Raw genomic sequence first — 144,179 nt, 5'->3', positions numbered from 1 at the left:
TAGAGTTTCCTCTGTATTGTATCATGTGCTATATAATATTTGTAGACTGGTTAGAGTTTCCTCTGTATTGTATCATGTGTTATATAATATTTGTACACTGGTTAGAGTTTCCTCTGTATCATGTGTTATATAATATTTGTACACTGGTTACAGTTTCCTCTGTATTGTATCATGTGTTATATAATATTTGTACACTGGTTAGAGTTTCCTCTGTATTGTATTGTGTGTTATATAATATTTGTACATTGGTTAGAGTTTCCTCTGTATTGTATCATGTGTTATATAATATTTGTACACTGGTTACAGTTTCCTCTGTATTGTATCATGTGTTATATAATATTTGTACATTGGTTAGAGTTTCCTCTGTATTGTATCATGTGTTATATAATATTTGTACACTGGTTGGAGTTTCCTCTGTATTGTATCGTGTGTTATATAATATTTGTACATTGGTTAGAGTTTCCTCTGTATTGTATCATGTGTTATATAATATTTGTACACTGGTTAGAGTTTCCTCTGTATTGTATCATGTGTTATATAATATTTGTACACTGGTTAGAGTTTCCTCTGTATTGTATCATGTGCTATATAATATTTGTACACTGGTTAGAGTTTCCTCTGTATTGTATCGTGTGTTATATAATATTTGTACACTGGTTACAGTTTCCTCTGTATTGTATCATGTGTTATATAATATTAGTACACTGGTTAGAGTTTCCTCTGTATTGTATCATGTGTTATATAATATTTGTACACTGGTTAGAGTTTCCTCTGTATCATGTGTTATATAATATTTGTACACTGGTTAGAGTTTCCTCTGTATTGTATCATGTGTTATATAATATTTGTACACTGGTTAGAGTTTCCTCTGTATTGTATCATGTGTTATATAATATTTGTACACTGGTTGGAGTTTCCTCATTATTGTATCATGTGTTAAATAATATTTGTACACTGGTTAGAGTTTCCTCTGTATTGTATCATGTGTTATATAATATTTGTACACTGGTTAGAGTTTCCTCTGTATTGTATCATGTGTTATATAATATTTGTACACTGGTTAGAGTTTCCTCTGTATTGTATCATGTGTTATATAATATTTGTACACTGGTTAGAGTTTCCTCTGTATTGTATCATGTGTTATATAATATTTGTACACTGGTTAGAGTTTCCTCTGTATTGTATCATGTGTTATATAATATTTGTACACTGGTTAGAGTTTCCTCTGTATTGTATCATGTGTTATATAATATTTGTACACTGGTTAGAGTTTCCTCTGTATTGTATCGTGTGTTATATAATATTTGTTAGAGTTTCCTCTGTATTGTATCATGTGTTATATAATATTTGTACACTGGTTAGAGTTTCCTCTGTATTGTATCATGTGTTATATAATATTTGTACACTGGTTAGAGTTTCCTCTGTATTGTATCATGTGTTATATAATATTTGTACATTGGTTAGAGTTTCCTCTGTATTGTATCATGTGTTATATAATATTTGTACATTGGTTAGAGTTTCCTCTGTATTGTATCATGTGTTATATAATATTTGTACACTGGTTAGAGTTTCCTCTGTATTGTATCATGTGTTATATAATATTTGTACACTGGTTGGAGTTTCCTCTGTATTGTATCGTGTGTTATATAATATTTGTACATTGGTTAGAGTTTCCTCTGTATTGTATCATGTGTTATATAATATTTGTACACTGGTTAGAGTTTCCTCTGTATTGTATCATGTGTTATATAATATTTGTACACTGGTTAGAGTTTCCTCTGTATTGTATCATGTGCTATATAATATTTGTACACTGGTTAGAGTTTCCTCTGTATTGTATCGTGTGTTATATAATATTTGTACACTGGTTACAGTTTCCTCTGTATTGTATAATGTGTTATATAATATTAGTACACTGGTTAGAGTTTCCTCTGTATTGTATCATGTGTTATATAATATTTGTACACTGGTTAGAGTTTCCTCTGTATCATGTGTTATATAATATTTGTACACTGGTTAGAGTTTCCTCTGTATTGTATCATGTGTTATATAATATTTGTACACTGGTTAGAGTTTCCTCTGTATTGTATCATGTGTTATATAATATTTGTACACTGGTTGGAGTTTCCTCATTATTGTATCATGTGTTAAATAATATTTGTACACTGGTTAGAGTTTCCTCTGTATTGTATCATGTGTTATATAATATTTGTACACTGGTTAGAGTTTCCTCTGTATTGTATCATGTGTTATATAATATTTGTACACTGGTTAGAGTTTCCTCTGTATTGTATCATGTGTTATATAATATTTGTACACTGGTTAGAGTTTCCTCTGTATTGTATCATGTGTTATATAATATTTGTACACTGGTTAGAGTTTCCTCTGTATTGTATCATGTGTTATATAATATTTGTACACTGGTTAGAGTTTCCTCTGTATTGTATCATGTGTTATATAATATTTGTACACTGGTTAGAGTTTCCTCTGTATTGTATCGTGTGTTATATAATATTTGTTAGAGTTTCCTCTGTATTGTATCATGTGTTATATAATATTTGTACACTGGTTAGAGTTTCCTCTGTATTGTATCATGTGTTATATAATATTTGTACACTGGTTAGAGTTTCCTCTGTATTGTATCATGTGTTATATAATATTTGTACACTGGTTAGAGTTTCCTCTGTATTGTATCATGTGTTATATAATATTTGTACATTGGTTAGAGTTTCCTCTGTATTGTATCATGTGTTATATAATATTTGTACACTGGTTAGAGTTTCCTCTGTATTGTATCATGTGTTATATAATATTTGTACACTGGTTAGAGTTTCCTCTGTATTGTATCATGTGTTATATAATATTTGTACACTGGTTAGAGTTTCCTCTGTATTGTATCGTGTGTTATATAATATTTGTTAGAGTTTCCTCTGTATTGTATCATGTGTTATATAATATTTGTACACTGGTTAGAGTTTCCTCTGTATTGTATCATGTGTTATATAATATTTGTACATTGGTTAGAGTTTCCTCTGTATTGTATCATGTGTTATATAATATTTGTACATTGGTTAGAGTTTCCTCTGTATTGTATCATGTGTTATATAATATTTGTACACTGGTTAGAGTTTCCTCTGTATTGTATCGTGTGTTATATAATATTTGTACATTGGTTACAGTTTCCTCTGTATTGTATCATGTGTTATATAATATTTGTACACTGGTTAGAGTTTCCTCTGTATTGTATCGTGTGTTATATAATATTTGTACACTGGTGAGTTTCCTCTGTATTGTATCATGTGTTATATAATATTTGTACACTGGTTAGAGTTTCCTCTGTATTGTATCATGTGTTGTATAATATTTGTACACTGGTGAGTTTCCTCTGTATTGTATCATGTGTTATATAATATTTGTACACTGGTTAGAGTTTCCTCTGTATTGTATCATGTGTTATATAATATTTGTACACTGGTTAGAGTTTCCTCTGTATTGTATCATGTGTTATATAATATTTGTACACTGGTTAGAGTTTCCTCTGTATTGTATCATGTGTTATATAATATTTGTACACTGGTTAGAGTTTCCTCTGTATTGTATCATGTGTTATATAATATTTGTACATTGGTTAGAGTTTCCTCTGTATTGTATCGTGTGTTATATAATATTTGTACACTGGTGAGTTTCCTCTGTATTGTATCGTGTGTTATATAATATTTGTACACTGGTTAGAGTTTCCTCTGTATTGTATCGTGTGTTATATAATATTTGTACACTGGTTAGAGTTTCCTCTGTATTGTATCGTGTGTTATATAATATTTGTACACTGGTTAGAGTTTCCTCTGTATTGTATCATGTGTTATATAATATTTGTACACTGGTTAGAGTTTCCTCTGTATTGTATCATGTGTTATATAATATTTGTACACTGGTTAGAGTTTCCTCTGTATTGTATCATGTGGTATATAATATGTGTACATTGGTTAGAGTTTCCTCTGTATTGTATCATGTGTTATATAATATTTGTACACTGGTTAGAGTTTCCTCTGTATTGTATCATGTGTTATATAATATTTGTACACTGGTTAGAGTTTCCTCTGTATTGTATCATGTGTTGTATAATATTTGTACACTGGTGAGTTTCCTCTGTATTGTATCATGTGTTATATAATATTTGTACACTGGTTAGAGTTTCCTCTGTATTGTATCATGTGTTATATAATATTTGTACATTGGTTAGAGTTTCCTCTGTATTGTATCATGCGTTATATAATATTTGTACATTGGTTAGAGTTTCCTCTGTATTGTATCATGTGGTATATAATATGTGTACATTGGTTAGAGTTTCCTCTGTATTGTATCATGTGTTATATAATATTTGTACACTGGTTAGAGTTTCCTCTGTATTGTATCATGTGTTATATAATATTTGTACACTGGTTAGTTTCCTCTGTATTGTATCGTGTGTTATATAATATTTGTACATTGGTTAGAGTTTCCTCTGTATCATGTGTTATATAATATTTGTACACTGGTTAGAGTTTCCTCTGTATTGTATCATGTGTTATATAATATTTGTACATTGGTTAGAGTTTCCTCTGTATTGTATCATGTGTTATATAATATTTGTACATTGGTTAGAGTTTCCTCTGTATTGTATCATGTGTTATATAATATTTGTACATTGGTTAGAGTTTCCTCTGTATTGTATCATGTGTTATATAATATTTGTACACTGGTTAGAGTTTCCTCTGTATTGTATCATGTGTTATATAATATTTGTACACTGGTTAGAGTTTCCTCTGTATTATACCATGTGTTATATAATATTTGTACATTGGTTAGAGTTTCCTCTGTATTGTATCGTGTGTTATATAATATTTGTACACTGGTTAGAGTTTCCTCTGTATTGTATCATGTGGTAGATAATATTTGTACACTGGTTAGAGTTTCCTCTGTATTGTATCATGTGTTATATAATATTTGTACACTGGTTAGAGTTTCCTCTGTATTGTATTGTGTGTTATATAATATTTGTACATTGGTTAGAGTTTCCTCTGTATTGTATCATGTGTTATATAATATTTGTACACTGGTTAGAGTTTCCTCTGTATTGTATCATGTGTTATATAATATTTGTACACTGGTTAGAGTTTCCTCTGTATTGTATCATGTGTTATATAATATTTGTACACTGGTTAGAGTTTCCTCTGTATTGTATCATGTGTTATATAATATTTGTACACTGGTTAGAGTTTCCTCTGTATTGTATAATGTGTTATATAATATTTGTACACTGGTTAGAGTTTCCTCTGTATTGTATCGTGTGTTATGTAATATTTGTACACTGGTTAGAGTTTCCTCTGTATTGTATCATGTGTTATATAATATTTGTACATTGGTTAGAGTTTCCTCTGTATTGTATCATGTGTTATATAATATTTGTACACTGGTTACAGTTTCCTCTGTATTGTACCATGTGTTATATAATATTTGTACATTGGTTAGAGTTTCCTCTGTATTGTATCATGTGTTATATAATATTTGTACACTGGTTAGAGTTTCCTCTGTATTGTATCATGTGTTATATAATATTTGTACATTGGTTAGAGTTTCCTCTGTATTGTACCATGTGTTATATAATATTTGTACACTGGTTAGAGTTTCCTCTGTATTGTATCATGTGTTATATAATATTTGTACACTGGTTAGAGTTTCCTCTGTATTGTATCATGTGTTATATAATATTTGTACACTGGTTGGAGTTTCCTCTGTATTGTATCATGTGTTATATAATATTTGTACACTGGTTAGAGTTTCCTCTGTATTGTATCATGTGTTATATAATATTTGTACACTGGTTGGAGTTTCCTCTGTATTGTATCATGTGCTATATAATATTTGTAGACTGGTTAGAGTTTCCTCTGTATTGTATCATGTGTTATATAATATTTGTACATTGGTTAGAGTTTCCTCTGTATTGTATCATGTGTTATATAATATTTGTACACTGGTTAGAGTTTCCTCTGTATTGTATCATGTGTTATATAATATTTGTACACTGGTTAGAGTTTCCTCTGTATTGTATCATGTGTTATATAATATTTGTACATTGGTTAGAGTTTCCTCTGTATTGTATCATGTGTTATATAATATTTGTACACTGGTTAGAGTTTCCTCTGTATTGTATCATGTGTTATATAATATTTGTACATTGGTTAGAGTTTCCTCTGTATTGTATCATGTGTTATATAATATTTGTACACTGGTTAGAGTTTCCTCTGTATTCTATCATGTGTTATATAATATTTGTACATTGGTTAGAGTTTCCTCTGTATTGTATCATGTGTTATATAATATTTGTACATTGGTTAGAGTTTCCTCTGTATTGTATCATGTGTTATATAATATTTGTACACTAGTTAGAGTTTCCTCTGTATTGTATCATGTGTTATATAATATTTGTACACTGGTTAGAGTTTCCTCTGTATTGTATCATGTGTTATATAATATTTGTACACTGGTTAGAGTTTCCTCTGTATTGTATCGTGTGTTATATAATATTTGTACACTGGTTAGAGTTTCCTCTGTATTGTATCGTGTGTTATATAATATTTGTACACTGGTTAGAGTTTCCTCTGTATTGTATCATGTGTTATATAATATTTGTACACTGGTTAGAGTTTCCTCTGTATTGTATCATGTGGTAGATAATATTTGTACACTGGTTAGAGTTTCCTCTGTATTGTATCATGTGTTATATAATATTTGTACACTGGTTAGAGTTTCCTCTGTATTGTATCATGTGTTATATAATATTTGTACACTGGTTAGAGTTTCCTCTGTATTGTATCATGTGTTATATAATATTTGTACACTGGTTAGAGTTTCCTCTGTATTGTATCATGTGTTATATAATATTTGTACACTGGTTAGAGTTTCCTCTGTATTGTATCATGTGTTATATAATATTTGTACATTGGTTAGAGTTTCCTCTGTATTGTATCATGTGTTATATAATATTTGTACACTGGTTAGAGTTTCCTCTGTATTGTATCATGTGTTATATAATATTTGTACATTGGTTAGAGTTTCCTCTGTATTGTATCATGTGTTATATAATATTTGTACACTGGTTAGAGTTTCCTCTGTATCATGTGTTATATAATATTTGTACATTGGTTAGAGTTTCCTCTGTATTGTATCATGTGTTATATAATATTTGTACACTGGTTAGAGTTTCCTCTGTATCATGTGTTATATAATATTTGTACATTGGTTAGAGTTTCCTCTGTATTGTATCATGTGTTATATAATATTTGTACACTAGTTAGAGTTTCCTCTGTATTGTATCATGTGTTATATAATATTTGTACACTGGTTAGAGTTTCCTCTGTATTGTATCGTGTGTTATATAATATTTGTACACTGGTTAGAGTTTCCTCTGTATTGTATCATGTGTTATATAATATTTGTACACTAGTTAGAGTTTCCTCTGTATTGTATCATGTGTTATATAATATTTGTACACTGGTTAGAGTTTCCTCTGTATTGTATCGTGTGTTATATAATATTTGTACACTGGTTAGAGTTTCCTCTGTATTGTATCATGTGTTATATAATATTTGTACACTGGTTAGAGTTTCCTCTGTATTGTATCATGTGTTATATAATATTTGTACACTAGTTAGAGTTTCCTCTGTATTGTATCGTGTGTTATATAATATTTGTACACTGGTTAGAGTTTCCTCTGTATTGTACCATGTGTTATATAATATTTGTACACTGGTTAGAGTTTCCTCTGTATTGTATCATGTGTTATATAATATTTGTACACTGGTTGGAGTTTCCTCTGTATCATGTGTTATATAATATTTGTACACAGGTTAGAGTTTCCTCTGTATTGTATCATGTGTTATATAATATTTGTACACCGGTTAGAGTTTCCTCTGTATTGTATCATGTGTTATATAATATTTGTACACTGGTTAGAGTTTCCTCTGTATTGTATCATGTGGTAGATAATATTTGTACACTGGTTAGAGTTTCCTCTGTATTGTATCATGTGTTATATAATATTTGTACACTGGTTAGAGTTTCCTCTGTATTGTATCATGTGTTATATAATATTTGTACACTGGTTAGAGTTTCCTCTGTATTGTATCATGTGTTATATAATATTTGTACACTGGTTAGAGTTTCCTCTGTATTGTATCATGTGTTATATAATATTTGTACACTGGTTAGAGTTTCCTCTGTATTGTATCATGTGTTATATAATATTTGTACACTGGTTAGAGTTTCCTCTGTATTGTATAATGTGTTATATAATATTTGTACACTGGTTAGAGTTTCCTCTGTATTGTATCGTGTGTTATGTAATATTTGTACACTGGTTAGAGTTTCCTCTGTATTGTATCATGTGTTATATAATATTTGTACATTGGTTAGAGTTTCCTCTGTATTGTATCATGTGTTATATAATATTTGTACACTGGTTAGAGTTTCCTCTGTATCATGTGTTATATAATATTTGTACACTGGTTAGAGTTTCCTCTGTATTGTATCATGTGTTATATAATATTTGTACACTGGTTAGAGTTTCCTCTGTATTGTATCATGTGTTATATAATATTTGTACACTGGTTAGAGTTTCCTCTGTATTGTATCATGTGTTATATAATATTTGTACACTGGTTAGAGTTTCCTCTGTATTGTATAATGTGTTATATAATATTTGTACACTGGTTAGAGTTTCCTCTGTATTGTATCGTGTGTTATGTAATATTTGTACACTGGTTAGAGTTTCCTCTGTATTGTATCATGTGTTATATAATATTTGTACACTGGTTAGAGTTTCCTCTGTATTGTATCATGTGTTATATAATATTGGTACACTGGTTAGAGTTTCCTCTGTATTGTATCGTGTGTTATATAATATTTGTACATTGGTTAGAGTTTCCTCTGTATTGTATCATGTGTTATATAATATTTGTACACTGGTTACAGTTTCCTCTGTATTGTATCATGTGTTATATAATATTTGTACACTGGTTAGAGTTTCCTCTGTATTGTATCATGTGTTATATAATATTTGTACATTGGTTAGAGTTTCCTCTGTATTGTACCATGTGTTATATAATATTTGTACACTGGTTAGAGTTTCCTCTGTATTGTATCATGTGTTATATAATATTTGTACACTGGTTACAGTTTCCTCTGTATTGTACCATGTGTTATATAATATTTGTACATTGGTTAGAGTTTCCTCTGTATTGTATCATGTGTTATATAATATTTGTACACTGGTTAGAGTTTCCTCTGTATTGTACCATGTGTTATATAATATTTGTACACTGGTTAGAGTTTCCTCTGTATTGTATCATGTGTTATATAATATTTGTACACTGGTTAGAGTTTCCTCTGTATTGTATCGTGTGTTATATAATATTTGTACACTGGTTAGAGTTTCCTCTGTATTGTATCATGTGTTATATAATATTTGTACACAGGTTAGAGTTTCCTCTGTATTGTAGCATGTGTTATATAATATTTGTACACTGGTTAGAGTTTCCTCTGTATTGTATCATGTGTTATATAATATTTGTACATTGGTTATAGTTTCCTCTGTATCATGTGTTATATAATATTTGTACACTGGTTAGAGTTTCCTCTGTATTGTATCATGTGTTATATAATATTTGTACACTGGTTAGAGTTTCCTCTGTATTGTATCATGTGTTATATAATATTTGTACATTGGTTAGAGTTTCCTCTGTATTGTATCATGTGTTATATAATATTTGTACACTGGTTAGAGTTTCCTCTGTATTGTATCATGTGTTATATAATATTAGTACACTGGTTAGAGTTTCCTCTGTATTGTATCATGTGTTATATAATATTTGTACACTGGTTAGAGTTTCCTCTGTATCATGTGTTATATAATATTTGTACACTGGTTAGAGTTTCCTCTGTATTGTATCATGTGTTATATAATATTTGTACATTGGTTAGAGTTTCCTCTGTATTGTATCATGTGTTATATAATATTTGTACACTGGTTAGAGTTTCCTCTGTATCATGTGTTATATAATATTTGTACACTGGTTAGAGTTTCCTCTGTATTGTATCATGTGTTATATAATATTTGTACATTGGTTAGAGTTTCCTCTGTATTGTATCGTGTGTTATATAATATTTGTACACTGGTTTATGTAAATGTTTTCTACTTGGATAGTAACATCATAATGACCGTGTTATAAAGTTATAACTTCTCTATCTGCTCTTATCCTGGGAATATATTATGTGGTAATTGCTTCTATCTGGTTAATGGGAAACCACCGAGCGATGTCTTGTTCTATTGTAATTACACAGAAGAATCTCACGTCCCACATTTTATGAAGTCCTCTCCTGGTGTGAAATAGACGGATAGTGGGGAATATTGGTGTCTGATCGCGTCTCACATCTTACTAGGAGAATGACTGGTCTATACTGAATCCGTTACTTGGTACAATATAAGGCAAGGGGGGGGTCTAATAAGTTGCCAAAGCAAAGACCCTTTACGTTCCTTTATCCAGTACACTGAAGGAGGAGATACTTAGAGGGGTTTTCCCATGTACAGAAGGCCCTATCCACAGGAATCTCTATGGAGCTGACAGAGATCGGTGGGCGCTGTGCTCGGCAATTTCCAACAGCTCCATAGAGATTAATGGAACAGAACAATCATGCGCGGCGTCTACTCCATTAGTCTGATGGAGCGAGGAGGGGTCCGACAGAGGTACGTGGGACCCCATCAGACCTCTCGTTTTTGTGATCTCTTGGGGTCTCAGCAACTTGTATTCGTGGGAAAACCCCTTTAATCAACAATGAATATAAGGCAAAAACCTATCATATACCTGCAGGCAATACACATGGCCCCTATATCCTACACTATATCCACCAATGTGCGGGTCACATAGTTATGCCCAAGCTGATCCAGGGGAAGGCGAAGAATCTGACTTTAAATGTCCTAAATAAATTTAAATTTCCTGTCTTTTAATAATACAGACCCCTACACCCTCGTACACCCCCCGTACACCCCGGGCCCGGACATTCTCTCTACACAGAATCATTGTGTAGTAGTAAATTCTTCCATGCTGTATTAGGATGCCCAGAATTGTATCTACAACTTCACAGATTTTGGTAATTTGTAAATCCTAAGAAAGTGATTTTGTACTATGTGTAGTGTGTATTATGTGCAGGGTGTACTATGTGTAGTGTGTATTATGTGCAGGGTGTACTATGTGTAGTGTGTATTATGTGCAGTGTGTACTATGTGTAGTGTGTATTATGTGCAGGGGGTGTACTATGTGTAGTGTGTATTATGTGCAGGGGGTGTACTATGTGCTGGGTGTACTATGTGCAGCAGGTGTACTATATGCAGGGTGTGTACTATGTGCAGTGTGTACTATATGCAGGGGCTGTACTATGTGCAGTGTGTACTATGTGCAGTGTCCTGTGTACTATGTGCATTGTGTACTATGTGCAGTGTCCTGTGTACTATGTGCAGTGTGTACTATGTGCAGTGTCCTGTGTACTATGTGCAGTGTGTACTATGTGCAGTGTGTACTATGTGCAGTGTGTACTATGTGCATTTTGTACTATATGCAGGGGCTGTACTATGTGCAGTGTCCTGTGTACTATGTGCAGTGTGTACTATGTGCAGGCGGTGTACTATGTGCAGGGTGTGTACTATATGCAGGGGGTGTACTATATGCAGGGGGGTACTATATGCAGGGGGTGTACTATGTGCAGGGGGTGTACTATGTGCAGGGGGTGTACTATGTGCAGTGTCCTGTGTACTATGTGCAGTGTCCTGTTCAGTGTGTACTATGTGCAGGGTGTACTATGTGCAGTGTGTACTATGTGCAGTGTCCTGTGTACTATGTGCAGTGTGTACTATATGCAGTGTATACTATGTGCAGGCGGTGTACTATGTGCAGTGTGTACTATGTGCAGTGTGTACTATGTGCATTTTGTACTATATGCAGGGGCTGTACTATGTGCAGTGTCCTGTGTACTATGTGCAGTGTGTACTATGTGCAGGCGGTGTACTATGTGCAGGGGGTGTACTATGTGCAGGGGGTGTACTATGTGCAGTGTCCTGTGTACTATGTGCAGTGTCCTGTTCAGTGTGTACTATGTGCAGGGTGTACTATGTGCAGTGTGTACTATGTGCAGTGTCCTGTGTACTATGTGCAGTGTTTACTATGTGCAGTGTGTACTATGTGCAGTGTGTACTATGTGCAGGGTGTGTACTATGTGCAGGGGGTACTATGTGCAGTGTCCTGTGTACTATGTGCAGTGTGTACTATGTGCAGTGTCCTGTGTACTATGTGCAGTGTGTACTATTGCAGTGTGTACTATGTGCAGGCGGTGTACTATGTGCAGGGGGTGTACTATGTGCAGGGGGTGTACTATGTGCAGGGTGTACTATGTGCAGGGTGTACTATGTGCAGGGTGTACTATGTGCAGTGTCCTGTGTACTATGTGCAGTGTGTACTATGTGCAGGGGGTGTGTACTATGTGCAGGGTGTACTATGTGCAGGGTGTGTACTATGTGCAGTGTGTTCTATGTGCAGGGGGTGTGTACTATGTGCAGGGTGTACTATGTGCAGGGTGTGTACTATGTGCAGGGTGTACTATGTGCAGGGTGTATTATGTGTAGTTCCCTGTGTAATGTGCAGTGTGTACTATGTGCAGTGTGTACTATGTGCATTGTCCTGTGTACAGTAATATTACACTATGTGGTGGGAGTGATCAGACACCCTAGGGTTCAAGTACCCTAGGACAGTGATGGCGAACCTTTTAGAGGCCGAGTGCCCAAGCTACAACAAAGACCCACTTATTTATCGCAAAGTGCCAACAAAGAAATGTAATTTGTGATTTATTCCCTTCTCTGTCACAGTTTTCATTGATACCAGCACCTAAGGACACCAATAAAGCAGAAAATAGTCCCAAGTAGAGCTGTCACTTTAAAATACCTCTGCACTGCAAGTCCGGGACTGTCTGGGACTGCAGGAAGATACCTGGAGTCCTCTCTGGTGATGGCCTGAGTGCCCACAGAAAGGGCTCCGAGTGCCACCTCTGGCACCAGTGCCATAGGTTAGCCATCACTGGTCTAGGAAGTCTAAAAACACAGTAAAAAAAAATGTAAAAAGTTTTTAAAAAAATTACAAAAGACACATTTTCTATGTTCCGTAAGGTAGTTTTCTGTTGGATTTTGCACGTTCGTTTATGTGCTGCTGCACAGGTATTTACGAAGCGTCTGCCCTGTCACACGTGACCCTTTTGTGGCGCGGCTGCACACGTTTTCATGTGGCACTAATTTCTGCTCTGAAGGGGGCGCTCCGGTGCTCAGTCAGACCGTGTCATCTGATTAAACAAGCAAAGTCCGTCAGAATCGTGTCGCACGCCCCCTAGTAAAGGTGCACCAAAAAAAAGTGGTGCCCTCAATCTATTAAAATATAAAAGCGGTTATTCTCGGTGGTGGAAAATATTGTCCAAATGTCCGAATTCTCCATTTTTTCCCCATTTTGCAGCATATAAAATTTTTAATAAAAAGGGATGAAAGGTCGTACAGTCCCCAATATGGTAGCAATGAAATGGCACCGGGCGCAGCGCCGCACACCAAAGTATGAGAGATTTATTATGGTCAGAATTGAGCAAAATCAAGATTTTAATTTTTGTACAAAAGGTTTTTAATTTTTTAAAATCTATAAAAACATAATAAGACTTGTATAAAGTTGGTGTCTCTGTAATCGCACCGAACCAAACAATAACCTTGAGGTGTCATTTGGAGCACACAGGTAACGCTGTAAAGACAGGGCCCAAAAGAAAATGGCGCAAATGTGGTTTTTTTTACCAACTTCACCACATTTGGATTTTTTTTTACAGCTTCCCAGTACATGGTATTGGATATTAAATACCATCACCAGGATGTACAATTTGTTACACAACAAACTGGACTAATACTGTTTTGTATGTGGTAAGTATAAAAGTTATGGAATTTTCAAAGTGGGGAGAGAAAAATGGAAACTCAAAAATGTAATATGGCTGTGCCCTTAAGGGGTTAAAACACATAACCCGGGAACCTGTATGCCAGCCTACTACAGGGCATGTAGGTCAGAAACCCAATCAGAGAACGCCAGCTGTGACTTTACAGGAGGTCCCCTACTTAAGGACACCCGCCTTACAGACGACCCATAGTTACAGACGGACCTCTCTGCCCCCTGTGACCTCTGGTGACCTCTGAAAGTCCCAGACTGCAATAATCATTTTAAAAGTGTCTGTAATGAAGCTTTATTGATAATCCTTGTTCCCATTACAGCAAAATATTTGTCACTGTAAAAAAATAAAATTGTCTGGAACTTCAATTATAAAATATACAGTTTCAACTTACATACAAATTCAACTTAAGAACAAACCTATGGACCCTATCTTGTACGTAACCAGGGGACTTCCTGGGTTATGTACAAGATAGGGCCCATAGGTTTGTTCTTAAGTGGAATTTGTATGTAAGTCGAAACTGTATATTTTATAATTGTAGCTCCAGACAAGAATTTTTTTTTTGCCACAGTGACAATTGGATTTTCTACATTTTTGCTGTAATGGGACCAAGGATTACAGACGCCTTACAGCTGATTATTACAGGCGGAGACTATAATAGCATCCAGAGAGGTCACAGGAGGCAGAGGGGTCCGTCTTTAATTAGGGATCTCCTGTAACTCGGGTGTCCTTAAGTAGGGGACCGCCTGTATTAAAGAAACTTCAAATTCTAATTTTTCAATTCCGGATTAATGGAAATTCCAAATTCAAACATGAATCAAATCAAATCAAATGTATCAACATCAAAGATTTTTTAATTCTGGATTTGAATAACTGGGTCTGAACACCCAGAGCGCCTGTGACCTCAGTGAGAAGAAGGGTGTGTGGTTTCCTATTGCTTCTCTTATCGGAATGATTAGTTGGGTCCTAACTAGAGATGAGCGAGCACTAAAATGCTCGGGTGCTCGTTATTCGAGACGAACTTTTCCCGATGCTCGAGTGCTCGTCTCGAATAACGAGCCCCATTGAAGTCAATGGGAGACTCGAGCATTTTTCAAGGGGACCAAGGCTCTGCACAGGGAAGCTTGGCCAAACACCTGGGAACCTCAGAAAAGGATGGAAACACCACGGAAATGGACAGGAAACAGCAGGGGCAGCATGCATGGATGCCTCTGAGGCTGCTTAATCGCACCATTATGCCAAAATTATGGGCAACAGCATGGCCATGACAGAGTGACCGAATGAGGCTAGATAGCATCCCAAACATCCAATAATTGACCCTGACACTATAGGGGACGGCATGCAGAGGCAGCGGCAGCAGTGGCTACCCTAAATGGACTCAGGCTTCACCAAAGGAGGTGAAATGATTTCCTATGTGAACAAAAGGTTGACGGTATATTTAGTCGATAACACAGCATGGTGGCGACATAGTGACCAAGTTCCATAACGTATCTGGTGAAACACCCGAAAAATGAGCCTGACACAGCTCATTTGATAAAGGGACGACATGGGGAGGCAGCCATGGAGACGACTTCCATGATTAAGAGTGACAGTATGGGGCATTCATATTGCGCTGCTATGATTGCAACTTCAGGTCTCCAGCATGGCGCGACAGATGGGCCGAGTTCCACTATGTATCTGGTGAAACACCTGAAAATTCTGCCTGACACAGCTCGCTTGATAAGGGGATGATGTGCTGCATATCCTCTCGTGCTCCAGCGTCTGGGGTATAGACAGTTGAAATGAGAAATTGGTGAACGCTGTGGAGGATCGTGAAGGCAAAATGGACAGGAAACAGCAGGGGCAGCATGCATGGTTGCCTCTGAGGCTGCCTAATCTTGGGATGGAGCTGACGGCCCGCTGCCAGGCGAGCTTTCGCCTGTCCAATCCCCTGTCTCTCGGCTCCTCCCCACCCAAAATGGGCCTGGGGGCCAGAAGCGTTTACTTTGAAAAAATTATAATTTTCAAAGCAGGCTGGGTCGTTTGAATATTTCATCTAGGAATAATGGAATAGCATAGTGGTTCTATTTTTAATTGTTTTTACGGAAATGGTTCCATGATTAAGAGCGACAGTATGGGGCATCCATATTGCGCTGCTATGATTGCAACTTCAGGTCTCCAGCATGGCGGCGACAGATGGGCCGCGTTCCACTATGTATCTGGTGAAACACCTGAAAATTCTGCCTGACACAGCTCGTTTGATAAGGGGACGATGTATGGAGGCAGTGAACTAGTAGTAGATTAAAGGTGCTGCAGTTAAAACTATGTTAGTTGGATCTTGGCATGGAGCTGGCGCTCCGCTGCTAGACGAGCTTTCGCCAATCCAAGCCCCTGTCTCTAGGCTACTCCCCAAACAGCACTTCTAAGAACCTTTTGTATAAGATCAAGTGTAGTAGCGTTCTTATAAGTTTAGGATATGGCGGGTGAGGGGAATGTAAACAGATGCGCAAGAAGCGCTGAAATAATATCGGTAAATGATAAAAGTTTGCCAGTATATTTTGTGGATTACACAGCAGGTTGGCGACAAAGTTAACAAGTTTATGTGGAAGCCATGAAAACAACCCAAAATTCTGCCCGACACAGCACGTTTGATAAGGGGACGATGTATGGAGGCAGCTATATGGACGACTTTTGGAGGCAGCTATGGCGATGACGTGTGGAGGTAGCAATGGAGACAACGTGTGGAGGCAGCTAAAAAGACGACATGTGGAGGCTGCTATGGAGACAATTTAATTTGGATAGTGCCTGTATGTGGCAGTCCAAAAAAGTTTTCAAACCAGAGGAGCAGGTAGGTGGTCCTCCAGAAAAATTAAATATTTAGAGTACTATAGCTAGAGCCAGTTGGCCCTGGCAAAAAATAGCCAGTTTCCTCTGCTTTAGTGTACAAAGAGGAGGAGAAGGAGGACAATGAGGAGGAGGAGTGCATACATTATTCAGGTTGAGCTTCTTTCACCAGGTGGAGAATGAAAATCCGGAGAAATACAGGCTTTATTCATCTTGATAAGCGTCAGCCTGTCAGTGCTGTCAGTCGACAGGCGTGTACGGTTATCGGTGATGATGCCACCAGCTGCACTGAAAACCCGCTCGGACAAGACGCTAGCGACAGGGCAGGCAAGAACCTCCAAGGCGTACAGCGCCAGTTCGTGCCACATGTCCAGCTTTGAAACCCAGTAGTTGTAGGGAGCTGTGTGATCATTTAGGACGATGGTATGGTCAGCTACGTACTCCCTCACCATCTTTCTGTAAAGATCAGCCCTACTCTGCCGAGACTGGGGACAGATGACAGTGTCTTGCTGGGGTGACATAAAGCTGGCAAAAGCCTTGTAAGGCGTACCCCTGCCAGTGCTGGACAAGCTGCCTGCTCGCCTACTCTCCCTCGCTACTTGTCCCGCAGAACTACGCACTCTGCCGCTGGCGCTGTCAGAAGGGAAATACTGTTTCAGCTTGTGCACCAGGGCCTGCTGGTATTCATGCATTCTCACACTCCTTTCCTCTCCAGGGATGAGAGTGGAAAAATTTTGCTTGTACCGTGGGTCCAGGAGAGTGAATACCCAGTAATCGGTGCTGGAATAAATTCTTTGAACGCGAGGGTCACGGGATAGGCAGCCTAGCATGAAATCTGCCATATGCGCCAGAGTCCCAACGCGTAAGAATTCGCTCCCCTCACTGGCCTGACTGTCCATTTCCTCCTCCTCCAACTCCTCTTCTTCTGCCCATACACGCTCAACAGTGAAGGACTCAACAATGGTCCCCTCTTCTGTCTCGCCAACATTCTCCTCCTCTTCCTCTTCCTCCTCATCCTCCTCCACCTCCTCCGATATGCGCTGAGAAACAGACCTAAGGCTGCTTTGGCTATCAACAAGGGAATCTTCTTCCCCCGTCTCTTGTGACGAGCGCAAAGCTTCTGACTTCATGCTGACCAGAGAGTTTTTCAACAGGCCAAGCAGCGGGATGGTGAGGCTAATGTTGGCGGCATCGCCACTGACCATCTGTGTTGACTCCTCAAAGTTACTCAGCACCTGACAGATATCAGACATCCACGTCCACTCCTCATTGTAGACTTGAGGAAGCTGACTGACCTGACTACCAGTTCTGGTGGAAGTTGACATCTGGCAGTCTACAATCGCTCTCCGCTGCTGGTAAACTCTGGATAACATGGTTAATGTTGAATTCCACCTCGTGGGCACGTCGCACAACAGTCGGTGAGCGGGCAGTTGGAGGCGGCGCTGCGCTGCCCTGAGAGTGGCAGCATCTGTGCTGGCCTTCCTGAAATGCGCACAGATGCGGCACACTTTCGTGAGCAAATCAGACAGATTGGGGTATGTCTTGAGGAAACGCTGAACTATCAGATTTAACACATGGGCCAGGCATGGCACATGTGTCAGTCTGCCGAGTTGCAGAGCCACCACCAGGTTACGGCCGTTGTCACACACAACCATGCCTGGCTTCAGGTTCAGCGGTGCCAGCCACAGATCAGTCTGCGCCGTGATGCCCTGTAATAGCTCTTGGGCGGTGCCTTTTATCGCCTAGGCTCCGCAGTTTGAGCACTGCCTGCTGTCGCTTAGCGACGGCACTGCTGCTGTGCCTAGAGCTACCGACTGATGGCGCCATGCCCACGGATGGTAATTCGGAGGAGGAGGTGGAGGAGGGGTGGGAGGAGGAGGAGGCATAGTAGGCCTCTGAGACCTGGACCGAGGTAGGCCCCGCAATCCTCGGCGTCGGCAGTATATGACCAGCCCCAGGGTCAGACTCGGTCCCAGCCTCCACCAAGTTAACCCAATGTGCCGTCAGCGACACATAGTGGCCCTGCCCGGCAGCACTGTCCGTGGTTAGGTGGACCTTGTCAGAAACGGCGTTGGTCAGGGCATGGATAATGTTCTCTGACACATGCTGGTGCAGGGCTGGGAAGGCACATCGGGAAAAGTAGTGGCGGCTGTGGACCGAATACCGAGGGGCGGCCGCCGCCATGAGGTTTCGAAAGGCCTCGGTCTCTACCAGCCTATAGGGCAGCATCTCCAGGCTAAGCAACTTGGAGATGTGGACGACTTCACCTCTTCGCACTGTTCTGGCCTCAACAGTGCTCTACCACGAGTCCCAGTAACTTGAGACATGATGAACCTAGGGAGTGTAGCTCTGCGGCGTTCCCCTGCTCCCTCATCAGCAGGTGGTGTCTCACCCCGCCCAGGACCACGGCCTCTGACCCCTGCAGTAGTGTGACGCCCACGTCCCCGCCCTCTACCCCTAGCCCTCGGGTTAAACATTTTCCAAATTAAAGTGTAAACTTTAATTTTTTTTTTTTTGTCTGTTTATTTTTTTTAATTCATTTATTTTTTTAAACAAAACGATGCTATCCTATTGCTATGGCTAGTTTCTAACCTACACTGACAGCACACAACTGGATTTTGTGCTGTGCCTGATGACTTTGAGTTATAAAAAGAAATAAAGGTAAAAAAAAATAAATCAGCAGACTCTGCCTAATTCTAATCAAACCCCTAATAAATTGTCCCACTTTGGTGTTTGAGGTGGATATGTGTGTCACTAAGAGCTAAACACAACGGTCGCAAGTCTCCCTGCAAATTCCTCACAATATGGTACTAGCTGCACTACTAATGGCAGCAAGCCCAGCCACAAGCAAACAAAAAAAAAAAAGTATAAAGTTATTGTAGCCCTAAGAAGGGCTGTTGGGTTCTTGGAGAATCACTCCTGCCTAACAGTAAGCTAATAGAACAGCCTAACGCTTTCCCTGACCAGCAGCAGCTCTCTCCCTAGCGGCATCCAGACACAGAATGATCCGAGCAGCGCGGGCAGCGGCTAGTCTATTCCAGGGTCACCTGATCTGGCCAGCCAACCACTGCTATCGACGTGTAAGGGTACCACGTCATGCTGGGTGGAGTGCAGAGTCTCCTGGCTTGTGATTGGCTCTGTTTCTGGCCGCCAAAAAGCAAAACGGCGGGAGCTGCCATTTTCTCGAGCGGGCGAAGTATTCGTCCGAGCAACGAGCAGTTTCGAGTACGCTAATGCTCTTCATGTGATATTAGCCATGGCCTTTAAAGGGGTTATCCGGGTATAAAATGTTACTTATGGCCGGGCTGGGGCGGGCTATTTAAAAATAATAAACGTGTACTTACCTCCTCCGGCGCCACTGATGCCCCGCGCCGTGGTCTGTTTGATCCGTGCCCCTGTTTGTTTACAGGAGCACAGAAGGTGCGCTCAGGGAGCTTCCGGCCGGTGATGTCCCCGGCTCCTCCCATCCGCCCCCCGTCCCGATCTCTCAGTGTTGTAAGCGTTGGGAGATGGTGTCGGATGGGAGCTTCCGGCACACACACCAGACGGACCACGGCGTGGGACAACGGAGGAGGTAAGTACACGTTTATTATTTTTAAACAGCCCACCCCAGCCCGGCCCTTAGTACATTTTTATACCTGGACAACTCCTTTAAAACTCTGCAGTGCTGGTTTAGAAATGATCCGTGACTAAGGACGCTGTTGTGTCCGAAACGCGTTGGAATTGAACGATTTATTCTCCTTTTAATCGGATGAAGTAAATGAGATTTTACTGAGATTTCAGCCTGTTCCTGAAATAGCTGGATCGGGGTGTTTGTATGATCGCCCTAAAAAGCTACCACGGCTTCCAGGAAAACAACAAGATTGTCAGATGCCACATCCTCTCCTAGACAGGAAAAGGGTAGATCAGATTAATCGAGAAGTATCTGCAGTCTCCAAATGCACCAAAGCGGGAGAAGAAGGGAGAACAAACAAAGGTGCATTGTCCGATGTATCTGTAGAGAAGCTTCAGACGGAGTCAGAGACAATGGAACAGGATCAGTCAAATGAGGGGGAAATGAAGAGGAAATGAGGAGGAAATGAGGGGGAAATGAGGAGGAAATGAGAAGGAAATGAGGAAATGAGGGGGAAATGAGGTGGAAATGAGGAGGAAATGAGGAGAAAATGCGGAGGAAATGAGGGGGAAATGAGGAGGAAATGAGAAAATGAGGGGGAAATGAGGAGTAAATGAGGAGAAAATGATGGGGAAATGAGAAGGAAATGAGGAGGAAATGAGGGGGAAATGAGGAGGAAATGAGAAAATGAGGGGGAAATGAGGAGTAAATGCGGAGGAAATGAGAAGGAAATGAGGAAATGAGAAAATGAGGGGGAAATGAGAAGGAAATGAGGAGGAAATGAGAAGGAAATGAGGAAATGGGGAAATGAGGGGGAAATGAGGAGGAAATGAGGAGAAAATGCGGAGGAAATGAGGAGAAAATGCGGAGGAAATGAGGGGGAAATGAGGAGGAAATGCGGGGGAAATGCGGAGGAAATGAGGGGAAAATGTGGAGGAAATGCAGAGGAAATTAGGGGGAAATGCAGAGGAAATTAGGGGGAAATGAAGGGGAAATGCAGAGGAAATGAGGGGGAAATGAGGAGAAAATGAGGGGGAAATGAGGAGGAAATGCGGAGGAAATGAGGGGGAATGCGGAGGAAATGGGGAGGAAATGAGGAGGCAATGAGGAGGAAATGAGGAGGAAATGAGGAGGAAATGAGGGGGAAATGTGGAGGAAATGAGGAGGAAATGCGGAGGAAATGCGGAGGAAATGAGGAGAAAATGAGGGGGAAATGAGGAGGAAATGCAGAGGAAATTAGGGGGAAATGCGGAGGAAATGCACAGGAAATGAGGGGGAAATGAGGGGGAAATGAGGAGGAAATGAGGGAGGAAATGCGGAGGAAATGAGGGGGAATGCGGAGGAAATGAGGGGGAAATGAGGAGGAAATAAGGGGGAAATGAGGAGGAAATGAGGGGGAATGCGGAGGAAATGCGGAGGAAATGCACAGGAAATGAGGGGGAAATGAGGAGGAAATGCGGAGGAAATGAGGGGGAATGCGGAGGAAATGAGGGGGAAATGAGGAGGAAATGCGGAGGAAATGAGGGGGAAATGAGGAGGAAATGAGGAGGAAATGAGGGGGAATGCGGAGGAAATGTGGAGGAAATGCGGAGGAAATGAGGGTGAAATGAGGGTGAAATGCGGAGGAAATGAGGGGGAAATGAGGAGGAAATGAGGTGAAAATGAGGAGGAAATGAGGAGAAAATGAGGGGGAAATGCAGAGGAAATGAGGGGGAATGCGGAGGAAATGTGGAGGAAATGCGGAGGAAATGAGGGGGAAATGCAGAGAAAATGAGGGGGAAATGAGGAGGAAATGAGGGGGAATGCGGAGGAAATGAGGGGGAAATGAAGAGGAAATGCGGAGGAAATGAGGGGGAAATGCGGAGGAAATGTGGAGAAAATGAGGGGGAAATGAGGAGGAAATGCGGAGGAAATGAGGGGGAAATGCAGAGAAAATGAGGGGGAAATGAGGAGGAATTGAGGGGGAATGCGGAGGAAATGTGGAGGAAATGCGGAGGAAATGAGGGGGAAATGAGGAGGAAATGCGGAAGAAATGAGGGGGAAATGCGGAGAAAATGAGGAGGAAATGAGGAGGAAATGCGGAGGAAATGAGGGGGAGATGAGGGGGAAATGCGGAGGAAATGCAGAGGAAATGAGGAAGAAATGAGGGGGAAATGAGGAGGAAATGAGGGGGAAATGAGGAGGAAATGAGGAGGAAATTCAGAGGAAATGAGGAAGAAATGAGGAGGAAATGAGGGGGAAATGAGGAGGAAATGAGGAGAAAATTCAGGGGAAATAAGGGGGAAATGTGGAGGAAATGAGGGGGAAATAAGGGGGAAATGCGGAGGAAATGAGGGGGAAATAAGGGGGAAATGCGGAGGAAATGAGGGGGAAATAAGGGGGAAATGAGGAGGAAATGAGGGGGAAATGAGGAGGAAATGAGGGGGAAACGTGGAGGAAATGAGGGGGGAATGAGAAGGAAACGCAGAGGAAATGAGGAGGAAATGCGGAGGAAATGATGGGGAAATTAGGAGGAAATGCGGAGGAAAGTAGGACTATTTGAGACTCCAGACCTATAACCTCCTAAAGCGACCTCCTTAAACTCCAGGCATCTTCAGGTGGCTAAACCCTCACCTGCTGGACATTTTTAATGGCTTCACCAGATCCCCTGGAGGCTGGTCACTCAGGGGTTACAGGCCCGCACACTCAAATCACATCACTGAGTCCCCATAGTCCATAGGTTTGTACACAGGCAGCATCATCCTCCGCTCCGGGCACTTCTCCTGTCCTGGTTCTTACCGCCTGGACGGACATCTGGGACATGGTGGACTTGATGAGGGGGACCACACAACGCTCCATAAGTGACAAGAGCAAAATCACAATCCCCAATATCACCCCCACTTAAAGGAAACCCTTCCAATCCCCCAACCACAAAGTGAAGGACAAAGTGTCCACCCCAGAGTTTCTCTTCCCTGTTCCCTGGACTGTCCTTCAATCTTTTCACGAGCATGGGTAATGGATCCATAGGGGGTGATGTCATCTGGGATGTATATGCGACAAGCCACTCCCACCATCTTACAGACTCCTCCCTTCTCAGCAAGGGTCATGTCCAAAGCCATGCGGTTCTGGGAAGCATCTCCGATATAATTCACAAATCTCTGTAGATTACAATAAAACAGTTACCCAACCAACATCTTTGCTCATAGCTCTCTGGGGAATAATGGACTCTAGACCTGCCCATATCTGATTGTGGGCCTTGTACTCATCTGGGACCCCCCTTGGTGCTCCCACTGTATCTATATAAACGTTGTCATCTAGGTGCTCCTCTCAGACCTCCAGAATCCTTTGGGATTCTCTACCTTTTCTTTCCACATACTTGCCCTTGGCTTGTGGAGTTACCAAATTATGTGTGCTTTTACTTTTACTATCCTCACCTCTTGTGGAAGTAAGAGAGCATCCATGAGCTCTATAACCAGCGTGCCATGCTTATCGGGGGTCCCTGCAGAGGTGAGGAAATCTCTGGCCTTCCATATGGGTTCATAGTCGTGTTTAGACCCCAGAACTATACCTTGAGTATAGATGTTTGCCCTCTTACCTTCCACCAGCTGTAGCACTTCCCTGAGTGCCGTCACTTCACCTCCTGCGCTGACCTGTGTGGAGGGAATGGTTCTGCTTGTACTACCTCATGTGCGCCACTGACCACTGTATATCCAGTGTAGAACCGTCTGTCTTCTCCTGCAGACCTGGAGCCATCTATGAGAAAAAACTCAACATCTGGGTTACTCACCCTTCTCTCCTCCTCTCTGAATCCTGGAAGACTGGCGATAGAATGAAGGATTCAGAGCTGTGCACCTTATCAGTGTATCCTGGGGCATCAGGAGTGCACACTGGAGTCTGAGCTGTCTGGCCTTTGCTCAGATGCTTGGGCTGTACTTGGGTGAGGACACTGTGCAAGGTATGTGGGGTTTGCACTGTAACTGAGTCAGGGCCGGCTCCAGGTTTCAGTGGGCCCCTTGGCGGCAGAGCCTCAGTGGGCCCCTTAGCAGTGAAATGTGGTGGCATTAAAAACGCAGAATCTTAAGATACAAATATTAATATACAACCCCCCCGGCTCCATTAATTAATATATACCCCCCCCCAAGGCTCCAATCAATATACACCCCCCAGGCTCCATTAATAAATATGTACCCCCCCAGGCTCCATTCATTAATATATATCCCCCGGGCTCCATTAATTAATATATACCCCCCTCCCCAGGCTCCATTCAGTAATATATACCCCCTTGAGGCTCCAATCAATATACACCCCAGGCTCCATTTATTAATATATATTCCCCCCCCCCCCCCCGGGCTCCATTCAGTAATATAAACCCCCTTGCGGCTTCATTAATTAATTAAATGCACATTATTAGTGGCCAGAAAAAAAATAAACGCTAACTTACCTCAAGGGCTGCATGCGATTTCTTCTTCATCTCTTCTGGGGCTCGCCGCTCTTCTGCTACATCTTCAGCACAGCGTCTACTGTGCAGCAGCAGGGACGCTGGCGGCGTGAAGTCATCACGTCCAGCGTCCTGCACAGTGATGCTCTGCTCCAGAAATACATCGGCGGCACCGATGCAATAATATTCTGTGAGTGTCCACTTGCGGTGCCGCCCCCCTGTCAGCCGCGCCGGCAGTGTGAGTGGCATGTGAGCATGCCGATGTAATTGAGTATGCTCATCTTGCCAGTGTGTGCTGTGGGCCCCTCTGAGACATCTGGGGCCCCGGCACTTGCCCGGCTAAGCCGGGTGCTGGCGCCGGCCATGAACTGAGTGATCTAGGGTCTATGATCAGCTCACTGGCCTTGCTGAGCAGATTGCTGGCTGCAGCTACTGACACATGCGGGGCTCCCCTCACGACTGAGTCTAACCGGGCCTAATAGTGGGCCACTGGGGAGGCCACCACGTTCCTGGGCTAAGACACCTGTCTCCTAGATACTCCGTGCAAAATAAAACAAAAGGTCTTATCCAATAGGATGTGCCTAGGGCCGGGGCAGACAGGATTTGCCAGCTTAGGGCTATGGAATGCATCAATTGCCTCCTGACTAAGGCTGGTGCCACACGTAGCGCTTTGTCTGCGCATGCAAACGCAGACAAAATCGCGCACACCGGGGCGGGCCTCGGCCCGATTGCATCGGCGTTTCTATGGAAACGCCTGCCATCGGGAACGAGCCGCCGGTGTATTCGTCTGTTCTTTCTGGGTCTTTTTCTTGACTGGGAGCAGGTTACTCATCACTGGGCTAGCAGGGGAGGAATCCCACATCAGTTCTACAATAAAAGGAGCCAACTCTGTCTTGGGGAGGCTGTGCTCGCTGACGTCCTCGTCCATTACCACCACCCCTAGTCCCGCCCTGTTGAAGGCGCCTCTCTGTTTCCTAGAACGTGGCCACTCACTTCAGTCACTTCAGTAATGTCTCTTCCCCGCAGTTGAAACACGCCCACCTGGGTCTGGCTGTCACGGGACCGAAACTTCTCTCAGTGTCACATTGCCGTGGTCTGTAAAACTGCTGATCCTGTTCCCCCTGGCTCTCTGTCACAGTCTTATCAGTCCCTCTGTACGCAAGTCTGGTAGAGATGTCACCTTTGGTAATAACCCATTACAAAACAGCTGTCAAAGTGCACTAGATGTACATTACACTGTCAGGTCATCCCCCATGTGTCCAAAAGCTGTAAACAGTTCCCGTGGAACTCTTCCCTTTAACTATTTACGTCTCCGCTTTATCTCATCTAGACACATGGGATTCTCCCTTGACTATCTCCAGCCCAGCTTTCTGTGCTATCTATAAAGTTCTGTCCAGACTCCAACGTCTCAACAAAAGCTAGGTACACTTAAATGAAGTGTTGGTCTGTTCGTGGAGTATACAGGGCAAATCACGTGGCATACAGGGCAAGCTGCATTCTTGCATCACAAGCAAAATCCATCCAAGCATTTTAGGCTGTCAGAAAAGAACCCTGGACGCAGTGCTGTGTCTTTTTCCAAGGTTACCAGCCTGTCTGCTCCGAAATAACACAGACACAGCATTCCAATCCAAGCAGCCCAGATTTGGAGGCCCCCCCCCCGATCTCCCTCATTTACGCTACAAACTCCAAAAAGCAATTACCAGAGATATTGCAACACGTTTTATAGTAATTTTTCTACAAACGTCAGGATCAATTAAGTTTTAACTGGACTATGCATAATAAACCAAAACAACTTCCCACTCTGAGAATTATCTAAGCAAAGATCTGGAATTAGTGAAATATCATCTCTTGCCGGCTTTTATTCCAGACATCTGTCAAGACTCTGCAAGGGTGCTCACCTGCTAGACTACAATAAAAACCAGGTGTTTTCTACTATTATCCTCAACCCGCCTTTATGAGTCATAGGCAATTAACAGTTCTAAGATGGCCACCACTGAAGATTGGTAGGGCGTGTCATCGTCTCTAACCACCAGGTACAGGGGTTGAGTCCAACAGGGTGCTGGTCTGGATCCTAGACGTCATCTTTTTTCCTTTTTCCAGGGGGGAAAATATAAAATCTCTTTTCTCTCAAATTCTCTCCACATCAAAAACTTTGAAATGTCCCTTATCGCCTGTCTATTTCTTCATTGGGCACTCTGAAGGATTCCTGTCACTCTGTCCTGGTCCGTCCATCTAAGACAGAGGCTCTAAGTGTCTGTTTGCAAATCAAGTGATAAAGTTTTCTCACTTATACAATCATCAGATCATCTGACACATCCCAAACCTTCAAACCTTCACTATAACTTTTCTTTTCACCACAAAACTACCAGCCCTTATGTTCCATTATGTCAACTTTGCACTTTTCCACAGTCCTACTTACAGTCCTACTTACTTCAAGCCAACCTTCTGTCTGTGCATCTTTCCCTTCATGTCAAAAACAATATCAGTCCATTGTCCGCAATGCACTTGAATCAACTTCAATTTACTCTGTTCTCTACCCATCATAAATGTCTACAACTGCAACAAAACCAAACTTGTCCCCACAGACACAGCGAATGCCAACACCTCGATTTACCGACTCCAAAGAAACTAGATACCAGACTTCCACAGAGGACTCTACACCAAGTCACTACTACCAACCTGCAGACCAGATATCAGAACGTCGTTATACAAGGATCAGCTCCGACCTCCGGACCAGATATCAGAACATCGTTATACAAGGATCAGCTCCGACTTCCAGACCAGAAAACGACGTTCTGATATCTGGTCCGGAGGTCAGAGCTGATCCTTGTATAACGACGTTCTGATATCTGGTCCGGAGGTCGGAGCTGATCCTTGTATAACGACGTTCTGACATCTGGTCCGGAGGTCGGAGCTGATCCTTGTATAACGATGTTCTGATATCTGGTCCGGAGGTCGGAGCTGATCCTTGTATAACGACGTTCTGATATCTGGTCCGGAGGTCGGAGCTGATCCTTGTATAACGACGTTCTGACATCTGGTCCGGAGGTCGGAGCTGATCCTTGTATAACGACGTTCTGATGTCTGGTCCGGAGGTCGGAGCTGATCCTTGTATAACGACGTTCTGATATCTGGTCCGGAGGTCGGAGCTGATCCTTGTATAACGACGTTCTGATATCTGGTCCGGAGGTCGGAGCTGATCCTTGTATAACGACGTTCTGATATCTGGTCCGGAGGTCGGAGCTGCTCCTTGTATAATACGTTCTGATATCTGGTCCGGAGGTCAGAGCTGATCCTTGTATAACGACGTTCTGATATCTGATCCGGAGGTCGGAGCTGATCCTTGTATAACGACGCTCTGACATCTGGTCCGGAGGTCGGAGCTGATCTTTGTATAACGACGTTCTGACATCGGGTCCGGAGGTCGGAGCTGATCCTTGTATAACGACGTTCTGATATCTGGTCCGGAGGTCGGAGCTGATCCTTGTATAACGACGTTCTGATATCGGGTCCAGAGGTCGGAGCTGATCCTTGTATAACGACGTTCTGATATCTGGTCTGGAGGTCGGAGCTGATCCTTGTATAACGACGTTCTGATATCTGATCCGGAGGTCGGAGCTGATCCTTGTATAACGACGTTCTGATATCTGATCCGGAGGTCGGAGCTGATCCTTGTATAACGACGTTCTGACATCTGGTCCGGAGGTCGGAGCTGATCCTTGTATAACGACGTTCTGATATCGGGTCCGGAGGTCGGAGCTGATCCTTGTATAACGACGTTCTGATATCTGGTCCGGAGGTCGGAGCTGATCCTTGTATAACGACGTTCTGATATCTGGTCCGGAGGTCGGAGCTGATCCTTGTATAACGACGTTCTGATATCTGGTCCGGAGGTCGGAGCTGATCCTTGTATAACGACGTTCTGATATCAGGTCTGGAGGTCGGAGCTGATCCTTGTAAAATAACGTTCTGATATCTGATCCGGAGGTCGGAGCTGATCCTTGTATAACGACGTTCTGACATCTGGTCCGGAGGTCGGAGCTGATCCTTGTATAACGACGTTCTGATATCTGGTCTGGAGGTCGGAGTTGCTCCTTGTATAACGACGTTCTGATATCTGGTCCGGAGGTCGGAGCTGATCCTTGTATAACGACGTTCTGATATCTGGTCCGGAGGTCGGAGCTGATCCTTGTATAACGACGTCCTGATATCTGGTCCAGAGGTCGGAGCTGATCCTTGTATAACGACGTTCTGATATTAGGTCTGAAGGTCGGAGCTGATTCTTGTAAAATGACGTTCTGATATCTGATCCGGAGGTCGGAGCTGATCCTTGTATAACGACGTTCTGACATCTGATCCGGAGGTCGGAGCTGATCCTTGTATAACGACGTTCTGACATCTGGTCCGGAGGTCGGAGCTGATCCTTGTATAACGACGTTCTGATATCTGATCCGGAGGTCGGAGCTGATCCTTGTATAACGACGTTCTGACATCTGGTCCGGAGGTCGGAGCTGATCCTTGTATAACGACGTTCTGATATCAGGTCTGGAGGTCGGAGCTGATCCTTGTATAACGACGTTCTGATATCTGGTCCGGAGGTCGGAGCTGATCCTTGTATAACGACGTTCTGATATCTGGTCCGTAGGTCGGAGCTGATCCTTGTATAACGACGTTCTGATATCTGATCCGGAGGTCGGAGCTGATCCTTGTATAACGACGTTCTGATATCTGGTCCGGAGGTCGGAGCTGATCCTTGTATAACGACGTTCTGACATCTGGTCCGGAGGTCGGAGCTGATCTTTGTATAACGACGTTCTGATATCTGATCCGGAGGTCGGAGCTGATCCTTGTATAACGACGTTCTGATATCTGGTCCGGAGGTCGGAGCTGATCCTTGTATAACGACGTTCTGATATCTGGTCCGGAGGGCGGAGCTGATCCTTGTATAACGACGTTCTGATATCTGATCCGGAGGTCGTAGCTGATCCTTGTATAACGACGTTCTGATATCTGGTCCGGAGGTCGGAGCTGATCCTTGTATAACGACGTTCTGATGTCTGGTCCGGAGGTCGGAGCTGATCCTTGTATAACGACGTTCTGATATCTGGTCCGGAGGTCGGAGCTGATCCTTGTATAACGACATTCTGATATCTGGTCCGGAGGTCGGAGCTGATCCTTGTATAACGACGTTCTGATATCTGGTCCGGAGGTCGGAGCTGATCCTTGTATAACGACGTTCTGATATCTGGTCCGGAGGTCGGAGCTGATCCTTGTATAATGACGTTCTGATATCTGGTCCGGAGGTCGGAGCTGATCCTTGTATAACGACATTCTGATATCTGGTCCGGAGGTCGGAGCTGATCCTTGTATAACGACGTTCTGATATCTGGTCCGGAGGTCGGAGCTGATCCTTGTATAACGACGTTCTGATATCTGGTCCGGAGGTCGGAGCTGATCCTTGTATAACGACGTTCTGATATCTGGTCCGGAGGTCGGAGCTGATCCTTGTATAACGACGTTCTGATATCTGGTCCGGAGGTCGGAGCTGATCCTTGTATAACGACGTTCTGATATCGGGTCCGGAGGTCGGAGCTGATCCTTGTATAACGACGTTCTGATGTCTGGTCCGGAGGTCGGAGCTGATCCTTGTATAACGACGTTCTGATATCTGGTCCGGAGGTCGGAGCTGATCCTTGTATAACGACGTTCTGATGTCTGGTCCGGAGGTCGGAGCTGATCCTTGTATAACGACGTTCTGATATCTGGTCCGGAGGTCGGAGCTGATCCTTGTATAACGACGTTCTGATATCTGGTCCGGAGGTCGGAGCTGATCCTTGTATAACGACGTTCTGATATCTGATCCGGAGGTCGGAGCTGATCCTTGTATAACGACGTTCTGACATCTGATCCGGAGGTCGGAGCTGATCCTTGTATAACGACGTTCTGATGTCTGGTCCGGAGGTCGGAGCTGATCCTTGTATAACGACGTTCTGATATCTGGTCCGGAGGTCGGAGCTGATCCTTGTATAACGACGTTCTGATATCTGATCCGGAGGTCGGAGCTGATCCTTGTATAACGACGTTCTGACATCTGATCCGGAGGTCGGAGCTGATCCTTGTATAACGACGTTCTGATGTCTGGTCCGGAGGTCGGAGCTGATCCTTGTATAACGATGTTCTGATATCTGGTCCGGGGGTCGGAGCTGATCCTTGTATAACGACGTTCTGATATCTGGTCCGGAGGTCGGAGCTGATCCTTGTATAGAGATTCTAAGTCTAGAAGGGTCTCCCTATAGATCCTACACACATCATACAGTCCCTCCCAAAATCCTGACACCACTCCCTGACATCTGCTCCTGCCGCCCCCCTCCCTCCTCCCTGTGCTAAGCCACGCCCCCTACCAGTAACAGGACTGGGTCCAGTTGTGTCTCTGCTGTGGTGATCTCATCTCTGTTCACACTGTGCGGCCTCCAGGTAAGAGATATATATGTTATACATGTTACATGGGGGTGTCAGGGGGGCACATACCTCCAGGGTGGGGAGGCAGGGGTTACACTGGTATCAGGGGGCACATACCTCCAGGGGGGGCAGGGGTTACACTGGTATCAGGGGGGCACATACCTCCAGGGGGGGCAGGGGTTACACTGGTATCAGGGGGGCACATACCTCCAGGGGGGGCAGGGGTTACACTGGTATCAGGGGGGCACATACTTCCAGGGTGGGGAGGCAGGGGTTACACTGGTATCAGGGGGGCACATACCTCCAGGGGGGGCAGGGGTTACACTGGTATCAGGGGGGCACATACTTCCAGGGGGGGGGCAGGGGTTACACTGGTATCAGGGGGGCACATACTTCCAGGGGGGGGGCAGGGGTTACACTGGTATCAGGGGGGCACATACTTCCAGGGGGGGGGTGTACACTGGTATCAGGGGGGCACATACTTCCAGGGGGGGGGGGTTTACACTGGTATCAGGGGGGCACATACCTCCAGGGGGGGGCAGGGGTTACACTGGTATCAGGGGGGCACATACCTCCAGGGGGGGCAGGGGTTACATTGGTATCAGGGGGGCACATACCTCCAGGGGGGGGGGGTGTACACTGGTATCAGGGGGGCACATACCTCCAGGGGGGGCAGGGGTTACACTGGTATCAGGGGGGCACATACCTCCAGGGGGGGCAGGGGTTACACTGGTATCAGGGGGGCACATACCTCCAGGCAGATCCAGTATTAGGAGGGGGGGGGGGGTTACACTGGTATCAGGGGGGCACATACTTCCAGGGGGGGGGGGCAGGGGTTACACTGGTATCAGGGGGGCACATACTTCCAGGGGGGGGCAGGGGTTACACTGGTATCAGGGGGGCACATACTTCCAGGGTGGGGGGGCAGGGGTTACACTGGTATCAGGGGGGAACATACTTCCAGGGGGGGGGGGCAGGGGATACACTGGTATCAGGGGGGCACATACTTCCAGGGGGGGGGGCAGGGGATACACTGGTATCAGGGGGGCACATACCTCCAGGGGGGGGCAGGGGTTACACTGGTATCAGGGGGTACATACTTCCAGGGGGGGGGCAGGGGTTACACTGGTATCAGGGGGCACATACTTCCAGGGGGGGGGGCAGGGGTTACACTGGTATCAGGGGGGCACATACTTCCAGGGGGGGAGGGAGAGGGGTTACACTGGTATCAGGGGGGCACATACTTCCAGGGGGGGAGGGAGAGGGGTTACACTGGTATCAGGGGGGCACATACTTCCAGGGGGGGAGGGAGAGGGGTTACACTGGTATCAGGGGGGCACATACCTCCAGGGGGGGGGGGGGTAGGGGTTACACTGGTATCAGGGGGGCACATACCTCCAGGGGGAGGGGTGTACACTGGTATCAGGGGGGCACATACTTCCAGGGGGGGGGCAGGGGTTACACTGGTATCAGGGGGGCACATACTTCCAGGGTGGGGGGGCAGGGGTTACACTGGTATCAGGGGGGCACATACTTACAGGGGGGGGCAGGGGTTACACTGGTATCAGGGGGGCACATACTTCCAGGGTGGGGGGGCAGGGGTTACACTGGTATCAGGGGGGCACATACTTCCAGGGTGGGGGGGCAGGGGTTACACTGGTATCAGGGGGGCACATACCTCTGGGGGGGGCAGGGGTTACACTGGTATCAGGGGGGCACATACTTCCAGGGGGGGGCAGGGGTTACACTATTATCGGGGGGCACATACTTCCAGGGTGGGGGGCAGGGGTTACACTGGTATCAGGGGGGCACATACTTACAGGGGGGGGGCAGGGGTTACACTGGTATCAGGGGGGCACATACTTCCAGGGTGGGGAGGCAGGGGTTACACTGGTATCAGGGGGGCACATACCTCCAGGGGGAGGGGTGTACACTGGTATCAGGGGGGCACATACTTCCAGGGGGGGGGGGGCAGGGGTTACACTGGTATCAGGGGGGCACATACTTCCAGGGGGGGGGGGGCAGGGGTTACACTGGTATCAGGGGGGCACATACCTCCAGGGGGGGGGGTAGGGGTTACACTGGTATCAGGGGGGCACATACTTCCAGGGGGAGGGGTGTACACTGGTATCAGGGGGGCACATACCTCCAGGGGGAGGGGTTACACTGGTATCAGGGGGGCACATACCTCCAGGGGCAGGGGTTACACTGGTATCAGGGGGGCACATACTTCCAGGGGGGGGGGGGCAGGGGTTACACTGGTGTCAGGGGGGCACATACCTCAGGGGGGGGGGTGTACACTGGTATCAGGGGGGCACATACTTCCAGGGTGGGGGGGCAGGGGTTACACTGGTATCAGGGGGGCACATACCTCAGGGGGGGGGGTGTACACTGGTATCAGGGGGGCACATACTTCCAGGGTGGGGGGGCAGGGGTTACACTGGTATCAGGGGGGCACATACCTCCAGGGGGGGGCAGGGGTTACACTGGTATCAGGGGGGCACATACCTCAGGGGGGGGGGGTGTACACTGGTGTCAGGGGGGCACATACTTCCAGGGGGGGGGGGGGCAGGGGATACACTGGTATCAGGGGGGCACATACTTCCAGGGTGGGGGGGGGGGGTGTACACTGGTATCAGGGGGGCACATACTTCCAGGGTGGGGGGGCAGGGGTTACACTGGTATCAGGGGGGCACATACCTCCAGGGGGGGGGGGTGTACACTGGTATCAGGGGGGCACATACTTCCAGGGGGGGGGGGCAGGGGTTACACTGGTATCAGGGGGGCACATACCTCAGGGGGGGGGTGTACACTGGTATCAGGGGGGCACATACTTCCAGGGTGGGGGGGCAGGGGTTACACTGGTATCAGGGGGGCACATACTTCCAGGGTGGGGGGGCAGGGGTTACACTGGTATCAGGGGGGCACATACCTCCAGGGTGGGGGGGCAGGGGATACACTGGTATCAGGGGGGCACATACTTCCAGGGGGGGGCAGGGGTTACACTGGTATCAGGGGGGCACATACCTCCAGGGGGGGGGGGTACACTGGTATCAGGGGGGCACATACTTCAAGGGGGGGGGGCAGGGGATACACTGGTATCAGGGGGGCACATACTTCCAGGGGGGGGCAGGGGTTACACTGGTATCAGGGGGGCACATACTTCCAGGGGGGGGCAGGGGTTACACTGGTATCAGGGGGGCACATACCTCCAGGGGGGGGGGTACACTGGTATCAGGGGGGCACATACTTCCAGGGTGGGGAGGTAGGGGTTACACTGGTATCAGGGGGGCACATACTTCCAGGGTGGGGAGGCAGGGGTTACACTGGTATCAGGGGGCACATACTTCCAGGAGGGGGGGGGGCAGGGGTTGCACTGGTATCAGGGGGGCACATACTTCCAGGGTGGGGAGGCAGGGGTTACACTGGTATCAGGGGGGCACATACCTCCAGGGTGGGGGGGCAGGGGTTACACTGGTATCATGGGGGCACATACTTCCAGGGTGGGGGGGCAGGGGTTACACTGGTATCATGGGGGCACATACTTCCAGGGTGGGGGGGCAGGGGTTACACTGGTATCAGGGGGGCACATACCTCCAGGGTGGGGGGGCAGGGGTTACACTGGTATCAGGGGGGCACATACTTCCAGGGTGGGGAGGCAGGGGTTACACTGGTATCAGGGGGGCACATACTTCCAGGGTGGGGGGGCAGGGGTTACACTGGTATCAGGGGGGCACATACTTCCAGGGTGGGGGGGCAGGGGTTACACTGGTATCAGGGGGGCACATACTTCCAGGGTGGGGGGGCAGGGGTTACACTGGTATCAGGGGGGCACATACCTCTGGGGGGGGCAGGGGTTACACTGGTATCAGGGGGGCACATACCTCTGGGGGGGGCAGGGGTTACACTGGTATCAGGGGGGCACATACTTCCAGGGTGGGGGGGCAGGGGTTACACTGGTATCAGGGGGGCACATACCTCTGGGGGGGGCAGGGGGTACACTATTATCGGGGGGCACGTGGTGACCTGATCGGACCCCCGAGCCCCTTTACCTATCACTACAAGGAGGGTCCGGGAATTATATACAAGTCACAGAACTCCAAGTGTCTCATAGTAACAGGAAACAACTGGATACAGAAACATCGGGAATGTGCTGACGCTTATCTCTCGGACCCAAAGCTGGACAGAACCCAGAACCCAGGATCTCAGAACCTGCGTTTCCTCGGGCCACATCCTCCGTGTCAGCGATTGTACCACATCCAGAACTTCCACAGAATCTACAAACAATAATGTGCGGCCCGAACCTCCAGCAGCACCATGTACCATATACAGCTGCAGGTCTGGTACAGTAGCATCACCCCCAGTATAATCACTATATCCCTCCATGTACATCATACAAAGCTCACAGCTGCAGGTCTGGTACAGTAGCATCACCCCCAGTATAATCACTATATCCCTCCATTTACATCATACACAGCTCACAGCTGCAGGTCTGGTACAGTAGCATCACCCCCAGTATAATCACTATATCCCTCCATTTACATCATACACAGCTCACAGCTGCAGGTCTGGTACAGTAGCATCACCCCCAGTATAATCACTATATCCCTCCATGTACATCATACACAGCTCACAGCTGCAGGTCTGGTACAGTAGCATCACCCCCTGTATAATCACTATATCCCTCCATATACATCATACACAGCTCACAGCTGCAGGTCTGGTACATTAGCATCACCCCCTGTATAATCACTATATCCCTCCATGTACATCATACAAAGCTCACAGCTGCAGGTCTGGTACAGTAGCATCACCCCCAGTATAATCACTATATCCCTCCATTTACATCATACACAGCTCACAGCTGCAGGTCTGGTACAGTAGCATCACCCCCAGTATAATCACTATATCCCTCCATTTACATCATACACAGCTCACAGCTGCAGGTCTGGTACAGTAGCATCACCCCCAGTATAATCACTATATCCCTCCATGTACATCATACACAGCTCACAGCTGCAGGTCTGGTACAGTAGCATCACCCCCTGTATAATCACTATATCCCTCCATATACATCATACACAGCTCACAGCTGCAGGTCTGGTACAGTAGCATCACCCCCAGTATAATCACTATATCCCTCCATGTACATCATACACAGCTCACAGCTGCAGGTCTGGTACAGTAGCGTCGCCCCCTGTATAATCACTATATCCCTCCATATACATCATACACAGCTCACAGCTGCAGGTCTGGTACAGTAGCATCACCCCCTGTATAATCACTATATCCCTCCCTATACATCATACACAGCTCACAGCTGCAGGTCTGGTACAGTAGCATCACCCCCAGTATAATCAGTATATCCCTCCATATACATCATACACAGCTCACAGCTGCAGGTCTGGTACATTAGCATCACCCCCTGTATAATTACTATATCCCTCCATGTACATCATACACAGATCACAGCTGCAGTTCTGGTACAGTAGCATCACCCCCTGTATAATCACTATATCCCTCCATATACATCATACACAGCTCACAGCTGCAGGTCTGGTACAGTAGCATCACCCCATGTATAATTACTATATCCCTCCATGTACACCATACACAGCTCACAGCTGCAGGTCTGGTACAGTAGCATCTCCCCCTGTATAATCACTATAACCCTCTATATACATCATGCACAGCTCATAGCTGCAGGTGTGGTACAGTAGCATCACCCCCTGTATAATCACTATATCCCTCCATGTACATTATACACAGATCACAGCTGCAGGTCTGGTACAGTAGCATCACCCCCTATATAATCTCTATATCCCTCCATGTACATCATACACAGCTCACAGCTGCAGGTCTGGTACAGTAGCATCACCCCCTGTATAATCTCTATATCCCTCCATGTACATCATACACAGCTCACAGCTGCAGGTCTGGTACAGTAGCATCACCCCCTGTATAATCACTATAACCCTCCATATACATCATACACAGCTCACAGCTGCAGGTCTGGTACAGTAGCATCACCCCATGTATAATTACTATATCCCTCCATATACATCATACACAGCTCACAGCTGCAGGTCTGGTACAGTAGCATCACCCCCTGTATAATCACTATATCCCTCCATATACATCATACACAGCTCACAGCTGCAGGTCTGGTACAGTAGCGTTGCCCCCAGTATAATCACTATATCCCTCCATGTACATCATACACGGCTCACAGCTGCAGGTCTGGTACAGTAGCATCACCCCCTGTATAATCACTATATCCCTCCATGTACATCATACACAGCTCACAGCTGCAGGTCTGGTACAGTAGCACCACCCCCTGTATAATCAGTATATCCCTCCATGTACATCATACACAGCTCACAGCTGCAGGTCTGGTACAGTAGCATCCCCCCCTGTATAATGACTATATCCCTCCATGTACATCATACACAGCTCACAGCTGCAGGTCTGGTACAGTAGCATCACCCCCTGTATAATCACTATATCCCTCCATATACATCATACACAGCTCACAGCTGCAGTTCTGGTACAGTAGCACCACCCACTGTATAATCACTATATCCCTCCATGTACACCATACACAACTCACAGCTGCAGGTCTGGTACAGTAGCAACACCCCCTGTATAATCACTATATCCCTCCATATACATCATACACAGCTCATAGCTGCAGGTCTGGTACAGTAGCGTCGCCCCCTGTATAATCACTATATCCCTCCATATACATCATACACAGCTCACAGCTGCAGGTCTGGTACAGTAGCATCACCCCCAGTATAATCACTATATCCCTCCATATACATCATACACAGCTCACAGCTGCAGGTCTGGTACAGTAGCATCTCCCCCTGTATAATCACTATAACCCTCCATATACATCATACACAGCTCACAGCTGCAGGTCTGGTACATTAGCATCACCCCCTGTATAATCAGTATATCCCTCCATGTCATCATACACAGCTCACAGCTGCAGGTCTGGTACAGTAGCATCACCCCCTGTATAATCACTATATCCCTCCATGTACATCATACACAGATCACAGCTGCAGGTCTGGTACAGTAGCATCACCCCCAGTATAATCACTATATCCCTCCATATACATCATACACAGCTCACAGCTGCAGGTCTTGTACAGTAGCATCACCCCATGTACATCATACACAGCTCACAGCTGAAGGTCTGGTACAGTAGCATCACCCCCTGCATAATCACTATAACCCTCCATATACATCATACACAGCTCACAGCTGCAGGTCTGGTACAGTAGCATCACCCCCAGTATAATTACTATATCCTTCCATGTACATCATACACGGCTCACAGCTGCAGGTCTGGTACAGTAGCATCACCCCCTGTATAATCAGTATATCCCTCCATGTACATCATACACAGCTCACAGCTGCAGGTCTGGTACAGTAGCATCCCCCCCTGTATAATGACTATATCCCTCCATGTACATCATACACAGCTCACAGCTGCAGGTCTGGTACAGTAGCATCACCCCCTGTATAATCACTATATCCCTCCATGTACATCATACACAGCTCACAGCTGCAGGTCTGGTACAGTAGCACCACCCCCTGTATAATCAGTATATCCCTCCATGTACATCATACACAGCTCACAGCTGCAGGTCTGGTACAGTAGCATCCCCCCCTGTATAATGACTATATCCCTCCATGTACATCATACACAGCTCACAGCTGCAGGTCTGGTACAGTAGCATCACCCCCTGTATAATCACTATATCCCTCCATATTCATCATACACAGCTCACAGCTGCAGGTCTGGTACAGTAGCATCACCCCCAGTATAATCACTATATCCCTCCATATACATCATACACAGCTCACAGCTGCAGGTCTGGTACAGTAGCATCACCCCCAGTATAATCACTATATCCCTCCATATACATCATACACAGCTCACAGCTGCAGGTCTGGTACAGTAGCATCACCCCCTGTATAATCACTATATCCCTCCATGTACATCATACACAGCTCACAGCTGCAGGTCTGGTACAGTAGCACCACCCCCTGTATAATCAGTATATCCCTCCATATACATCATACACAGCTCACAGCTGCAGGTCTGGTACAGTAGCATCACCCCCTGTATAATCACTATATCCCTCCATATACATCATACATAGCTGCAGGTCTGGTACAGTAGAATCTCCCCTTGTATAATCACTATATCCCGCCATATACATCATACACAGCTCACAGCTGCAGGTCTGGTACAGTAGCATCTCCCCTGTATAATCATTATATCCCTCCATGTACATCATACACAGATCACAGCTGCAGGTCTGGTACAGTAGCATCACCCCCTGTATAATCACTATATCCCTCCATGTACATCATACACAGCTCACAGCTGCAGGTCTGGTACAGTAGCATCACCCCCTGTATAATCACTATATCCCTCCATGTACATCATACACAGCTCACAGCTGCAGGTCTGGTACAGTAGCATCACCCCCAGTATAATCACTATATCCCTCCATATACATCATACACAGCTCACAGCTGCAGGTCTGGTACATTAGCATCACCCCCTGTATAATCACAATATCCCTCCATATACATCATCCACAGCTCACAGCTGCAGGTCTGGTACAGTAGCATCTCCCCTGTATAATCATTATATACCTCCCTATACATCATACACAGCTCACAGCTGCAGGTGTGGTACATTAGCATCACCCCCTGTATAATCACTATATCCCTCCATATACATCATCCACAGCTCACAGCTGCAGGTCTGGTACAGTAGCATCCCCCCCGTATAATGACTATATCCCTCCATGTACATCATACACAGCTCACAGCTGCAGGTCTGGTACAGTAGCATCACCCCCTGTATAATCACTATATCCCTCCATGTACATCATACACAGCTCACAGCTGCAGGTCTGGTACAGTAGCACCACCCCCTGTATAATCAGTATATCCCTCCATATACATCATACACAGCTCACAGCTGCAGGTCTGGTACAGTAGCATCACCCCCTGTATAATCACTATATCCCTCCATATACATCATACACAGCTCACAGCTGCAGGTCTGGTACAGTAGAATCTCCCCTTGTATAATCACTATATCCCGCCATATACATCATACACAGCTCACAGCTGCAGGTCTGGTACAGTAGAATCTCCCCTTGTATAATCACTATATCCCGCCATATACATCATACACAGCTCACAGCTGCAGGTCTGGTACAGTAGCATCTCCCCTGTATAATCATTATATCCCTCCATATACATCATACACAGCTCACAGCTGCAGGTCTGGTACATTAGCATCACCCCCTGTATAATCACAATATCCCTCCATATACATCATCCACAGCTCACAGCTGCAGGTCTGGTACAGTAGCGTCGCCCCCTGTATATTCACTATAACCCTCCATATACATCATACACAGCTCACAGCTGCAGGTCTGGTACATTAGCATCACCCCCTGTATAATCACACTATCCCTCCATATACATCATCCACAGCTCACAGCTGCAGGTCTGGTACAGTAGCATCACCCCCAGTATAATCACTATATCCCTCCATATACATCATACACAGCTCACAGCTGCAGGTCTGGTACAGTAGCATCACCCCCTGTATAATCACTATATCCCTCCATATACATCATACATAGCTGCAGGTCTGGTACAGTAGAATCTCCCCTTGTATAATCACTATATCCCGCCATATACATCATACACAGCTCACAGCTGCAGGTCTGGTACAGTAGCATCTCCCCTGTATAATCATTATATCCCTCCATATACATCATACACAGCTCACAGCTGCAGGTCTGGTACATTAGCATCACCCCCTGTATAATCACAATATCCCTCCATATACATCATCCACAGCTCACAGCTGCAGGTCTGGTACAGTAGCGTCGCCCCCTGTATATTCACTATAACCCTCCATATACATCATACACAGCTCACAGCTGCAGGTCTGGTACATTAGCATCACCCCCTGTATAATCACAATATCCCTCCATATACATCATCCACAGCTCACAGCTGCAGGTCTGGTACAGTAGCATCACCCCCAGTATAATCACTATATCCCTCCATATACATCATACACAGCTCACAGCTGCAGGTCTGGTACAGTAGCATCACCCCATGTATAATTACTATATCCCTCCATATACATCATCCACAGGTCACAGCTGCAGGTCTGGTACAGTAGCGTCGCCCCCTGTATATTCACTATAACCCTCCATATACATCATACACAGCTCACAGCTGCAGGTCTGGTACAGTAGCATCACCCCCTGTATATTCACTATAACCCTCCATATATGGCACCTCCCAGTGCTCACAGCTGTGGTTCTGGTACAGTAGCATTATTCTGAATGAGCCGGCTGAGCATCTGGGGCTTTATGTTCTTTGTGGGGGGTGTTATAGGTGTCAGACTGTGTTCACACTTGGCTCTTACAGCAGCTGTGGAGGGGAGATTTGCCTAATTACATCGCTGGTTTTGTAAACGCTAATTTTAGCACAAACCCCCCCCCCCCCGCAGCTGTTGTGTTGCGTTTCCTAATGCAATGTAAGTGTCACGTGTGACGCAGCCTCAGGGGAGGCCAGAAAAGCCAAGGAGTCTTTCTATATTATCGGGATGAAAACATGGCTGCCGCGCATGTCACATGACCAGAGGAATAAAACAGTATGTGCAGGGGGTGTACAATGTGCGGGGTGTAGTATGTGCAGGGTGTACTATGTGCAGTGTCCTGTGTACTATGTGCAGGGGGTGTACTATGTGCAGGGGGTGTACTATGTGCAGGGGGTGTACAATGTGCGGGGTGTAGTATGTGCAGGGTGTACTATGTGCAGTGTCCTGTGTACTATGTGCAGGGGGTGTACTATGTGAAGGGGGTGTACTATGTGCAGGGGGTGTACTATGTGCAGGGGGTGTACTATGTGCAGGGTGTGTACTATGTGCAGGGTGTCTACTATGTGCAGTGTCCTGTGTACTATGTGCAGGGGGTGTACTATGTGCAGTGTGTACTATGTGCAGGGTGTGTACTATGTGCAGGGTGTGTACTATGTGCAGGGGGTGTACTATGTGCAGGGGGTGTACTATGTGCAGGGGGTGTACTATGTGCAGGGGGTGTACTATGTGCGGGGTGTACTATGTGCAGGGTGTTTACTATGTGCAGGGTGTGTACTATGTGCAGGGTGTGTACTATGTGCGGGGTGTACTATGTGCAGGGTGTGTTCTATGTGCAGGGGGGTGTACTATGTGCAGGGTGTGTACTATGTGCAGTGTGTACTATGTGCAGGGGGTGTACTATGTGCAGGGTGTGTACTATGTGCAGTGTGTACTATGTGCAGGGGGTGTACTATGTGCAGGGGGTGTACTATGTGCAGGGTGTGTACTATGTGCAGTGTCCTGTGTACTATGTGCAGGGTCCTGTGTGCTATGTGCAGTGTACTATATGCAGTGTGTACTATGTGCGGGGGGGGGGGGGGGTGTACTGTGTGCAGGGTGTACTCTGTGCAAGTGGTGTACTATGTGCAGGGTGTGTACTATGTGCAGGGTGTGTACTATGTGCAGGGGGTGTGTACTATGTGCAGGGAATGTGTACTATGTGCAGTGTCCTGTGTACTATGTGCAGTGTGTACTATGTGCAGGGTGTGTACTATGTGCAGGGGGTGTACTATGTGCAGGGGGTGTGTACTATGTGCAGGGGGTGTACTATGTGCAGGGTGTGTACTATGTGCAGTGTGTACTATGTGCAGGGGGTGTACTATGTGCAGGGTGTGTACTATGTGCAGTGTCCTGTGTACTATGTGCAGTGTCCTGTGTGCTATGTGCAGTGTGTACTATATGCAGTGTGTACTATGTGCGGGGGGGGGGGTGTACTATGTGCAGGGGGTGTACTATGTGCAGGGGAGTGTACTATGTGCAGTGTGTACTATGTGCAGGGTGTACTATGTGCGGGGGGATTTCTATATTATCGGGATGAAAACATGGCTGCCGCGCATGTCACATGATCAGAGTAATAAAACACTATGCGCAGTGCCCTGTTTACTATGTGCAGGGGGTGTGTACTAGGTGCAGTGTGTGTACTATGTGCAGGGTGTACTATGTGCAGGGTGTACTATGTGCAGGGGGTGTGCTATGTGTAGGGGGTGTGTACTATGTGCAGGGGGGTGTACTATGTGCAGGGTGTGTACTGTGTGCAGGGGGGTGTACTATGTGCAGCGTGTGTACTATGTGCAGGGGGGGGGGTGTACTGTGTGCAGTGTCCTGTGTACTATGTGCAGGGGGTGTACTATGTGCAGAGTGTACTATGTGCAGGTGGTGTACTATGTGCAGTGTGTACTGTGAGCAGGGGGTATACTATGTGCAGGGTGTGTACTATGTGCAGTGTGTACTATGTGCAGGGTGTGTACTATGTGCAGTGTGTACTGTGAGCAGGGGGTGTACTATGTGCAGGGTGTGTACTATGTGCAGTGTGTACTACGTGCAGGGTGTGTACTATGTGCAGTGTGTACTATGTGCAGGGTCTTGTGTTCTATGAGCAGGGGGTGTACTATGTGCAGTGTGTGTACTATGTGCAGAGCGTGTACTATGTGCAGTGTATACTATGTGCAGGGTGTACTATGTGCAGGGGGGTTGTACTATGTGCAGGGGGGTGTACTATGTGCAGGGGGGTGTACTATGTGCAGCGTGTGTACTATGTGCAGGGGGGGTGTACTGTGTGCAGTGTCCTGTGTACTATGTGCAGGGTGTGTACTGTGTGCAGGGTATACTATGTGCAGGGTGTGTACTGTGTGCAGGGTGTACTATGTGCAGTGTGTACTATGTGAAGGGGGTGTACTGTGTGCAGGTTATACTATGTGCAGTGTGTGTACTATGTGCAGGGGGTGTACTATGTGCAGGGGGTGTACTATGTGCAGGGGGTGTACTATGTGCAGGGGGGTGTACTGTGTGCAGTGTCCTGTGTACTATGTGCAGTGTCCTGTGTACTATGTGCAGTGTGTACTATGTGCAGTGTCCTGTGTACTATGTGCAGGGTGTGTACTATGTGCAGTGTGTACTATGTGCAGTGTCCTGTCTACTATGTGCAGGGTGTGTACTATGTGCAGTGTGTACTATGTGCAGGGTGTGTACTATGTGCAGGTGGTGTACTATGTGCAGGTGGTGTACTATGTGCAGGTGGTGTACTATGTGCAGTGTGTACTATTTGCAGGGTCCTGTGTACTATGTGCAGGGGGTGTACTATGTGCAGAGTGTACTATGTGCAGGTGGTGTACTATGTGCAGGGTGTACTGTGAGCAGGGGGTATACTATGTGCAGGGTGTGTACTATGTGCAGTGTGTACTATGTGCAGGGTGTGTACTATGTGCAGTGTGTACTGTGAGCAGGCGGTGTACTATGTGCAGGGTGTGTACTATGTGCAGTGTGTACTACGTGCAGGGTGTGTACTATGTGCAGTGTGTACTATGTGCAGGGTCTTGTGTACTATGAGCAGTGTTTGTACTATGTGCAGTGTGTGTACTATGTGCAGAGCGTGTACTATGTGCAGTGTATACTATGTGCAGGGTGTACTATGTGCAGGGGGGTTGTACTATGTGCAGGGGGGTGTACTATGTGCAGGGGGGTGTACTATGTGCAGGGGGTGTGTACTATGTGCAGGGGGTGTACTATGTGCAGGGGGTGTACTATGTGCAGGGGGGTGTACTGTGTGCAGTGTCCTGTGTACTATGTGCAGTGTCCTGTGTACTATGTGCAGTGTGTACTATGTGCAGTGTCCTGTGTACTATGTGCAGGGTGTGTACTATGTGCAGTGTGTACTATGTGCAGTGTCCTGTCTACTATGTGCAGGGTGTGTACTATGTGCAGTGTGTACTATGTGCAGGGTGTGTACTATGTGCAGGTGGTGTACTATGTGCAGGTGGTGTACTATGTGCAGGTGGTGTACTATGTGCAGCGTGTACTATTTGCAGGGTCCTGTGTACTATGTGCAGGGGGTGTACTATGTGCAGAGTGTACTATGTGCAGGTGGTGTACTATGTGCAGGGTGTACTGTGAGCAGGGGGTATACTATGTGCAGGGTGTGTACTATGTGCAGTGTGTACTATGTGCAGGGTGTGTACTATGTGCAGTGTGTACTGTGAGCAGGCGGTGTACTATGTGCAGGGTGTGTACTATGTGCAGTGTGTACTACGTGCAGGGTGTGTACTATGTGCAGTGTGTACTATGTGCAGGGTCTTGTGTACTATGAGCAGTGTTTGTACTATGTGCAGTGTGTGTACTATGTGCAGAGCGTGTACTATGTGCAGTGTATACTATGTGCAGGGTGTACTATGTGCAGGGGGGTTGTACTATGTGCAGGGGGGTGTACTATGTGCAGGGGGGTGTACTATGTGCAGGGGGTGTGTACTATGTGCAGGGGGGTGTACTATGTGGAGGGTGAGTACTAAGTGCAGGGGGGTGTACTATGTGCAGTGTATACTATGTGCGGGGGGACATACTATGTGCAGGGTGTACTATGTGCATGGGGTGTACTATGTGCAGGAGGTGTACTATGTGCAGTGTGTGTACTATGTGCAGGGGGGTGTACTATGTGCAGTGTATACTATGTGCGGGGGGGGGTGTACTATGTGCAGTGTATACTATGTGCGGGGGGATTTCTATATTATCGGGATGAAAATATGGCTGCCGCGCATGTCACATGATCAGTGGAATAAAACACTATGTGCAGGGTGTACTATGCGCAGTGCCCTGTTTACTATGAGCAGGGTGTGTACTATGTGCAGGGTGTGTACTATGTGCAGGGTGTACTATGCGCAGTGCCCTGTTAACTATGAGCAGGGCGTGTACTATGTGCAGGGTGTGTACTATGTGCAGGGGGGGTGTACTGTGTGCAGTGTCCTGTGTACTATGTGCAGGGTGTGTACTGTGTGCAGGGTGTACTATGTGCAGTGTGTACTATGTGCAGGGTGTGTACTATGTGCAGGGTGTGTACTATGTGCAGGGTGTGTACTGTGTGCAGGGTATACTATGTGCAGTGTGTACTATGTGCAGGGGGTGTACTATGTGCAGGGGTCCTGTGTACTATGTGCAGGGGGGTGTACTGTGTGCAGTGCCCTGTGTACTATGTGCAGGGTGTGTACTATGTGCAGTGTGTACTATGTGCAGGGTGTGTACTGTGTGCAGAGTGTGTACTATGTGCAGTGTGTACAATGTGCAGTGTGTACTATGTGCAGGGTCCTGTGTACTATGTGCAGGGGGTGTACTATGTGCAGGGTGTGTACTATGTGCAGTGTGTACAATGTGCAGTGTGTACTATGTGCAGGGTCCTGTGTACTATGTGCAGGGGGTGTACTATGTGCAGGGTGTACTATGTGCAGGGGGTGTACTATGTGCAGGGGTCCTGTGTAGTATGTGCAGGGGGTGTACTGTGTGCAGGGGGTGTACTGTGTGCAGGGTGTACTATGTGCAGTGTGTACTATGTGCAGGGTCCTGTGTACTATGAGCAGGGGGTGTACTATGTGCAGTGTGTGTATTATGTGCAGAGCGTGTACTATGTGCAGTGTGTACTATGTGCAGTGTATACTATGTGCAGGGGGTGTACTATGTGCAGGGGGTGTACTATGTGCAGGGGGTGTACTATGTGCAGGGGGTGTACTATGTGCTGGGGGTGAGTACTGTGTGCAGGGGGTTGTACTATGTGCATGGGGTGTACTATGTGCAGGAGGCAGGAGGTGTACTATGTGCAGTGTGTGTACTATGTGCAGGGGGTTGTACTATGTGCAGTGCATACTATGTGCGGGGGGGACGTACTATGTGCAGGGGGGTGTACTATGTGCAGTGTATACTATGTGCGGGGGGACGTACTATGTGCAGGGGGGTGTACTATGTGCAGGGTGTGTACTATGTGCAGTGTGTACTATGTGCAGGGTGTGTACTATGTGCAGTGTGTACTGTGAGCAGGGGGTGTACTATGTGCAGGGTGTGTACTATGTGCAGTGTGTACTACGTGCAGGGTGTGTACTATGTGCAGTGTGTACTATGTGCAGGGTCTTGTGTTCTATGAGCAGGGGGTGTACTATGTGCAGTGTGTGTACTATGTGCAGAGCGTGTACTATGTGCAGTGTATACTATGTGCAGGGTGTACTATGTGCAGGGGGGTTGTACTATGTGCAGGGGGTGTACTATGTGCAGGGGGGTGTACTATGTGCAGCGTGTGTACTATGTGCAGGGGGGGTGTACTGTGTGCAGTGTCCTGTGTACTATGTGCAGGGTGTGTACTGTGTGCAGGGTGTACTATGTGCAGTGTGTACTATGTGAAGGGGGTGTACTGTGTGCAGGTTATACTATGTGCAGTGTGTGTACTATGTGCAGGGGGTGTACTATGTGCAGGGGGTGTACTATGTGCAGGGTGTGTACTATGTGCAGGGGGGTGTACTGTGTGCAGTGTCCTGTGTACTATGTGCAGTATCCTGTGTACTATGTGCAGTGTGTACTATGTGCAGTGTCCTGTGTACTATGTGCAGTGTCCTGTGTACTATGTGCAGGGTGTGTACTATGTGCAGTGTGTACTATGTGCAGTGTCCTGTCTACTATGTGCAGGGTGTGTACTATGTGCAGTGTGTACTATGTGCAGGGTGTGTACTATGTGCAGGTGGTGTACTATGTGCAGGTGGTGTACTATGTGCAGGTGGTGTACTATGTGCAGGTGGTGTACTATGTGCAGTGTGTACTATTTGCAGGGTCCTGTGTACTATGTGCAGGGGGTGTACTATGTGCAGAGTGTACTATGTGCAGGTGGTGTACTATGTGCAGGGTGTACTGTGAGCAGGGGGTATACTATGTGCAGGGTGTGTACTATGTGCAGTGTGTACTATGTGCAGGGTGTGTACTATGTGCAGTGTGTACTGTGAGCAGGGGGTGTACTATGTGCAGGGTGTGTACTATGTGCAGTGTGTACTACGTGCAGGGTGTGTACTATGTGCAGTGTGTACTATGTGCAGGGTCTTGTGTACTATGAGCAGTGTGTGTACTATGTGCAGTGTGTGTACTATGTGCAGAGCGTGTACTATGTGCAGTGTATACTATGTGCAGGGTGTATTATGTGCAGGGGGGTTGTACTATGTGCAGGGGGGTGTACTATGTGAAGGGGGTGTACTATGTGCAGGGGGTGTGTACTATGTGCAGGGGGGTGTACTATGTGGAGGGTGAGTACTAAGTGCAGGGGGGTGTACTATGTGCAGTGTATACTATGTGCGGGGGGACGTACTATGTGCAGGGTGTACTATGTGCAGTGTATACTATGTGCGGGGGGGTGTACTATGTGCAGTGTATACTATGTGCGGGGGGATTTCTATATTATCGGGATGAAAATATGGCTGCCGCGCATGTCACATGATCAGTGGAATAAAACACTATGTGCAGGGTGTACTATGCGCAGTGCCCTGTTTACTATGAGCAGGGTGTGTACTATGTGCAGGGTGTGTACTATGTGCAGGGTGTACTATGCGCAGTGCCCTGTTAACTATGAGCAGGGCGTGTACTATGTGCAGGGTGTGTACTATGTGCAGGGGGGGTGTACTGTGTGCAGTGTCCTGTGTACTATGTGCAGGGTGTGTACTATGTGCAGGGTGTGTACTGTGTGCAGGGTGTACTATGTGCAGTGTGTACTATGTGCAGGGTGTGTACTATGTGCAGGGTGTGTACTATGTGCAGGGTGTGTACTGTGTGCAGGGTATACTATGTGCAGTGTGTACTATGTGCAGGGGGTGTACTATGTGCAGGGGTCCTGTGTACTATGTGCAGGGGGGTGTACTGTGTGCAGTGTCCTGTGTACTATGTGCAGGGTGTGTACTATGTGCAGTGTGTACTATGTGCAGGGTGTGTACTATGTGCAGGGTGTGTACTATGTGCAGTGTGTACTATGTGCAGGGTGTGTTCTATGTGCAGAGTGTGTACTATGTGCAGTGTCCTGTGTACTATGTGCAGGGTGTGTACTATGTGCAGTGTGTACTATGTGCAGTGTGTACTATGTGCAGGGTCCTGTGTACTATGTGCAGGGGCTGTACTATGTGCAGGGTGTACTATGTGCAGGGGGTGTACTATGTGCAGGGGTCCTGTGTAGTATGTGCAGGGGGTGTACTGTGTGCAGGGGGTGTACTGTGTGCAGGGTGTACTATGTGCAGTGTGTTCTATGTGCAGGGTCCTGTGTACTATGAGCAGGGGGTGTACTATGTGCAGTGTGTGTACTATGTGCAGAGCGTGTACTATGTGCAGTGTGTACTATGTGCAGTGTATACTATGTGCAGGGGGTGTACTATGTGCAGGGGGTGTACTATGTGCATGGGGTGTACTATGTGCAGGAGGCAGGAGGTGTACTATTTGCAGTGTGTGTACTATGTGCAGGGGGTTGTACTATGTGCAGTGTATACTATGTGCGGGGGGGGACGTACTATGTGCAGGGGGGTGTACTATGTGCAGTGTATACTATGTGCGGGGGGACGTACTATGTGCAGGGGGGTGTACTATGTGCATGGGGTGTACTATGTGCAGTGTGTGTACTATGTGCAGGGGGATGTACTATGTGCAGTGTATACTATGTGCGGGGGGGGGGGGGTGTACTATGTGCAGGGATTGTACTATGTGCAGGGGGTGTGTACTATGTGCGGGGGACGTACTATGTGCAGTGTCCTGTGTACTATGTGCAGGGGGTGTACTATGTGCAGGGGGGTGTACTATGTGCAGGGGGGTGTACTATGTGCAAGGGGGTGTACTATGTGCAGGGGGGTGTACTATGTGCAGGGGGGTGTACTTTGTGCAGGGGGGTGTACTATGTGCAGGGGGGTGTACTGTGTGCAGGGGGTGTACTATGTGCAGGGGGTGTACTATGTGCGGTGGACGTACTATGTGCGGTGGACGTACTATGTGCAGTGTCCTGTGTACTATGTGCAGGGGGTGTACTATGTGCAGGGTGTACCATGTGCTGTGTGTACTATGTGCAGGGTCCTGTGTACTATGAGCAGGGTGTGTACTATGTGCAGTGTGTGTACTATGTGCAGAGCGTGTACTATGTGCAGTGTGTACTATGTGCAGTGTGTACTATGTGCAGTGTATACTATGTGCGGTGTGTACTATGTGCAGGGGGTGTACTATGTGCAGGGGGTGTACTATGTGCTGGGGGTGAGTACTGTGTGCAGGGGGTTGTACTATGTGCATGGGGTGTACTATGTGCAGGAGGCAGGAGGTGTACTATGTGCAGGGGGGTGTACTATGTGCAGGGGGGTGTACTATGTGCAGTGTATACTATGTGCGGGGGGACGTACTATGTGCAGGGGGGTGTACTATGTGCATGGGGTGTACTATGTGCAGTGTGTGTACTATGTGCAGGGGGGTGTTTTATGTGCAGTGTATACTATGTGCGGGGGGGGGGGGGGTAATATGTGGGGGGGACGTACTATGTGCAGTGTCCTGTGTACTATGTGCAGGGGGTGTACTATGTGCAGGGGGGTGTACTGTGTGCAGGGGGGTGTACTATGTGCAGGGGGGTGTACTATGTGCAGGGGGGTGTACTATGTGCAGGGGGGTGTACTATGTGCAGTGTCCTGTGTACTATGTGCAGGGGGTGTACTATGTGCAGGGGGGTGTACTGTGTGCAGGGGGGTGTACTATGTGCAGGGGGGTGTACTGTGTGCAGGGGTGTACTATGTGCAGGGGGTGTACTATGTGCGGGGGACGTACTATGTGCAGTGTCCTATGTACTATGTGCAGGGGGGTGTACTATGTGCAGGGGGGTGTACTATGTGCAGGGGGTGTACTATGTGCAGGGTGTGTACTATGTGCAGTGTGTGTACTATGTGCAGTGTGTGCTATGTGCAGGGGGTGTACTATGTGCAGGGGGGTGTACTATGTGCACGGGGTGTACTATGTGCAGGGGGTGTACTATGTGCAGTGTGTGTACTATGTGCAGTGTGTGCTATGTGCAGGGGGTGTACTATGTGCAGGGGGGTGTACTATGTGCAGGGTGTGTACTATGTGCAGGGGGTGTACTATGTGCAGGGGGTGTGCTATGTGCAGTGTGTGTACTATGTGCATGGGGTGTACTATGTGCAGTGTGTGTACTTTGTGCAGGGGGGTGTACTATGTGCAGTGTATACTATGTGCGGGGGGGGTGTACTATGTGCAGTGTGTGCTATGTGCAGGGGGTTTACTATGTGCAGGGGGGTGTACTATGTGCAGGGGGTGTACTATGTGCAGGGGGTGTACTATGTGCAGGGTGTGTACTATGTGCAGGGTGTGTACTATGTGCAGGGGGTGTACTATGTGCAGGGGGGTGTACTATGTGCAGTGTATACTATGTGCGGGGGGGGTGTACTATGTGCAGGGGGTGTACTATGTGCAGTGTCCTGTGTACTATGTGCAGGGGGTGTACTATGTGCAGGGGGGTGTACTATGTGCAGGGGGGTGTACTATGTGCAGGGTGTGTACTATGTGCAGGGGGGTGTACTATGTGCAGGGGGTGTTCTATTTGCAGGGGGTGTACTATGTGCAGGGGGTGTACTATGTGCGGGGGACGTACTATGTGCAGTGTCCTGTGTACTATGTGCAGTGGGGTGTACTATGTGCAGGGGGGTGTACTATGTGCAGGGGGGTGTACTATGTGCAGGGGGGTGTACTATGTGCAGTGTCCTGTGTACTATGTGCAGGGGGTGTACTATGTGCAGGGGGGTGTACTGTGTGCAGGGGGGTGTACTATGTGCAGGGGGGTGTACTGTGTGCAGGGGTGTACTATGTGCAGGGGGTGTACTATGTGCGGGGGACGTACTATGTGCAGTGTCCTATGTACTATGTGCAGGGGGTGTACTATGTGCAGGGGGGTGTACTATGTGCAGGGGGGTGTACTATGTGCAGGGGGTGTACTATGTGCAGGGTGTGTGCTATGTGCAGGGGGTGTACTATGTGCAGGGGGTTGTACTATGTGCACGGGGTGTACTATGTGCAGGGGGTGTACTATGTGCAGTGCGTGTACTATGTGCAGTGTGTGCTATGTGCAGGGGGTGTACTATGTGCAAGGGGGTGTACTATGTGCAGGGTGTGTACTATGTGCAGGGGGTGTACTATGTGCAGGGGGTGTGCTATGTGCAGTGTGTGTACTATGTGCATGGGGTGTACTATGTGCAGTGTGTGTACTTTGTGCAGGGGGGTGTACTATGTGCAGTGTATACTATGTGCGGGGGGGGGGGTGTACTATGTGCAGTGTGTGCTATGTGCAGGGGGTGTACTATGTGCAGGGGGGTGTACTATGTGCAGGGGGTGTACTATGTGCAGGGTGTGTACTATGTGCAGGGTGTGTACTATGTGCAGGGGGTGTACTATGTGCAGGGGGGTGTACTATGTGCAGTGTATACTATGTGCGGGGGGGGTGTACTATGTGCAGGGGGTGTACTATGTGCAGTGTCCTGTGTACTATGTGCAGGGGGTGTACTATGTGCAGGGGGGTGTACTATGTGCAGGGGGGTGTACTATGTGCAGGGGGGTGTACTATGTGCAGGAGGTGTACTATGTGCAGTTCACTGTGTATTGTGCAGGGGGCGCCAGATTGAAGATTTTTTTTTTTTGTATTTACTTTTAACATTGTTAAAATCTGTGCCGGGCTTCACTGGTTTGGATCCCTGAACCTAGACTTGGATTTCATGTCCTGGTTCTGCTCACCCCAATTAACCCCCCGATCAGTGCTGATCTTTTATATGTTGTTCCCCAATGACGTCATGGGCATCGCTGAGCCCCAGGGGAAGCAAATCACTAACCAGCAGCAATCGCAGGTGTTATGGTAATTAGTGGGGGTTCTGGTTCCTTGCCCTGGCCCAAGCCTTGAACGTATTTTTGAGATTTGGGTTTGGGTCGCTCATTACTAGTGAACTGTGTAAATAAATTGCCATTTTAGTGCTTCCTACCTCCCCCCAAAGAAAGAATCGATATTACAGTTATATCCCTGGTCATGTGATGTTACACAGGTGCACGGCTCATTATATCCCTGGTCATGTGATGTTACACAGGTGCACGGCTCATTATATCCCTGGTCATGTGATGTCACACAGGTTCAAAGCTCATTATATATGCCTGATCATGTGATGTCACACAGGTGCACTGCCCATTATAATTACCTGGTCATGTAATGTCAAACAGGTGTACGGCTTGTTATATCCCTAGTCATGTGATGTCACACAGGTGCACGGCTCGTTATATATATCCCTGGTCAGGGCCGCCGATAGGGCAGTACAACTGGTACTGCCCTATGGGGCCCGGACTCTAAGGGGCCCTATGGGGCCCGGCCGGTGGGGTAATATGCGGTAATAGTACGTCAAACTTCTGGCCCCGGCTCCTGAATGGAGCCGGGGCCAGAAGCTGCGGGTGTCGGCTATATATTATAGCCGACACCCTCCTCTAACACCCGCGATCGGAGATTTCTCCGATCGCGGGTGTTAACCCCTAACACGCCGCGGTCGCGCTGACCGTGGCGTGCTAGGGGCATTTAACAGGATTCGGACCCCCCCGCGGCGCTTACCGGGGGGGTCCCGCTGCTCTGATCGCAGCCCCGGGACTGCCGGTGCCCGGGGCTGCGCGATCTTCTTCCGGGTGCCGGGTCCGTGCCTCCTGGCAGGACCCGGCTGTGACACACTGAGCATGCGCAGCATGCTCAGTGTTTCACATAATACAGTGTAATACATCTGTATTACACTGTATTAGGTGAAGAATAGCTTGAACAAGTGATCAGTGGATCACTTGTTCAAGCTAACCTGTAAAAGTAAAGAAAAAAAGTTAAAAACACTGAATAAACACAATTTTTAATAAAAATAATTAATTAAATAGAGTTAAAGTCCCCTAAACACAAACATTCCCTATACACATCTAATAAAGTAAAAATACCTGAAAATCACCAAAACCCCCCACATATTTGGTATCACCGCGTCCGTAACAATCTGTACAATAAGTCAGAAACATTATTGGACCCGTACGGTGAACGCCGTAAAAACAAAACCCGAAAAACTCGCCAAAAATATAAATTTTCATAAAATCCCTTTACAAAAATGTTCTAAAAAGTGATCAAAAAAAGTTATGTGCCCCAAAATGGTACCAATTGAAAGAACAACTCAACACGTAAAAAATAAGCCCTAAACTAGCTCTGTCAACCAAAAAATATTAAGGTTAAGTTCCCGAAAAGATGGCGATGCAGAAACAAATAAGATTTCCTCTGTATTAGTTTTTCTCCAGTAAAATTGTAAAAATAAATGAAAAACTATATAAATGAGGTATCACCGTAATCGTAGTGATCTATAGAATGAAAATATTATAGTATTTTTAGTGTATGGTGTACGACCCCCAAAATATACAAAAAAAAGAAACCCCAAATTGACAATTTTCTTTTCCTCCATACATTAAAGAGTTAATAAAATCTCATCGAAAAGCTATAGACCCACTTAAATGAAGTATTTGTAAAGTGCATCTCATGTCGCAAAAAATAAGCCCTTAAATGTCCAAATTGCCAAAAAAATAAAGATTGTATAGCCAATAAAAAGTGACAATGCATAATCTGCTCTGAATGGCGCAGCTCCCCCTCAATGCCCTGGCGTGTGCCCATACAGCAGGTTACCACCACATATGGGGTATTGTTATACGCGGGAGAGATGGGGGATCAAATTTTGAGGAGCGTTTTGGAATTTTATCCACTGAGAATTTGTACATTTTATGAAAAACACATTAATTTAGCCAAATAAAATGTAATTTCGAAATTGCATCCGATTTTGTTTTAACCCCTGTAAACCAATTAAAGGGTTAACAAACTTCATAAAAGTTGTTTTACGTACGTTGAGGGGTGTAGTTTCTATAATGGAGTAATTTATGGGGTTTTACTTTATTTAGGCCTCTCAAAGTGACTTGAAACCTGAGCAGGTCCCTCAATAGCAGGATTTAGCTTTTTTTATGAAAATGTGAAAAATTGCACGTGACGTTCAATAGTATGACTCCTATTGGCAATCTACCAGAAGAGTGTGCCTTGTCGTAGCAACAGGCCTCAAACCCTGTTTGTGAAAGATCACTGCGGGGGGCAGGAGGCTTGTTCGGTTTTGGGGTGTGTTGGGGCCCAGACACTTTTGCTGTATGGGGCCCCGAATTTCCTGATGGCTGCCCTGTCCCTGGTCATGTGATGCCACATAAGTGCACAGCTTGTTATATATATCACTGGTTGTGTGATGTCACACAGGTGTGTGCCTCAAAACATAACTGATCATGTGATGTCACACAAGTGCAAATCTCATTATATCCCTTGTCATGAGATGTCACACAGGTGCACGGCTCATTATATCCTTGGTCATGTGATGTCACACAGGAGCCCAGCTCCTTATATGTCCCTGGCCATATGATGCTACACAGGTGCACTTCTTGTTATATGCAATATGATGTCCAGCAGCAGCCTCCCTTAGCAGTATGACGTCCAGCGGCAGCCTCTCTTAGCAGTATAACGTCCAGCGGCAGCCTCCCTTAGCAGTATGACGTCCAGCAGCAGCCTCCCTTAGCAGTATAACATCCAGCAGAAGCCTCCCTTAGCAGTATGACGTCCGGCAGAAGCCTCCCTTAGTAGTATGACGTCCAGCAGCAGCCTCTCTTAGCAGTATGACATCCAGCAGAAGCCTCCCTTAGCAGTATGACATCCAGCAGAAGACTCTCTTAGCAGTATGACGTCCGGCAGAAGGCTCCCTTAGCAGTATGACGTCCGGCAGAAGCCTCCCTTAGCAGTATGATGACTGGCAGAAGCCTCCCTTAGCAGTATGATGTCCAGCAGCAGCCTCCCTTAGCAGTATGATGTCCGGCAGAAGCCTCTCTTAGCAGTATGATGTCCGGCAGAAGCCTCTCTTAGCAGTATGATGTCCGGCAGAAGGCTCCCTTAGCAGTATGACGTCCAGCAGCAGCCTCTCTTAGCAGTATAACGTCCAGCAGAAGCCTCCCTTAGCAGTATGACATCCAGCGGCTGCCTCCTTTAGCAGTATGATGTCCAGTAGCAGCCTCCTTTAGCAGTATGATGTCCAGCAGCAGCCTCCTTTAGCAGTATGACGTTCAACAGCAGCCTACCTTAGCAGTATGACGTCCAGCAGCAGCCTCCCTTAGCAATATGAAGTCAAGCAGCAGTCTCCCTTAGTAATATGATGTCCAGAAGCAGCCTCCATTAGCAATATGATGTCCAGCAGCAGCCTCTCTTAGAAGTATGATGTCCAGCAGTAGCCTCCCTTAGCAATATGATGTCCAGCAGCAGCCTCCCTTAGCAGCATGATGTCCAGTAGCAGCCTCCCTTAGCAGTATGACGTCCAGCAACAGCCTCCCTTAGCAATATGATGTCCAGCAGCAGCCTCCCTTAACAGCATGATGTCCAGAAGCAGCCTCCCTTAGCAGCATGATGTCCAGTAGCAGCCTCCCTTAGCAGTATGACGTCCAGCAACTGCCTCCCTTAGCAATATGAAGTCAAGCAGCAGTCTCCCTTAGTAATATGAAGTCCAGAAGCAGCCTCCCTTAGCAATATGATGTCCAGCAGCAGCCTCCCTTAACAGCATGATGTCCAGAAGCAGCCTCCCTTAGCAGCATGATGTCCAGTAGCAGCCTCCCATAGCAGTATGACGTCCAGCAGCAGCCTCCCTTAGCAATATGAAGTCAAGCAGCAGTCTCCCTTAGTAATATGATGTCCAGAAGCAGCCTCCCTTAGCAATATGATGTCCAGCAGCAGCCTCTCTTAGAAGTATGATGTCCAGCAGTAGCCTCCCTTAGCAATATGATGTCCAGCAGCAGCCTCCCTTAGCAGCATGATGTCCAGTAGCAGCCTCCCTTAGCAATATGATGTCCAGCAGCAGCCTTTCTTAGCAATATGATGTCCAGCACCAGCTTCCCTTAGCAATATGATGTCCAGTAGCAGCCTCTATTAGAAGCTGGTGTTCAGCAGCAGCCTCCCTTAGCAATATGATGTCCAATTACAGCCTCCCTTAGCAATATGATTTCCAACAGCAGCCTTCCTTAGCAATATGATTTCCAGCAGCAGCCTCCCTTAGCAATATGATGTCCAGTAGCAGCCTCTATTAGAAGTATGATGTCCAGCAGCAGCCTCCCTTAGCAATATGATGTCCAATAACAGCCTCCCTTAGCAATATGATGTCCAGCAGCAGCCTTCTTTAGCAATATGATGTCCAGTAGCAGCCCCCCTTAGCAATATGATGTCCAGCAGCAGCCTTCTTTAGCAATATGATGTCCAGTAGCAGCCCCCCTTAGCAATATGATGTCCAGCAGCAGCCTTCCTTAGCCATATGACATCCAGCAGCAGCCTCTCTTAGCAATATGATGTCCAGCAGCAGCCTCCCTTGGCAATATGATGTCCAGTAGCAACCTTCCATAGCAGTATGACATCCAGCAGCAGCTTCCCTTAGCAATAGGATATCCAGCAGCAGCCTCCCTTAGTAATATGATGTCCAGTAGCAGCCTCCTGACAGATGTGGCAGTGTTGCCGCTGATGACATCAGAGAGTGTGAGTGGAAGCAAAGCGCACGGACCTCCTGTGGTGCTCTCATAATCACTAGTATGTGTGTCTTAAATCCTTTTTTTTTATCTTTCAGGAGTTTTATCTTTGAGGCTCAGATGGACGTTATAAGCCCCAGTGATGGTGAGGAGTCCTCCTTGTCCTTCTTATAACAATATCTCCTCCCTAATATTATACACATCGCAGACCCGGCCAATAACTGCCCAGTAATTCTGCTAATCCTCCACTTTACATCGAGCTGCCCCCTGAATAGATCTGTATAAATGTAAAAGGGGCATCACCCTAATGGGGGGAGACGTCTCCTGCTGCTTAACGAGTAAAAGTGATTTCTCCCTTTTATGTCTAACAGGGTTTTTGTTTTATCTTTCAGGAGTTTTATCTGTTGAGGCTCAGATGGACGTTATAAGCCCCAGTGATGGTGAGGAGTCCTCCTTGTCCTTATTATAACAATATCAGTATCTCCTCCCTAATATTACATCATACAGCTCTGCCCAGCGAGGCAGGACCTACCCACAGGCGACCTACATGACTTTATATCCCCGGTCATGTGATGTCACACAGGTGCATGGCTCGTTATATCCCCGGTCATGTGATGTCACACAGGTGCACGACTCGTTATATCCCTGGTCATATGATGTCACACAGGTGCATGGCTCGTTATACCCCCGGTCATGTGATGTCACACAGGTGCATGGCTCGTTATATATCCCCGGTCATGTGATGTCACACAGGTGCACGGCTCGTTATATCCCCGGTCATGTGATGTCACACAGGTGCACGGCTTGCTATTTATCCCGGTCATGTGATGTGATACAGGTGCACGGCTCGTTATATCCCCGGTCATGTGATGTCACACAGGTGCATGGCTCGTTATATCCCCAGTCATGTGATGTCACACAGGTGCACGGCTCGTTATATCCCCGGTCATGTGATGTCACACAGGTGCACGGCTTGTTATTTATCCCGGTCATGTGATGTGATACAGGTGCATGACTCGTTATATCCCTAGTCATAGAATGTGATACAGGGTGGGGGCGTGGCCTGATGCCGGACTGAGCGGACGTGCGCCGCGGAGCTCCCGGGACCCGACACCCTATCTCCCTTCCCAGGCAGCCATCCCTCACCTGTGCCACCTCTCTCCTGCTCCGCTGTGCCCCGCGCACCTGCCGCTGTCCACCGGCACCGATCTTGAGGCGGCTGTGGACTCCGCACCGCTCCCCGGCATTCCCCTGCAGCCGGCCACGTGACCAGCGCGGCGGCCCGATCCTAGCCGCCCGGTCCCGCGGCAGGTGCACAGCGCTGCTGATCACCGGGGATATCATCCTCCTCCCCTGCAGCCCGGAACAACGCTCCCACCACCGGAGGCACCGTGACAGCTCCAGCCAGCACTGCATCCTGCTGGAGGCGCCATCTTGTGGGACTCCCCTGCGCTGCCTGAGGCCTAGGCGCGCAGGGTTAACCCTGACACTGCCAGACTGAGCCGGGACCAGGTAGGGAAGTAATTCCCCTGTTGCTGCCCACCTCTGCCCTGGGGACCCCTAGTTGTGCAGCCCAGCACTGAGTCCTCCATACTCCCAGTGATCCCCTGCTCCTGGGTTCTGCTTTATATTAACCCTCGCAGTGCCGCTGCAATACTCCACGTGGGTTTGTACTGTATCTCTGCTAATTACAGGACGCTGGGCTCCTCGATTGTTTATCACTGGCCCCCCCCTGCCCAGACGCCATGGGTAACCGGAGGAGAACGGCTAAAATGCTCAAAGCAGCGTCTGCGCCTCCATCGGATGATGAATCCGTCCATGAAGATCCTCCATTCCAGTCCCTGGAACCCCTGGACGCGCAGGAATGCTCCACATCCCAAGCCGTTCTTGCGCAGATACAGTCGAATGCTGCTAAAAAGTTGGGGAGATTCTCCCGCACACAGCCCTGCTCTCCTCAGGGGTCCCCAAACTCCTCTCCCTCCCTCTTTGAAGGCTCCCAGAGCCCGCCGCAGCTTGTAAGCTATGAAGAGGGCGATGATCCGCCTGACGCGGCCACGGAGTTGGATCGAAAATTTGCAGAGGTGCTGGCGGCCATTAACGGATGCCAATCCAAACTGGTTACCAAGGTGGATGAGCTGCGACAGGATTTTGTTCTTTTAAGACATGATGTCCACAAAGCCAAAGAGCGAATCACCGAAACTGAGCGCAGAATATCTGAGGTGGAAGATGTCCAGAGGCCTATGCCGACACAGATCAGAGAGCTTCAGCGCCAAATGTCTGCATCCATCGACAGAGCTGACGACCTCGAAAACCGCCTGCGACGGAACAACGTCAGAGTGGTTGGCCTCCCCGAAAAAGTGGAGGGGTCTGACCCTGTATCCTTTTTTGAAAATTGGCTCAAAAATATGCTGCCTGCAGATACCTTTTCCCCGTTCTTCACAGTGGAGAGGGCCCATCGTGTGCCATCCCGCCCTGGCCCTCCAGGGGGCAATCCAAGACCCTTCCTGGCCCGGCTGCTGCACTTTAGGGACAGGGACTCTATCCTCAGGGCTGTCCGTACCAAGGGAGAAATCCTCTATGCCAACAGCAGAGTGTCCTTCTACCCTGATTTCTCTGCATCCGTCAGGAAACAGCGAGCACAATTTACTGAGGTCCGTGCCCGTCTCCGTGACAAGGGGTATAAATACTCCATGATGTATCCTTCCAAGCTCCGAATTGTGGACGGACCGAAGACTCGTTTCTTCACCTGCCCAACCGAAGCACTTCACTGGGCTGATGCAGCTCCACGGGCCCCAGCTGGAAGGCCCGCACCTCCTGAGTGACTGGACTCACATATCCTTTTATCTGATATGCAATGACAATGCTGGACTTAGTCCTGATTAGATATTTAGGGGTCCCAGATCACTATTATAGGTTTTTACTATCTGTTTACATACTACGTGCCTCACAAAATGTACCCTGTGACTGATTGCGTTCTATTTTTTGGTCATATCGACCAGTGCGCCACACATGGCACTTTTCCCTCTCCCTCTTCCTCTCCCTCCGCCCTCCTCCCTCTCCCTCCTCCCCCCCTTTCCTGTTACCACTACCTCCCTACGTCTCCCTCCTTTCTCTCCCCCCTCCCCTATCTCCTCTTTGGTTCTCGCAAAATATGGCTGCCTAATAACCTCCTGATCACATATACATTAAGGGTTGAAGGTCCCGGGACAAATGGTGTAGGTTTGTCTTAAGTTAGGGACCACTGTTCTACTATTTGACTGTTAGTGGGTCTAGGTCTACACTACTGCTGTTAGGGTGTTAGACAGGGGGTTTATATTCTTGGGATTGTTAGTTCAGTTCTGTTATATTTGTTATGCTCACTGTTGTCTGTCTGTCTATGTCTTTGTGGTATGAAAGGATGAATGCTTGGTTGCTCACGTCTCCTTCCCCACACCCCTTTCCCTTCCGCTAAGATGTCTTCACTTAAGGTAATGAGCTGGAATGTGAGGGGACTTAACTCCAAATTCAAGAGGGCTCTGATGTTAGATGTCATTAAGCGTCAGGCCCCCCATATTGTATGTATCCAAGAGACACACCTTACGGGTCAGAAGGTCCTCTCCCTGAAGCGGGCCTGGGTGGCTAGAGGTTATCATTCCTCTTACTCTGTCTACGCCAGGGGAGTATCCATACTCATATCCAAAGCGCTTCCCATAGAAGTCATACAGGTAGCACCGGATCACTTTGGCCGTTTTGTGATCGTACATTGTGCCTTGTGGGGCTTTACCTTTACTATAGCGTCTATTTATGTCCCACCTCCCTTTGATCCAGCTGTATTGCACCTAATATCCAGTAAACTTGCTGCTATGCCTCCAAGTCCGATACTCTGCATTGGTGACTTCAATGCTGTCCCTAATCCCTCCTTAGATCGTACAAGTGGTCTGGACACAGGCTCGGTCCGTCTGAATGAGTGGCTCACTTCTCTAGACCTCGCCGATGTTTGGCGTAGTAAACACCCTCAAGAGAGAGAATATTCATTTTATTCCTCTGTTCATAAGAGCTTCTCTCGGATTGATCTGGCCTTTGTTTCCCCAGATATGTTGCCGCACATTGATCAGGTATCCTATTGCCCGCGCAGTGCATCAGACCACTCCGCCTTGTTCATCAGTCTCCTTATAGGCCCCCCCAGCGACTCCCGCTTATGGCGCCTGCACCCGGCTTGGCTCCTATCCCCAGCGGTCCAGAGTACTGTTAGGGCAGCGCACAGCGAGTTCTGGGACGTACACTCAACCCATCCTGATCCCCTTCTAGTCTGGGACTCGTACAAGTCCTCGGTGCGGGGGGCATTCATGTCGGGGGTAGCTGGCCATAGGAAGTCCTTAAATGCGCAGGAGGAGAGGTTGACCGCTGCACTGGTGACCGCAGAAAAGGAATATCTAGATAAACCTACTCCAGGGAATAAAAAGACTTGGGCTCAGGCGCAGAGGAACCATTTAGCTGTAGCGAAGGAGCGCACCAGCAAGCGCCTGCAAGCCAGGGAAGCGTCCATCTTTGAATTCGGAGATAAAAACGGGAAGCTGCTTGCGTATCTCTCGCGGGCTGAACGTCCTTGTGCTTCCGTTCCCTCTATTATTGATGGTAACGGAGCTTTGATTACAGAACCCCGGGCCATTAACATGGTATTTTATGAATTCTATTCCTCTCTTTACAGCTCCAGATTGTCCGCCTCTTCCGTCGAGATTTCCAGATTCCTTGACAGTCTTCCACTATGGAGGCTCACACCGGCACAGTCTTCGGAGCTTGATGCCCCGCTCTCGGCGGAGGAGGTGGAACTGGCCATCCAATCGTTGCCCCCCGGTAAGACTCCTGGACTTGATGGGCTGGGAGGTGAGTGGTATAGGGATAACTGTGAGACTCTGGTCCCCCTTCTCCTTAGCCTGTACTCCGATGCGTTTGACAGCGGTTCCCTCCCCGACTCCATGCGAGAGGCCCTTATTGTAGTTCTTCCCAAGCCTGGCAAGGACCCTCTGCTTCCCGACTCATACCGTCCAATTTCCCTCCTAAACTCAGATGTTAAGATACTAGCAAAAATTCTGGCGACAAGGCTTAACAAAGTAATATTATCATTGGTTCACCCAGACCAGACAGGCTTCATGCCTGGGAGGGGAACTGACATAAATATACAAAGACTACACCTGAACATTGCAGAAGCAGAGCGGTCTCCAGACCCTGGGTTTATATTATCCTTAGACAATTGTAAGGCGTTTGACTCAGTAGAGTGGACATATTTATGGACCCTCCTGCCTAGAATGGGTTTTGGCCCTCGATTTACAGCATTAGTTAAACTACTGTATAATGATCCCAAGGCTAGGGTACGGACTAATCTTAACATCTCACCTACTCTCCCTATGGCCAGGGGCACTAGACAGGGTTGCCCACTATCTCCCCTCCTCTTCGCACTCGCCATTGAACCCCTTGCTGTGGCGATCCGCCACTCTGAGGGCATTAAGGGCATAACTAGAGGTACTATTATTGAGAAGGTATCTCTCTATGCTGATGATACACTTGTATATCTTGGAGATGTGGGCCCCTCTCTGGAATCCCTTCTGTCCTTGATAGAACGCTATGGGGGGTTCTCAGGCCTTCGGGTTAACTGGGACAAATCAGCCCTCTTTCCCTTATCTGATGTAGGGGTACACTCCCTCCCCGTCCCAGTCCAGGTGGTGTCCACCTTTAAATATCTGGGAGTCCAGGTGTCACGCAAGGTCCAGGCATTTACAGAGTTAAACATTACACCCCTGATAACTGCAACTGAATCGCGTCTAAAAGCCTGGTCCACTCTCCCCTTGTCTCTGTACGGGCGTATTAACATATTTAAAATGATTTTTCTTCCAAAATTCTTATACCTTTTTCACGCTTGTCCTATACTGCTTCCAAAGAGCCTGTTTAAACGCATAGACGGCATTCTCAGGTCCTTTTACTGGCAGTGTAGTGCCCCACGATTCAGTTTAGCGCTGCTTCAGGCTCCCAAGGCTAGGGGTGGACTGGCTGCCCCGGATCTGTATCTTTATTACCTGGCTTCCCAGCTAGTATATGCCCAGTGGTGGATAGATATAGACATGGGTAATGCAGCTACTGCACTGGCTGGTGCCCTGGTAGGTTCCTACGAGGCCCTTACAAACTTGCTGTACAGATACAAGTCCCCATCTGATACCCCACTTCCCCTACGTACGGTAGCGGTGTGCTGGCGTAGGGCGCAATCCCTGGTAGAACCGAGCAGCTCTCCCCCTCTCTCGCCCAGGACTCCATTGTGGCTCAATCCGTGGCTTTCTCACTTCCTCTCCCTCCCGGGCTGGACAATGTGGGGGGCGGCGGGGGTGAAATTTGTAGGCCAGCTATTATCTCCGGAAGCAGAATTACTCAGCTTTAACGAGATAAGGGAGAGACATACTGTACCCAATACGGCCAGCTTCCATTACACGCAACTGCGACACGCATTCAAAGCCCAATTCGGCTCCTTCAGCCTGACAGTGAAATTCTCCAAACTAGAGACTCTGATGAGTACCCCGGACCTCCCTAAGCCACTCACTCAGTGCTATGCTCTCCTACAAGAGCAAAAGTCCAGACCGTTTGATAGAGCCCGTGAACGCTGGAGACAGGATATCCCTGACCTGTCGGATGATGACTGGAGGGAGGTCGAACTGTCCTACTTCACATCTGTAGTGAGCGCGAGGGACTTCCTGATCCAATCTAAATTCCTCCATCGAGTATACTTCACCCCTGCTAGACTATTCCGCATGGGAGCAATGCCCAATGATCTTTGCTTTCGCTGTCAGGCTGAAGTCGGATCCTTCCTGCATTGTGTCTGGTCCTGCCCTAGGGTCCATGTCTTCTGGTCCGAAGTGCTGGAGTTCCTAAATGTACACTTTGATTTCCCACGATTACTGTCTCCCTCTGTGTGTCTCCTCGGTATCATAAATGAAGTTATCAATGGCCACTATGACAAAATTTTCTTTAGGTTTGTATTATACTACGCCCGAAAAGTGGTGGTGATGACCTGGAAGGACCAGGAGCCCCCTCCGTTAAAAAGATGGATACTACTTATTAACAGTGTCATTCCCCACTACCGGTCCCTGTATACCAACAGGAAGTGTCCCCAGAAGTTTGACCGCATCTGGTCCAGATGGTGCGCGACTCCCCATACAGCCTTATAATCACATGTGATATATACTCCTCTCCATGATGAAGGAGACTGAGCGTGCTGGTGTGTGTGTGTGTGTGACTCCCCATACAGCCTTATAATCACATGTGATTTATATTCCTCTCCATGATGAAGGAGACTGAGCGTGCTGGTGTGTGTGTGTGTGTGTGTGACTGATTGTCTATGTGTCAATAGTTATTTGTGTTGTATCAGGATGTCTGGCTGTAGTATCCTGCTGTCATTTACTGTAATATCCCTCGGTTAGTTTTGAAACGCAGTAAGAACCTGATTGTTACCATGGTTGTTGCTTAATAATCCTGTAATGGGGGGAAAGAAATATGTGACAGACAATCTTGTTCTTCGATTTTGTTTATTTTAATTGTATAAAATTTCAAAATTGCAAAAATAAATTCTTTTAAAAAAAATAGAATGTGATACAGGTACATGGCTCATTATATTACTAGTCATGTGATGTCACACAGGTGCAAGGCTTGTTGTATATCCCCAGTCATGTGATGTCACACAGGTGAACGGCTTGTTATATCCCCGGTCATGTGATGTCACACAAGTCCACGGCTTGTTATATCGCCAGTCATGTGATGTCACACAGGTGCACGGCTTGTTATATCCCCGGTCATGTGATGTCACACAGGTGCACGGCTCATTATATCCAGTGTCATGTGATGTCACATAGGTGCATGGTTCTTTATATTCCCGGTCATATGAAGTCACAAAAGTGCATGGCTCATTATATCCCCGGTCATGTGATGTCACACAGGTGAGGGCAGAGAGGAGAGCCATGATACAAGAGTGGAGTAGAGTAAGGGCATAGGAGTGGAGGAAAGGCAGGGCACAGGAGTGGAGGAGAAGCAGAATACAAGAGTGGAGTAAAGGAAGGGCACAGGAGTAGAGGAGAGGAAGGGCACAGGAGTGGAGGAGAAGCAGAATACAAGAGTGGAGTAGAGTAAGGGCTCAGATGTGGAGGAGAGACATTAGAGAAGAGTAGAGAAGAGGAAGGGCACAGGAACGGAGGAAAGGCAGGGCACAGGAGGGGTGGAGAGGCATGATACAAGAGTGGAGTAGAGGGAGGGCACAGGAGCAGAAAAGAGGCATGATACAAGAGTGGAGTAGAGGGAGGGCACAGGAGCAGAGGAGAGGCATGATACAAGAGTGGAGTAGAGGGAGGGCACAGGAGCAGAGGAGAGGCATGATACAAGAGTGGAGTAGAGGGAGGGCACAGGAGCAGAGGAGAGGCATGATACAAGAGTGGAGCAGAGGAGAGGCAGGGCACAGGAGCGGAGGAGAGGGATAATACAAGAGTGGAGTGGAGGAAGGGCACAAGAGCAGAGGAGAGGCATGATACAAGAGTGGAGGAGAGGAAGGGAAGGGAACAAGAGCAGGGGAGAGGCAGGATACAAGAGTGGAGTAGAGGAAGGACACAGGAGCGGAGGAGAGGCATGATACAAGAGTGGAGTAGAGGAAGGACACAGGAGCGGAGGAGAGGCATGATACAAGAGTGGAGTAGAGGGAGGGCACAGGAGGGGAGGAGAGGCATGATACAAGAGTGGAGTAGAGGAAGGACACAGGAGTGGAGGAGAGGCATGATACAAGAGTGGAGTAGAGGGAGGGCACAAGAGCAGAGGAGAGGCAGGATACAAGAGTGGAGTAGAGGAAGGACACAGGAGCGGAGGAGAGGCATGATACAAGAGTGGAGTAGAGGGAGGACACAGGAGCAGAGGAGAGGCATGATACAAGAGTGGAGTAGAGGAAGGACACAGGAGCGGAGGAGAGGCATGATACAAGAGTGGAGTAGAGGGAGGACACAGGAGCAGAGGAGAGGCATGATACAAGAGTGGAGTAGAGGAAGGACACAGGAGCAGAGGAGAGGCAGGGCACAGAAGGAGGAGAGGCATGATACAAGAGTTGAGTAGAGGAAGGACACAGGAGCAGAGGAGAGGCATGATACAAGAGTGGAGTAGAGGAAGGACACAGGAGCGGAGGAGAGGCATGATACAAGAGTGGAGTAGAGGGAGGACACAGGAGCAGAGGAGAGGCATGATACAAGAGTGGAGTAGAGGAAGGACACAGGAGCAGAGGAGAGGCAGGGCACAGAAGGAGGAGAGGCATGATACAAGAGTGGAGGAGAGGAAGGGCACAAGAGCAGGGGAGAGGCAGGACACAGGAGCAGAGGAGAGGAAGGGCACAGAAGGAGGAGAAACAGAATACAAGAGTGGAGTAGAGGGAGGGCACAGGAGCAGAGGAGAGGTATGATACAGGAGTGGAGTAGAGGGAGGACACAAGCAGAGGAGAGGCATGATACAAGAGTGGAGTAGAGGGAGGACACAGGAGCAGAGGAGAGGCAGGGCACAGGAACGGAGGAGAGGGATAATACTAGAGTGGAGTGGAGGAAGGGCACAAGAGCAGGGGAGAGGCAGGACACAGGAGCAGAGGAGAGGAAGGGCACAGAAGGAGGAGAAACAGAATACAAGAGTGGAGTAGAGGGAGGGCACAGGAGCAGAGGAGAGGCATGATACAAGAGTGGAGTAGAGGAAGGACACAGGAGCGGAGGAGAGGTATGATACAAGAGTGGAGTAGAGGGAGGGCACAGGAGCAGAGGAGAGGCAGGGCACAGGAGCAGAGGAGAGGCAGGGCACAGGAGCGGAGGAGAGGGATAATACAAGAGTGGAGTGAAGGAAGGGCACAAGAGCAGAGTAGAGGCGTGGTACAAGAGTGGAGTAGAGGAAGGACACAGGAGCAGAGGAGAGGCAGGGCACAGAAGGAGGAGAGGCATGATACAAGAGTGGAGTAGAGGAAGGGCACAGGAGTGGAGGAGAGGGAGAGCACAGGAGGGGAGGAGAGGGAGAGCACAGGAGCGGAGGGGAGGCATGATACAAGAGTGGAGTAGAGGGAGGACACAGGAGTGGAGGAGAGGCATGATACAAGAGTGGAGTAGAGGAAGGGCACAGGAGTGGAGGAGAGGGAGAGCACAGGAGGGGAGGAGAGGAAGGGCACAGGAGTGGAGTAGAGGGAGGGCACAGGAGCGGAGGAGAGGCAGTATACAAGAGCGGAGGAGGGCCATGATACAAGAGTGGAGTAGAGGAAGGGCACAGGAGTGGAGGTGAGGCATGATACAATAGTGGAGTAGAGGAAGGGCACAGGAGCAGAGGAGAGGGAGAGCACAGGAGGGGTGGAGAGGCATGATACAAGAGTGGAGTAGAGGAAGGGCACAGGAGTGGAGGAAAGGCATGATACAAGAGTGGAGTAGAGGAAGGGCACAGGAGCAGAGGAGAGGGAGAGCACAGGAGGGGTGGAGAGGCATGATACAAGAGTGGAGTAGAGGAAGGGCACAGGAGTGGAGGAGAGGCATGATACAAGAGTGGAGTAGAGGGAGGGCACAGGAGGGGAGGAGAGGCATGATACAAGAGTGGAGTAGAGGAAGGGCACAGGAGTGGAGGAGAGGCATGATACAATAGTGGAGTAGAGGAAGGGCACAGGAGCAGAGGAGAGGGAGAGCACAGGAGGGGTGGAGAGGCGTGATACAAGAGTGGAATAGAGACAGGTAGCGTTGGAAAGTTTGGCTTTAAATAGTGAGCTGGATCATTAGGCTCCACTTAACATGAAGAGCTGACTCTGCAATGGCTCCCTGAATAGGCAATTGTTTTCAGGCATCCAGCTACCCATCCCGACTCCACTTAAACTCTACCCAAACTTTTTCTCTCACTGCTTTAATATCCCATTGTAAATAACATTTAACCAAATAAACAAAACAAGAACTCCTTGCTGGGTGTAAAAATTGTCACATATTTTAACAATTCCTGTAAACTCCAATCAAGAGTAAATGAAAAGGGTGCACCAGAAACAACTAGTTCAGCCGCTGTATGGCAGCTGGACTCCCAGCTGGAAAGTCGGCCAGCTGAGCATCACCATCTCAAATATCTCCATCCGCCACCTGTGATTTAATAAAAGAACCGAAACAAATAAACAGTATAAAGCAGTAAACAGGGTCCGAAAGTGCTGCTTATGTCCCCCCAGTCTAACATGCCGCAATAAGGAGGGGAAGCGTAATGAGGTCACTGACTGGGGGAGGTGAGTGCCTCTTAGCAAAACCCTGAACCCCGTCCCTATCTTAAAGTGCCAGACACCACCTAACGCCAGTTAACCTCTCGATGACTACACTCTGCAGCCACCAGTCCAGTCTAAATCCTCCCCTGGTAGGAACATATCTACTGATCTACTTATTTTAGTGTTACATATATAGCAGCAAAGAAATAAATCCAAGAGTGAATCACAGGACATGTGGATTTCTGATTAGTGGAACCTTATACAATGATCCAGGACAGGAATATTCTCCATCCACTGCTGTCATCCCTCTACATGTCCTGGAAGATTTCATCCTTGTGTCTCTTCATTTCCAGATGCTGAGACCCGGAAGTTTTACCAGCAGCTTTGTCAGTGTACAGATTATGCAGTTCGGACGACGTATGAATATTTCCAGGAGGATCTGCTCTACATTGTGGAGAACCTGAGTCTTCCATCACTTCTACATGAGCTGAGCTCCCGGAATATCCCGGATCTGGAGGTGAGAGGACATGATGTGCCGGGTTTGTGCACATGTGTTATAGGAATGTTTAGTCTTGGGGTCACCTCACTTGTACTGAATGGTATAAAAGTAATCAAAATGTTAGATATTTTCTATCTTGGTTCTATGAAATATGTAAATCAGAGTTTACAGAAGATATTTCATCCATAAATCCATCCTGATAAACCAGGGACATTACTCCTAGATCCAGGCACCGGGACTGCGGTATCTTCTCATATTTCTTATCCTTACTTCTAAAATAAATGTTTAAAATGAGGCTAATGAGCCCGAGGGGCTATCCTGACCCCTCATGTTGTAGCTTCACAGGTTGTTACCATGACAAAGCACTTCCCCCATTCTACTATACTCACAGGAAGTGCAGGGGGGAGGGGGAGACTGAGACAGTTTGTTAAGCCAGAGAAGGGCTAGGGTAGCACTTCCGGCTCATTAGCATACATTTTAAAAGTTGATTTTACAAGAAAGGAGGCCATGAAAAACAAGGAGTTTATCATGATGCCTGGATCTATGAGTAATCTATGGTAATAATTTCTGTCAGCCCCTTCGCTCACCTGGAAGTACTATAACGTCCTGGTGCTGCGGGGGAAGTATGGAGAGAGCTCACGGCTCTCCATACACAGCGGGTGTCAGCTGTATAATACAGCTGACACCTGCCTTTTAATGCTGTGGTCAATGCTGGCACCGATCATGGCAATTAACCTTCTAAGGCGCCTAACATGATTGCTGAGGGGCGCGGCCTTGGATAGCTCCCCTCCTCCCATGACAACATCCGAGGGTGACAATCTCATAGAGACTTGTAGGCTGGTCATGTGATCTCACAAGATGGCAGCTATTAGAGATCAGCAGTAAAATTGCTCAGACTCTGCGGTGAGTAAGTACCCTAGAGGGACTGAAATAAAAGTAATTTTTTAAAAATGTATTATTAAAAAAAATATTTAAAAAATGTAAAAAAGTAAAAGTTTAACTCCCCCCCCCCCTTTCCTTAGAAACATTTACCAATAAATAAACAGTAAAAGTCATCCACATGTCAGGCATCACTACATCCCAAAATGCCCGTTCTACCAAAATATTAAAAAATATTATTCCCGTACATGAACACTGTAACGGAAAACAGCGCCCAAATGTCGCCACTTTTCCGCCTTTTTTACATCCGTGAATATTTGTATAAAAAATGATAAAACAGTCATAGAGGTTTCAAGTAGATATAAGTGAAAACGTCAGCGCGGACTGCAAAAAATGACACCTTAGGTCCGTACAGCAAAGTGTGAAGAAATTATTGGACGGTGAATTTTTTTTTTTGTACAAAAAAATTTACATTTTTAAAAATCTACTAAAAGCTAATAAAACCTGTATCTTATCCCTGTGATCGTATTAACCCAAAGAATAAAGAGGAAGCGTCATTTGGAGCACAGAATGAATGTTGGGATGTTTTTCAAGCTTTCCAGTACATTGCATGGAATATTGAATGGCGCCACAAAAAAGTGCCATGTGTCCCCAGATAACAAGCCCTCGCACATCTCTGTAAGCATAAAAATAAAAAAGTTATCACTGGAATGAGGGAAGCAAAAAACAGAAACGCAAAAATGAAAAAGAGCTGAGTCCTATAAGGGTTAATGTTTTAAGCTTTTTCAATTAACCCCTGTGCGCACTGGGACATTATAGATACTTCCCGCAGGAGGATGTTCTATAACTTCCCGCTTCTGGCACCGGGTCACGAACGGAGCCGGAACCAGAAGCAGCGACTGTATATTACAGCAGACTCAACGCTATAACACTCGCGAGTGTTAACCCCTTATACGGGGGATTCTATCCTCTTCTGGGCAGCCCCAAGGTCTGCCGAGTGCCCCAGGGCTGCCCGATCTCTTCTGCAGCCAGACCCCTTTTGGGTCTGACTGTAAACTGTCTGCGCATGCGTCTACACCGCCAGCTTACACTGCTCCACAATGAATCGGTAGCATCAGAGCATCGCTGGTTCAAGTTCAAGTTTGTAAAAGTAAAAATAGTTATAAGAAATAAAGTTTAAACATTAGAATAAATAAAAATTAAAGAAATAAAAATATAAGCCCCCAGAATGTCGCTTTCCTATACAAACACTTATGAAAAACACAAACACACAAACCCCCACATATTTGGTATCGCTGCATCTGTAACAATCTGTATAATGAAACAGAATTGTTACTGGACCCGCACGGTAAATGCTGGGAAAACCCGCACGAAAAACATTCCGAAAAAACATAATTTTTAATTAACACCTTTGTGGCAACCAATATTATAAAAATAAAATATTTTTGTTACGGTATGGTAAACCCGCCCCAAAAAAACCCAAGAAAATCTTCCTAAAAATTGATGATTATCATTTTCTTCACCAACAAAGAGTTAATAAAATCTCCCCGATTAGCTACAGATTCCCCAAATTATGTACCAGAAAAGTGCATCTCATATGGCAAAAAAATAAGCCCCTTTAGGTCCACATTAAAAATATATTTTTTTGGTGCACCTTTAACATGGGGCGTGTGACACATTTCTGTTGGACTCTGCATGAAGCCCCGGAACGCCCCCCCAGTGCCCCCTTGTGTTGCATGAAGAATAGTGCAGCCGCACCACAAAGCGGTTATCAGAGTCTTGCTATTATTCAGGCCTCTCACAGTCAATTAGTAGTTGAGCAGGTCCCTATAAATACGGGTTTTGGTGATTTTACAAAAAATGTGAAAAATGGCCCCAAATTCTGAGCCTCATAACATTCTAGTAAAATATGTGGAATCTTATAAAACCTTCCACCATAAAGCAGACATTCGGGAAATGTAAGTTAACATGATATCTGCATCATAAGTAGACAATTTACAACCTTGACAATAAAGATTTTTTCTAAATTCTTCCCAAATTAATATGGTTCTCCTTCCAAAGTAGCCGGGGCCTTGGGTACTGCTATATCTGTGCCATGGGGGAAGGGACAAAAATCTTGATCTCAAAGTTTTATCTGAAGTATAGATGTATAGATGTATAGAAGTATAGATGTATAGATGTATAGATGTATGAGATGTATGAGATGTATAGATGTATGAGATGTATAGATGTATGAGATGTATGAGATGTATGAGATGTATAGATGTATGAGATGTATAGATGTATGAGATGTATGAGATGTATGAGATGTATGAGATGTATAGATGTATGAGATGTATGAGATGTATGAGATGTATGAGATGTATGAGATGTATAGATGTATGGGATGTATAGATGTATGAGATGTATGAGATGTAGAGATGTATAGATGTATGAGATGTATAGATGTATAGATGTATGAGATGTATGAGATGTATGAGATGTATAGATGTATGAGATGTATGAGATGTATAGATGTATAGATGTATGAGATGTATGAGATGTATGAGATGTATAGATGTATAGATGTATGAGATGTATGAGATGTATGAGATGTATGAGATGTATAGATGTATGAGATGTATAGATGTATGAGATGTATAGATGTATGAGATGTATAGATGTATGAGATGTATGAGATGTATGTGATGTATGTGATGTATGTGATGTATAGATGTATGAGATGTATAGAAGTATAAATGTATAGATGTATAGATGTATGAGATGTAGAGATGTATAGATGTATAGATGTATGAGATGTATGTGATGTATGTGATGTATGTGATGTATAGATGTATGAGATGTATGAGATGTATAGATGTATGAGATGTATAGATGTATGAGATGTATGAGATGTATGAGATGTATAGATGTATAGATGTATGAGATGTATAGATGTATGAGATGTATAGATGTACGAGATGTAGAAATGTATGAGATGCATAGATGTATGAGATGTATGAGATGTATGAGATGTATAGATGTATGAGATATATAGATGTATGAGATGTATAGATGTATGAGATGTATGAGATGTATAAATGTATGAGATGTATAGATGTATGAGATGTATGAGATGTATGAGATGTATAAATGTATGAGATGTATGAGATGTATGAGATGTATGAGATGTATAGATGTATGAGATGTATGAGATGTATAGATGTATGAGATGTATGAGATGTATGAGATGTATAGATGTATGAGATGTATGAGATGTATGAGATGTATGAGATGTATAGATGTATAGATGTATGAGATGTATAGATGTATAGATGTATGAGATGTATGAGATGTATGAGATGTATGAGATGTATAGATGTATGAGATGTATAGATGTATGAGATGTATAGATGTATGAGATGTATGAGATGTATGTGATGTATGTGATGTATGTGATGTATAGATGTATGAGATGTATAGAAGTATAAATGTATAGATGTATAGATGTATGAGATGTAGAGATGTATAGATGTATAGATGTATGAGATGTATGTGATGTATGTGATGTATGTGATGTATAGATGTATGAGATGTATGAGATGTATAGATGTATGAGATGTATAGATGTATGAGATGTATGAGATGTATGAGATGTATAGATGTATAGATGTATGAGATGTATAGATGTATGAGATGTATAGATGTACGAGATGTAGAAATGTATGAGATGCATAGATGTATGAGATGTATGAGATGTATGAGATGTATAGATGTATGAGATATATAGATGTATGAGATGTATAGATGTATGAGATGTATGAGATGTATAAATGTATGAGATGTATAGATGTATGAGATGTATGAGATGTATGAGATGTATGAGATGTATAAATGTATGAGATGTATGAGATGTATGAGATGTATGAGATGTATAGATGTATGAGATGTATGAGATGTATAGATGTATGAGATGTATGAGATGTATGAGATGTATAGATGTATGAGATGTATGAGATGTATGAGATGTATGAGATGTATGAGATGTATAGATGTATGAGATGTATGAGATGTATGAGATGTATAGATGTATGAGATGTATAGATGTATGAGATGTATGAGATGTATGAGATGTATAGATGTATGAGATGTATGAGATGTATGAGATGTATAGATGTATGAGATGTATGAGATGTATAGATGTATGAGATGTATGCGATGTATAGATGTATGAGATGTATGAGATGTATGAGATGTATAGATGTATGAGATGTATAGATGTATGAGATGTATGAGATGTATAGATGTATGAGATGTATGAGATGTATAGATGTATAGATGTATGAGATGTATGAGATGTATAGATGTATGAGATGTATGAGATGTATGAGATGTATAGATGTATGAGATGTATGAGATGTATGAGATGTATAGATGTATGAGATATATAGATGTATGAGATGTATAGATGTATGAGATGTATGAGATGTATAAATGTATGAGATGTATAGATGTATGAGATGTATGAGATGTATGAGATGTATAAATGTATGAGATGTATGAGATGTATGAGATGTATGAGATGTATAGATGTATGAGATGTATGAGATGTATAGATGTATGAGATGTATGAGATGTATGAGATGTATAGATGTATGAGATGTATGAGATGTATGAGATGTATGAGATGTATGAGATGTATAGATGTATGAGATGTATGAGATGTATAGATGTATGAGATGTATAGATGTATGAGATGTATGAGATGTATAGATGTATGAGATGTATGAGATGTATGAGATGTATAGATGTATGAGATGTATAGATGTATGAGATGTATGAGATGTATAGATGTATGAGATGTATGAGATGTATGAGATGTATAGATGTATGAGATGTATAGATGTATGAGATGTATGAGATGTATAGATGTATGAGATGTATGAGATGTATGAGATGTATAGATGTATGAGATGTATGAGATGTATGAGATGTATAGATGTATGAGATGTATGAGATGTATAGATGTATGAGATGTATAGATGTATGAGATGTATGAGATGTATAGATGTATAGATGTATGAGATGTATGAGATGTATGAGATGTATAGATGTATGAGATGTATGAGATGTATGAGATGTATAGATGTATGAGATGTATGAGATGTATGAGATGTATGAGATGTATAGATGTATGAGATGTATAGATGTATGAGATGTATGAGATGTATGAGATGTATAGATGTATAGATGTATGAGATGTATGAGATGTATGAGATGTATAGATGTATGAGATGTATGAGATGTATGAGATGTATAGATGTATGAGATGTATGAGATGTATGAGATGTATGAGATGTATAGATGTATGAGATGTATAGATGTATGAGATGTATAGATGTATGAAATGTATGAGATGTATGAGATGTATAGATGTATGAGATGTATGAGATGTATGAGATGTATAGATGTATGAAATGTATAGATGTATGAGATGTATGAGATGTATAAATGTATGAGATGTATAAATGTATGAGATGTATAGATGTATGAGATGTATGAGATGTATGAGATGTATTAGATGTAGAAATGTATGAGATGTATGAGATGTATGAGATGTATGAGATGTATGAGATGTATAGATGTATGAGATGTATGAGATGTATAGATGTATGAGATGTATGAGATGTATAGATGTATGAGATGTATAGATGTATGAGATGTATGAGATGTATGAGATGTATAGATGTATGAGATGTATAGATGTATGAGATGTATAGATGTATGAGATGTATAGATGTATAGATGTATGAGATGTATAGATGTATGAGATGTATAGATGTATGAGATGTATTAGATGTATGAGATGTATGAGATGTATAGATGTATGAGATGTATTAGATGTATGAGATGTATGAGATGTATGAGATGTATGAGATGTATGAGATGTATGAGATGTATGAGATGTATACTAATCAGCCAATCACATGACGGCAGCTCAGTACATTTAGGCATGTAGACATGGTGAAGACAATCTCCTGCAGTTCTCCCGAGCATCAGTATGGGGAAGAAAGGTGATTTGTGGCCTGTGAACGTGGCATGGTTGTTGGTGCCAGAAGGGCTGGTCTGAGTATTTCAGAAACTGCTGATCTACTGGGATTTTCACGCACAACCATCTCTAGGGTTTACAGAGAATGGTCCGAAAAAGAAAAACATCCAGTGAGCGGCAGTTCTGTGGGCAGAAATGCCTTGTGGATGCCAGAGGTCAGAGGAGAATGGGCAGACTGGTTCGAGCTGATAGAAAGGCAACAGAGACTCAAATCGCCACCCGTTACAACCAAGGTAGGCAGAAGAGCATCTCTGAACGCACAGTACGTCCAACTTTGAGGCAGATGGGCTACAGCAGCAGAAGACCACACCGGGTGCCACTCCTTTCAGCTAAGAACAGGAAACTGAGGCTACAATTTGCACAAGCTCATCGAAATTGGACAGTAGAAGATTGGAAAAACGTTGCCTGGTCTGATGAGTCTCGATTTCTGCTGCGACATTCGGATGGTAGGGTCAGAATTTGGCGTCAACAACATGAAAGCATGGATCCATCCTGCTTTGTATCAGCGGCTCAGGCTGGTGGTGGTGGTGTCATGGATCCATCCTGCCTTGTATCAGCGGCTCAGGCTGGTGGTGGTGGTGTCATGGATCCATCCTGCCTTGTATCAGCGGCTCAGGCTGGTGGTGGTGGTGTCATGGATCCATCCTGCCTTGTATCAGCGGGTCAGGCTGGTGGTGCTGGTGTCATGGATCCATCCTGCCTTGTATCAGCGGCTCAGGCTGGTGGTGGTGGTGTCATGGATCCATCCTGCCTTGTATCAGCGGCTCAGGCTGGTGGTGGTGGTGTCATGGATCCATCCTGCCTTGTATCAACGGCTCAGGCTGGTGGTGGTGGTGTCATGGATCCATCCTGCCTTGTATCCGCGGGTCAGGCTGGTGGTGGTGGTGTCATGGATCCATCCTGCCTTGTATCAGCGGGTCAGGCTGGTGGTGGTGGTGTCATGGATCCATCCTGCCTTGTATCAGCGGCTCAGGCTGGTGGTGGTGGTGTCATGGATCCATCCTGCCTTGTATCAGCGGCTCAGGCTGGTGGTGGTGGTGTCATGGATCCATCCTGCCTTGTATCAGCGGGTCAGGCTGGTGCTGGTGTCATGGATCCATCCTGCCTTGTATCAGCGGCTCAGGCTGGTGGTGGGGGTGTCATGGATCCATCCTGCCTTGTATCAGCGGCTCAGGCTGGTGGTGGTGGTGTCATGGATCCATCCTGCCTTGTATCAGCGGGTCAGGCTGGTGGTGGTGGTGTCATGGATCCATCCTGCCTTGTATCAGCGGCTCAGGCTGGTGGTGGTGGTGTCATGGTGTCTTTGGGCCCCTTGGTACAACGCCACAGCCTACCTGAGTATTGTTGCTGACCATGTCCATCCCTTTATGAGCACAATGTACCCTGTAACATCTGATGGCTACTTTCAGCAGGATAATGCGCCATGTCATAAAGCTGGAAGCATCTCAGACTGGTTTCTTGAACATGACAATGAGGTCACTGGACACAAATGGCTCCACAGTCACCAGATCTCAATCCAATAGAGCATCTTTGGGATGTGGTGGAACGGGAGATTCGCATCATGGATGTGCAGCCGACAAATCTGCGGCAACTGTGTGATGCCATCATGTCAATATGGAGCAAAATCTCTGAGGAGCTTCCAGCACCTTGTTGTATCTATGCCACCAAGAATTGAGGCAGTTCTGAAGGCAAAAGGGGGTCCAACCCGTTACTAGCATGGTGTACCTAATAAAGTGGCCGGTGAGTGTATAGATGTATGAGATGTATGAGATGTATGAGATGTATGAGATGTATAGATGTATGAGATGTATGAGATGTATGAGATGTATGAGATGTATGAGATGTATAGATGTATGAGATGTATGAGATGTATGAGATGTATGAGATGTATGAGATGTATAGATGTATGAGATGTATGAGATGTATGAGATGTATGAGATGTATGAGATGTATAGATGTATGAGATGTATGAGATGTATGAGATGTATGAGATGTATAGATGTATAGATGTATGAGATGTATAGATGTATGAGATGTATAGATGTATGAAATGTATGAGATGTATGAGATGTATAGATGTATGAGATGTATGAGATGTATGAGATGTATAGATGTATGAGATGTATAGATGTATGAGATGTATGAGATGTATAGATGTATGAGATGTATAGATGTATGAGATGTATGAGATGTATGAGATGTATAGATGTATGAGATGTATAGATGTATGAGATGTATGAGATGTATAGATGTATGAGATGTATGAGATGTATGAGATGTATGAGATGTATAGATGTATGAGATGTATGAGATGTATGAGATGTATAGATGTATAGATGTATGAGATGTATAGATGTATGAGATGTATAGATGTATGAAATGTATGAGATGTATGAGATGTATAGATGTATGAGATGTATGAGATGTATGAGATGTATAGATGTATGAAATGTATAGATGTATGAAATGTATAGATGTATGAGATGTATGAGATGTATAAATGTATGAGATGTATGAGATGTATAGATGTATGAGATGTATGAGATGTATGAGATGTATAGATGTATGAGATGTATGAGATGTATGAGATGTATAGATGTATGAGATGTATGAGATGTATGAGATGTATAGATGTATGAGATGTATAGATGTATGAGATGTATGAGATGTATAGATGTATGAGATGTATAGATGTATGAGATGTATGAGATGTATAGATGTATGAAATGTATAGATGTATGAAATGTATAGATGTATGAGATGTATGAGATGTATAAATGTATGAGATGTATAGATGTAGAGATGTATGAGATGTATAGATGTATAGATATATAGATGTATGGATATAGAGATGTATGAGATGTATAGATGTATAGATGTATGAGATGTATGAGATGTATAGATGTATGAGATGTATGAGATGTATAGATGTATGAGATGTATGAGATGTATATATGTGTGCTGACAATGTGCTTAGGTTATCAGGTTACAGGGTTATAAAGACTTTCGTTTAGTTTCTGAACAATCTCTTGGATCTGACATAGAAAGAGAGATGAGACAGATCAGAGACATGTTATGGATATATACACAGTGACACACCCTGCTGCCTCACCTATAAAGCACACAGTCAGCACTGCTATGCCCTCCTCCCCTGGGATCCAGAGCTTATCTTGCCTGCAGAGCTGCTACTGGACAGGAAGTGCCTGTGTCTGTAGTGTCTCCGCCTCCTGCCCCTCCCCCTGCCAGAGGAATCTGCCCGTCCATAGTCGGGTTTATGGATGTATACAGGCAAAACCAGAATGCAAACACCAGGCCTGATAGAGACAGGTGGGACTTATATCTGTATAATGCTGGGTTTTTGTTAATATCAGTGAATTAGAGAATGTGATATTTTGTTATCCTGAGAACATATAAGAATTTTGTCTTCCTGGGAGGAAAACCCCTTTAAGCTCTGTTGAAGATAAACATTAGAAAGTTGTAGCTTTTTTCAAGACGTTAATACAAAAACAATTGAACTTTAAAGGTTTTTTTATTTTGTAAAATTAGATAAACATCAAGAAATGATATAAAATAAATATCTCCAAAATCTTATTCTCCTGCGGAATGAAGGTAACACTGAATGGTAACAAATATGAGAAGGGCAACAATGGAAATAGAGCAACATGGCAACACTTGTATGAAATATCTGTGTATTAACCCTGTGTATTCCGTCTCCTTGTATAATGTCTTCTATGTCTGATCTTTCTTGTGTCCTAGAAATACAAGGATCTACAACATGATAGAAAAACCTTGGCCCAGGATTTACTCCAGGAGATTTTCGGGAGAGGAAGAGAAGCTGTGATAACATTGTGGGTCAGTCTTCATGTATTACGGAGGGATCACGGTTCCCCGGTCCTGGACGCTGTACTGGAGGAGCTCGGCCACAGAGGTAACATTGTGTATGACATGTGTCACTCATCATATCGGGGTCTCATAACTCACATTGACTTTGAGATTAAAGATTCCCAGAATGGATGCTGGTGGTCAGACTGCAAATGACCATACATTTTCTGCAGAGCGAGAACCCAACAAATCTCAGGAATATTTTAGAGGGTTTACACAGTCAAGTTTCAATATTTGCAGATAATACTAAGCTCTGTAAAGTATTGAGGAGTGGGCAGAGAAATGGTTGATGAGGTTTAATGTAGATAAATGTAAAGTTATGCACTTGGGCCATAAAAACAAAAAGTATAATAATGTTTTAAACAGTCAATTACATGGTAAAACTGCAGCTGAAAAAAATTGGGTGTGTTGGTGGCTTGTAAACTTAATTTTAGTGACCAGAGGCAGGCAGTTGCTGCTAAAGCAGATAAAAGAATGTGGCAGATTTACTTATCTGGCCCATTCGCGATCCAGCAGCGCGTTCTCTGCGGTGGATTCGGGTCTTCCGGCGATTCACTAAGGCAGTTCCTCCAACGTCCACCAGGTGTCGCTGCTGCGCTGAAGAGCATCGGAACGCACTGGAGTTCATTGAGCCATCCTGGGTGAGGGTAAGCGCGTATCCAGCGAACTTTTTTTTTTTTAAATGCGCCAGTTTCTCAGAATCCGGCAAGTTATCGTTCGGCCACGCCCCCGATTTCTGTCGCGTGCATGCCGGCGCCGATGCGCCACAATCCGATCGCGTGTGCCAAAAACCCGGGGCAATTCAGGGAAAATCGGCGCAAATCGGAAATATTCGGGTAACACATCGGGAAAACGCAAATCGGCCCTTAGTAAATGACCCCCAATAAGTTTTGCCCTTATAAAAATCCCTGGTCAGAACACACATGGAATATTGGGTACAGTTTTGGGCACCAGTGAACGGGTGCAGAGGAGAGCAACCAAGATTATTAGGGGAATGGGAGGATCAGAATTAAAGGACAGATCACAAAATTTGGGATTATTCTGTTTAGAAAAAAGACGACTGAGGGGAGACCCCATTACAATGTACAAATACCTGAACGGACAGTACAAGGATTTCTCCAAAGATCTTTTTATACCTAGGCCTGTGACCAGGACAAGGGGGCATCCTCTACGCCTAGAGGAGAGGCGATTTTACCATCATGCCGCTATGCTTCTGGCCTCCTGTGCTCCTGTTTCTGGCCTCCTGTGCTGCTCTTTTTCTGGCCTCCTGTGCTCCTCTGTTTCTGGCCTCCTGTGCCGCTCTGTTTCTGGCCTCCTGTACCGCTTTATTACTGGCCTCCTGTGCCACTCTGTTTCTGGTCTGCTTTGCCGCTCTGTTTCTGGCCTGCTTTGCCGCTCTGTTTCTGGCCTGCTGTGCTCCTCTGTTTCTGCCCACTTGTGCCACTCTGTTTCTGCTCCCCTGTGCTCATCTGCTTCTGCCCTCCTGTGCTGCTCTGGTTCTGATCTCCTGTGCTCCTCTGTTTCTTGCCTCCTGTGCTCCTCTGTTTCTGGCCTCCTGTGCTCCTCTGTTTCTGGCCTCCTGTGCTCCTCTGTTTCTGGCCTCCTGTGCTCCTCTGTTTCTGGCCTCCTGTGCTCCTCTGTTTCTGGCCTCCTGTGCTCCTCTGTTTCTGGCCTCCTGTGCTCCTCTGTTTCTGGCCTCCTGTGCTCCTCTGTTTCTGGCCTCCTGTGCTCCTCTGTTTCTGGCCTCCTGTGCCCCTCTGCTTCTGACCACCTGTGCTCCTCTGTTTCTGGCCTCCTGTGCTCCTCTGCTTTTGGCCTCCTGTGCTCCTTTGTTTTTGGCCTCCTGTGCTTCTCTGCTTCTGACCATCTGTGCTGCTCTGCTTCTGCCCTCCTGTGCTCCTCTGTTTCTGCCTATCTGTGTTCCTCTGTTTCTGCCCTCCTGTGCTCCTCTGTATCTAGCCTCCTGTGCTCCTCTGCTTCTGGCCTCATGTGCTCCTTTGTTTTTGGCCTCCTGTGCTTCTCTGCTTCTGACCATCTGTTCTGCTCTGCTTCTGCCCTCCTGTGCTCCTCTGCTTTTGGGCTCCTGTGCCTCTCTGCTTTTGCGCTCCTGTGTTCCTCTGCTTTTGGCCTCCTGTGCCTCTCTGCTTCTGTCCTCCTGTGCCTCTCTGCTTCTGGCCTCCTGTGCCTCTCTGCTTCTGGCCTCCTGTGCTCCCCTGCTTTTGCGCTCCTGTGCTCCTCTGCTTTTGGCCTCCTGTGCTTCTCTGCTTTTGGGCTCCTGTGCCTCTCTGCTTTTGCGCTCCTGTGTTCCTCTGCTTTTGGCCTCCTGTGCCCCTCTGCTTCTGACCACCTGTGCTCCTCTGTTTCTGGCCTCCTGTGCTCCTCTGCTTTTGGCCTCCTGTGCTCCTTTGTTTTTGGCCTCCTGTGCTTCTCTGCTTCTGACCATCTGTGCTGCTCTGCTTCTGCCCTCCTGTGCTCCTCTGTTTCTGCCTATCTTTGTTCCTCTGTTTCTGCCCTCCTGTGCTCCTCTGTATCTAGCCTCCTGTGCTCCTCTGCTTCTGGCCTCATGTGCTCCTTTGTTTTTGGCCTCCTGTGCTTCTCTGCTTCTGACCATCTGTGCTGCTCTGCTTCTGCCCTCCTGTGCTCCTCTGTTTCTGCCTATCTGTGTTCCTCTGTTTCTGCCCTCCTGTGCTCCTCTGTTTCTGGCCTCCTGTGCCTCTCTGCTTTTGGCCTCCTGTGCCGCTCTGTTTCAGGCTTCCTGTGCTCCTCTGTTTCTGCCCTCCTGTGCTCCTTTGTTTCTGGCCTCCTTTGGTTCTCTGCTTCTGGCCATCTGTGCTCCTCTGCTTCTGGCCTCCTGTGCTCATCTGTTTCTGGCCTCCTGTGCCTCTCTGCTTCTGTCCTCCTGTGCCTCTCTGCTTCTGGCCTCCTGTGCCTCTCTGCTTCTGGCCTCCTGTGCTCCTCTGCTTTTGCGCTCCTGTGCTCCTCTGCTTTTGGCCTCCTGTGCTTCTCTGCTTTTGGGCTCCTGTGCCTCTCTGCTTTTGCGCTCCTGTGTTCCTCTGCTTTTGGCCTCCTGTGCCTCTCTGCTTCTGTCCTCCTGTGCTCCTCTGCTTTTGGCCTCCAGTGCTCCTGTGCTTCTCTGCTTTTGGGCTCCTGTGCTCCTCTGCTTTTGGCCTCCTGTGCTCCTGTGCTTCTCTGCTTTTGGGCTCCTGTGCTCCTCTGCTTTTGGCCTCCTGTGCTCCTGTGCTTCTCTGCTTTTGGCCTCCTGTGCTTCTCTGCTTTTGGGCTCCTGTGCTCCTCTGCTTTTGGCCTCCTGTGCTTCTCTGCTTTTGGGCTCCTCTGCTTCTGGCCATCTGTGCCGCACTTTACACTTGTACATCCTACTAATGTATTATTTCTTTTTAGGTGACAGTCTAGTTGAAGAAATCGTTCTGGATAAATATGGGCATGAAATTCCCCCAGAACTGAGAGGTAAGTGCACATTCTATGTTATATATTATAGTAACATGAAGCTCACAGTCTCCATGAAGATCTACTGAGACAATCAGAACCAGATATGGCACATCGACTGTCAGAGGATTTTCTGCTCTGGAGGAAACTCTTATTACCTCATTTTAAAAAATATATAAAAAATTTTTTTTTATTATTTTTTATTTATTTTCTTACGCAGTTGTACACATGCTCATCCACATGTACAGTGACAAAGGCAAATCCTTGCCCCCCTTCTCTTACTCCCTATCAAAACAACACATTTATATATCCAGAACCATTGACACTTGCCGGTAGCACTTCAGATCCATTTGTTTAGTCTTTCATTATTCCTCCATTCATTATTATATCATAAGATGTTCTCTATATTCAGATGATTGTTGGAAGTGGACCCATCCCTCCCAGATACCCTGAAATCTCTCGGAAGAGTCTTGTATTGCAGCTGTAAGCTCTTCCCTTATTTCCTCATCCTCCGTGAGCCGTTCCCTATGTGACAGATAATGGGGCAGATTTACTTACCCCGGTCCATTCACGATCCAGCGGCTTTTTCTCAGACGCTGATTCGGGTCTTCCAGCGGTTCACTAAGGTAGTGCGCCTGATGTCCACCTGGTGTTGCTGCTGCGCTGAAGTGTGTCGGAGTTCGCCGGAGTTCACCAAGCTATCCTGGGTGCAGGTAAGTGCGTGTCAAGCGACACTTTTTTAAAAAAATACGGCGGTTTTTCAGAATCTGTCGGGTTTTCCGACGGCCAAGCCTCCTGATTTCCGTTGCGTGCATTCCGGCGACGATGCACCACAATCCGGTCAAAAACAATCCGGCCAAAAACCTGGGGCAATTCGACGCAAATCGATTATTTTTAGGGCAACCCGACGAAAAAACACGATTCGGGCCCATAGTAAATGACCCTCATTGAGTGTGTGATGCTTCTTCTCTGAACATCTAATCTCATAAGCTGTAAAATCTCTTGTGTATTGTATAACGGATGTTAATAAGAACAACACGTTATGTAGTTGAATGGATCTCCCAAAGATCTGACTGGTCCATATGGGTCAGTATTTCTTCTACTGGGAGTCATTCATTAGTAGTGATGAGCGGACCCATCAAAATTATGTCCAGGGTCAGGTACAGGGACTAAACCTGCACTTAGTAGCACCCATGGTCTGTGCTGGCACCGGGCATAGCCACCAGGAGCTACCAGAGCACACGCGGTGTCATCGGGGAGCGATAACCTCCGGGAAAATGATGGTGCGCATCCCCCGCCGGCACACAGGCAGAGCATGCACGCTGTCTGCACTTATATGCCCCTGGTGACTCTGCATGTAAAGAGATTGGTGTCCGCACTGATCGCGGGGGTTAAATGGCGCGGGGTTGGAGTTGAGCTGAACCCGAATGAAATATCACAAGCACAAAACTGCCCAATAGACAACTAAGTTTTATACCAGGATCATGCAGTGAAAGTGGATTATCTAAAACTGGATAGGACAAGGACAGCTGTGGGGGATAGATGATACCTTATCGAAGATTTGGTGCAGATCTTCAAAGTAGTTGATGAAGTCAGGAGAATCCATTCTAAAAGGTGAAGGGATCAGGTGCAGCTGAAAGTGGAGCCGGAGATGCCACAGCTTCCATTGCAACTCATAGTTTTGTCTCCCTACGTCAACACCTATCTATTATCCTTGTCCAATGCACCACTATATAGTACTTGAATGTGTGGGGTACACCTTGTCCTCCTTGTGTTTTTGGTAAATACAAAGGTTTCTTGGACAATCTCGCGTCTTTTCCATCTGAATAAAGGACAATAACAGAGAGAACCTGTTTATGAATGTCTTTGGGAATAAGATCGGGATCCATTGTAGAAAATAAAAATTCATGGCGTTAGGTTCATTTTAGCAACAGAGTCTCCCAAACCAGGTAGAGTAGAGTGGCCTCCATTATTATTATTATTATTCTCCTCCGGAATTGTCTGTAAAAGTGAAGGGAAATTAGGTGAAATCATTGACATGGATCTGATTTCAGTTCAATCCCCAAATCATTTATTGAATTATTTGCCCATTTAAAACGGAATTTTTCTCTTAAACAAGACTTGTCCCTGAGTGTCAACATGATATGAAATAATTCCGATCTAAGCCGCATTCACACGTCCGTACGGGGGTGGGGGGGCTGTAGGTATGGGTGCAAGCTTGTGGTCGCACATACGTCCCCCATAGAAGGCAATGGGCGCACGGAGTGATGCGGTGCCACACGGGGAAGGATAGGAAATGTCCTGTACGGCCTGTACGCCGCGTATCTCTATGGAGAGGGGAGGGGTCACCTCCATCGCGGCGGATGTATGTCCGGCCGTAGTCGTGTGGGCATATGTCATAGTAAATCCAGACTTACTGTAATTAGTTTTGTATGAGGATAATCGTAAATTTTACTTCAGACATTAAATTAGGAAGAGAAGTTTTGTAAATTGCTACAAAAAATAGTATCAACTGCATAAGAAGAAACGTTATGATCCTGCCCCCCCCCCCTTCTCCATCCCCTTATGTTTCTGTGGGCTCTAATTGTACATAATAGGGAGAATATTAGAGGGGGGAGAGGACACCCCTGTCTTGTCCCATTTGTAATAGTAAAATAAATTGATGTTTTACCATTTATCACATCCGCCAAGAACTGATCCAAGAACAAGGACCAAGTCCTATGTGTTCCAGAGGTCCCTGTATGAACTAACCCTATCGAAAGCCTTTTCAGCATGTGTAGGTAATAGAGCAGCCGGACGCCCCCTCTGGAGGCTCCAGGGGTCACAGTGATGGCTCTGGTGCTGCCATCGCTGGCCTATTCTATCCCTGTGGAGTGTAACGAGGGGGATACAGGACTCCAGCATCTCGGCAAATCATTTTCCATCTGCATTATGTAGAGATTGGAGGAGAGACTCTTTCCCTCGCCTCATCTCCACTTCATGACTGCAGGGTTTACCCCTTCCTCGCCAGGAAGCTTTCAGCTTTAGTAATGGACGGATGTAACAGCAACTATTACATTTCTAATTCAACATAACAAGGTAAAAATGATGACAAATTTACATATTTTCCCTTTTTTCAGTGGTAAAAAAGGATTTGAAAATCGATGAGTAGAACGATATTATTTGTGGAATTCTTTGCTAGTTGCTCAGCACGAGACATGGAATGACTGGAGAGCATTAAGGATTTTGGAGGCCTTTTTCTGGTACCTCCCTGCCATTACACACATGGTGGACCCAAAACATTGCAAACACCCTCAGGGCGTGAATACTTTCTAAAATGTGAACCCCCCAAATGTTTTCAATTAGGGTCAATAAAGACTTTTTGACTTTTGGAGGTTTTTTTGTGGAATTAAATGAAAATATAAATACAGTTTTTTTAAAAAAAATATTTGGATTCCAAAGTCTTTTTTCACACTTGATTTGTGACCATAAACGGGTATTTCCACGAAGACAAGATTCTTATATGTCATCAGGATAATTCACTGTTATTAATAAAAATGCAGCATTTCACAGATATAAGTCCATTCTGTCGCTATCAGTCCCAATGTACACAATTTCAGTTTCCCCTAGATCCGACCCAGTACCTTCTGACTTACCGTCGGGCCGCCATCTTGGATTTCTGTGTGTTGGCCGTGCTTTGGAGTTTTCTCTCTCTACACCCTGCACTCTAGCCCCGCCCCCTGTATTCTAGCCCCGCTCCTGTACTCTAGTCCCTCCCTCTGCTCTCTAGCCCCATCCCCTGCACTGTAGCCCCGCCCCTGCACTGTAGCCCCACCCCCGGCAGTCCAGCAAGGGGCTCACTCACTGATGCACACTGAGACACAGAATCTAACTTCCTGAGGTATCAGCATGGGGAGGACTACAAACTACACACAGATCTAGTGTGTTGTGGAATAGCAGAGATGTAGGAGAGCTGAGTGTAATTGGCATCTAATAGATCTCATCATCTCTCATCTGTCTCTTCTCTCTCTGTGTCAGATACTAGATCAATGTTCAGAAGCCAAATGAAAGTGTATATAAACCACATCACAGAACTAGATGGATTATAATGTGTCTGAATTTAAAGCCACTCGTGTCACCAGTGTGAACTGAGGCAAAGTGTCTTGAGACTGCAGAGGGGTTTTTTCAATGCAGTTGTGATACAACCAGCACACTGGATTTGGCATAAAGTGCAATTGATTAAATATACCACATAACCAGTACAACAATGTCTGTACTTTGAAATTTTCTATTGTTTGTTGGTAGAAAAAGAAAAGAAGTTTTTTGTCATTTCTGTGAAATGACAAATCCTGTGTCCACACGTGTCATCTCCTTTATGAGATGTCATCCTGAAAAGACAGAGGGACGTATTTCCGATAATATCAGTCACCTGTGTGTATTCTTCACTATGTGGTAATAAAGGTGCCTGGATTTTGTTCTTCAGAATTTTTTGGGGCTTGATTTTGTTTTGTAATAAGGTGGATCTACTAATTTGGGATCCATTATTTCCTGCCCCTTGTACTGTCTATTTAGGGTCTTTGTGATGTAACAAGCGCTCGGGGTGCACTCACACTGAAACTCTTCACTAGACGAGCAGATCCTTTTAGCTCGGATATATTTTGGTAGGTTCTTGACAACATGAAGGGGGCGGCAGGGATCGGCCTGCAGAATTGTGTTCGCTCTGGTTGGGTTTTCTATAAGAACTATTGTGTTTTGAACTATGAAAGAGAGATCCAAAAAAGTGACAGTAGTTGGGCCGGTATGAGCAGTGAACCATAAGTAGTATTGGTTGTCGTTCTTGTATGTGATGAGGTTCTGGGTGTCACACAGACGACGCTCCATATAAGGAGGAGTTCTTCTATGTAATAGACATACCACACCACGGCATGAAAAAAGGGGTTATTTTCATTGTAAATATAACGCTCCTCCCACCAACACATACAGATTTTAGGAAGGGAGGCGGAGAACTTAGTCGCCCCACGGATTTGTAAATAATAATTTCCATTAAAGAAAAATAAGTTGTGTTGTAAGAGAAACCCACAGATATAACCAGAAATTGTTCAGCGTTATCCTCATATAATCTGTGAGGGCCACAGTTACTAAGTGTTGTGGTGTAGGTGAATGCAGTGCGGTCACATCTGCAGTAATACAACACAAATTATCTGTCCAGGCTTCCTGACTCATAGGGGCTCATTTACTAAGGGTCCGCTGGACGCATTTCCGTTGGGTTTCCCCAATTTTTCCTTTTGCGCTGAAGTTTTGCTGCATTTTTGGTCACCCAATTGTGGCGCATCGGCGCCGGCTTTCGTGCAACACAAATTGGGGGCGTGGCTGTCAGACAACCCGACTGATTCGGACAAACCACGGAATTTAAAAATCAAATTGTGTCGCAAGATCAGCACTCACATGCACCAGGAAGAAGAGGGGGAACTCCGACGGACCTCAGCGGGGAAGCGACACATGCAGGAAATTGGACGCACAATCATAGTGAATCGCGGCAGCTCCGAATCCTCATCGGTCATTCCGGATAGGCGGCGTCAACGGTACGGTAAAGTAAATGTGCCCCAATGTTTGTAAAATTTATCCTTATTGTTAGAGATTTTCATCTAGGGCTTAAACCGCCCTGTTACTTCAGTTGTAAAGATGACTGTCAAATTAACCCTTTCATGGCTCCCGGTAGCGGGATGAGAGAACAAACCCAAAACCCAAGACCCAGTCTTCAGCTGCACTCAAATCACATTGTTTATCTCCAAACCGCAGTCGTGTATATAAAAACAGAAAAATCAGCATTGGGCGCGTGACAAGGAGATAGAATACTGCAATGCTATTGGCCATAATGAATTTACCAGCATTCTCCGAAAAGATTAACTATTTCTTCTCAGAGGCCTTGTTTATACTAATTCTTAAAACGGCTTCTGTTTGGTTCTCTTGCTCCAAGATGGCCGCTGTAGAGGAATATATCATTAACACTTATGAACCACTGGAAGAGAATGGAAAACTGGGGCAATGGTTTTCACAACTGTTAATTTATCTCATGTATCAAACACTCCCTTTATGATGGACGACAAGCTGTGTTTATGTTTTTTACCTGCCCTCCTTACTTTTTGTAGACTTGTTCACAGGGGGCGTCTGTGATGCACCACTATAACCCCCTCTAGAAATAAATGTTTTCACTCTACTGCTCTCTGGGGCACATGGTGTATCTTTTGAATGTCTGTTCACTTGTTGCTAGTCTCCGTAAGGAGAACCCTTACTTCCCGACCCCAGTCACAAGCCTCTCACTCAGCCGAACCAGTTCCCTTCGCTGTACTGAGGAGGCCCGATCTAAAGTTGGGAGTCTGTTCCTTCAGGAATAGAGGTACTGGTTTGGTTTTAATCCTGCATCATGTCGTAAGGCCTCTTGTAGGTCATGCTTGATTTTTCACCATTGATTTAAGAGCATGCCATTTTGGTTCTTTCTCTTAATCCAGACATCTCTGGCTAGATATGGATCTCACCAGTTCTCTAGGGTGTTGTGCTAATAGAATAACCCTCACATTTACATGAGTTATTGTAACCTCTTCTATCATGGTGATCCACTGTCCCTCTATAGCTCTGTTCATTCATGTCTTGTATGTCTTATATTTCAGGCTTTTAGCTACAGCTTTATTTTCTGTTTTTTTTTCAATAGACATTCAGATCTGTCACAAGAAAAATTTATATGAAGAAAGTGAGGAACTTATGGAGAACAATCCTCCAAGATATAACCAGGGGGTGGAACTATATGTAAACCCTCTCGTTGCCTCCACTGAATACTTTTGCCAACGCTCTGAGAATGAGCTGATAGAGACCGGGGAAAAACAGAAGGAATATATAAAGAGGAAAGAAAATGAATTACAACATATTACCCCCAACAAGATGTTCCGCTGGTCCAACGAATCCAGACTGGTACCACATATGGTGCTGGTGAGCGGAGTGCCCGGGGTAGGGAAGACCACGCTGATGCAGAAGATTGTCTATGACTGGGTGAAGGGGGATCTCTATCAAAGATTCTCTTTTGTCTTCTTCTTCAAATTCCGGGAACTGAACAGATGGGATAAGGTTAGTCTGGAGACCCTGATCCTTCATCATTACCCATATCTGTGGCAGCAGCTCGGGAACATCCTACAAGATCCAGAGAAACTTCTCTTTATATTTGATGGATTAGATGAAAGCAATCATTTATTGAATTTTACATCGTGTCACTTGTGCTCCGACCCTAAACAGTCAGAGCATTGGAGTCAGATTGTGGTCAATTTGGTGAGAAAGTCTCTTCTTAATGGTTGTTCTGTTCTGATGACCAGTCGTCTGACCAGACTGGCACCAACAAATTGTATGGTTTTCCAAAGAATAATAGAAATGATTGGATTTCATTCAGAAGAACAACAGATTTATTTTGACAATTTCTTCCGTGACCCAGAACTGGCAGAAAAGGCTTTTACCTATGTGAGGCAGAATGACACATTGTACACGTTCTGTTACCTCCCGTCCTACTGCTGGATCATCTGTACAGTATTATCCAGGAGCTTCCAGACCACAAGTAGTGACCAGCAGGTCTCATTATTACCCAGAACCGTGACCCAGCTCTTTGCCATATTTGTCGCCAACATCCTGTCCAATCACAGCCCGGAGAAAAGTGGCGCCCAGAAGCTCCTGCAGTCCATGGGATGGATGGCAGAACATGGGGTCATGAATCACAGGATTGTATTTGATGGTCGGGATCTGGAGTCTTTCCATGTGGACAATAAGTCAAAGCTCTTATCAAGTTTCCTGATGGAATCGGAGGAACCTGTGTCCTATTCCTTCTTACATCTCACTGTCCAGGAATTCTTCTCTGCCTTTGTGCATTATGCCGATTATTCTCCTGAGAAGTTACAGAAATCACTAGAAGAAGCAGAATCTAATGACTATGGACATTATGAGATGTTCCTCCGCTTCCTGTGTGGTCTATCAGATGCCTCCACCAGGTCACTACTAACCGGATACATGGACAGAAAAGCAGACCAGACCTCCGGAGACGTCATCACTTGGCTGAAGAAATCAATTATAGAAGAACCCAAAATGAAGGAAAGTGTATTCAAGAAGCAAAGTCTCCTCAGGACGTTCTTCTATCTGTTTGAAACGCAGAACAAGGTTCTGGTGCAGGAATCATTAAAGACATTGAGAAGATTGGACCTTTGTGGGGTTCACATGTCGGCTCTAGGGTGCGCAGTGTTGGCCTTTATATTGGAAAACTGCACAAATATATTTGACCTCAATCTATCTAAATGTTCTATAGACTCTAATAGATTAGAAAGACTTGCACCAACGTTAAAGAAGATTGTTATTCTCAGGTAAAAGCCAAATTATATTTCACATTTCTGTGATATTTCGGTTTGCACTAACTTCTGATAAACTAATTGTAGTAGACATCCTGTATGGTAGTATTTGGTAGTATAGGTCCTATTACCTATATAGCGCCTTGCGAAACTATTTGGCCCCCCGGAAATTTTCTACCTTTTGCCACACTGAAACTGAACTGAAAAGTGAGGGGTGTAATATTATTCGGCCCCTTAAGTTAATGCTCTGTAGCGCCCCCTGTTGCTAGGATTACAGCTGCAGGCACCTGGGGCACCAGGCCTCTATCAGTTCTGGGCATGGAGAGAATGAAATTCTTCCCGTTCTTCCTTGGAGAAGAGCCGGAGCTCCGGGAGGTTGGATGAAGCGTCTGTGAGCTGCAGTTTTCGGCTCTTTCCTCGGATTCTCCATTGGATTCGGGTCTGGATGTGACTCGTTCCATCACCTGGAGACGGATATTTGTGAACCTTCCAGTGTAGATTCTGCTTTATGTTTGGGATCTTTGTCTCGTTGGAAGATAAATCTCCGTCCCAGTCTCAGGTCTTTTCCAGACTCCTACAGGTTTTCTTCCAGAATGGTCCTGGATTTGGCTCCATCTTGCCATCAATTTTATGGATGGGGTGTTCAGGAGGATGAGATGTGTTGCTTTTACCCCAAACATAAAGTTGGCCTTTGGATTCCTCTGAGCAGACACCTTCTCCCACATGTTTGGTGTCTCCCTGGTGGCTTCTTCTTGCCTCTTCCATAAAGGGCAGATTTGTTCAGTGACTGATTGTTGTCCTATGGACGGACTCTCCCCCTCGGCTCCAGGTGTCTGCAGATCATGCGGAGGGATCAGGGGTCTTGGCTGCGTCTCTGATGAGTCTTCTCCTGGTGTGAGATGAAGGTTAGAAGGGCGGCCGGGTCTCGGTAGATTTCCGGGGTCTGATGCTCCTTCCAGTACAATATGGCGCTCACAATCGGCTCCTCGGGATGTTCCCGGACCTCTGCTTGGTGAATCCTTCATGATGCAGAACCTGAGATATCACAGAGCAGGAGGATGTATCCGGAGACCTGACTACACACAGATTATATCCATCATCATCATCAGTCATTAGGATCATTCAGGGTGCGGTCACACGTTGCAGTTCAAACTGCATTGCAGTCAGCTTTGAGGTGGTTTTCGGTGAAGTTTTGTCAATTTAACAGGTGAAAGACGTAAACTGAACGAGTGAATTTGATTTTGAAGGGGAAACCTGCTCCATAGATGTCATTCACCTGTTCAGTTCATGTCTTTCACCTGTTCAATTGACAAAACTGCACCTAAAACCACCTCAAAGCTGATTGCGATGCAGTAATAACTACAACGTGTGACCGCACCCTCAGAGACTGAACTTCTGGAGTGAAAGTAAAGGGGCGAATAATATTACACCCCCACTTCTCACTTAATTTTTTTTACAAAAATTTTAAAAATCTAATACATTTCTCACTTCACAATTGTCTCCACTTGTTGTTGATTCTTCACCAAAAAATTACAATTTTATATCTTCATGTTTGAAGCCTGAAATGTGGCAAAAGGTAGAAAAGTGCAAGGAGGTGAATACTCTCACAAGGTGCTGTATATAAGTCACAATTCATGGTGCACTTTTAGTTTCTTTTTCTTCTTCTCGCAGGGGACATAGTTTATGGTGGAAGATTTTACAGAAATGATCCTGTTTAAATTGAAAGATTTAAAACTTAAACAAAACAAAAATAAAGAAAACTCCAAGATTAAAAAAAACTTTGGAGGCTAAATTTGGTAATAAACCAGCATACATTTTTTATTGACTTTACCTATTACTATTGTTGCTGGTCTAGGGGAATGGTTGGAGATGATAACATTTGCTTGTCCTATTTGTGATGTAGAATTGTCCTAAACTAAAAGAACATTATAAACCAGGTTGCATTTGACAAGTAGTAGAGGACTTCCTGGAGGAACACCCTACCACCAGGACTATGACCATTCCAATCACTTCGCTTGTCTGTCCACCAGGCATCAAGACAAACTCATTATGAAACTATAAATTTCTATGCAGAAGATTTTTAGATCTAAATATTTTAGGAGGGACATTGGTGAAATGTTTTCAGGCACCAGTCTCGTTACATTCCTTATGTATAATAAGTGTAGAACTTCCAGCATCTCCCTAGGGGACGGCTTCTTTCCTCATCCGTGAATAAATACTTGCTTTAAATTTGGGACCTGGACATATTTATATACATAGTAAAATAACTCCAATGGCTTTACTTCAACACTACAGTAACCCCCCCAGGTGGAGACCTTCCTATGTCTGCCAGGCAATGTGAGAGGATTGACGACTGCCCATGGCAACTGGTAATGTGTAGAGGTCCCAGTTGTAATGTTCTACATTGTACGAGCTGTCAGAAGAAGGTTAAAATAAATAACATATAACAAGTTTAAAAAAAAATTCTAAAAGATAAGATCACTTCCCCTTTCCCTTGAACAGATATAAAATATATATATTATATGTTACACTGTCTGCCAAATATTTTAGTGTTATTCAGTCATAACTGATATATTGAATTAATCTTGTAATATTGTCTGCTAACGTATAACCCACATTTCACATTCTTATTCCAATAGTTTGTCTGGTAATAAACTACCAGACAGAGCCTGTATTCAGTTGGCCTCTATAATAAGGAATACCTCCTCCTTAAAGGTACTTGACCTTTCTGGTAACCGTCTGTCTGGTTCTTACCTCGGTGACTTAATGAAAGCTCTACCAAGTCCTACCTGCAGGATACAGGAATTACGGTGAGTATAAGAGATGTGTAAAGGAGGAGACATTACTGTGAGTATAAGAGATGTGTACAGGAGGAGACATTACTGTGATTATAAGAGATGTGTACAGGAGAAGACATTACTGTGAGTATAATAGATGTGTACAGGTGGAGACATTACTGTGATTATAATACATGTTTACCGTAGGATAAATTGTTGTGAGTATAAGAGATGTGTACAGGAGGAGACATTACTGTAAGTATAAGAGATGTGTACAGGAGGAGACATTACTGTGAGTATAAGAGATGTGTACAGGAGGAGACATTACAGTAGGTATAAGAGATGTGTAAGGGAGGAGACATTACTGTAAGTATAAGAGATGTGTACAGGAGGAGACATTACTGTGAGTATAAGAGATGTGTGCAGGGGAGACATTCCTGTGAGCATAAGAGATGTGTACAGGAGAATACATTACTGTGAGTATAAGAGATGTGTACAGGAGGAGACATTACTGTGAGTATAACAGATTTGTACAGGAGGAGACATTACTGTGAGTATAAGAGATGTGTACAGGAGATATTACTGTGAGTATAAATGATGTGTACAGGTGGAGACGTTACTGTGATTATAATAGATATTTACAGGAGGATAAATTGTTGTGAGTATAAGAGATGTGTACAGGAGGAGACAATACAATGAGTATTAGAGATGTGTACACATGTGCCCATTTAAAGCTAAATGAAGATGCCAGCCTCAGGACCACTGTCACAGAGAGAAATATAAAAGGCTTTAGATTTTAACACTTTGGTCTTACAGGTGGAAAGTCTAGAGTTAATGCAACCTCCTGCATAGAAATGGCTATAATGTGAGAATAATAATCAGGGGCAACAAGGGCAATCTTAATAAGAACCATTGTGAATGTAACACCATTCACCTGTACTTGGCATTGTTAGAGTCATGAATAGAGCATCCCACAGCTTGTGTATCAGGGTCTTGACTACACTGATTAGAAGAAAAGTGTACCACTGGGTCAAATGCTTTGGCCTGCTGGACACATAGAGCTGTAGCAGGTATCCGGCCACATTTGTTGCCATGCTTGTAATATGTCCCATTCCATTTGATTAAATTTAATGAGGAGCAGGAAACTAAGGCTAATTTTTCATCACCAGAATAGCCCTAGTTGAGGGTAAGTCTATCTTTTTATGGGCAGTCTATAGGCCATTTATGTCACCAAGATTCAATACCTTTTTTTGCGCTTGACCAGCGAAGCACGCTTGATCAAGACCTCTCTGAACTCATATTTAGTGGCCAATGCCATTGGCAGGAGAGAGGGACAGACAATCCAAAAAGATAATGTTGTCTATGTAGGAGGTACAGGTGACAGTGTATGAGAAAAAAATAGTTCAATCTGGTATATTTGTCATGGTGGGCAATAGATGTAATATAATCATGGAGAGAGGAACAGCACAGCAAATGAAAGTATATGCACTAAGGTCAGATGCATCCAAATAAACACTCAAGAAATGCACAGAAGAAAAAGGGATGCACATATATGGCCCAAACACCAAATATTTAGTTTATTGTAAATCACAAAGAAGAGACACATACAGAGTAAAATCACTAAAAAGTGCCACAATACGGCACATAATCCCCCAATGGAGAGGGGAATCAAGTCCCTATCCCAGGGACCACCCACACCCCAACCTCAAAACCCTCTAGTCACCCCCAAAGAAATGTTATAAGATGTAAAGCAATCCGGAGAAAGTAATGTATGGATGAGTGCAATACCTCAAATGGACAATAAAGGATAAAGTGATCCAAGAGCAAATCATGGGTAGAATGAAGCACTTTTTAGTGATGTTACTATGTATGTGTCTCTTCTTTGTTATTGACAATAAACTTGTTTAATTAAATATTTGTTGTTTGGGCCATATATTTGCATCACTTTTTCTTCTGTGCATTTCTTGGGTAATAGATGTAGCCACTGACTCTAGCATGCAGATGGCGAATGGTTTTGGGACCATAGAGTCTAAAGTCCTAGGTGGGGCAAGGAATAGTGAGGGAAGAAACCTGTGCCTCGAGTATTGTGGGAGAAGTGAATGCCCATCCTCTGACTCCCAGTTCGGTTCAATTCCTCAAGAATTTGGACAAACCATTCAAGTCTTCTGCAAGAGGAGGATTGAGGCATCTTTCCAGGTGAAAAAAGTGACCTCAACGGTAGGATGTTTCTTCTTCCTGAATCTTAGGGAGCATATGTTGAAGGGTCCTCCTCATCAGAAGGGTTCTAGTGGACCCATCAGGATCATCCACTGCAACTGGGAAATGTGACCATGCCTCTCATAGCATAACCTCCCTGTAGGTGTAGTTATGCCGGTGGTATATGACCTGTCTATGGTAGGACTGTACAATTAGGCCCATCCGGGAAATCTATGCATGCAATCCATCATGTAGGTGCCATCTAGTACACAATTAGTACTCTACTCGGGAGGGAATCTAATAACATTATGGTGCTCCCTGTTCTCCTAGTCAATCAGGAGAGTAACATTTTCCAGGTGCTGGTGGGAGCACAATGTGCCTTTGCCCTTAGTTGCTGTGCCTGGTCCACATGGTGCATTAGAGAGTCCCGATAGATTGGGAAGTGGCTGAATGAGCACTCAGAGGATGGAAATCTGGGATGCATCACTGGGGCCATATTGGGCCATATGTGATGTCTGCTATGGTGGAACTTCTGTGCACAGAAAATGTGCACCATATGGAAGCTCCTGCTCCATATCTGATCTGCTAACACTATGGGCTCAAGTAAATTGCTCCTCCACTGCAAAGTGGCTGCAAAGGAGCAAAGCCACTGTCTAGGTAAGTCACCTGGCACCTCCATTGTGGCATTTTATCACACCAAGGCTGTGATGAGACTTTGCTGAGCCATGAAGAGTCACCTATTGCTGCAGAACTCCAGTAGGAAATATCCTTACTCTGCCATACTATGCCCCATAAGCTATGTATCCAATCATGTGTGATACTGTCTACTGGGCTGTGTATCTAATCCCATTATGTGTGATACATCCCTCACATCTCATCTTATTCTTACAGTTTGGCTGGTAACATTCTATCAGACTCGTCCTGCATCCATTTGGCATCTGGAATAAGGAATAATCCCACTTTGAAGAAAATTGACCTGTCTAATAACCGTCTGTCGGGTCCTCACCTTAGTGACTTGCTGGAAGCTCTGTCCAGTCCGGGCTGCAAGATAGAGAAATTATTGTGAGTATGAGGCTTCTCACAGGGGGCAGTCATGGGACCAGAGGCCTGTATCAGAGCTGCACTCACAATCCAGTGACAGGATTGGACACTGCTCGAGCTATGGACCTGGACAGGTAGAAAGACCTACCTTGAGTCGGCTCTTGCATCGGCAAGTGAAAACCATAGCTGTGATCCCGAGTGCATAGAAGTAAATGTAGATTGCATGCAAGTAGAGAATCCACAAAGGCAGTGCGTCTTCCAACAGATTTCCACGTCTTTATTTATATAATACCTCATTGTAAAAACACTTTTGGGACTGTACTAGTGCCTTCGTCAGGTTAAAACAAAGGCGCTAGTACTGTGCCGAAACGCGATATTTTTACAACTAAGTATTTTATAAATAAAGACGTGGAAATCTGTCGGAAGACCCGCTGCCTTTGTGGATTTTCTCTACTTGCATGCAATCTACAATCATCAGCCAACGGGAGCTACTCTTGGACGCTGACGCCCAAGACTTCTCGATCCATTATTACAAACCAAGTTGAGCATTCTACACTGTTGGTTTTAATATCTACACTTGAGTGTTTGCGCTTCATGTCTCCCTCAGCCAATTGTCCATGTCGACCTCATAGAAGTAAATGTAAATGTGTTTTAACCCCTGAATGAACGGCTAGCATATAAGTGCATATGTATTGTACAGGTGCAGCACTGGTTAACCTTTGTAATTGAGCTCCCGTATCTAATCCCAATATGTTTAATACTCAGTTGCTGTATCTAATCCTACCATGTTTGCAGCCAGTTTAATAGCCCAAGGTAAAGGGAACCGGTCAGCATAGGTTTTTTTTTTTTTTACCAAAGAACAGATTGCCCCATCCAAATATTTTTTTTGTCTGTGTTATATGGTTTCTGAAATAAAGTATATGAAACTTTACCCGGCTCCCTGCCACATGCTTCAGCCAAATCTGTCTGCTCTGTAGCACAATTACTCCGATCCTCCTCGTTTCTCGCCCCTCCCACATCCACTCTCTCGTCCTCACCTTACACATCGAGATGTCAGAGGGGGAGGTCTCACGGCACATGTGCAAGAATAGCTGAGAGAGGTTGTATGAGGAGCGATGAGGATGGGAGGTGACGTGCTACAGAGCAGATGGACGTGTGCATGTTCCCCGGGATATGGCTGAAGCATCTGGGAGGGAGTCAGGTAATGTTTTATATCTTTTATTTCAGAAATCATATAATGGAATTTTTTTTTCAAAACATGTTTAACATATACTGCGCTTTGTCCCCTGCTAATGACAGGTTCCCTTCATGACCACTTCATGGTCCATCTCTTCCTTATCTCTGCCAGTTTGTAGCAGATCTGGTGGCTGGTTGGGGTGGCCTTGGGCCTCCTTAAAATCATGTTGGATAAAGTCTTCTGGGCCGGTGTATCTAATCCCAATATGTCTGTTACTCTCTGCTCATCCAGTGCTCTCGTCTCTTCTTATTCTTACAGGTTGGATGGTAATAATCTCCCAGACACGTCCTGCGTCCAGTTGGCCTCTGTCATAAAGAATAACCGCAGCCTGAAGAGACTTTACCTGTCTAATAACCGTCTGTCGGGTCCTCACTTCCGTGACTTGATGGAAGCTCTGTCCAGTCCGGCCTGTAAGATAGAAAGATTACAGTGAGTACCATGGCGGCCCATTTCATCATTACTCTGACTCCAACAAAACTGTCTCCTCTGCAGACATATAATAAATGATAAAAATGATAAAACTTCCTTTAAATGTCGGTTCTATTCCTGACAGAAGGATTTAGCGCTAAGGTGATGCTCGGGTCATATTGTCGTACTGCTCAACTTTAAGGGGCCAATAACTAACAACCACAGTACAAAATGCTACCCCAGTAATGATAAATACCACAGTACAGTAATACAAACCAAACAATGCAGACAATAATCGTGGAGACCCCCGAGCAGACAACGAGAATAAAGGAGACTCCCCCAGAGTAGACAGTAATAATACTGGAGACCCCATAGCAGACTAACAATACTGGAGACCCCCTCCAGAATAACACTACTTATACTAAAGACCCCCTCCAGAATAACACTACTTATACTAGAGACCCCCAGAGTATAAAACTCTTAATACTGGAGACCCCCAGAGTATAAAACTACTAATACTAGAGACCCCCAGAGTATAAAACTACTAATACTGGAGACCCCCAGAGTATAAAACTACTAATACTGGAGACCCCCAGAGTATAAAACTACTAATACTGGAGACCCCCAGAGTATAAAACTACTAATACTGGAGACCCCCAGGGTATATAATTACTAATACTGGAGACCCCATAGCAGACTAACAATCCTGGAGACCCCCTCCACAATAACCAAAAGAATCCACGGATCCAGCTCTTTGTAAACAATAAAATCGCCTTTCTTTGTCGTTACATGGCATCCAACAGCAATAAACAGGTATACAGGACAGTGTTTCTAGCAAACATGCTGACGCTGTCCTGTATACCTGTTTATTGCTGTTGGATGCCATGTAACGACGAATAAAGGCGATTTTATCGTTTACAAAGAGCTGGATCCGTAGATTCTTTTGTGTATCAATGTACTCGTGCAGTCGGGTTGGATCCGTGCTCGAGGAAGATTTGACAGCAGATCTAGGTGAGCTGGAGAAACCTTGATTCAGTTGTTACCCCTCCAGAATAAAACTACTAATACTAGAGACCCCCAGAGCATAAAACTATGAATACTGGAGACTTCCAGAGCATAAAACTACTAATACTAGAGACCCCCAGAGCATAAAACTACTAATACTAGAGACCCCCAGAGCATAAAACTACTAATACTAGAGACCCCCAGAGCATAAAACTACTAATACTAGAGACCCCCAGAGCATAAAACTATGAATATTGGAGACATCCAGAGCAGACAATAATGCTGGAGACCCCCTCCAGAATGAAATTACTAATACTAGGGACCCCCTCCAGAATAAAACTACTAATAGTGGAGACCTCCAGAGTATAAAACTACTAATAGTGGAGACTCCTACTATTTTTCAGACTCCCTAGGGTACTTTAAACCTAGGGTATCTGTACGATCCTAATGTAGTATGGCAGTATATGGGGATTTTACTACTCATACATTACAATGTGCTGATAGTGGGAAAACACCCGCGATATGCAGCAAAGACTTACTGGCTATGGAGAGGGCTCAGCCCGTGATCCCTCTCCATGCACCCGCGGCCGACCCGTGACGTGCTATTACGTCACGGGTCGTGAACGGGTTAAACAAGCCAACAAACCAGACAGATTTTTGGCCATAAATCTGAGGAATTGTAATAACCTCCCAACTGTTAGACCCTTCAAGATATTACTGGTGTTAGCAGTTTAACCCCAATAAATATACATAACATTTTTACAGAATATTACATTGTATTCACGCTCAACCCTTGTTCTCCACATACCATTCCCCAACTTTTAGGATTTGTGACCCCTTTTTAGCCACTGTGAAAATTATATATTCAGTACTTTTTGCTAGTTAAATCTCCCCTGACTAGTTAACATTTCTTATTTCCATAGCCAAGGGTACAAGGTAATGTTGCCCTTTGTTCCCTGCCCTTTTTACCCTGGGAATAAAACCGCCAAAGAAATGGAGTTGGCAACTTCCCGTACAAAGCTAATCTGTTTGTATATGACGTCCTAAAAAGTCACTAAACCCTTACTTCTCTTCCCAACCTGGAGGCCTTAGACCATTTGCTACTTTGTTGCAAATTAATGTAACACCAAGTCTTCATTGTGTCTGCACCTGCAATACAAACAGTAAGGCCCCCCCCCTCACACACTGACCTGCTACAGCATAACCCCAGGAGTAGGACGGGTGTGATGTCTCTTCATTTGCCAGGTTCTATAAAAGTTGCAATGATCGCTGAAAATGCTAGATTCCCATTGCCATGTAACTCTACACATGATAGCCATTAGATTTCAGTGTCAGTTTATGTTACCCATTTTGTGTGATTCTGCATACTGAAGAATCATTTACACCTAATCCTTTTATTATTACAGCCTGGATAAAAATAATCTTCCCAGCACATCCTGCATCGATTTGGCATCTGGAATAAGGAATAACTGGTCACTAAAGATACTTCATTTGTCATGGAATTATCTCTCTGGTCCTCACTTCAGCAACTTGTTGGAAGCCCTGTCTAGTCCAGCCTGCAGGATAGAGATGTTACTGTGAGTATAAGAGATGTTTACAGGAGTAGACCTTATTGTGAGTATAAGAGATGTGTACAGGAGGAGACATTACAGTGAGTATAAGAGATGTGTACAGGAGTAGACATTACTGTGAGTATAAGAGATGTGTACAGGAGGAGACATAACTGAGTATAAGAGATGTGGACAGGAGGAGACATAACTGATTATAAGAGCTGTTTACTGAAAGAAATATTAATGTGAGTATGAGATGTGTATGGGAGGAGACATTACTGTGAATATGAAAGATGTGTATATAGGGAGACTTGACTGTGAATATAAAAGATGTGTACAGAAGGAGACTCTACTGTGAATATAAGAGATGTCTATAGGAGGTTTGAATATAAGAGATGTCTACAGGAGGAGACATCACTGTGAATATAAGAGATGTCTACAGGAGGAGACATTACTGTGAATATAAGATGTGTACAGGAAGGGATATTACTGTGATTATGAAAGATGTGTACAGCAGGAGACTTTACTGTGAATATAACAGATGTGTACAGGAGGAGACTTTACTATGAGTATAAGAAATGTGTACAGGAAGGAACATTACTGTGAATATAAGAAATATGTACAGAAGAAATATCACTGTGTGTATAAGAAATGTGTACAAGAGACAGGATTACTATGCATATAAGAGATGTGTTCAGGAAGGGACATTACTGTGAGTATAAGAGATGTGTACAGGAGGAGACATTACTGTGAGTATAAGAGATGTGTACAGGAGGAGATATTACTGTGAGTATAAGAGATGTTTTCTAGAGCAACATACATTACTATGAGTATAAGAAATGTACAGAGGGGAGTAATCCTAACAAAGAGGAGGCTACTGCACTGGTGGTAGGCTTGGACCCATCAAACAGCTGATCAGCAGTGGTGGTAAGAGTTGGACGCCTCAATAATCTGATTTTAAGGACTAAAGGATAAACTATGATTATAATACCCAAAAACCCCTTTTAAGTTGGTGGATAGTAACCCATGGAGTTGCCTGTTTTTAATGGGGTTTCCTTGTATTTCAACAAAATGGCTGCAAAGCAGGGAATGTATTAAAACAACAAAATTATTTAAAATTTTGTGCATGCGTCAACTTCTGTCTTTAAGTAATGACTGAGGATGTGCCAATAGTGTCCCTTTGTTTCATTCTTTCTGATAAAGGGGAGTTTGGGGATTGGGTTTTTCCTCAGTTCCTATGGGTTTCAGTGGTTCTGTCCATCCCCTTAGTCTGTGCTATTTACCATAAGCGCCTACTCCAGTCCTTCATATATCACAGGAATAACATACAACCCTCGCAGATACTTATATACAAAAAGACTTTACTAACAACAAACATGTGACAAAGTAACTACATAAAATACAATACAAAATACATAGAGAACACAACTACACACAAACCTTCTTTTCCTGGCCCCTTCTGGACCCAGTAATGTGTATGTATATACAATATATTCTAACACTACAGAAGCTCCTGGATATACCCTACGCAGGAGTCACATCCAGTACCTGACCGTATACATGTACATATAGAGACTCATGCACAATAGCATCTATATATCTACTCCTACAATCCACGTGTGAATGGGATACGGCTACAGGATGTACATGTAGTTACACTAATATATACACACTCACTGCAAACACTTAGCTATGTATATATGGTAAAGCACATAACACCTGGAATATCTATAGGTACACGTATAAAGTCTACTATGTTAAAATTACTCTTAAATAAAGTTCCTTATGTTCCTTAAGTGCTGCTTGTCCGGGGGGGTCAGGAGAGAAAAAGAGAGAAAGATTTCTGGTTTTACCTGCTTTGAATATCCCCATGTGTAGTCCCTGCCTATCCCCCTATAACTCCACCCTAAGACCCTCTCAGGATAGACCCCAGTGTGTGCAGGGAATCTCACACCTGGTTCATGGAGGCTTCTTATCTTTATCCTGGGTTGTATAGGAACAATTCCCGGTGATCCGTGGCTCCTGGAGAGCGTTCACAGGCTGTTGGTAATAAGGTAACTCCAGCCATTCGTAGCAGAGACGGCGCTCGCATGATTCATGACGTTTCGGAGGTGGCGCCATCAGACATGAGTATCTAAGCATTTCCTCAGTAATTATACACATATATCCGAAAGTGCAAACCCAGTGTATCACATATATTATATAATAGGGGTTACATTACAGTTACACATACATAATAGGGATTACCTTACAGTTACACATACATATATAATAGGGATTACCTTACAGTTACACATACATATATAATAGGGATTACCTTACAGTTACACATACATATATAATAGGGGTTACCTTACAGTTACACATACATATATAATAGGGATTACCTTACAGTTACACATACATATATAATAGGGATTACCTTACAGTTACACATACATATATAATAGTGTTACCTTACAGTTACACATACATATATAATAGGATTACCTTACAGTTACACATACATATATAATAGGGATTACCTTACAGTTACACATACATATATGATCTAAATTTTGCTTACCTGAAAATTTCTTTTCCTCGAAGTCCAAAGGCAGCACTGATGGGTAAGAGTCTGGAGTCCTAATTATGACAGAAGAACACAATAACAATGTTAATTAACAATAAATCAATTAACCGACTGCCCTATAAGTATCCTAGGAGTCAAGGAAGAGGCGTGTTTTATGCAGCAAAAAAATTATTTTATTGGGAGGGAATATAATAGTGCTGCCTTTGGACTTCGAGGAAAAGAAATTTTCAGGTAAGCAAAATTTAGATCTTCCTCTCGTCCTACAGGCAGCACTGATGGGATTTAGGTAGCAAATCAAAGGGGGGGACAAATTTTCGAAGCCACTGTAGATAGCACCGATACGCCAAAGGCTGAGCCAGCTGAGGAGACATCCAGCCTGTAATGTTTAGCAAAAGTATTAGAAGAAGTCCAAGAAGCTGCTTGACAGATCTGATCTATAGAGAGCATTGCATACTCTGCCCAGGAAGTAGCAGTAGATCTTGTAGAATGAGCCCTAATCTGTAAAGGTGAAGGTTGTCCCAAGGCTCTGTAAGCCATAGAAATACTCTGCTTTATCCATCGAGAGAGAGAGGCTGCAGAGGCCTTCATCCCTTTTCTTGGACCTTGAAATTGGAGAAACAGAGATTCAGATTTTCTAAAAGATTTTGTCTTCTCTAGATAAGTCAAGACGGATCTTCTAACATCCAGAAGATGCAGAACTTGCTGATGAGCATTAGCAGGAGTTGGACACAAAGCTGGAAGATAATATTCCTGATTTAAATTAGAAACTGAGGCCACTTTAGGAATAAACGATGGAACGGTTCTTAGTATGATGCAGTCTGGTCTTATCTGTAAGTATGGCTCTTTGCAGGATAAGGCTTGCAGCTCTGAAATTCTTCTAGCAGTGGAAACGGCAACTAAAAAGAAGGTCTTCCACGATAAACATTTGAGAGAAGCATCCTGTATAGGCTCAAAGGGAGGTTCTGTGAGATGATGTAGGACCAAGGCAAGATCCCACTGTGGACATGGTGGCCTAATAGGAGGTTTGATGTTCCTTAAAGCCTTGAAGAATCTCCGTACTAAATGATTAGATGAGAATCTATTGTTATTTAAAGCATTGATTGCAGCAAACTGAAGCTTCAAGGTAGCAGGTTTTAAACCTTTATCAAGGCCATCCTGTAGAAAAGTAAGAATATCTGAGACTGAAGGTTCAGATACAGAATTATCTGAACACCAGGATGTGAAGACTTTCCAAACTCTACCATAGGACTTAATGGTCGCTGGTCTTCTAGCTGACAACAATGTCTTTATAACTCTGGATGAAAGACCTAGACCTGTTAGGGTCTTCTTCTCAATCTCCAGGCCGTAAGCTGTAGCTTCTGTGGTGATGGATGGAAAAACCCCATCTGTTCCAAGAGATGTGGAACTGCAGGAAGTTTCCAATATTCGCCCTTGGACAACCTCATTACAAGAGGAAACCATACTCTGCGTGGCCAAAATGGTAGGATCAGAATTGCATTCGGTTTCTCTTCTTTGATTTTGTAAAGTATCCTCTGAATGAGCGGTATCGGAGGAAATATGTAAATGAACAGGTTGGTCCAGGGAAGAGACAGGGCATCCACTGCATAGGGTTGGTCTGACCTGTAAAGAGAGCAAAACATTGGCAACTTCGAGTTCTGTTTGGTCGCCATCATGTCCATTTGTGGACAACCGAACCGACTGACAATCTGTTGGAAGATAACACTGTTCAGGGACCATTCCCCTGGTCTTAGTTGAGAGCGGCTTAAAATGTCTGCCCGAGTGTTCAGAGACCCTCGAATGTGGACTGCTGTCAGACTCTGAAGGTTTTCCTCGGCCCAGGAGATAATCTTTTGACACAGTTTGATGAGGGGTGTGCTCCTGGTACCCCCTTGCTTGTTTATGTAATAAACACATGACAGATTGTCGGTCTGTACCTTCACATGCTGTTTTTTCAGATGGGTCTGAAAGAATTTCAGGGCTAAATAAATGGCTTTCAATTCTCTTTGATTTGAGGACAGAGTCCTGTCTGTGGAATTCCATTTGTCCTGAACCCAGAGATTGCCGAGGTGGGCCCCCCAACCTGAGGATGAGGCATCGGTTGTCAGGATCTGGGGTTGAACAAAACGTAAAGATCTGCCGGACGCCAAATTCTTCCTCAACCACCAACCGAGGCTGACTCTGGTCTGAGGAGTTAGTACAATCGGCTTGTCGAATCCTGCTGGAGATTTGTTCCAAACAGCCAGAATGTTGAGTTGTAGCTGTCTGAAATGTGCCTTTGCCCAAGGAACTGCTTCTATTATTGAAGTCATCAGACCCAGGACCCTCATGGCTGTTCTGACCGTTGTGCATCTTGTCTTGATAAGGTAGTGCACGGACTGCTTGATTTTCAAGATTCTCTCCTGAGGAAGATGAATAGTCATACTGCACGAGTCGAGAATATACCCCAGGAACTGAATTCTGGTTGTTGGAATAAGAAGGGATTTTTCCCAATTGATTAGGAAACCCAGTTGTTGTAGAAGATCGATTGTCATCTGAAGATGAAGTTTCAAGAGAGATTGATTCTCTGCTATGATCAGCCAGTCGTCCAAATAGGGCACGATCTGTATCCCCCGAAGTCTCAGTGCAGCCGCCAGAACTATGGTGGTCTTGGTGAAGACGCGAGGGGCTGATGTAATGCCGAATGGCAGACAGGTGAACTGGTAGTGAAGAGTTCTTGAATTGGTCACAATTGCTATTCTCAGATATTTTCTGTGACCTCTCCTGATGGGAATGTGGAGATAAGCATCGGCCAGGTCTATTTTGGCCATGTAGTTGCTTTGCTGTAGAATGGCGGTGGCCGATTTTATGGAGTCCATCTTGAATGCAATTTTGGTCAAGAATTTGTTTAGATAGCGGAGGTCTATAATTAATCTCCACCTGTTGTTTGGCTTTGGTACAGCAAATATGGCGGAGTACACTCCTTTTCCTCTTTCTGACAAAGGGACTTCTTCTAGAGCTCTTTTTTGGATAAATTCGTGCAACAAGGGAAGGATCTGAGATTTTTCGATTTTTGTACTCAAAAATCTTTCTGGCGGAATGTTGTCGAATTCCAAAGCGTATCCGTTTTTTACTGTGGACAGTACCCAAGCATCGGATGTGATGTCTGTCCATAAGTGAGCGAAGTCTGCCACCCTTGCACCTACTGGAGACAGACCTGGCATGGCGTCAGAAGTCAGGCTTCTCGTTTTTTTTACTGTGGAAGACAGTTCTGTCTTTAGACTTCTGAACTCCTCTACGTCGGTTACGAAATGCACGAAAAGGTCTTTCTGGTCTTGCTTTTCTAGGTGGAAAGCTCGGTTTTTTGGAGGTACTGGCTACTTGTGGAAAAGAGTTCCCCTTATCTTCACTAAGATTCTTCAACACCTCCTTCAGGTCTTTCCCAAACAAGGAAGATGGGTGGAAGGGAAGTGAACAGAAGTGATGTTTGGAGGCTACATCCCCTGTCCAGGGTTTTATCCACAGGGCACGACGTGCAGAGTTAGCCGTTAGCATGTTCTTAGATGCAAGTTTTAAAGAGTCAAGAGAAAAATCACACAGAAAATCGCCTGCAAGTTTAACAGAAGACAAATTCTCATAAATTTCTTCTCTAGGGACTCCATCCAAAATGTCCCGACCAATCTGGCTTAGCCATAATCTTAAGGCTCGTGCAACAGGCACAGTAGCAAGAGATGCCTTAGCCATGGCTGCTGAGAGTTGATAGCTTCTGCGGAGCATAGCGTCAGCTTTCCTGTCAAGAGGGTCTCTAAGTAAAGAAGATTCATCTGCAGGAAAAATAGATTTTTTAGATAGTTTAGCCACTGGGATATCAATCTTGGGAGGCAATTCCCATTCTTCAGATTCTTTAGGGTCGATTTTGTATACTGCTCGAAAACGAGACCCCAAATCAAATCTTTTTTCAGGCTTAGACCAACCCTGTTCAAAGAGGACTTTAAGATCAGGATGACTAGGCAATACTTTGGCTTTTTTTCTGGGAAAATAAAAAAGTGCATCTTGGTTAACAGAGTCATTATGAGACTCATCTGTCTCCATTACACTTTTAACCGCCTTGATCAATTTAGAGGTTTTATCTTTGTGAAACAGAAAAAAATCCTCAGATACATCTGGCCCAGAACCTTCCGATTCAGGGCTATCCCCAGAAATTATCTGGGCTTCTGAGCAGCTACTAGAAGGCAAAGATATAGAAGATGATTGCCTATGATTTTTTCTACGTTTATGATGTCTTTTAGACTTCTTTTTCTTTGAACTCATCTCATCAAATACAGCAGACATTTTTTCCTTCATCCACTGAAAAAATACGTCTCCTCCTGAAGTCTGAGCAGGAGCTGCACAAGGGGCACAAACATCATCAGGGCAATCATCCGGTATAGGCTGCTCACAGCTAATACAGTCTCTATGATGAGACTTTCTCTTCCTTTTACCAAGGCTGGACATCTGTAACACAAACAACAAGTGTTAGGACATGCCAAATGAAGGAACATGGGCACTCATGAAAGGAACAAACCTTAAGCTCAGACTGACTCTGCTGCCTGGCAGGTGCAGAGAGCATACCTGAACAGTACAGCCTTAAAACATTCCCAACAGGAAATGCAATGCACCTGGTCAGAGGCGACACCCGGGCTAACAACCAAATCCTTCTAACATAAGAAAAGGATGCAGGGGAGGCGCTGAGCCCTAAGGTTAGCAAGAGCTTTGTTCACAACAATATAGAAACCACCTTACGGTACATTGTAGATGGTGGCTTCAGGAAGGGGGAGATGCGGCAAACAGCAGCTATATCCCAAAGTATTGAGTGCAACACAAATCTGACCTCCACTTCTCTGCTTATTCAAAAGCCGTACCTGAGAATACAGCGCTTCCCGCTTCCAATGGGAGACGCAGTAGGAGGGGAGTTTATCCAGAAACTCCGAAAATACTGGACTTCCGCCACCACGGGGGGAAGGACAGCCTCAGAATGTAGTTTCACCAAGATTGCCACTGGTAAGACATTTGCTTCTACCCTGCTGGACGTGCACCACAGCCCAGGCCTCAGGGGAGCAAGAGGATACTGGCAGTAAACCTAATTAGGACAGAAGAAAAAAACACGCCTCTTCCTTGACTCCTAGGATACTTATAGGGCAGTCGGTTAATTGATTTATTGTTAATTAACATTGTTATTGTGTTCTTCTGTCATAATTAGGACTCCAGACTCTTACCCATCAGTGCTGCCTGTAGGACGAGAGGAAAATAGGATTACCTTACAGTTACACATACATATATAATAGGGATTACCTTACAGTTACACATACATATATAATAGGGATTACCTTACAGTTACACATACATATATAATAGGGATCACCTTACAGTTACACATACATATATAATAGGGATTACCTTACAGTTACACATACATATATAATAGGGATCACCTTACAGTTACACATACATATATAATAGGGATCACCTTACAGTTACACATACATATATAATAGGATTACCTTACAGTTACACATACATATATAATAGGGGTTACCTTACAGTTACACATACATATATAATAGGGATTACCTTACAGTTACACATACATATATAATAGGGATTACCTTACAGTTACACATACATATATAATAGGGATTACCTTACAGTTACACATACATATATAATAGGGATTACCTTACAGTTACACATACATATATAATAGGGATTACCTTACAGTTACACATACATATATAATAGGGATTACCTTACAGTTACACATACATATATAATAGGGATTACCTTACAGTTACACATACATATATAATAGGGATTACCTTACAGTTACACATACATATATAATAGGGATCACCTTACAGTTACACATACATATATAATAGGGGTTACCTTACAGTTACACATACATATATAATAGGATTACCTTACAGTTACACATACATATATAATAGGGATTACCTTACAGTTACACATACATATATAATAGGGATTACCTTACAGTTACACATACATATATAATAGGGATTACCTTACAGTTACACATACATATATAATAGGGATTACCTTACAGTTACACATACATATATAATAGGATTACCTTACAGTTACACATACATATATAATAGGGATTACCTTACAGTTACACATACATATATAATAGGATTACCTTACAGTTACACATACATATATAATAGGATTACCTTACAGTTACACATACATATATAATAGGGTTACCTTACAGTTACACATACATATATAATAGGGATTACCTTACAGTTACACATACATATATAATAGGGATTACCTTACAGTTACACATACATATATAATAGAGATTACCTTACAGTTACACATACATATATAATAGGGATTACCTTACAGTTACACATACATATATAATAGGATTACCTTACAGTTACACATACATATATAATAGGGGTTACCTTACAGTTACACATACATATATAATAGGGATTACCTTACAGTTACACATACATATATAATAGGGATTACCTTACAGTTACACATACATATATAATAGGGATCACCTTACAGTTACACATACATATATAATAGGGATTACCTTACAGTTACACATACATATATAATAGGGATTACTTTACAGTTACACATACATATATAATAGGGATCACCTTACAGTTACACATACATATATAATAGGGGTTACCTTACAGTTACACATACATATATAATAGGATTACCTTACAGTTACACATACATATATAATAGGGATTACCTTACAGTTACACATACATATATAATAGGGTTACCTTACAGTTACACATACATATATAATAGGGATTACCTTACAGTTACACATACATATATAATAGAGATTACCTTACAGTTACACATACATATATAATAGGGATTACCTTACAGTTACACATACATATATAATAGGATTACCTTACAGTTACACATACATATATAATAGGGGTTACCTTACAGTTACACATACATATATAATAGGGATTACCTTACAGTTACACATACATATATAATAGGGATCACCTTACAGTTACACATACATATATAATAGGGATTACCTTACAGTTACACATACATATATAATAGGGATTACTTTACAGTTACACATACATATATAATAGGGATCACCTTACAGTTACACATACATATATAATAGGGATTACCTTACAGTTACACATACATATATAATAGGATTACCTTACAGTTACACATACATATATAATAGGGATCACCTTACAGTTACACATACATATATAATAGGGATTACCTTACAGTTACACATACATATATAATAGGGGTTACCTTACAGTTACACATACATATATAATAGGGATCACCTTACAGTTACACATACATATATAATAGGGATCACCTTACAGTTACACATACATATATAATAGGATTACCTTACAGTTACACATACATATATAATAGGGATTACCTTACAGTTACACATACATATATAATAGGGGTTACCTTACAGTTACACATACATATATAATAGGGATCACCTTACAGTTACACATACATATATAATAGGGGTTACCTTACAGTTACACATACATATATAATAGGGATCACCTTACAGTTACACATACATATATAATAGGGATCACCTTACAGTTACACATACATATATAATAGGGATTACCTTACAGTTACACATACATATATAATAGGGATTACCTTACAGTTACACATACATATATAATAGGATTACCTTACAGTTACACATACATATATAATAGGATTACCTTACAGTTACACATACATATATAATAGGATTACCTTACAGTTACACATACATATATAATAGGATTACCTTACAGTTACACATACATATATAATAGGATTACCTTACAGTTACACATACATATATAATAGGGGTTACCTTACAGTTACACATACATATATAATAGGGATCACCTTACAGTTACACATACATATATAATAGGGATTACCTTACAGTTACACATACATATATAATAGGGATTACCTTACAGTTACACATACATATATAATAGGGTTACCTTACAGTTACACATACATATATAATAGGAATTACCTTACAGTTACACATACATATATAATAGGATCACCTTACAGTTACACATACATATATAATAGGGATTACCTTACAGTTACACATACATATATAATAGGATTACCTTACAGTTACACATACATATATAATAGGATTACCTTACAGTTACACATACATATATAATAGGGATTACCTTACAGTTACACATACATATATAATAGGGATTACCTTACAGTTACACATACATATATAATAGGGTTACCTTACAGTTACACATACATATATAATAGGGATTACCTTACAGTTACACATACATATATAATAGGATTACCTTACAGTTACACATACATATATAATAGGATCACCTTACAGTTACACATACATATATAATAGAGATTACCTTACAGTTACACATACATATATAATAGGATTACCTTACAGTTACACATACATATATAATAGGGATCACCTTACAGTTACACATACATATATAATAGGGATTACCTTACAGTTACACATACATATATAATAGGATTACCTTACAGTTACACATACATATATAATAGGATTACCTTACAGTTACACATACATATATAATAGGATTACCTTACAGTTACACATACATATATAATAGGGATCACCTTACAGTTACACATACATATATAATAGGGATTACCTTACAGTTACACATACATATATAATAGGATTACCTTACAGTTACACATACATATATAATAGGGATTACCTTACAGTTACACATACATATATAATAGGGGTTACCTTACAGTTACACATACATATATAATAGGGGTTACCTTACAGTTACACATACATATATAATAGGGATTACCTTACAGTTACACATACATATATAATAGGGATTACCTTACAGTTACACATACATATATAATAGGGATCACCTTACAGTTACACATACATATATAATAGGGATTACCTTACAGTTACACATACATATATAATAGGGATTACTTTACAGTTACACATACATATATAATAGGGATCACCTTACAGTTACACATACATATATAATAGGGATTACCTTACAGTTACACATACATATATAATAGGATTACCTTACAGTTACACATACATATATAATAGGGATTACCTTACAGTTACACATACATATATAATAGGGTTACCTTACAGTTACACATACATATATAATAGGGATTACCTTACAGTTACACATACATATATAATAGAGATTACCTTACAGTTACACATACATATATAATAGGGATTACCTTACAGTTACACATACATATATAATAGGATTACCTTACAGTTACACATACATATATAATAGGGATCACCTTACAGTTACACATACATATATAATAGGGATTACCTTACAGTTACACATACATATATAATAGGGATTACCTTACAGTTACACATACATATATAATAGGGATCACCTTACAGTTACACATACATATATAATAGGGATTACCTTACAGTTACACATACATATATAATAGGGATCACCTTACAGTTACACATACATATATAATAGGGATTACCTTACAGTTACACATACATATATAATAGGGATTACTTTACAGTTACACATACATATATAATAGGGATCACCTTACAGTTACACATACATATATAATAGGGGTTACCTTACAGTTACACATACATATATAATAGGATTACCTTACAGTTACACATACATATATAATAGGGATCACCTTACAGTTACACATACATATATAATAGGGATTACCTTACAGTTACACATACATATATAATAGGGGTTACCTTACAGTTACACATACATATATAATAGGGATCACCTTACAGTTACACATACATATATAATAGGGGTTACCTTACAGTTACACATACATATATAATAGGGATTACCTTACAGTTACACATACATATATAATAGGGATCACCTTACAGTTACACATACATATATAATAGGGGTTACCTTACAGTTACACATACATATATAATAGGATTACCTTACAGTTACACATACATATATAATAGGGATCACCTTACAGTTACACATACATATATAATAGGATTACCTTACAGTTACACATACATATATAATAGGGATTACCTTACAGTTACACATACATATATAATAGGGATTACCTTACAGTTACACATACATATATAATAGGGATTACCTTACAGTTACACATACATATATAATAGGGATTACCTTACAGTTACACATACATATATAATAGGATTACCTTAAAGTTACACATACATATATAATAGGGATTACCTTACAGTTACACATACATATATAATAGGGATTACCTTACAGTTACACATACATATATAATAGGGATTACCTTACAGTTACACATACATATATAATAGGGATTACCTTACAGTTACACATACATATATAATAGGATTACCTTACAGTTACACATACATATATAATAGGATTACCTTACAGTTACACATACATATATAATAGGGATTACCTTACAGTTACACATACATATATAATAGGGATTACCTTACAGTTACACATACATATATAATAGGGATTACCTTACAGTTACACATACATATATAATAGGGATTACCTTACAGTTACACATACATATATAATAGGGATCACCTTACAGTTACACATACATATATAATAGGGATTACCTTACAGTTACACATACATATATAATAGGATTACCTTACAGTTACACATACATATATAATAGGGATTACTTTACAGTTACACATACATATATAATAGGGATTACCTTACAGTTACACATACATATATAATAGTGTTACCTTACAGTTACACATACATATATAATAGGATTACCTTACAGTTACACATACATATATAATAGGGATTACCTTACAGTTACACATACATATATAATAGGGATTACCTTACAGTTACACATACATATATAATAGGGATTACCTTACAGTTACACATACATATATAATAGGGATTACCTTACAGTTACACATACATATATAATAGGATTACCTTACAGTTACACATACATATATAATAGGGGTTACCTTACAGTTACACATACATATATAATAGGGATTACCTTACAGTTACACATACATATATAATAGGGATTACCTTACAGTTACAAATACATATATAATAGTGTTACCTTACAGTTACACATACATATATAATAGGGTTACCTTACAGTTACACATACATATATAATAGGGGTTACCTTACAGTTACACATACATATATAATAGGATTACCTTACAGTTACACATACATATATAATAGGGATTACCTTACAGTTACACATACATATATAATAGGGATTACCTTACAGTTACACATACATATATAATAGGGATTACCTTACAGTTACACATACATATATAATAGTGTTACCTTACAGTTACACATACATATATAATAGGGATTACCTTACAGTTACACATACATATATAATAGGATTACCTTACAGTTACACATACATATATAATAGGATTACCTTACAGTTACACATACATATATAATAGGATTACCTTACAGTTACACATACATATATAATAGGATTACCTTACAGTTACACATACATATATGATAGGGATTACCTTACAGTTACACATACATATATAATAGGGATCACCTTACAGTTACACATACATATATAATAGGATTACCTTACAGTTACACATACATATATGATAGGGATTACCTTACAGTTACACATACATATATAATAGGGATTACCTTACAGTTACACATACATATATAATAGGGATTACCTTACAGTTACACATACATATATAATAGGGTTACCTTACAGTTACACATACATATATAATAGGGGTTACCTTACAGTTACACATACATATATAATAGGATTACCTTACAGTTACACATACATATATAATAGGGATTACCTTACAGTTACACATACATATATAATAGGGATCACCTTACAGTTACACATACATATATAATAGGGATTACCTTACAGTTACACATACATATATAATAGGATTACCTTACAGTTACACATACATATATAATAGGGATTACTTTACAGTTACACATACATATATAATAGGGATTACCTTACAGTTACACATACATATATAATAGGGATCACCTTACAGTTACACATACATATATAATAGGGATTACCTTACAGTTACACATACATATATAATAGGATTACCTTACAGTTACACATACATATATAATAGGGATTACTTTACAGTTACACATACATATATAATAGGGATTACCTTACAGTTACACATACATATATAATAGTGTTACCTTACAGTTACACATACATATATAATAGGATTACCTTACAGTTACACATACATATATAATAGGGATTACCTTACAGTTACACATACATATATAATAGGGATTACCTTACAGTTACACATACATATATAATAGGGATTACCTTACAGTTACACATACATATATAATAGGGATTACCTTACAGTTACACATACATATATAATAGGATTACCTTACAGTTACACATACATATATAATAGGGGTTACCTTACAGTTACACATACATATATAATAGGGATTACCTTACAGTTACACATACATATATAATAGGGATTACCTTACAGTTACAAATACATATATAATAGGATTACCTTACAGTTACACATACATATATAATAGGGATTACCTTACAGTTACACATACATATATAATAGTGTTACCTTACAGTTACACATACATATATAATAGGGATTACCTTACAGTTACACATACATATATAATAGGATTACCTTACAGTTACACATACATATATAATAGGATTACCTTACAGTTACACATACATATATAATAGGGATTACCTTACAGTTACACATACATATATAATAGGATTACCTTACAGTTACACATACATATATGATAGGGATCACCTTACAGTTACACATACATATATAATAGGATTACCTTACAGTTACACATACATATATGATAGGGATTACCTTACAGTTACACATACATATATAATAGGGATTACCTTACAGTTACACATACATATATAATAGGGATTACCTTACAGTTACACATACATATATAATAGGGTTACCTTACAGTTACACATACATATATAATAGGGGTTACCTTACAGTTACACATACATATATAATAGGATTACCTTACAGTTACACATACATATATAATAGGGATTACCTTACAGTTACACATACATATATAATAGGGATCACCTTACAGTTACACATACATATATAATAGGGATTACCTTACAGTTACACATACATATATAATAGGATTACCTTACAGTTACACATACATATATAATAGGGATTACCTTACAGTTACACATACATATATAATAGGGATTACCTTACAGTTACACATACATATATAATAGTGTTACCTTACAGTTACACATACATATATAATAGTGTTACCTTACAGTTACACATACATATATAATAGGATTACCTTACAGTTACACATACATATATAATAGGGATCACCTTACAGTTACACATACATATATAATAGGGATCACCTTACAGTTACACATACATATATAATAGGATTACCTTACAGTTACACATACATATATAATAGGGATTACCTTACAGTTACACATACATATATAATAGGGATTACCTTACAGTTACACATACATATATAATAGGGATTACCTTACAGTTACACATACATATATAATATAGGGATTACCTTACAGTTACACATACATATATAATAGGGGTTACCTTACAGTTACACATACATATATAATAGGGATTACCTTACAGTTACACATACATATATAATAGGATTACCTTACAGTTACACATACATATATAATAGTGTTACCTTACAGTTACACATACATATATAATAGGGATTACCTTACAGTTACACATACATATATAATAGGATTACCTTACAGTTACACATACATATATAATAGTGTTACCTTACAGTTACACATACATATATAATAGGGATTACCTTACAGTTACACATACATATATAATAGGATTACCTTACAGTTACACATACATATATAATAGGATCACCTTACAGTTACACATACATATATAATAGTGTTACCTTACAGTTACACATACATATATAATAGGGATTACCTTACAGTTACACATACATATATAATAGGATTACCTTACAGTTACACATACATATATAATAGGATTACCTTACAGTTACACATACATATATGATAGGGATTACCTTACAGTTACACATACATATATAATAGGGATTACCTTACAGTTACACATACATATATAATAGGATTACCTTACAGTTACACATACATATATAATAGGATTACCTTACAGTTACACATACATATATAATAGGATCACCTTACAGTTACACATACATATATAATAGTGTTACCTTACAGTTACACATACATATATAATAGGGATTACCTTACAGTTACACATACATATATAATAGGATTACCTTACAGTTACACATACATATATAATAGGATTACCTTACAGTTACACATACATATATGATAGGGATTACCTTACAGTTACACATACATATATAATAGGGATTACCTTACAGTTACACATACATATATAATAGGATTACCTTACAGTTACACATACATATATAATAGGATTACCTTACAGTTACACATACATATATGATAGGGATTACCTTACAGTTACACATACATATATAATAGGGATTACCTTACAGTTACACATACATATATAATAGGGATTACCTTACAGTTACACATACATATATAATAGGGATTACCTTACAGTTACACATACATATATAATAGGGATTACCTTACAGTTACACATACATATATAATAGGGATTACCTTACAGTTACACATACATATATAATAGGATTACCTTACAGTTACACATACATATATAATAGGGATTACCTTACAGTTACACATACATATATAATAGGGATCACCTTACAGTTACACATACATATATAATAGGGATTACCTTACAGTTACACATACATATATAATAGGATTACCTTACAGTTACACATACATATATAATAGGGATTACCTTACAGTTACACATACATATATAATAGGGATTACCTTACAGTTACACATACATATATAATAGTGTTACCTTACAGTTACACATACATATATAATAGGATTACCTTACAGTTACACATACATATATAATAGGGATTACCTTACAGTTACACATACATATATAATAGGGATTACCTTACAGTTACACATACATATATAATAGGGATTACCTTACAGTTACACATACATATATAATAGGATTACCTTACAGTTACACATACATATATAATAGGGATTACCTTACAGTTACACATACATATATAATAGTGTTACCTTACAGTTACACATACATATATAATAGGGATTACCTTACAGTTACACATACATATATAATAGGATTACCTTACAGTTACACATACATATATAATAGGGATTACCTTACAGTTACACATACATATATAATAGGGGTTACCTTACAGTTACACATACATATATAATAGGGATTACCTTACAGTTACACATACATATATAATAGGATTACCTTACAGTTACACATACATATATAATAGGGATTACCTTACAGTTACACATACATATATAATAGGATTACCTTACAGTTACACATACATATATAATAGGATTACCTTACAGTTACACATACATATATAATAGGATCACCTTACAGTTACACATACATATATAATAGGGATTACCTTACAGTTACACATACATATATAATAGGGATTACCTTACAGTTACACATACATATATAATAGGGATTACCTTACAGTTACACATACATATATAATAGGATTACCTTACAGTTACACATACATATATAATAGGGGTTACCTTACAGTTACACATACATATATAATAGGGATTACCTTACAGTTACACATACATATATAATAGGGATCACCTTACAGTTACACATACATATATAATAGGGATCACCTTACAGTTACACATACATACATAATAGGGATTACCTTACAGTTACACATACATATATAATAGGGATTACCTTACAGTTACACATACATATATAATAGGGATTACCTTACAGTTACACATACATATATAATAGGGATCACCTTACAGTTACACATACATATATAATAGGGATTACCTTACAGTTACACATACATATATAATAGGATTACCTTACAGTTACACATACATATATAATATAGGGATTACCTTACAGTTACACATACATATATAATAGGATTACCTTACAGTTACACATACATATATAATAGGGATTACCTTACAGTTACACATATATATATAATAGGGATTACCTTACAGTTACACATACATATATAATAGGATTACCTTACAGTTACACATACATATATAATAGGGATTACCTTACAGTTACACATACATATATAATAGGGATTACCTTACAGTTACACATACATATATAATAGGGATCACCTTACAGTTACACATACATATATAATAGGGATTACCTTACAGTTACACATACATATATAATAGGATTACCTTACAGTTACACATACATATATAATAGGGATTACCTTACAGTTACACATACATATATAATAGGATTACCTTACAGTTACACATACATATATAATAGGGATTACCTTACAGTTACACATACATATATAATAGGATTACCTTACAGTTACACATACATATATAATAGGATTACCTTACAGTTACACATACATATATAATAGGATTACCTTACAGTTACACATACATATATAATAGGGATTACCTTACAGTTACACATACATATATAATAGGGATTACCTTACAGTTACACATACATATATAATAGGGATTACCTTACAGTTACACATACATATATAATAGGATTACCTTACAGTTACACATACATATATAATAGGGATTACCTTACAGTTACACATACATATATAATAGGATTACCTTACAGTTACACATACATATATAATAGGGATTACCTTACAGTTACACATACATATATAATAGGGATTACCTTACAGTTACACATACATATATAATAGGGATTACCTTACAGTTACACATACATATATAATAGGATTACCTTACAGTTACACATACATATATAATAGGGGTTACCTTACAGTTACACATACATATATAATAGGGATCACCTTACAGTTACACATACATATATAATAGGGGTTACCTTACAGTTACACATACATATATGATAGGATTACCTTACAGTTACACATACATATATAATAGGGATTACCTTACAGTTACACATACATATATAATAGGGTCACCTTACAGTTACACATACATATATAATAGGGGTTACCTTACAGTTACACATACATATATAATAGGGATTACCTTACAGTTACACATACATATATAATAGGGATTACCTTACAGTTACACATACATATATGATAGGATTACCTTACAGTTACACATACATATATAATAGGGGTTACCTTACAGTTACACATACATATATAATAGGGTCACCTTACAGTTACACATACATATATAATAGGGGTTACCTTACAGTTACACATACATATATAATAGGGATTACCTTACAGTTACACATACATATATAATAGGGATTACCTTACAGTTACACATACATATATAATAGGATTACCTTACAGTTACACATACATATATAATAGGGATTACCTTACAGTTACACATACATATATAATAGGATTACCTTACAGTTACACATACATATATAATAGGGATTACCTTACAGTTACACATACATATATAATAGGATTACCTTACAGTTACACATACATATATAATAGGGATTACCTTACAGTTACACATACATATATAATAGGGATTACCTTACAGTTACACATACATATATAATAGGGATTACCTTACAGTTACACATACATATATAATAGGGATTACCCTACAGTTACACATACATATATAATAGGATTACCTTACAGTTACACATACATATATAATAGGGATTACCTTACAGTTACACATACATATATAATAGGGGTTACCTTACAGTTACACATACATATATAATAGGGATTACCTTACAGTTACACATACATATATAATAGGGATTACCTTACAGTTACACATACATATATAATAGGGATTACCTTACAGTTACACATACATATATAATAGGGGTTACCTTACAGTTACACATACATATATAATAGGATTACCTTACAGTTACACATACATATATAATAGGATTACCTTACAGTTACACATACATATATAATAGGGATTACCTTACAGTTACACATACATATATAATAGGGATCACCTTACAGTTACACATACATATATAATAGGATTACCTTACAGTTACACATACATATATAATAGGGATTACCTTACAGTTACACATACATATATAATAGGGGTTAGTGTATATTATATTTATTAACTAAAAGAAAAAGTATATAACATGGAAATATACAAAAATGGCTACTAATGCAGTGACTTACTATCTACAAAAATACATGGAAACTGCACTCTGTGTTTATCCCTTTTGGTGTGAGGTTTCAGGTTTGTAGATCCGGTGGGTCTCTCGTGGCAGTAGCCGGTTTTTAAAGTCTTCTTTATCACTTGATTCTTCCTCTTCTGGGATTAACCATCGAAGTTCTGATATACTGGAGCAGATTTACTTACCCCGCCCGTTCGCGATCCAGTGGCGCGTTCTCTGGTGTGGATTCGGGTCCGGCCGGGATTCATCAAGGTAGTTCCTCCGCCGTCCACCAGGTGGCGCTGCTGCGCTGAAGAGCATCCGGATGCCCGGAAATTCACCGGGCCGGACCAAGTGAAGGTAAGCGCGTGCCAAGCGACACATTTTCCGTTTTTAAATGCGGCGTTTTTTCCGAATCCGCCGGGTTTTTGCTCGGCCACGCCCCCTGATTTCCGTCGCGCCAAAATCCCGGGGCAATTCAGGTACAATCGGCGCAAATCGGAAATATTCGGGTAACACGTCAGGAAAACGCGAATCGGGCCCTTAGTAAATGACCCCCTTTATGTCTATGATCAGAGAAATGTCTAATGAGGTTTCCCCAGGTTTATTTTCTTCTTTATTCTCTTTGGTTTGTGTAGTAATATTTTTTCATCATTTTTAATAGCTGATCTATGTTCGTTTAGCCGTATTTTCACATGTCCTGAGGTTTTCCCTGTACAGGCGGTCCCCTACTTACAGACAACCCATAGTTCCAGACGGACCCCTCTGCCCACTGTGACCTCTGGTGAAGCTCTCTGGATGCTTTAAAATAGTCCCAGATTGCAATAATCAGCTTAAAATTGTCTGCAATGAAGCTTTATTGATAATTCTTGGTCCTATTACAGCAAAAAAATTTGAAACTCCAATTGTCACTGGGACAAAAAAAAAATTGTCGGGAACTACAGTGATAAAATATACAGTTTCGACTTACATACAAATTCAACTTAAGAACAAACCTACAGTCCCTATCTTGTATGTAACCCGGGGACTGCCTGTATATGCTTTACCACAAGGGCATGTAATCATACAGATATAGAATTCATAGAATGGGTTTTCTTTCTTGAATGCACAACACAAACTAATTGAATTTACAGTTGAAGCCGATGAAATACATTATTTGGATGTTCCGGTACAACGAACTGATTTGAATAATGTTACCACCTCGCTTTTTACTAAAACAATAGACAGAAACAATGTGTTAAAAAGAAATAGCTATCATAGCCCAAAAATATCCAGTGCTATCCCAGAGGGACAATTAATGCGCATTAGATGCATCTGTGACACAAATAGAAAATATAATAGACAAAAATCAATAAAAATTGAGGAAAAAGGGCACAATCGCAAAAATTTAATTAACCCCTTAACGCTCTGCGCCATAGCTCTACGGCGCAGAGGTGCAGGGAATGTATGAAGAGCGCTCCCGGGCTGAATCCTCTCCATACAAGGGTGCGGCTTGTTGCATATCGCAGTAAACCCCCACCGCTAATAACCTGTCTATTAACCTGTCACTTGCCGCCGGCGCCCTGGGGCGCCGCCATCTTTATTCCGGTCATTGGTCCCACGAACGTCATCGGGGAGCGGCGATCGGTTGCCATGGTAGCCTCGGGTCTTCTTTTGACACGAGGCTACATGGCTTCTGCAGATTCGTTACAATGAGCCAGTGGCTCATTGTAATGAACGAGCTGCAAAAATGCGATCTGACCATCAGGGTTAATGGTCAGGAGCGATCTAACCATCTAGGGTTAATGTACCCTAGAGGGTCTAAGAAATAGTGGGAAAAAAAAGAAAAAAAAAGTTTAAAAAATAAAAAAATTTAATAAAATATTAAAAATTCAAATCACCCCCCTTTCCCTAGAACGGATATAAAACATAACAAACAGTAAAAATCACAGACACATTGGTATCTACGCGTCCCAAAATGCCCGATCTATCAAAATATAAAAACGGTTACAGGCGGCGGTGACCTCCGAGGCGGGAAATGGCGCCCAAATGTCCGAAATGCGACTTTTACACCTTTTTACATAACATAAAAAATGAAATAAAAAATGATCAAAATGTCGCACAGACCTCAGAATGGTAGCAATGAAAATGTCGCCTCATTTCGCCAAAAATGTCCCCTCCCCCAGCTCCGTGCGCAAAAGTTATTAGCGTCAGAAGATGGCAAAATTTTTTTTTCTTTTTTGTACACATTTGTTTAATTTTTTAAAATGTATTAAAACACAATAAAACCTATAAATGTGGTATCACCGCACCGCGAACCAAAGAATAAAGTAGGCGTGTTATACAGAGTGCAGAGTCAAAGTCGTAAAAACTGAGCCCACAAGAACGTGACGCATGTGCGTTTTTTTTTTTCAATTTTTCCACATTTGGAATTTTTTTTCAGCTTTGCAGTACAGGGCATGTTAAAATAAATAACATTACGGGAAAGTAAAATTTGTTAAGCACAAAATAAGCCTCACACAGGTCTGTACACGGAAAAATGAAAAAGTTATGGATTTGTGAAGTTTAGAGAGCGAGAAATGAGCGAAAAAAACCTGAGTCCTTAAGGGGTTAAAACTGCAGACAAAATCGGTAAATTAGACTGTAAAAAACTAAGAATTACCAAACCTAAACAAACAAAAGAAAAATCATTTATCATTTATTTATTGGTAGACTTTCTATAGAACCTCCACGGTGCATTTATAAAAAGGGTAAATCTATAGTTAACCCTTTAGTAAGAGCAAAAAAAAATATCCAGACAACAATTCTTGCAATCAGGACATAGTGGGGCAGATTTACTTACCCGGTCCATCCACGATCCAGCGGTGCGTCCTCCGTCGAGGATTCGGGTCTTCCAGCGATTCACTAAGGTAGTTCCTCTGACATCCACCAGGTGTCGCTGCTGCGCTGAAGTCCGTCGGAATTCACTGGAGTTCACCATCCTACCCTGGGTGCAGGTAAGGGCATGTCAAGCGACACTTTTTAAAAAAAATTCTGCGGTTTTTACGAATCCGTCGCCCCCGCCCCCAATTTCCATTGCGTGCATGCCGACGCCGATGCACCACAATCCAATCGCGTGCGCTAAAAACCCGGGCAATTCGGTGCAAAACGGTAATTTTTGGCACCGAAATAAACATTATAGGGAAACATACATGTGACAGTAAAGACACAATCTGTATGATTATAGATTTTTGAAGGTGGGGGGTGAAAAATGAAAATGCAAAACTGAAAAAGGGCTGCGGCGTTAAGGGGTTAATATGTATCTGTTGAATATCCATCCTCAACCCCTCCTCCTTTTTCTTAAAGATTGTTTTCATATTATGTATTTCGCTAAGCCACCACCTATATGTCCTATATGTCCCTTTACTGCATCCCAAACATTCCCAATGTCTGTCAAATTAAGGTCACGTTTCCAAAACTCCACCAGCTCTTTCTTAAATATGTTCTCTTTCAATGTATTAATGGACAATGTGGGTTGAGTCTAAAAAGAAAAAATAACCAAGAAAAAGAGAACAGAGGCATGCAAAATAGATCAACCAATCAATATCTTTATTAGTAGAAAAATGCACCACAAAAACAAGCTTAAAAACATTAACCCCTTAAGGACGCAGGGTTTTCCGGCTCATTTCTCGCTCTCCAACTTCAAAAATCCATAACTTTTTCATTTTTCCGTGTACAGACCTGTGTGAGGGCTTATTTTGTGCGTAACAAATTTTACTTTCCCGTAATGTTATTTATTTTAACATGCCGTGTACTGCAAAGCTGAAAAAAAATGCCAAATGTGGAAAAATTGAAAAAAAAAAGTCACGTTCTTGTGGGCTCAGTTTTTACGACTTTCACTCTTCGCTCCAAATAACACGTCAGCTTTATTCTTTGGTTCGGTGCGATCGCGGTGATACCGGATTTATAGGTTTTATTGTGTTTTATTACATTTTCAAAAAATTAAAAACGAATATGTACAAAAAAATTTTTTGCCATCTTCTGACGCTAATAACTTTTTCATACTTTGGCGCACGGAGATGTGTGAGGTGTCATTTTTTGCGAAATGAGGCGACGTTTTCATTGCTACCATTTTGAGGTCTGTGCGACATTTTGATCATTTTTTATTAAATTTTTTATGTTATGTAAAAAGGTGTAAAAGTCGCATTTCGGACATTTGGGCGCCATTTCCCGCCTCGGAGGTCACCGCCGGCCGTAACCGTTTTTATATTTTGATAGATCGGGCATTTTGGGACGCGGCAATACCTAATATGTCTGTGATTTTTACTGTTTATTATGTTTTATATCCGTTCTAGGGAAAGGGGGTGATTTGAACTTTTAATATTTTATTAATTTTTTTTATTTTTTAAACTTTTTTTTTCTTTTTTTTTTCACTATTTTTTAGACCATCTAGGGTACATTAACCCTAGATGGTCAGATTGTTCCTACCATATACTGCAATACTTCTGTATAATACTTCTGTATCGCAGTATATGGCATTTTTGCAGGTCATACATTACAATGAGCCACTGGCTCATTGTAACGAACCTGCATAAGCCATGTAGCCTCGTGTCAAAAGAAGACCCGAGGCTACCATGGTAACCGATCGCTGCCCCCGTTGACGTTTGGGGGCGCGGCGATCGGAAAAAAGATGGCGCGCGTTGAGAGGGTTAATAGCCGCGATCGGTGCAAGCACCGACCGCGATTATTAGCGGTGGGGGTTTGCTGCAAAATGCAAAAACCCCCACCTCTGTATGAAGAGGACTCAGCCCGTGAGCCCTCTTCATACATCCCTTATACCTCTGCGCCGCAGAGCGTTAAGGGGTTAAAAAATGGTGAACAAGGTCACAAATAAATGCATACTTCCTCGGGAAAGTGCTGAACACATGATAATGTGCACTATTCCCGGTACTCCAGCACCCCCTGGTGGCCACAGTTGAATATTGCCATGTACAAGGTGATAATGCAAATGGTAGGCTAAACAGATCAAAGTAACAACGGGAGAAATGCCACAAAGTTACAGATGAACAAGCGGTGAAAAGATAAGCCAAGACCATACACAAATAAAGAATTGTATACCTAATGCTCAGGCCATGAAAGCGGGATGCCTTCCTCAGACCTGACTAATTAATGATTTGTAAAATCAATATTGCCATGATTAATCAGACCTGAGGAAGCTACCCCGAGGTAGCGATACACGTGGGGCATCTATCCCCGGCACCCCGCTTTCATGGCCTGAGCATTAGGTATATAGGTAATTCTTTATTTGTGTATGGTCTTGGCTTATCTTTTCACCGCTTGTTCATCTGTAACAGGGGCATCACTAGCAGAGGCTGGGCCCCATAGCAGACCGTTGAATGGGGCCCCCTTCCCCTACATTTATACAATCAATCATTTTTACACTCATAGACCTGTCTACGCATTCATGCATTAATACACACATACATTATATACAGCATACACACACATACAGCATATACACATATATACAGCATGCACACACGCATCTAGTATATACAGCATATACACAGAAATACAGCATATATACACACACACATCCAGTATATACACACACACATCCAGTATATACACACACACATCCAGTATATACACACACACAACATACACACATATATACACACACAACATACACACATATATATACACACACATCCAGTATATACACACACACAACATACACACATATATACACACACAACATACACACATATATATACACACACATCCAGTATATACACACACAACATACACACATATATATACACACACACACACCCAGTATATACACACACAACATACACACACATATATATATACACACACACACATCCAGTATATACACACACAATATACACACACACACCCAGTTTATACACACACAACATACACACATATATATACACACAACATACACACATATATATACACACACACACACCCAGTATATACACACACAACATACACACATATATATACACACACATACACACATCCAGTATATACACACACAACATACACATATATATATACACACACACACATCCAGTATATACACACACAACATACACACATATATATATACACTATATACACACACACACCCAGTATATACACACACAACATACACACATATATATATACACACACATACACACATCCAGTATATACACACACAACATACACACATATATATATACACACACACATCCAGTATATACACAACATACACACACATATACATACACACACACACACACACACATCCAGTATATACACAACATACACACACATATATATACACACACACACACACATCCAGTATATACACAACATACACACACATATATATACACACACACACATCCAGTATATACACAAAATACACACATATATACACACACATCCAGTATATATACAACATACACACATATATACACACACATCCAGTATTTACACAACATACACAGGTGTACAGCATATACCCACACAAACACATATGCATGCAATTACATGTGCTTACTCACCCATCTTCAGCTCAGATGTCACTCGGTAGGATGGACAGGACTGTCAGACGCGTGGGCCGGAGCAGGCAGCCAGGTGATGCATTTGCAGGCCGGACCGGACTGCGAGGCGCACGGGCCGGGCCGGACTAGGCAGCGGACGAGGCGCGGGCTGGGCCAGACAGGGCAGCGGGTGAGGCGCAGGCCTGGCCGGACTAGGCAGCGGGCGAGGCGCGCGGGCTGGGCCAGACAGGGCAGCGGGTGAGGCGCCGTCCGGGTCAGACTAAGCAGCGGGCGAGGCGCGCGGGCTGGACCGGACTAGGCAGCACGTGAGGCGCGCGCAGGAAGTGAAGTGGGTGGGGCCGGCCGGCCGATCTTCTGAAGCAGCAATCAGGGGAGGTACAGGGACAAGCAGGGAATTATACTTTGCTAATGATGTGCCCCCGGGCCCATCCCACTATCTCTCTGCCTACCTCATATGAGGCCTGCAGTCAGGGGCGGTAATGGGATGGGCCCGGAGGCATGTCATTAATACAGTATAATTCTACCGTTCATTAAATCACCGTTTTGGCTTCCTGCCATAGGCAGGAAGCAACTTAATAAAGGTATACTTTCCCCGTCCATCAAGGGCCCCCCTGCGCCACTGATCTGTAACTTTGTGGCATTTCTCCCGTTGTTACTTTGCATTTGTACAGATTTACTTTGATCTGTTTAGCCTACCATTTGCATTATCACCTTGTACATGGCAATATTCAACTGTGGCCACCAGGGGGAGCTGAAGTACCGGGAATAGTTTACATTATCATGTGTTCAGCACTTTCCCGAGGATGTATGTATTTATTTGTGACCTTGTTCACCATTTTTAAATGTTTTTAAGCTTGTTTTTGTGGTGCATTTTTCTACTAATATAATACTAATAAAGATATTGATTGGTTGATCTATTTTGCATGCCTCTGTTCTCTTTTTCTTGGTTATTTGGTCATATGTTTTGATCAGTGTTTACTTTGGGGCAGTGCTGGTCCACTTTTGTGTATAGAGTCTAAAAGGACGTCTCCAACCATCCTCCTTTTCCTGAAATTTCACCCCTACTGTCATCATAGAGGGGTCTGACTGACTTGCGGACACATATTTCACTTGTTTCACTTAAGATAATGCATTTTATTTACTAAACCATTGCTATATGGGTGCGTGAAGAACAGGACTATCTCCTTGTAACCCCATATCAGTGTCGCCATCCACCCAACACATTTCATGACAAAGTTTTGCTACGGGGGTGTTGTTGTTGTGACATAATCCCTGGACCCTATTAATATTCACCCTCTCCAGTACAGGGTCCAGAAGGCAATTGAAATCCCCACACATGACAATGGGGCCGTCCTTCCTGGAGGACAGAAAGGATAGAAGATTCCCGAACACTACTAGGGACATACATAAACACAAGTATACATGTAAAAACACATATGTGCCCTCTGCATCCAACTCACATCCCACCTTCTTGTATGTATATATATATATATACACTTACACCCATAGAATATGCATGGAACACCACGTGGGGCTCCATACCTGCCCGTTTTCTCCTGACCTTATCAGCCGTCTCATTACTTAGATAATAAAATCTTGCATATTATTGAGCGGGGGCGATCCCCTGGTATTGATCTACGGCCTGGTACCCGGTGTGCGCGTTCAACACAAAAAACAGGAGATAAACACTGTGTGCCCGCCACGTCCCGGAACCATTTGTGTATAAATCGTGTTGCATCTTTTCCTTCTACCTCTTCTGGAAATCCTATTAATCACACATTCAATCTCCTGGGCCGATCTTCCATACCGATTAGCCTATCCTGTCACGCCTGATTTTCTACTGAGTTTCTTGTTACTTTCTTTTGCCGTATCCATTTTCTCCATCTTATCTTCTTGTGCTTAAAGGGGTATTCTCGCCTGGGCACTCACATTCAGTTTCACTAATCTTCCATTTATAAACATTTCTTCAATTAGATGTTATTAAAAAAATATTCCTGTGTGAAGATAATTTCTCATACATGTAGTCATTCTGTCCCTTAGAAACGAGATGGCTTCCTCGGTTACGACCACGTCACACTCTGGCAGCAGTGGCTAGACATGCAGTATTGAGTCTTGTCTGACCTCCTGGATTCAGCGATCATTACCACAGGACGGCTGTGGGTCATGTAGTAAATCCCGGACATTTCATATACAAAAACCTTTTGTTTCTTTGTGCAATCCCTCCAGCAGTTGTGTCCGTATCCGAGGAAGCTATCTCGTTTCTAAGGGACAACATGACTACATTTATGAGAAATTATCTTCACACAGGAACATTTTTTTTAATAACATCTAATTGAAGTAATGTTTATATATGGCAGATTTATCAAACTGAATGTGAATGCCAAGGTGTTGTTAATCATTTTCAGTAATAAATGTAGCTCATATGATCAATAATCTACATCAGGGGCAAGAAAACCCCATACAATATTAGCGACACTTATATAGAACAGGAGTTACATAGCCGTGATTTCAGCCTAGAGATTAGACCTGCATCTCAGACAACTAAACACTCAACATCCAAAGTGCCGGAGGCTGAGGGTGATGCCACACCTTCCGTTTTTGGTCCGATTTAAAGTATTTAAACGCATACGGTTTTAAACGGACATGAAAACGCATGCTTTAAAATGGACCAAAACGTGACGTGTTGCATCACCCTAAGGGTGTTAGTAATTTTCACATTTGTAGATGGTTTCTCAGGCAGTAAACATACACACACAGCAGATTTACAAGTAAATGTAGATTCATCAATCCGCACGAAAAGACAAGAAATGTTAGTAATTCTCACAGGAACAGAAGAAGATGGCGTTCCACATCAGGTGTGAATCTTAACCCCTTCTTTACATTTGATGTATTATTACTGCATGGCAGGAGGTGCGTTCCCGCAATTTGCAGTATTATTATGTCATGCTTCTGGTTCCGTTCAGGAGCATGGGGTGCCAGCTGTATGTTACAGCTGGCACCCATCTCTAGTACCCGCGATCGCAGTTTCCTCTGATCATGGCCATTAACCCCTTTCACACAAGACCGCAGTGTGCAAGGGTTCTGGTGCGCTAAATCGGACCCCCCCCCCCCCGCAGCGCTTACCGCGCACGCGATCGATTTTTGGCGCAATCGTGCCGACTTTCGCGCGACAGAAATCGGGGGCGTGGACACCGGCCAACCCGAAGGATTCGGAGAAACCGCGGAATTTAAAAAGCCATTTGTGTCGCAAGATCAAGCACTCACATACACCAGAAAAAAGCAGGTGAACTCCAGCGGACCTCGGCGCAGCAGCGACACCTGGTGAATATCGGCGCACGGACCTTAGTGAATCCCGGCAGAACCCGAATCAGCGTCGGAGAACCCGCCGCTGGATCGCGACTGGACCGGGTAAGTAAATGTGCCCCATAAAGTAGACATTCGGTGAATGTTGGTTATCAAGTTTTTTTGCTGTTATGACTACGTATGGAAAAAGTAGGAAATTTTAAATTAAAAAAATCGAGACTTTTTCAAAATTTTCACCAAATACCGGTATCTGTTTTTCTTTTATAAATAAATACAAAACATAACACCAAAATTTTTAAACTAACATGAAGTACAAGGGGTCACGAGAAAACAATTTCAAAATCACTTGGATATGTTAAAGCTTCCAAAGTTATAACCATTTATAGTGACACAGGGCAGATTGGAAAAAATGGGCCGTGTCCGGAAGGTGAAAAGTGGCTTTGGCGTTAAGGGGTTAAGGTGTAATATCAGCATGAGGAAATATATATAGCAAAAAATATGTGAGGAGCACGCCTGTCCCTCTGACACAAATAACTAAGGAATGTGTATACACATGAAAGCAATCCATTGGAATCTACGTGTGAACATTTGATGTGATTAATCTTTGTGATTCTCCTCTCCGTTTAGCGCTTTCTCAGGTCGCTGTTTGGGTTTCTTCTTTTTTTTGCTACTTGCTGATTGATGCTTTTTTGTCCTTTGGGTGTGAACACGGCCCAGGATTTACGGGTCTGCAGGTCTTGTTCCGGTTTGGAGCATGCACAGCAGCCCGCCTCTTGGACCGTGCTCCCTGATAGGTCAATATGTTACAAACGAAACCGCGTTCCTTACATATTTTTTGCTATGTATATTTCCTCATGATGATATTAATGTTCTTGTAAGAATATATACCGTATGGGTGTAATTATTGTAGTGTTTTTTCTAACATCTGGTATTTTATGATATGGTTTTTAGGTCAGTGGCTCCACCTCTTCCTCTCCCCACACTCGTTAGGAGGGGGTGTAGTGGGGGTCACATACAAATCAGCCATGAATAAGGGCGTTTTATACACCTGAAACGCGTAGGTTTCTTCACTACACCAAAGCCCGGTGTTGTTCAGGATGCACTGCAATGTAACATAATGGGGCAGATTTACTTACCCGGTCCTGTCGCAATCCACTACTGAGGTAGTGCACCCGATGTCCACCAGGCGTCGCTGCTGCGCTGAATTCCGTTGGAGTGCACTGAAGTTCACGTCCTACGCTTGGTGCAGGTAAGTGCGTGTCAAGCAACACTTTTTTTTTTTAATGCGGCAGTTTTTCCGAATCCGTCTGGTTTTCTTACGGCCACGCCCCCCGATTTCCGTAGCATGCATGCCGGCGCCGATGCGCCACAATCCAATCACGTGCGTCAAAAGCCTGGGGTAATTCAGGGAAAATCGGCACAAATCGGAAATATTCGGGTAACGCGACGGAAAATGCGATTAGTAAATGTCCCCCATTATTGTTAAGAAAATCTTTCAATAAAAATCTTTTTGCATCATTTTTTCATGGAAATTTAAATAAAGAAAATATGTCTTAACCCACACCTGGTGCGGAAGGCGATCTTCTTCTGTTCCAGTTTCGGTCTCGTGGTCCTAGAGCAGCGATCTGTCGGTGAGCGGAAAACAAATCTTTTTGCTGTTTCAGTAATTTTCACAGGTAAACAGACACTTCTATATCCCATTTCTGCGGCAATAAACGTGCACTGTTATTGTCCGTTATATTAGGCACAAGCGAAGAAATCCATGATTTACACCAAGCCCAGAAATGGTAGGAATTTCTACGGGTAAACAGACCCTCTATATTCTGTTTCTGAGGCGGTAGACATACGCTGTTAGTGTCCGTAATATTAAGCGCAAACAAAAACCTTAGTGATTTACCTCCAGCCCAGGAAAGTTAATAATTTTCGTAAGTAAACTGAAACTTCTGTTTCTAAGACGGTGTAGATGCGTTGTTAGTGTCCGTTATATTAAACAAAGACAATGGGGCAGATTTACTTACTCGGTCCATTCACGATTCCAGCGGTGCGTTCTCTGCGGAGGATTCGGGTTCTGCTGGGATTCACTAAGGCAGTTCCTCCGATGTCCACCAGGTGGTGCTGCTGCGCCGAAGTTCATTGGAATGCACTGAAGTTCACCGTCCTACGGCGGGTGCAGGTAAGTGTGTGTCAAGCGACACTTTTTTAAAAAAAAATGCGGCGTTTTTACCGAATCTGTCGGGTTTTCGTGCGGCCACGCCTCCCATTTCCGTCGCGTGCATGCCGGAGCCGATGCGCCACAATCCGATCGTGTGCGCCAAAAACCCGGGGCAATTCAGGGAAAATCAACGCAAATCGGAAATTTTCGGATAACCCCTCGGAAAAATGCGATTCGGCCCCTTAGTAAATGACCCCCAATGAATTTAGTGAGTTTCCCCTAACAACTGCTTCCACATGTTACCCATCGCCACCAGTATTCAGAGTCGGACTGGCCCGCCAGGGTGCCGGTGAAATCCCCAGTGGGCCCCGACGCCTGTTGGCTCCGCCTCCTGATTAGACTGTGACATGCAGTGCCTCCTGCCAGGCATCTGCACAAGCCCATATGTGCCTGCTTCCTAGATTGCTTGAAGCACAAGCGAGCAGGCACATTTATTGAAGCCTGGAGGAGGAGGGGGAGGTGAACTTCGTGCCCGGGGAGCGAGAGACAGATTCACTCACCCAGAACCAGGTCTCTGCTCTCCCCGCAGAAGCGCTCAGCCCTGCTGTGGGACTGTGCTGCCGCCACATGAGGTGAGCTGACAGCACTAACTCCGGCCACAGGTCTCCCTGCATGCAGGATATGGGCCACTGAATGTCAGTGTGGGCCCTCCTCCTGCTCCTGACAGCCAGCAGGGGCCACCAATGGAAGAGCAGCTGCTGAAGGATCAGACTGCCCTCCATAAAGTGGAAGAGCGGAGGAGCTGCTGCAGGAGGAGCTGCTGCAGGAGGAGCTGCTGCAGGAGGAGCGGCTGCAGGAGGAGCTGCCGTTATGTGACAGATTCCTGAAGAGAAAAATAGGTAAAAGTGCATTACACTCACACACATATCTACAGTCTGTACACCCTGATAAGTAAATCTACATTCATACAAAATTGCAGTGAGCTGAAGGACTACAACTCCCAGCAGTTGAATGAGCTGCTGAATGTTGTGGGTTTTCAAAGGACTGCATTTTGTATTGATGTAGATTTACTTTTACCAACTTTTACCTCCTGTCAGAGCGGCCGCAGCGCAGGTTACAACACACACAAATATTTCAATAAAAAGTGATAAAAAGGTTGTACATTTTACAAACTGATAGCAATGACAATGTCCAGCTCCGTACATCAAACTATAAAAAAGGTGTGTTAGGGTTAACATGGTAAATATGGTAAAGCGGAGCCTGTAATAAAACCGAGCCTTTTTAATGTTTCCATTTTTAACTCCATAACTCTTTTTAAGTGTATGAGGATTTTTTTCTGCATAACAAATTGTACTTCCTAGTGACGATATTTAATATTCCATACCGTGTACGGAGAAGCAGAAAAAATTCCAAATGCAGTAAAATTGGCGGTAAAAAAACATTTGCGCTACTCTCCGGGGGCTTTCACTGTGCGCTCCAAATTACACCTCCACTTAATTTGTGTTGCTACATATATGTTCTATTGGGCTTTGAAAGATCTAAAAAAAGGTAAAACCTTTGGTACAAAAGATTTTTCTTTGTTTCACCATCTTCTGACGTTAATAACTTTTTCATAATTCATTGTACGTAGCTGTTACTTTTTGCAGCACGTGATGGCGGTATCAATGTTACCATTTGGGGACTGTAAAACTTTTTATAAAATTTTCGTCTGTTGCAAAATAGCAAAAAGAGTGGCTTTTCATACATTCAGTGTTATTTTCTGTCGCGTGGTTCACTGCCAGGAATAACCGTTATTATATACAGGCAGTCCCCGGGTTACATACAAGATAGGGTCTGTAGGTTTGTTCTTAAGTTGAATTTGTATGTAAGTCGGAACTGTATATTTTATCATTGTAATCCCAGCCAGAACTTTTTTGGTCTCTGTGACAATTGGATTTTAAAAATGTTGGGTTGTCATAAGAACCAGGAATAACAATAAAGCTTCATTACAGACGCCTGTGATAACTGTTACAGCTGATTATTGTAGCCTAGGACTAAAGCACTGTACAATAAATTACTAACATCCAGAGGTCCGTCTGTAACTAGGGGTCGTCTGTAAGTCGAGTGTTCTTAAGTAGGGGACCGTCTGTATTGATCGGATATTTTGGGACGCAGCGATACCTAACATGTTTAGGATTATATTTGTTTATATATATTGTTGTTCCTACAATATTCTGCAATATGCAGCTGTACATAGTTGTTGTATTGTGTTTCAAACTACACTACACATGAATCTGGCGCCCCCTGCACTGGCCTAACAGAGGACACCACTTTTATTGGTACACCTATAACATGGGGTGTACAACACACTTCTGTCGCACTCTGCATGATAAATGGGGCGCACGGTCTGACTAAGCACCTCCTAATTTGTGTCACTTGATGACTAGTACAAAAGGGTGGCATGTGACACAAATGTGGCGCGGACACTTCTTATATCCAGGTACAAGCCGCGTACACTAGAAAGAACGTGCAAAGTCAGACAGAAAACTGGCGCAAAGCCCTTAGTCATTGTGCCCCATTGTAAACATTGTATGTGAACGCAGCTTTCAACTGAAAAATATTTGCCATTTATGTGATGTGTTTATGGGAAATGGACCAATCCGTACAATGTTTAGGACTCATGAAATAGGGACAAGCACTAGCGTTGTATCAGCAGGTAGCACACGTCCCATTCACTTCAATAGGCAAACTCATAAGGCTATGAATACCACAGCCCTGTATATGACCCGACTGCCCGGGCTGCAAAATACAGAGCGGGTCCATACCCATGTCTGCAGTTCTGGCCGTCTATAATTGTGCGCTCACATGCCGATGACAAACAAGCCTGAGACAATGGTCCGCGGGACCACTGTTTGGAGCCTCAGAACTGCATGTGTAGTACGTGGGAAGCCTAAATCTGTGTATAAACCCCACTCCCACTAAAGGGGAAAGGGGGAAAAAAGGCAGAATTCCACTTTTACAATGCTAAGGATGGACATGGACCCCCAGTCACTGGAAAATTACTGCTTTAAGTCACGGTCCCCAACTTCATGGTGCGGTCACACATGACATTTAACTCATTAGTTTCAAAATGCACTGCAACAGCTGCAGAGACATTTACCTAATTAAATGTGTTAACATTTGCATTTACAAAAAGCAACAATTAACAAATGTGTTAACACTAAGTTAACAAATACATATGTTCACACAATATTTAAAATCCGGTTAACATTTATAATTTGTAAATGCAAATGTTAAAATCAATTTAATTAGGCAAGTCTCTCTTCAGCTGTTGCAACGTATGCGTTAAACGCCACGTGTGACTGCACCCTTAGGGTGAAGACACACATGGCCTTTTTAGGCCATTTTTGGGCCGTTTTTACTAAGTGCGTTTTCAGATCGTTAAAAACGCATGTGTTTTTGACCAGTTTGAATTAAGATAATTGGTCAAACCTGTAAAAAACGCATGCGCTTTTAACGATCTGAAAACGCACTAACTAAAAACGGCCCAAAAACGGCCTAAAAACGCCACGTGTGACTGCACCTTTAGGCTAGAAGGACATGTCCATGTCAGTCCATGAATCCAGGACTAAGGATTGGACTCCTTTCATAATGACGATATACGTAAAATGAACACAGTTTGACGCTGCTGTTCTGTGGGTATGAAGTTTGCCGATGCAAAATTTTCCCCTATATGGTAAATAGTTTCTTCTATGGAACAATTCTTTACATATATAAGCTTTCTCTACCAGATGCCATGTTTGCATTAAAAAATACTAACTGCTATAGTGCAGTGGACAATGTAGATGTATTGTATTATTGTGTCCATATGTATGAGGCCTAAAATTGGACATTAAATATATCAATTTTCAGTAGGTGGCCCTAGGCCCCCCAGTCCGACCCTGCCAGTATTAATATTTGGGGCAGTTGCCTTGTGTGTTACTTTATTAGTTATTTAATGGCCTGGGTCCAGCAGGGTTAGTAACATTAGTAACATGTTGGCGTCTATTGTAGGCCGCTTATTCTAAGCAGTGCTCGACTCATCCAGAAATCAAGCGGGCGTCATGCAGCGCTCTCTACCACAATGAGAAGTCTAGCTGCACCCCTGCACCGCGCCGGGACCCACTATAACAGCTGAGCATCAGACGGTATGGAACGCCTCAGCGGATGGGTCCACGACGTCCCTTCTCTCCATTGTGCCATCACCGTAGCGCTGTAGGATGTTATCCGTCCTCCACATGCACTGCTCAGGATCCCCCTTGTCTCCGGTTCAGAGGGCCGCGCGGTCCGCTCCTGAGCAGGTCCGTTACGGTCCTATTATTTGTGTCAGCGAGCAGGAGCGGTGCGCCCTTGGTTATTATCTGAGGGTCTTCCAGGTATCCCCGGCAGTCATACTACCTCACAGCACGACGGATGGGTCAGCAATCACCGGCTGGGTCCATGGAGAGCCTCGGGAGAGGAGGAGGAGCTCTGGACACGGCGTCTAACGTCACGCCGCACATCCCCCACCCACCAGGCCTCACTATCTTAGGTTTACTAGTCCATTCCCCAACCCTGCATCACAATTGTGTAAGCTCACATGGCGAGTCCTGCGCTGGTGCTCCGGAGTATTATCGCAGTATTACATTTCTAGCATCAGGAGATTTAGAAGAATAGAAGTTATTTCGTTTTTTTTTACCAAATGACCTGTTAGAGGGAGGGAACCAATCTAAGGTCATGTCTTTACAATGCGCGGCCCATTAATACTCGGTTCTGTTTCATCTTCTAGCCTGAAGTCCTATCACTTTTCTGAGGAAGAGAAGGAAGAAGTAAGAAAGCTGAGAACGTGTAAACCCAATATGACCATCGTTTTCTGAACGGACCAGAAGCCGGATACGTCTCAGTACGGAGCAGAACAGGACATGATGGGCAATGTGTCCTCAGGAGAGCAGAATCACCAGGCCCAGGGACATTGCTGAGATTGGAAATATGGTTTCCATCACTGTTTGAAATTTTTTGATTTTAGATATTTTTTCAAAGATTTCATAATTTTGTAAAAAATGTTTTTGCTTTTGTTAATAAAAACCAAGTAAACTGAAAAAAAAACATTTGGGCTTTATTGTAGGAGAGGGTGGGAGACTCGTTCACAGATCTATAATAAGCGCTTCCCCCCCCAGTCACCTATGGCCCCTATAGCGACACAACTATGGATTCTGCAGGTGATGTGTAATTTGTAGGTTTATCCCCCATTGGGAGCACTGGCTCCCTGTGCCCAGCATTGGAAGGCTACACATTCCCATACCATTGTCAGATCCGCTGGAAGGGACTCCGTGTCTGTTGGTCCTTCTACCCTCCCGGCTGACAATGCTAGCGGTCCTCCCCGAGCTTCTGCACGTCTCTGCACTACCTCCGCCCCTGGTCCGCAGTGAGTTACCCCTGCTGCACGCTCGGGGCATCCAGGACGCGTCCGCTTTAGGGAAATCTTAGCTGTCCGTCTTCTGAGTCAGCCGGGGCTCCTGCTCCTATGGGGTTCTGGGGGCGGAGCTCAGGCTGCATAAATTGGATCTGGACCTTCCACCTGTGCAGTGTTTGTCCTTCTGGAGCTCACAGCGCTGGATTCCTGGTCTCCCGTAGCATTGTTTGCCTCACCCTGGTATTGTATTCACCAGTCAGGTTACTCTTCATCGTCTAGTGGTTTGACCCTGACGTACCCTCTGGTGTGATCCGCGGTTCTGCTCACTCTTCTATGTTCTGTGTCTGTACATCTTTAGTTCTCTTTCCTCGTGTCTGCTTTGGTTTCTTATGCTGTCTTGAACCCCGCTTGTTTCATCCTTGATTCCTCCTGTTTTTTCCCCCTGTCTGAATACTGTCCTAACTCCCACATTGCAGTTTTCTGTCCGCACCACCTCTCAGCGGCTCACAGAGCTATTTGGGTTCCTCGCACCTCCCGGGGCCTTGCAGGTAGATAGGAGGTTCCTGCGGCAGTGGCTCCCGACCTTCCAGGGGGGTTCTGCCTTGGTGGGGTCTAGTCTGTAGACCAGCGCAGGGTTAGTTCGCCCGTTCTCTCCGTTCTGTCGGCCTGCGCTCAGACTTGTGCGGTAATTCTCTCTGTGTGCACAGTATTCCAGTCTGGAGTTTTCCTAATAACCGTGGCCCCGGGAGATGACAAACTGCTCTGCCCCTTCCAGAACACAGAAACAGGATTATATTGTTCCATCTTCTAGTTCAGAGCACAGACATGTCTGGGGATAAGCCCCCAATACACTCCTGCTCTGATGGAATAGCAGGTAGATTATTATAGCATTGCGGCGATGCTGCAGCACCCACCAGGGGTGCTGGGAGCCAGAACAATGGTTTGGGCTGCTGTATGGGTAACTGCTCCCATGGGTTGTGTACAGTAGGGGGCGCCGCAGAGCCACTTCCCTACTCCCCCCCGGTCACGTTTAGGGCTTATTCACACATCAGGTTTTTATGTTCACTGGTTTGTTGGATCAGTACACTGTGTTCTCCCTTACGCACTATGTTTTCTGTCCGTTTTGTATCTGCATCCATGTTATTCTGCGTCAGTGGGGCGTTTTTTTTAAATTTTTTTCACCCGTTATTAACCCATTATCTCCTTCCTAGTCCCCGTGTCATCCATGTGTCACCCGTTATTAACCCATTGTCTCCTTCCTAGTCCCCGTGTCATCCATGTGTCACCCGTTATTAACCCATTATCTCCTTCCTAGTCCCCGTGTCATCCATGTGTCACCCGTTATTAACCCATTGTCTCCTTCCTAGTCCCCGTGTCATCCATGTGTCACCCGATATTAGCCCATTATCTCCTTCCTAGTCCCTGTGTCATCCATGTGTCACCCGTTATTAGCCCATTATCTCCTTCCTAGTCCCTGTGTCATCCATGTGTCACCCGTTATTAGCCCATTATCTCCTTCCTAGTCCCTGTGTCATCCATGTGTCACCCGTTATTAGCCCATTATCTCCTTCCTAGTCCCCGTGTCATCCATGTGTCACCCGTTATTAGCCCATCGTCTCCTTCCTAGTCCCCGTGTCATCCATGTGTCACCAGTTATTAGCCCATTATCTCCTTCCTAGTCCCTGTGTCATCCATGTGTCACTCGTTATTAACCCATTATCTCCTTCCTAGTCCCCGTGTCATCCATGTGTCACCCGTTATTAACCCATTGTCTCCTTCCTAGTCCCCGTGTCATCCATGTGTCACCCGTTATTAGCCCATTATCTCCTTCCTAGTCCCCGTGTCATCCATGTGTCACCCGTTATTAGCCCATTATCTCCTTCCTAGTCCCTGTGTCATCCATGTGTCACCCGTTATTAGCCCATTATCTCCTTCCTAGTCCTCGTGTCATCCATGTATCACTCGTTATTAGCCCATTTTCTCCTTCCTAGTCCTCGTGTCACTCGTTATTAACCCATTATCTCCTTCCTAGTCCCCGTGTCATCCATGTGTCACCCGTTATTAGCCCATCGTCTCCTTCCTAGTCCTCATGTCATCCATGTGTCACCCGTTATTAGCCCATTATCTCCTTCCTAGTCCCTGTGTCACCCGTTATTAGCCCATTATCTCCTTCCTAGTCCCCATGTCATCCATGTGTCACCCGTTATTAGCCCATTATCTCCTTCCTAGTCCCCGTGTCATCCATGTGTCACCCGTTATTAGCCCATTATCTCCTTCCTAGTCCCCGTGTCATCCATGTGTCACTCGTTATTAGCCCATTGTCTCCTTCCTAGTCCCCATGTCATCCATGTGTCACCCGTTATTAGCCCATTATCTCCTTCCTAGTCCCCGTGTCACCCATGTGTCACCCGTTATTAGCCCATTATCTCCTTCCTAGTCCCCGTGTCATCCATGTGTCACCCGTTATTAGCCCATTATCTCCTTCCTAGTCCCCGTGTCATCCATGTGTCACTCGTTATTAGCCCATTGTCTCCTTCCTAGTCCCCGTGTCACCCGTTATTAGCCCATTATCTCCTTCCTAGTCCCCGTGTCATCCATGTGTCACCCGTTATTAGCCCATTATCTCCTTCCTAGTCCCCGTGTCATCCATGTGTCACCCGTTATTAGCCCATTTTCTCCTTCCTAGTCCCCGTGTCATCCATGTGTCACCCGTTATTAGCCCATTATCTCCTTCCTAGTCCCCGTGTCATCCATGTGTCACCCGTAATTAGCTCATTTTCTCCTTCCTAGTCCTCGTGTCACTCGTTATTAACCCATTATCTCCTTCCTAGTCCCCGTGTCATCCATGTGTCACCCGTTATTAACCCATTGTCTCCTTCCTAGTCCCCGTGTCATCCATGTGTCACCCGTTATTAGCCCATTATCTCCTTCCTAGTCCCCGTGTCATCCATGTGTCACCCGTTATTAGCCCATTATCTCCTTCCTAGTCCCTGTGTCATCCATGTGTCACCCGTTATTAGCCCATTATCTCCTTCCTAGTCCTCGTGTCATCCATGTATCACTCGTTATTAGCCCATTTTCTCCTTCCTAGTCCTCGTGTCACTCGTTATTAACC

General features: G+C 43.6%; 1 protein-coding gene across 1 annotated transcript; it reads left to right on the top strand.

The window, feature by feature from the left end:
* Positions 1 to 31,287: 31,287 nt before the first annotated feature.
* LOC140069146 (NACHT, LRR and PYD domains-containing protein 3-like) lies at positions 31,288 to 140,736 on the top strand. The gene is made up of 12 exons (XM_072114517.1): positions 31,288 to 31,376; positions 58,038 to 58,084; positions 58,332 to 58,379; positions 69,532 to 69,695; positions 80,401 to 80,572; positions 83,926 to 83,991; positions 90,659 to 92,339; positions 94,964 to 95,134; positions 98,189 to 98,359; positions 99,834 to 100,004; positions 102,395 to 102,565; positions 140,441 to 140,736. The coding sequence occupies exons 2-12, from the start codon at positions 58,060 to 58,062 to the stop codon at positions 140,526 to 140,528; spliced, it is 2,928 nt and encodes a 975-aa protein (XP_071970618.1). The 5' UTR covers positions 31,288 to 31,376; positions 58,038 to 58,059; the 3' UTR covers positions 140,529 to 140,736.
* Positions 140,737 to 144,179: the final 3,443 nt, after the last annotated feature.

This window comes from Engystomops pustulosus, chromosome 7 (assembly GCF_040894005.1).
Source record: "Engystomops pustulosus chromosome 7, aEngPut4.maternal, whole genome shotgun sequence".
Taxonomy (NCBI): domain Eukaryota; kingdom Metazoa; phylum Chordata; class Amphibia; order Anura; family Leptodactylidae; genus Engystomops; species Engystomops pustulosus.
The sequence above is the reverse complement of the archived record's forward strand: the minus strand, read 5'-3'. Positions and strand labels throughout refer to the sequence as shown.

Coding starts and splice junctions, on each gene's coding strand:
- LOC140069146 (XM_072114517.1), top strand. CDS start 58,060: ATGGACGTTATAAGCCCCAGTGATG. Junction 92,340..94,963: donor AAGAAGATTGTTATTCTCAG/GTAAAAGCCAAA, acceptor TTATTCCAATAG/TTTGTCTGGTAATAAACTAC. Junction 102,566..140,440: donor TGCAGGATAGAGATGTTACT/GTGAGTATAAGA, acceptor TTCATCTTCTAG/CCTGAAGTCCTATCACTTTT.